Source organism: Pseudorasbora parva, chromosome 5 (genome assembly GCF_024679245.1).
Source record: "Pseudorasbora parva isolate DD20220531a chromosome 5, ASM2467924v1, whole genome shotgun sequence".
Lineage (NCBI taxonomy): Eukaryota > Metazoa > Chordata > Actinopteri > Cypriniformes > Gobionidae > Pseudorasbora > Pseudorasbora parva.
This window is the reverse complement of record NC_090176.1, coordinates 48706423-48828318: the sequence shown is the minus strand read 5'-3', so window position 1 is coordinate 48828318 and position 121896 is coordinate 48706423. Positions and strand designations below refer to the sequence as shown.

The window sequence follows — 121896 nt, the reverse complement described above, 5'->3', positions numbered from 1 at the left end:
CTATCCACATGAAAAAAAAAAGAAAGAAAAAAAAGAATTGCAACGGATCAATTATTTATACGGCAATATTACATTTAAGTTTATAATGAATGCCACACTATAATTTATGTTTGTTTTATACTTTTTAATTTTTCATTCCTGTTCTGTTCTGAATACCATTCAATGTAAAGGACTGGTTGTGGAGTAATGAAAAAAAAAAGTTTATAGAGTTTCATTTTATTTACTGGTATTTTGCGTATTTCTGAATGTAATAATAAAATGTGTCAGTTTTTTTGTGCCAGAAAATACGGTAGACACTTCTTTCAATTAAAAAAAAATACTTTTTAATGTCAAGTTTGCAATTTGTTTTGACTAAATTCTGTTCATAATGAATTCCACACTTTAATTTATGTTTGTTTTATACTTATATTTGTAATTCCTGTTCTGTTCTGAATACCAGTAAATGTAAAGGACTGGTTGTGGAGTGACGGGAAATAAAATACATGTTTATAGTGTTACGTTTCAGTTTATTAATAATAATAAAAAGTGACTTATCTGTTTTTTTCTGGAACTAAGATACCTACAAATCCTAAGGCAGCATCACACGTGTCCTTCACTGAGAAGGCAATCTGATATAGTGTGAGGATTATGAATATAATTTAGTCCATACAGAAAAGCATGGCTAAAAACAGATGATTCTACAGAAAAACCACTAATAATTGTGTGTGCTTTGTCATTTTACTGCAGCATGCCAATGCAAAACTCTACGGACGTCCATTTTGTGTGATGCATGAACAAATCGTTATGATGCTCCCTTAGAAGGCAGCTCACTAGGCTTTCGGGACGGCGACGTCGTTTCAACCTGTCCTCGTCCCACATTTTAGTTTCAGTTGTCTCTGCTCTGTAGTGATGTTTTCGTTTAGTTTGTGGCACTTGCTGGATCCAAATCGTCCTTCACGCTATCGGTGTCCGCACCTCGACGACTAAAGACAGCTGAATGCATATGTACAAAGAAGGCACATTCTCCACAACTGCAATCTAGTCTGTTAAAAAGTCTCAGCGTGGCCCGTCTCGAGAGAAAGCGACGTCACGTCCGCACGATCCGCTTGCCGACTGTCTTTGGTGAAGTAAACTCGAAAGTGCCGAGATTTGTTTGCCTGCTATAAACGAGCACTGAAATCTACACGTTCACCTCCGCCGAAGACGCCCGCCGAACCGCCGCTGAAAGCTGTCACCTTTTTTCTTTTAAAGAGGTTTAAAACGAATCAAACGATATTCAGTCTGACTGACAGGCCACGCCTCCCTCCCTCCCTCCCGCCCCCATAATTAGCATACGAGTCAAAGCTCCTCCCCCTCCCACACGAGATCATCTAAAGCTAAACTACAACACCGAGATTTATAAACGAAAGTAAAAGGCAATTATCAAAAATGTGATCGTTCAGCAGAATTTCTACCACATTCAAACAACCAAAGGATCGTCACCTCTGATTATAAAAACATTAAATCCTATGAAAACTCCATCAATGTTGTCACTCGAAACGGTTTGTACTCTAAAAGATCGGAAAAAGCAAAACACCGAAATCCAAGCGCAGCGAAATTTTCCTTTGCGAGATGCTAAAAAAGCCCTATTCAGCTGATTTACAAGGCAGTAGCCACCGGACGTCTCTTCTTCGGCTACTGTACGGGAAAGAGTTTAAGGCAAATCGTATAAGACGGACAGATCGGTCAGACCGAGGATGAAGCACACAACAGAAAAACACATCAACGACACTCACACCGCAAGCACAAACGCATCTTTCTCAGGATGTCCGGCTGACAAATCTCTAAGAACAAACATCTGTTTCAGTACAAAATAAAAGAGAGAGAGAGAAAACAAAAACAAATCTGAAATCATAAAAACAAGAATAATATCCATGCACATTGTGTCACATGATGAAGTTCCTGCATCTATGTGACAATCCTTGGTAAAAAATAATCAGTTTCCTTATTAAAATAAAACTTTTCTTTTTCTTTCCATTTCATTTTTTTTCTTTGTTAGCATCCTCTGATGAAATGAATCCTTGTTTTGCACCTAATGGAACTTATACCAAAATAGTTGAAGTAGTTTTATTATAAAACCAAGGATCTCATCGCAGAACCTGTGCAAAATGTTGATTCGTCGGTAGAGCCGGCCCTTCAAAGGAAGCTGTTATTGATTTAGCAGTCGTCCCCTTCTCTCTCAGCCTCACACAGCCCTACAGGTCAAACACAATCAACACTTTAAATCAATAGTCTCACAGAAGGAAACTGATCAAAAGTGACAGTATAGACATTTATGATGTTGCAAAAGATTATTTTTCAAATAAAAACTCTTCTTTTCAACTTACAATTTATCAAAGAATATTGAAACAAATGCATCAAAATGTAACTTTTCAACATTGATGTGTCTTAAGCATCAACTCCTCATATGAGAATGATTAGTGAAGGATCATGTGACACTGAACACTGGAGTAATCATGCCGAAAATTCAGCTTTGATTACAGAAATAAATACAATTTTAACAAATATTTAAAATAGAGCACACTTATATGAAATTGCAATAATATTTCACAATTTGTACAGCATTTTTGCTTTGTTGAGCAGAAGAGACTTCTTTCAAAAATATCCCAATCCCAAACTTTTAAATAAGAGCGCTTTTAATATAATTTTATATTATATTTTTCAACATCTTATACCAAAGACCAATTTCTCGCCAGTAAAATATTTTAGATCTGAGCATTGCTATAAAAACTAACTCTTTAGTTTAGGGTCCAGTTCTTACTATTAATTAGTTATAATCATGCATATTACCAGGATTTTGTCTGTTTATTAGGACTTATAACGCGCTTATTATTGCCTGACCATATTCTACATCCCATAATCTGACCCAACACCTAAACTACCTTACTAACTATTGATAAGCAGGAATTAGGAAGTTATTGAAGCAAAAAATGTAGTTAATAGTGAGAATTGGACACTAAACTAAAGTGTGACCAATATTAACATCATATTAAACAAATTTCCAAGCATGGAAATTCCTATTTTATTCATTAATACATTTTTCATCATTTACTCCCTCTCATTTCAACCACTTAGTTTTTTCCCTTTGACACACAATTGAATCTTCTGGTCTGCAAGACTTCATAACTTTTATTCATGACTGTTCAATTGAAAGATCATGCCAATGGATGAATGACAGCAGGTTTGAGATCAATGATTCCTCTTTGTCAGTGACAGAAAGTGACATGACAATTAAAGAAACTCTGTTGCAACCAACTAGTTGTGTTGAATACTTCTAAGTCGACTTATTTTTGTCCTATTTGGATCCTGACATTATGAATAAAATAAAATAATACAAGTCGGAAATGAGGCAAAGGTGAGTAAATGGGGGCAGAATGGTCCTTTTTGGGAAAACTATCCCTATAACCCTGTGGTTCTGAAAGAAAATTTAATTTTTTTTTTCTTTGAACATTTTTTCTTTAATCAGAATGGTACGAAACTTAAGATTTTTGCACTTGCTATATTAAGACACACACAAAAAAGGACATGATTAAAAAGGTAAAATGGACCTGAAAAAATAGTCACACTTCTGTTGTTTGTGGTCAAAAATGAGCGCACTGGAAATAAATGGGAGATGAATTTCATCTAGTGAATCCTTGTTACTGTTCTTACTGAAAGCTCATTTTTTGAGATATCCTCAAATTTGTTTATATTCATGGCTTTGGTTTTCTCACAGTTTGAGTAAAACGTGTTTTGGAAAATGTATTTCATATAACACATATAAATATATATGTTATATTTATTCATATCAATAAAAAATATAAATATAATAACTTTTTTGAAGTTCACTTTATAAAACTTTTATTTCACTTCAGCAATAATTTGCCAAGTGTCATCTTTGAAAAGAGATCAAACTTACATCTGTTTCTAAAACATTTTTTTTTTTAATGACTTATGAAATTTCCTTTTCAGGTCTATGCTTAAAAAGTGAATAAATAGATTATAACTACTGCATAAATATATTTTATTACCATACAATCCCATAAAAATCTAAAATATTAATTTAAAAAAACATTATCGAACTAAAATATTAATATAATGTTAAAAAGATTCTTCCATTTTTGACTGACATACAGAGAGTTAAGTTAGACATGACACACACGCACACACACGCGTTAGGATCAGTAAAGCAACACTCAAACTAATACCGCGTTAAACCTGTTTACACGAGACCAATCATTTCAAACAGATGGAAACCGATGACGCATCAACACTTGAAATGACTTCTAAACATTTAGATAAGAATCCTCATGCCATATCACATGCACAAGGCTTCCTCCTTCTGGAACCAGGAAGTCATTTTGACCGTCTACATTCATTTTTGTGAATTTCTTTGAGGACTCACATACACTCCTCGTGCGTCTTAAAGAGGACATCCTGAGCTTTTCAGATAACAAATAGATTTGGTTTTGATATCAACTTCACTTTGGATGGCTGACAATCTCAAAAGTTTAAGATGAGAGGAACAGCAAGTCTATTATTTAATTCTTATCAAATGAATTTCATTAAAGGGGCCCAATTAGGTCTTTCTTCAGTGTGTAATGTTACTGTTTGAGCACGAAAAACCTCTACAAAGTCCCTCCAGCGGGAGTTCTTCTCTATGTCAGAGTTTCTGAACTCCCTGAAACCAATGGGACTCCATTGTAGTCTCTACAAACAAACACGTCACATTTAAATAATGGAAACTTAGACAGCCGGCTAATGTAAGGGGCGGGACATTTCACGAACACGCTCAAAGTGCTTGACCAATCACAACACACTAATCCAGCTGACCAATCAGAGTACTTTTCAGAGGGAGGGGCTTTCATTTTTATAGTTCCTATAACTATTGGCGTGTTAGGTCTGCGATGTATTTTGGTGGTTTTCCTTCTCTTTCTTCCCCTCTTTATTATTCTCAGCTGTCATTCATTCTTAGGTTTGCCGCGATTGGTCGGTTTGCCCATCAATCATCATTTGCCCAAGAGTGATATCCCTCCCAAGGAACCAATCGGAACTCACCTCACCTGTATAAAGACCTAGAAGCAACTGGAGGAAGGGAGAGGCGTGTTTTCTTTCGTTTGTTTTGATCATTTGTTACTACTTTCCCTGATTGATATTTTGGTATTGAAACTTTGTTTTGAAAGACTTTGTTTTGGTTACGACTTTAAGTTTGAACCATTGACTTGTTTGTGGCGTGTGTACACTGCTCATTTCAGACTCCGAGCGATGGGATAGGGTCAGCATGTCACGTGACCTACATAATACTACACCAGGTAAGGAGTGGTTGCCACCTTCTGTATTTATGTTTGTTAGTTAGTGTAGCTTAGTTGGTTTAGGTGTTTATTTCTGTCTTTATTTTTAAGATAGTTAAATACTTCAATTGATAAGCTAGCTGGTTTTTGTTTTGTTGTCTGGTCTTTGCTTTAGCACCGCTCATAGTCCCACGCTTTTTGTTCCGTCTTTTTGTTTTACTATTTTGTATATATATTCTGTAAATATTCTTTCCTATGATCACTATATTACTTTGTAAATCAATCGGGTGTTTGTTGGTTTATTTATAATTTTTGGAATTACTAAAAGAGTTAAAAGTTTAAATCTGCCTCTGCCTGATTCATCTTATCATACATTTATCAGTAACTGAACCCGTTCTTTTCTTTCATTTAAATTTAGTTTACTTTAATACATATGTTACCGACCATATTACTGCTAGACATATTTTTTAATAGGGAGACGTAACAGGCGGAAGCACCCGCTTTTAAGCCTGTTTGCACCGCAGGAACTGGGAATGATTTTAGGTATAGGAACGCCTTTTGGGGGGGACTAAATTAGCTCCTTCTTCAGAGTAGGGTCTAACCCAGCACAACAGGAACTACCAGTGATGTAAGTGTGCATTGATTGGCCGAATGCATGCAAAACCCATTTTTAAAAAGCCATGTAAACACAGATTATAGCCTATATATGTACTCCACAAACATGGAAAACAGCGATAGATGGACCGACGCCGAAGTACAGGCACTTCTCAACCTTTACACTGAGAAGGGAACCAAACGAAACATGATTATGTATTACTGCAAAAACGACAGGACGGAAGGGCATAAGTGATGGGTTCCTACTGGCAGTGCGAATGCAGCCAGAAAAATGTCCCAAGGGGAACATTTACGAACACTATTTAGTTATCGAGAAACAGCCTTGATGGCCCGTTCCTATAACTACCCGGTGCGAAAGCCCCTATACAGAGACAAGAACTAAACAGAAGTGCGGTCACAAGATCCGTCATTCCCAACACAATTCAATGGAACTTGTGACGACAGTTGGCTAACGATGCTTTTGGGAAACACACCTCAGAGCATTACTGACAGACGGAAAAATACATGTAAAATATGTGAAAAATAAGATTAAAAATAAAATAAAATTCAAGCACGAAAACTTATTGTAGTAGACCCAAAACATTAGGGGGCATAATAGGTCTCCTTTAAAGGGATAGTTCACTTTAAAATGAAAAATCTATCATCCTTTACTCTCCCTCAAGTTGTTTCAAACCTGTATGAATTTCTTTCTTCAGCTGAACACAAGGGAAAATATTTTGAAGAATGTCAGTAACCAAACAGTTAACTGGAGCCATTGACTTCTGTAGTAGGAAAAAAAATATTATGGCTCCAGGTAACTGACAGATTTTTCATTTTAAAGTGAACTATCCCTTTAATGTTTAAATGGTTTCTAGGAAAATCTCAGTGCATTTTAAAGCGGAGTGTTAACTACCTAAAACATTACATTAAAATAATTTTTTTTTAAATTAAACATTACATTAAAATAATTAAAATAAGCTGATAACATCACTGTTTTCTCCAGGATGACTGTACAGCCAAATCTAATTCCGTTGCAATATTGTCCTGTTTAACACTGGGAAGCTGCTTTGAAACAATCGTCATTGTAAAAGCGCTGTATAAATAAAGTTGATTGATTGATTGAAGTTAATTGATTATATTTTTTGGGTCCCAAAAGCTTAAAATGACACGCGCGCTGCTAGAAAATGTATACAGATGTGAAAGAAGTGAGTTCTAGTACCTCTTCATCACTTGGGCTGCTGATAGGTATAAGGTGAATGATCACTGGACGAATCCACCTGAGGTTGTGGACTGTTCTCCTACAACAAAACATGCTCATTTAGGCACCAAACCAACACAAGCAAAGCATGTCAATCATACGAGCAGAAATCTGCTGCACTAATATAATACAAGCCCGAATACAAATGACGGAAATTAGTTTTCAATGCATCTTTCGTGATAGTTTTGAAGGCAATTAACATGCGCTGAGGGATGAACGTCACAGAAACATGCTCATGTCACCGCAAAAACAAAAAACAACATAATAGGTACAAAACACTGTAAAACAATACTATCATAAAAAAATCATTTATTAATTAAATAACATTAATTATTAATCATTAATTTATAACTAATAATTAAAAATACTGTAAAACAATACTATTATAAAACAATCATTTATTAATTAAATAACATTAATTATTAATCAATTATTTATAACTAATAATTAAAAATACTGTAAAATAATACTATTATAAAACAATCATTTATTAATTAAATAACATTAATTATTAATCATTAATTTATAACTAATAATTAAAAATACTGTAAAACAATACTATTATAAAACAATCATTTATTAATTAAATAACATTAATTATTAATCAATTATTTATAACTAATAATTAAAAATACAGTAAAATAATACTATTACAAAGCAATTATTTATAATGTATTAATTGAATAATTTTAATTATTAATCAGTTATTTGTCATTTATATTAAAAATATGTATTATAATACTATTACAAAACCATAATTTATTAATAAAATAATATTAATTATTAATCAATCATTTATGATTTATGATTTTTTTAAATGTAAAATAACACTATTACAAAACAATAATTAATTAATTAATATGAATGATTAATCAATTTATCACTACTATTTTTAAAAATACAGAAAAATAATACTCTTACAAAACAATAATTTATCATTTATGAATTAAATAATATTAACGATTAATCAATAATTTATCACATATCTAAAAATACTTTAAAATTACTATTACAAAAAAAAAATGAATTAAATAGTAATTATTACTCACTAAATTATAACTAATAATTAAAATATTTTTAAATAAAAGTATTATGAAACAATTTTCATAACAACAATTATTTATTAATTAAATAATATGAATTATTGATCAATAATTTATCATTAATATTTAAAAAATGTACAATTGTATTATTCTGGAAATTGGCAGAAATTAAAGGCAATACACAAACTAAAACCCTGATGTATAAATACTTTAAAGCTTCAATTTAAAAAATATATTATTTTTGTTATTGTTGTTATTATTAAGCATCATAGGAATGAGGATTTAGAAGAATGTGCTTAATTGTCATGAAAATAACCTCTCAGTGTACAATAAAATATTAAAAGTTTTATATTTTCTTTCTATTGGACTTGTTTTTGCTTGATTTTGGAGTGAAATGTTCCCAGCACGTGTTCTTGACAGTTTTTGTGTGAGCACAGTTGCACAAGCCCAGTCTGTTCTTGAACTTTTCTCCATTTATGGTGATTGTGAACTCTGTCTGGGAGAGTTTGTCCACATGAACCCACCTCTACTGAGACTGCGGTGGTCTGCATGTGAGTGTATGGAGGGATGTACGGCCCCTGGAGAGCTGGACTGGCTGGCATAAACTACAGGAGACACACACACAGAGAAAACATTAACATATGCTGCCACATATCTGCACACTTTGCTGCTGCAGTGTTTTGTGCTCTCGTTCCATCAGCGCTTTTATATTTGGTTACTTTTGTGTATTTCTGCTGAGATCAGTTGTGTTGTGCATGATCCATGTGTTGCCAGTATATGTTTAAATATAGGCCTATGCATTTTTTCTGCTGCGTTTGGCCATTATATGCAGAGTCAGTGCAACCGGATAAAATATTTAAAAAACATAAAAGTCAACGGTACACTATGCAATGTTCTGTTTGCTTAAAATTGACAACATCTATACAGTGAGCGAATACATCATGAATCCAAACCGTGTTTTCGTCTAATCTTGAGTCCCTATGGTACGCCTTTAAGTGTTTATATTCAGACTATTTTAGATCTAGCAGGACACCTAAGGCTGCAGAGTAGACTAGAACCTTTCTAACTCGTCATAGACATAAAGTAACTCCGGTACAATGTTCTTTAACGGTCTAATGTTATTTCATGCATTGATTTATTCACACTGTTAAAGAGTTGATTCTCATGCTAAACATGGACAACATTTATAAAAACGAGCTGGACTTTTGACTTTGTGCCAAATGCACTCCTACACACACACACACACACACACACACACAAACACCAGAGCGAAAAATACAAAAATAAATAAAGAGATTAATTGCGTTAAATGTTATTAAACAGTAACTAAGAAATTAACATTACTTAGAATAATTAATTCTTTATAAGTATTTTTCATTGTCAGTTTGGTAATAATGAATTAACATGTTGACTAATGAAGTCGTATGTCTCAAAGTTTTACTGAACAATAACAAATAATTAGAAAAGTTCTAATCATTAGGGCATGTTGTAGTCCAGATTAAAACATAAAAATGTTTAAGCTTGAAAATAAATAGGCTATAAAGTCTTTAAGTATTGAGTATTTGGTGCTGTGATGAACATTGTGATTACAAAAAACGAACGGCTGTTTTAAAAACTCCTTCACTAGCACGGATGCTTTTGTTTGCGGGTTTCCGGGGTAAGCGCGGCATCCTGCAGTTCATCAGCGCCCTCTGCTGTCACTGAGCGGCACATCAGCAGCGCGTCTCCTTCAACCATTCAGTCATGTGCAAACGCACGTTCGGCATGTTTACATCTGAGCGGGTCCATTTGGTGTTGAGCATGTATACGGTTGATGGGCAAAGTATTATTGAGTGCATTATAATTTTTTTTTTATTGTAATACGGTTTGTAGATGGGAAGGAAGGAGGCGGGAACCGGCGAACGTTTCCAAACTTTTATTCAAAATAAATAAACAAAACGAAAGTAAAACCGCGGGCAGCCCCTCACGGACGACTGCCCGCCAATACCCACAAAATATAACGTGGGCAGCCCCTCACGGACGACTGCCCACAAACACATAACACGTAAAACAAAACTAAACATAAATCCAGGCCTGGTCCTCTCTCGTCTTCCGCAGCCCTTGCTCCTCCTTATATGCTCCCGCCACATGGCCGCGAGACGAGACCGGTGTGCCACGCAGCTGGCACTCGTCAACATTAATCACCGGCCCGCTCTAGCGGTCCCTCGCCCCGCTGCCTGTCACACCACAATTATTAATTGTTAATAAATTATTATTTACGATATTTTAAAGTGCCCACGATAACAATATCGTGCATATTCATTATCGTGATAAATCGCATTATCGAAAATCGGCACATGTCTAAATGCAAGAGAAAGTAATATCAAAAATACATGGGAATTTTAATATTTCTATTTTAATTGATTATTTGGGTTTTTAATTAAAAATGCAAAATAACCTTTTTATCTAACTGCCACTTTCATGCAACTTACCATACTACTTTTTGAAAAATGTATCGTTACATAGTGTGTATATATATATATATATATATATATATATATATATATATATATATATATATATATATATATATATATATATATATATATATATATATATATAAATTAAGTAGTATGCAGTGTATACTGCAGTAAGCATAAGGCCATTCTAAACACAGCCAGAGCTTCAACAGCTGCACATGATATAGCAGATTTTGAAGACACAAAACAACATGTGACAGCAGTGTGTGTGTGTGTGTGTGTGTGTGTGCATGTGTGTGTGTGCATGTGTGCATGTGTGTGTGTGCTCACCGTTCCTGCGCTGCCCAGGGAGAGGTGACCCATCTGCTGAGTGAGAGGACTCATCATGGACGTGGGCTGCAGAGACATGGAGTGATCTATAGAGGGCGATATCACTGCTCCCTATGACAGAACGGGACATTTACGGCACAGTTACTCATTTAGGAAGAAAAGGCAAGACAGACATAGAAGGCACATAATCAACATTTATACACTCATTTCATAGTTAGCTCATTTAAAAAAAAAAAAATGCTATTTTACTCAATATGTGTGTATTATGTATTTTCAAGCATATGCAATACAAATGTGCTGATGTGCATGCTCTTTTCAGTGTTATTAAGAAATGATGTAACTAAAGAATAAACTAAATAAGAGTGTAAATAAGTATACTTGACTATTTTACTCACTATGTATTTTCAGGCGTTTGCAGTCTCCATTTGCTGATTTGCTCTTTCTAGTGTTTTATTGTTTCAAATAAAACTATCAAAATTAATTAATGGAAATTAAGCTAAAATAAAACAATATATAATACAAGTATTAGATGAAAACTTTTGTACTGGAAAAAAGTATTTGTAACAATATTTTATTGGTCAAACATTATGCCCTCTGCCCTCAAAGAAAAAAGTTAGATATAATAACTAAATAAATATTGTTACAAATATTAAAAAAATAAAAAATAAATCAAATCAAACAAAATAATAAAGTAAAATAATTTTTTTTAGAATGGAATCAAATAGAATATAATAAAATAAATCCCTTACAGAAAAACTGCCCTTAAATAAAAAGTGAGATATAATAAATATTAGGATATAATATAAATAAATGTTGTTACAAACAATAATAATAAAACAGTTATATAATAACAAATAAAATATAAAATAATATAAATATAAAATAATATATATAATAGTTCCCTTATTGTTACAAATAATAAAATCAAAATGAAACAAAATAAAATAATAAAATAATTCCCTTACAGAAAAAACAGCCATCAAAGAAAAAAGTTAGAAATAATAAATATTAGGATATAATATAAATATTGTTACAAATAATAAAATTAAATAAAACAAAATAAACCAAAATATCGTTACAAACAATAAAATTAAATCAAACAAAATAAAATAATAAAATAATTCCCTTACAGATTAGGATATAATATAAATAGTATATAAATAATGAGTATGATATAATATAAATAGTGTTACAATATATAAAATAAATAAAATAAAACTAAATAAAATAAAATAATTCCCTTACAAAAAACACTGCCCTTAAAGGTGCACTATGCAACTTTTCGTCCACTGACTATTCTAAACGGCTCGCGAGTACCGGGACTTTTATTATGACGGGAAGGGACACAGTCGCCCGGGCGCCCACACTTCCGCTTTTTACGGTCCGGTAAAAACTGCTATTTTTATCATATCAGATACATTTAAGGGGCCAAGGGCTCTGGCCATCTGTCCACTCTCTTCCCTGAACTGAAATGAAGTAGTGGGCTGTACTTTCCACACGATTGACATCAGGTTCAAGTACGCCAGGTTGGCTGGTGGTTATGTTGCCCGCATACCGCCTCCCATGGCCGAGACTGGTATTACAATACCTGTCGGGCATGGGCTAGTAATGCTACTGCTAATTAAGGTTGATAACTCTGCAGCACTATAACTTGACATTTTTTTAATGACATCATCGGCCTTATTTCTTCTCATTCTTTTGATGCGTGTAGGTCATTTTTTGGATATTTTTACCTCAATTTTTACACATGGCACCTTTAAAGAAGCTGCTTCCCAAAATTTTATTTAGCTTATTTTCACTGCTGTACTTGTTCTCAGAAAAACAAAACCCCAAACTGATGATTTCCCTGATAACACATGGTTTTCTTTGAACTGTATGATAAATGTGGTTGGCGATGATTAATATGAAGTTAATGTTTGTTTGAGACAGTGTGTGTGAAGTGTCCAGTGTGGGTCTCTCTGGGATGTGTGTGATGAGTCCAGCTTCCTAACGCTGTGAGTCAGACTCTGAAAATCTTCCGTGTATTAAACAGCTCTGAGCCATCAGTGCCATTACTGGCCTTTAAATGCCACAGTTTCCACTTTATGATCCACAGCGCTCAGCTCTTTACGTACTGACTCACACAAAATCATAAGCCTATTATACCACACATTACTTATATACATTATACACACCCACTCTAAAAGAAAAACACAGAGTCTCATTTAGTCTGTCTGAAGCCATCATTCATGCAGCTGAGCTTCACTTAGTACCTGCAATCTGCCCTGCAGTCATCACTGATCTCACACACACACAACGTTCTTGATGTTGGCATGGGCTTCAACGATACTGTAATCCAGCATCTGGGTGTGATTTAGCGTTAGTGCCCTTATGCACACTCACACACACACACACACACACACACACTCACACACACACACACACACACACACACACACACACACACACACTCACACTCACACTCACACTCACACTCACACTCACACTCACACTCACACTCACACTCACACTCACACTCACACTCACACTCACACTCACACTCACACTCACACTCACACTCACACTCACACACACACACACACACACACACACACACACACACACACACACACACACACACACACACTTTCCTGCACAACAGTGGTAGGAAGAACACGACACGTATAATGGACAAAATGTCAACTTTTATTTTGTTATAGGCAATGTTGCTCATAAAAGCAGCATCTCAAATGACGGAATGGAAGTAATTACTGGGTCTTTTGTGTATGTTATTTAATACACCGATCAGGCATAACATTATGACCACCATCGTAATATTGTGTTGGTCATTTTTTGCTGCCAAAACAGCCCTGACCAGTCCAGGCATGGACTCCACTAGACCCCTGAAGGTGTGCTGTGGTATCTGGCACCAAGATGTTAATAGCAGATCCTTTAAGTCCTATAAGTTGCGAAGTGGGGCCTCCATGGATCGTACTTGTTTGTTCAGCATACCCCACAGATGCTCCATTGGATTGAGATCTGGGGAATTTGGAGGCCAAGTCAACACCTCAAACTCGTGCTCCTCAAACCATTCCTGAACCATTTTTGCTTTGTGGCAGGAGAATTATCCTGCTGGAAGAGCCACAGCCACCAGGGAATACCGTTTCCATGAACATGCACCGAGTACATGGTCTGCTACAATGCTTAGGTAGGTGGTACGTGTCAAAGTAACATCCACATAGATGTAAGAGAGTTCTCCCACGGGCAATTTAGCCGATTTAATTAGATTTGCCGACATGTGAAATGCAAATCCTGTCTGCAGTGTGTTCTGTACATGATGGCTTTAAAATGTTATGAGGAATCATTTAACGAATGATTTGACTATCAGCAGACATTAGGGAAGACTTGACAATTCTGATTCAACTATGTAAATCCTTAGTCAGGGACACCCTTAGAGTTTATCATATAAATGCTATATTTATCAAATAAAAAAACTAGACAATTATTTTATTATAAATAAAATCAAACAAATCAATAAAATAAAAATAAAATAATAAATTTAAAAGTAAAATATTTAAATAAAAAATAATGATAAAAAAAATGAACAAAAACAAACAAACTAGGTTTCATTATTTAACTACATCAGTAAATATGAACTAACAATGAAAAATATTTGTAAATGATTTATTAAATCTCAGTTAATGTTAATCTCAAGATTTACTATTATCTGATTTTAAGTTTATTAGCATTGATGAACCTGAACTAAATAATCTAACAAGAACTAACAATAAATAGCTCTATTTATATTAATTCATGTTTAAAAATCGATTAAAGGCAAAATAAATACTGTAGCAAACATATTGTTCAATGCAATTAAATATGTAGTTACGAAAAATAAATAATAAAATAATGACGGTGTAATAATGGTGTGCAGAAAAAAAAGAAACATTTCTTAATTCTATTTGGATGAGCAATGTTGTCAAATAGACTTATTAAAGGTGCACTATGTAACATTTTTTCAGTAAAATATCCAAAAACCACTAGGCCAGTGATATATATTATGTTTAACTGAGTACTCACAATATCCCAAATGTTTTCAACTTGTTGTTAATCGTGAGAAAATTGCTAATGAACCACGTGTGAGAGAGTCGCCTGTCAACTGCGTCATATCTGCGTTAATCTCGGTTTCCGGATTTATTCTGCAGAAATGCTTTACTCTCACTGCAGTGTGAACAAGTGTCAAAGCAGCCGCCAGAGTAACGTCATCACATCATTTTCAACACACTCAGATGTGTCTAATATGACAAACAGAGCTGCGTTATCTTAGCCTGGATGCCAGCCGAACTCAGCCCCACCCACAACATTTGAGCTCGGGCAGTTCGGTCTAGCCTCGATCCATAGAGGAGTAATTATCCCCGAACAGAAACTGTTCAGACCAATTAAATCATCAGGGCGGGCTTTAGACGATGACGGACAGATGATAAACAATAAGTCATCAAAGGCGCTTAGATTATATTTGTTCAAATCCTAAACGGAGAGCTTGTTTGTATCTGCATTCACCTTCACTATTTCTCTCTCAAATTTTGATCATGTCAAGTTTTTACAACAAAACCTGTTAACTACTAGCCTAAAACAATAGCTTCCTGGGGGGGGGGGGGGGGGGGGAGACTATATATCACATAATAGTCGCTTCGACCCGTGGACATAAAAAAACAACACGCGGAAAAAAACGCAGACTTGGCAACACAGTGCAGTTCTATTGACATTTGACAACTAACGTCATGCGTCGCTCTGATTGGTTGTAGGTCTGTCCAACTGATGTCTTTCCTGGTTCGGTTGAAACACGCCCCATAATCACAGCCCAATGGAGCATCAGACTCTGACCACATCAGGCTAGCGTTACCTCACACTCATGACCGGAAAAGCAGAAATGTCGCTGGCGACTGTGGCATAATAAAAGTCCCGCTGCTCGAGAGGTGTGTGTTGTGTTCAATCGTTCCAGCCTCGCTCAGCTCCTCAACACTCGCTCCTGCTCTGCTTCACACTACAGTAACGTTAATAATAAAATTCATGAACATGATTTCTGCCCAAGTCCTATCCCGATTCTTTTCCACCGGCTGTGAGGTGAAGAACACGTGTCCCAAGATTCTGAGCTCAAACCTGGCAGATGAAAAACTTACATAGTGCGCCTTTAAGTATATTATTTGGCATAAGATTGTTTATTCTGATAATGCATAAATTGATTTGGTTTACTGCTTTAGTATGTTTGTTTAGACTCGCCCACACTCTGAGTCTAAGAGCAGTTCAAGTGTAGTTCTCCCACACACACAAACACTGTTCGAGACCAGCATGAAGCGGATAATGAGAGACAGGCTGAGATGAGACTTACCGGATGCTGCATGATGTAGGGCTGATGGGTGACCCAGGATGGATTCTGTACCTGAATGACAACAACACACAGATTATTCCCTTAAGAAAGCTCTGATACTCCTTTTCCAACAAGGCAGTGCTGGTGCTGGTTCGGAGCCAGAGCCTAGTTTCAAATCGGTTCTTTGTCTTTCCACACCCAAAGCACCAGCTCCGAACAAGGAAAAGTGGTTCTTAAGTCGCACCAAAACATTGCTGGACTAGAAGTAAGAACCACTTGCGTCAGCGGCTGGGGGCGGCGTTACCCTGACCGACTGTGACCAACAAGACGAACACAAACCAAGGGGGTAATCCAGCCCCCGGAAAGCGTACCTCCCATAGGGGCGGCCATTGCTAACCAAGCCATCACCTGCTGTTATTTAAAAAAAGGAACTAACCAAGCTAACAGCTGCTCGATTGTAATCTCCGTCTATACTAATCATGGTGAGCTGCACGAATGCGATGGATTTGCGGCGTTTTGATGCCGATGTAGGATCATAAAGCCATGAGGCATTGTTGATGGAAGCTTGTTCGAGATGCATCGATGCGCTGTGCAGCCCGATCGCCGTATGACATCAAAGTAACGTTACAGCGAGATGTAAATGACTCAGCAAACAACTTATGCTTTTGAATCGCTCATGCGGTATTTTGATATCATTCGCAGACCGGTCCACGCAGCGCCGATGCATGGAGTGTTTGTGTTTCCCGCTGCCACGCTAGCGTTGCTGAGCCAAACTGGTTCTTATAGGGTTAGTTCACCCAAAAATTAAATTTGTGTCATTAATGACTCGCCCTAATGTTGTTCGACACCCGTAAGACCTCTGTTCATCTTCAGAACACAGTTTAAGATATTTTATATTTAGTCTGAGAGCTTATGCAAGTGTATGCACACTATACTGTCCATGTCTAGAAAGGGAATAAAAACATCATCACAGTAGTCCATATGAGACATCAGTGGGTTAATTACAATCTCTTAAAGCACCGAAAATACATTTTGGTCATAAAATAACAAAAACTATGGTTTTATTCAGCATTGTCTTCTCTTCCATCTTTGTTTACAATCCTCAAATAAAGATTCAAACAGTTATGAATCAGTGATTCGATCAATGATTCGGATCGCCAATGTCACGTGATTTCAGCAGTTTGGCACGCAATCAGAATCATGAATCAATCTGCTGATTCATAACCGTTTGAATATAAAATATCTTAAACCGTATCGGAAGATGAACGGAGGTCTTAAGGGTGTGGAACCTTAATGACATGATTTTCATTTTTGGGTTAACTAACCTTTTAAAGGCTCGTCAGTCAAACCAACGAAGAACTAACACTAGCACTGGCTCTGAACTAGCACCGGTTCATTCTGGTGGAAAAGGTGTATGATACACACATCTCTGAGGCCTGGAGTGGTCTGTGAGCGGTGATGTTTGATCTGAACAGAGTGTTACCTGGTATGTGGACACAGGTGAGATATATGGAGACATGGGCGTCTGTGCGATCATTCTGTTGGTAATACTGTAGGCGGTCGGATAGAATCTGTGGAGAGACGAAGATGCATGAGAGCTTGTGTATGAGTATGGTATCTTCTGTTATATAAATATTTATAAATATAATTTGTTCAAGTATTAATAAACATAGATAATACAATATATGTAAACTTAAACTGTTCAAACATCAACTAAAATTCCTCATTAAATGAAATAAAGCTGAAATAAAATGAAATATCAATATTAGATAAAAAACTTACTTAAACAAAACAAATGTAAAATTATTATTTTAAAATAATATTTTGCCATGGCACCTAAATTAAATTAAATAATATTAATAATAGTGTTGCTATTGTTAACTGACACAAAAATAAACAAATAAATGAAACAAATAATCTTAATAATATTGTTATTGTTAACAGAAACCACTTTTTTATTTAAAAAAAAAAAACTAAATAATATTAATAATAGTGTTGTTATTGTTAACTGAAATAAAAAATTAAATAAAAATAAATATAATAATATTAACAATACTGTTATTGTTAACTGAATAAATAAATTAAATAAAAAATTAAACTATTAATAGTAATACTTTTAATTTTTTTTAAAAACTTTTACAGTATATATATATACACACATACAAACACACCAAAAAATATATATATATATACACACACACACATTTTATAGTATATAAAATGTTGCAATTAACAAAAAAAAAATCTGTTTTCATTGAAGTACTAAAATTACTAAAACTTAAAAAATTTATCGTAACAAAATATATAAAAATATATATGAAATGATAAAAATAAAAGCTAATTAAAAATGTTAATAAATACTATAATACTGTAGAAATAGTAACGCTGGTTGTTGTCTCGTACCCATTTTGCATAGCAGCTGTGGTGGGGTCATACGTGAGGGTCATGCCAGCCTAGGAGAGAGAGAAATAAATCATTATTACACTATTCAGCTCATAGCTGCTTTTGAAGAGTTAAAAAATGAAAACGAAAAGTGTGTGTGCCACGTTGTGTGTGTGAGAGAGAGAATCACCCACGAAAACACACAGGAGCAAAGTTGAAGAAAAATGTTACTTAAGAAAACTTGTCAGCACACTTGCTTTAAAATTTTGTTACTAAAGGTGTAACTTTTTTGTTCAAAATGAAAAACACATTAAATGTAGTTTCTATTGTAATTACTATTAATTATGCATAATTACAACCCTAAACCAAACCTCAAACAGAGAAGCACAACCAAAACATTTTCGGCCACACTTTACATTAGGTGTCCTTAATTACTATGCACTCGCATAAAAAAGAAGTATAATGTACTTATTGTGCTCATATTGTATTGCAGCACACTTTACGGGTATGGTTAGGGACAGGTTTGGTGGGATAGGTCAGTTTAAAGGTGGATTAATGTGTAAGAGAAGGGTCAACAGTGGAATTACAGAAATTAATTACAGCTATAATTACATACAGGTATTTTTTAAAATAGAAGTTCAGTGTAAAATCATGTATGTAACTAATAAGTGCATTGTCTCAAATATTACTTTTAATGTTAGTATATAGTACTTAAATACACTTAATATAAAGTGGGACCCAATGCTCTTCCACAAAATGCATGCAGTTGTGTTTTTTAACCACTAGAAGGCCACTAAAATGAAAGTGTACCTTACAAAATATTACAAATTAAAATATTTGATGTTGAGTCAGCCATTTCCACAACTGTTTCTATTGTTCTCGTCATTTCTAAGTTGCTTTGTTTGCTTTTGTAAGACTGTTAAAAGTCTTCTAAAGTGCTTCGTTTGACCAAATCGTGTCACATCTATTAGAGAAAAGGCAATCCCAGAAATCACTGAGACAAAATCACTGTAAAATGGATTATAAAGCAAAAGAAATGTTGATTATAAAAAACAAACAAGCCAATCCCGAAGAGAACTGTTTTGAACATTTAATGAAAAATACAATTAATTAAATCATGTGTGTTTTGAACAAAAACTTTACTTTTACACAATATCTGCAAGTGCTATTGATTTTTATATTTATTGGAGTATCATTCCAATATCACACTCTTCTGACATAACTCATGAGTTGAGTCTCATGTCACAAATCCGTCACTTATGAGGATACATTTCAGTTAGCATGCTTATCATTACAAGGCAGCTCCCTATGTAGGAAGCTCACGAGGATTTGGAACAGAGCGTGTGCGACTTGATGGGTAATATCAAATGACTCAGCAGTTTACACAGACACACACAACACACAGTCCCTAAACCTACCCATCACAGGAAACTTTCTGCATTTTTACTTTCTGAAAAAAACTCATCCTGTATGATTTAAGCCTTTTGAAAAGTGGGGACATGGGTAATGTCCTCATATTTCACCCCCTCCTTGTAATACCCGTGTCATACCCATGGCATTATACACATTTGCGTCCTCATATGTCACAAAAACAAGCCCACACACACACACACGTCTCAGTATCACTTGTGTGGTTGGCGTAATATATGACTGTATTAGAGTAGCTTGTGTAAACACACCCACCCACAGGACTAGCGTTGTGTAACATCCCTGCTGTCTGTGTGTTTGCTAACAAGCTGTGGCAGGTGATATATGGCTGCAAAAAGTGATACGGACACGGAGCGTGGTGGTGAGAGCAAAAGAGCAATACTCACAAGTCTGCTGTCCCCGTCTCTGGCCCAGGCTCGTCCATTCTGCACATATTTATTTTGACTCTGACGCTTCTTCTGGCCTCCGTCTGCAAACTTGCACAGCAAGGGTTCTGACGGCGCTGCGGAGAGACATGTAGGAGCTGCATGAACTCTCAGCGTGATGCTGACTGCTCACTCATAACACGGCTGAGTGCTTTGACCAAAACCATCATAGTGTGACTGCAGAAATGGATCGAGCGTCAGAGATCTTGTTATACCACAGTAGGACTGCTTTACGTTATTTAGTACATTGAGGGCTTGGTTGTGTTTATGGGGCGCTGTATAACTTTTTTTTTAACGCTGTATTTTTCTTATATTCTCCCTTTATTCCACACGCTGTCTCCACTGTCCTTTGAGCGGCTCGTTTGCTTCCTGCTTCTATGAAGCCCATCCCTCTGAAAAAACGCAATGGTCTTAGATTGGTTAGATGGCCAAATGTAGTTTCCTGTATTTTTATTGGCTGAAGTGCCAAGCACAGGTTGCCGGAAACGCCACGCCCCTTCCCATTACGGGCAGAAGCCACATCTGTGGAGACTAGCGAGGGTTTATGATGTCACCAACACAGGAAGAAGTTTGTTGTAGTCCAAACCGGCCATTTTTGTAGGCAATAAACTGCCGTAACTTTAAAAGACAATATCTCCGTTTGCATTGAACTTTCAGCGCTGTAACTTTGCAGATACTGTTTATGCTCAAGCAGCGACATTACACACTAACTAAAGTTAAAAAAGTGAAATCGCATGACACCACCCCTTTAAACACGGAGTGAAAATACAGAGCAGGACAAAATAACAACATGTCAGATATCAGATGATTTACATTTTTCAGTTGATTTAAATCGTTTCATTCTATTTTAAAATTTAAAAGGGTCATGAATTGAGAAATCAAATTTTCACTATAAGAGGTCATCATCCAATGAGAATATCCTGTAGGTTTCAGAACTGAAAACTTCCTTGTTAGTCCAAAAACAGCTTTTATTGCAACCAAGCCCAGAGAACGACTCATTGTGTTAAGTGTCTATAATAGATCAACGCCTACTTCATCATCACAACTTTGGCCCCGCCCACTTGTGTGTTGGTGAGATGACGAGCAGAGAAGAGCGATCAGAATACTTAAAATCAGGGAAGGAAAAATGCCTTGTAAATGTAAAAGCATACTAATATTATAAGTGCACCTCAGGAAATATTATAAAACATTAAAACAATGCAGTTCATGACCCCTTTAAGATTCATCATCTAGCACTTAAATTAATGCAACTTAAAATTATTGCCAAGGGAATATAATAATTGATAAAATGTATTGCTTGAATGCAATGCAATGCAAGTTGTTTTGGATAAAAACGTTTGCAAAATGCAGAAATGAAAAAAATATATATATAACAATGGATTATGGAAAAGATGAAACCCTTTAAGAGCACTCTTTTAAAGAGCCTTATTTTAGTATAACATTATATACATCCTTAAAGAAAAAAAGCGATAGTTATTTTTTTGTTTTTTAACACATCAAGATCGATTTAAATGCATCGTTTACATTTTACATTAACTGACATTTACATGTATTCATTCAGCAGATGCTTTTATCCACAGTAGCCATAGTAGGAAAATAATGAGTGCATCAGACAAAATTTCAATATTTGTGCATCCTTAAGTCCTGACATAAGTATGTTTTCTTTCTGAATATCATGTTTTATGATTATAGATGTATAATAGGTTGCAACATGGTGTGACAAAGTTGCTCTAGCTGTAAACCAAATCCTCGTGTAGACTTAACCCACTATATATGTTTCTTTTTCTTGCACATGTAATGCATTAATGGCACAGCAAAATCTCTATCAGTTATACAGCGCCTATCTGCGTCTTAAAGCCTCTGAGGCTTCCTGGCTCCATCCACAATGAGTTTCCCACAATGCTTGGAGAACACGCATCTAATTTGGAAGCTGTCTTCGTATAATCCCCTTCCTTCCTTTCTGACATGGTCAGTGGAGACTATTTCAGTCTAATAATCCAATTAAAATGCTTAGAGAGGCCACGCCAGGCCTAGATTGCTCTCCAAGCCTTGCCGTAAAAGAAAATTAGCGCACATTGCTATCTCTTGAGCCCCGAACGAACCTCCACGAATCAATAAGCTCTCACTGCAGTGATATGCACATCAAGCTCCGCCCAGCTGTGCAGAATTTCAGCGGTTCGTGCAGCAAGTCTGAATCTACATTCGTGCGAAAGCCGTTTGGTATGGCTGAATGGGTGCGCCACATGCCCGAAAGCCTGTTTCCATTTAGACCCCATCCGAGGAGAATCATTACCAGAGAATGAATGAATGTGCTCGAGCAGAGCAGCGCTGTGCTTTTATGCACAAACAAACACACACTAGAGGAGCAGTTCACCCCCCCAAAAAATGACAATTCTGTCATCATTTACTTTATATGGGAAAAAAGATGCAAGGACAAGAGTTTGGAAACAACATGAGGGTGAGCAAACAATGATAGCGTTCATTTTTGCGTGAACTATTCCATTAAAGTAAACGTAGAGCACGCAAACACACACACTTACCCATAACTCCAGCTGGTGTTTTGAGAAATTTCCCATTGAAGTGAGAGATGACAGCTTCACATTTCTCTGTTGATTCCATCCTAAGAAACATATTATCACATTTTATTATCCGTTTGGGTATAAAATATAATTCCCTTCATCTGCACCAACTGTCAATGGTGAGAAACATGTTAAAATCAAATAAAAAGTCATAGCTAGGGCATTTTACAATGTATAAAATAAGATTACACTATTTTTAAAGCACTATTAATGCATGGCTGTTTATTAGACAAGCCTTCCTTTTCTTGTTAAGATAAAGAGTTTATAACAGCATCTATCATTTAAAGGTCATTTAGAGTTAATTGATTCATTTCAGTGACTCACTTCAAACAGTTTATTTTAGTGAATCAATTAAAACCTCTGATTCAATGATTCGTGTGTGCCATCACTCAAAATTGTTCAAAGAACCAGTGTTAATTAAAACTAAAACATAAAATAAAAGAACAAAAATAAACATGTTTGTTGCCTGAAATGAAATAAATGTATAATATAAAAATATAATCTAAAATATAGATTTGTAATTATTTTATTTCAGCTAGTTTCCATGGCAACATTTCTCATTTTAATTGAGATTAACTTGATGTACTAAAATAACTCAAATAAAAATAAAAACCTTAATAAAAATATATGTAGGCATATTTAAAAAAAAATGAATAAAACTTCAATAATTAAAAAAAGAATACAAATATAATAGTATCTCAATGATGCTAAATAAATGCATGACATTTTTATGTATTTTTTTTTAAATATATGTATTTATATGTAAATATTGCTGCTTATTTTATATATTTGTGCATATAAAGGATGATTAAATATCATTCTTCTGAGTGCTTATTATTTCCTAACTATTTAAACTACAAAAAAATAAATGAAACTAATAATTTTCAGAACAAATACAGTGATTGGTCTTGAATATCATCAAAATGGAGTATAAAATGAGATTTTCAGAAGCATTTGGATACGTGGCGCTATAAAAACCAACATGACAGAACTATCAATATATCGTTAATATTTAAACACTTGTTTCTCTGATTAAGTCAACCAGTTCAGATTTCTTTTTCACTCAAGTGAATAACACTAAGGTTAGTACAAGTTTTTACTTGCATTGTGTGTCATGAATTAGCCAAGAGGAGTTCAGAGAGTTCAGTTTCCTGGCTTTGCCGTGCCGATATGTCGGATACACAGATATATTTTAAAGCAACTGACTGGCACAAAGAATCATGGGAGGGTCTGAAGTGTGTTGTGGTGGGCAGAAAGCCAGGGGCTTTCCAGGACATCTGAATACTGTGCCCTGATTGACGCTACAGTCTTGAACCAGGGGGATTTCACGAATAATGATAGCATGACAACAGGAGCTGATATGGGGATTTGGGGTCAGACATGAGGACACTCACCTGGCGAATCCGACCCCTCGGCTGGCCCCGTTGCTGTCCCGCAGGATGCGTGTGGAGACGACCTGTCCGAAGGGCTTCAGCATGGCCTCTAGCTCCTGCTCATCCATGGTCAGCGGCAGGTTAGATATGTACAGGTTAGTTGGGTCCTGCTCTTGTTGCTGTTGGGAGTGTGACAGAGAGAAAAAGAGACAAAAACGGTGAAACTTTTGCCAATTTATTTGTTATCCGGTTGAAAACGTCATTGATCATCAGTGGTGGGTAGTAATTTACATGTAATTTGGATTACATAATCCAAAAATGAAGTACTTGTTGAAACTAAATTATTTTATTTTAAAATACATAATCAGACATATTATTCATTAAACACAGAATGGCAGTAAATGGATCAGAATTTATTGATTCTCTGATATTGGGTAATGGTCACGTGGCATGCAGTTACATTTGTGTGTATATATACATTATATATATATATATATATATATATATATATATATATATATATATATATATATATATATATATATATATATATATATATATATATAAATAAATAAATATAATGACACTGCATTAAAACACCAGAGTGAGTAAATGACGAGTTCATTTTCATTTTAGGGTGAACTATCCCTTTAAGTTTTTAGTTTAAGAGCGCCAGTAGTCACACCTGAGTTACACACACCTGTAAAAACACCCGAGGCCCTCAGATCTTATCATTCAGTTTAATTCATACACTGCCAGAGCTCCGTCACAGTACATACACACTTTATCAGTTAACGGATGAGCACCTGGAGATCTGACAACAGAAATCACTGACCATTCAATAATCGCCCTGTTCCAAAACCTAGTGAGCTGCCGACATAGATGTCTTCTTCTTACACTTCCTAACAAACTCAAAGCAACAAGCAGTTTGTCTGCTCAGAGCAAAATATGTAATATAATCACAGCCAATCAGAATTTGATGTTTAATATACAGTTATGTATAATTGATATAACGAATTTGACTGTGGGCGGAGCTAACCAGTGTAACGCGGACAAACAGAATCAAAGTAACCAATACACACACACACGCACACACACACACACACACACAAACACACACACAGTTGGTAACATTTGCATAAATTCTAACAATGCATGAATAAGAACAAATGTGAATAACCGTGCATCGTCACGAAAGTTTAAGCCTTGACAATATTCAAGAATACTCGAATGGGAGCTCATCTCGTTACTCATGCCACGCGCTGTGTGTAAAGTTTTGTGTGTGCAAACATCCGAAGCGCTCGCCCAGAAAGCCACGTCTCAGAAGGACGAATTGACCTTTTCTTAAACCTCTTCCCTCTTTACTGTCTTCTTAAACTTGAGTGGAATAATTCACACAAAATGATGTAAAAAAAACAAAGTATCCTAGTAAACATAGTTGGTCGTGTGTTAAGTGAACGTAAACAGTTGAGAAAGCAAATGCATGTGCATCGGTTTATTAGATCCGTGCATTCACTCTTAAAGTGACAGCAGCCTAATATTCCTGTTTTTAACGTTACTCAAACAAAAAAGGACAAAAAAACTAACATTTGTAACTTTAATAAGGATTCATTAATAAGGATGTTTCATTTATACAGCAAAGATTAAGCAGTGCTATTTGACATTTGCCAATTTGATTTAATTTCTGTATCTGAAAACCACTGTCAGACCTGAAAAAGCCCTGTTTATTTAATTTGTGTATTTGTTATATGGGATTTAATTGTGCTTTTGCTTGTAATTGAATTATTTGCTTTTATTTTTCTGCTGGCTGTTTCCTTGTCTTTAATGTATCACATTTATATTAGTTAAATTAGTAGTAGTTGGCAGATGTGGCAAAAAGTTAGTTTTAGGTTCTGCATACATATAAACGGAAATAAATCATATAATATTGCATTTTACATTTAGGAGAAACTTGTATGCAATGCTGCCTCCGTTTTGGAAGGGTGTGTGTCAATGCTTTAACATCTGTCTAGGTAGGCAGCTCATTTAGCTTTAGAAGAACTGTTAATCAAGACAGTTCTTGCAATACTACGAAATACTTGCACAGTACAGGTGAATTCAATTCATAAAAGAAAACTAAAGTGAAAACATGTCTGCCAGAGCCAGCAGCCATATCACCCTGTAGCCCAAGACTGGTTTCCCACTGAAGCTAAGCAGGGCTGAGCCTGGTCAGTACCTGGATGGGAGACCAAATGGGAAAACCAGGAGCTGATGGTAGAGGTGTTAGTGAGGCCAGCAGGGGGTGCTCACCCCGTGGTCTGTGTGGGTCCTAACACCCCGGTATAGTGATGGGGACACTATACTGACAAAGAGCATGAGACGTTAAACCGAGGTCCCGACTCTCTGTGGTCGTTAAAAATCCCAGGATGTCCTTCGGAAAAAGAGTAGGGGTGTAACCCCGGCATCCTGGCCAAATTTGCCCATTGGCCTCTGTCCATCATGGGCTCCTAATCATCCCCCTATTCTGATTGGCTTCATCACTCGAACTCCTCTCCACCAATCAGCTGGTGTGTGGTGAGCGTTCTGGCGCAATATGGCTGCCGTCGCATCATCCAGGTGGATGCTGCACATTGGTGGTGGTTGAGGAGATTCCCCCCTTCAATGTAAAGCGCTTTGAGTGCCTTGAAAAGCGCTATATAAATCGAACACATAATTAACAACGCATGAATAAGAACAAATGTGAACAATCGTGCATCGTCACGAAAGTTTAAGCCTTGACAATATTCAAGAATACTCGAATGGGAGCTCATTTCGTTACTCATGCCACGCGCTGTGTGTAAAGTTTTGTGTGTGCAAACATCCGAAGCACTCGCCCAGAAAGCCGCGTCTCAGAAGGACGAATTGACCTTTTCTTAAACCTCTTTCCTCTTTACCGTCTTCTTAAACTTGAGTGGAATAATTCACACAAAATGATGTAAAAAAAACAAAGTATCCTAGTAAACATAGTTGGTCGTGTGTTAAGTGAACGTAAACAGTTGAGAAAGTTAATGCATGTGTATCGGTTTATTAGATCTGTGCATTCACTCTTAAAGTGACAGCAGCCTAATATTCCTGTTTTTAACGTTAATCAAACAAAAAAGGACAAAAAAACTAACATTTGTAACTTTAATAAGGATTCATTAATAAGGATGTTTCATTTATACAGCAAAGATTAAGCAGTGCTATTTGACATTTGCCAATTTGATTTAATTTCTGTATCTGAAAACCACTGTCAGACCTGAAAAAGCCCTGTTTATTTAATTTGTGTATTTGTTATATGGGATTTAATTGTGTTTTTGCTTGTAATTGAATTATTTGCTTTTATTTTTCTGCTGACTGTTTCCTTGTCTTTAATGTATCACATTTATATTAGTTAAATTAGTAGTAGTTGGCAGATGTGGCAAAAAGTTAGTTTTAGGTTCTGCATACATATAAACGGAAATAAAATCATATAATATTGCGTTTTACATTTAGGAGAAACTTGTATGCAATGCTGCCTCCGTTTTGGAAGGGTGTGTGTCAATGCTTTAACATCTGTCTAGGTAGGCAGCTCATTTAGCTTTAGAAGAACTGTTAATCAAGACAGTACTTGCAATACTACGAAATACTTGCACAGTACAGGTGAATTCAATTCATAAAAGAAAACTAAAGTGAAAACATGTCTCCCTCTCCATACTCTCCAGCTAATAAAGGGCGAGCATTAATATTGATGAGCTTCTCATTTGCATGCGGCTCTCGGCCACCCCCCATCCAAGCGGCGAAACGTCGACTGATTTCCTGCCGTAGTTTCCCTTCCATCAGCAAAAACGAGAAGAGAAACAGGCAGAGAGGGAGAGAGAGACTCTCCTCAGGGACAAAAGGGCCGCTACATTAATATTCATTAACATCCTACTGCGTTCAATCTCCACCCCTAAGAGATGGAGGAAAAATGAGCAGAACAAAGAGAAGACAAGGGAGAGGCGGGATTGGATTACTAAAGTAATACGCTGACAGAAGAAAATCAGCATAGCACCATTAGGGAACAATGGAGAGGGCCGGCGCTGAGCTGTCGTACCCAGAGAACGCTGCTCCATCACGGGTCACGGACCGAAGAGCAAACGGGGCTGGAGATCCTGGAGAGTCTTCAAAAACAGTGTTTATTTTATTATTTTTTTAAAAGATGGAGCTATTACAGATGACAACTTCCATAACTAAACGGCGAAGGTCGAACACTGTAGCTAATAGCGGGTGTTTTATGGGCCTGTTTTTGAATGGCAAATAAATTCATGATGTGCTTGGCTTGCTCCAGGGGGAGAACTCAAACGCTGGTGTGGTTTTTAAACAGACTTATCCTGGTTCCTGACTGAAATCTAATACCAGAGCCGCATACCGCTGCTAACCCTGGTCATCAGGGTCGGGCTACACCAGCCATATGGAAGCTCTTGTTTAAAAGGTGCTGTCAGCAAAAGAGCATTGATAAAATGTACTAAAATTGACTGAAATAAATCAAATAAAAATGCATTAAATGCAAGATCAAATTTATGAAAAGTGACACAAAAGACATTTCATTGTAAATGATATATACATATTTAAATAAATGCTGTTCTTTTTTCTATTCATCAATGAAATATTTTTTATATATATATATATATATATATATATATATATATATATATATATATATATATATATATATATACATACACATATACATACATACACACACACATACATATATATATATATATATACATATACATACATACACACACACACATACACACACATATATATATATATATATATATATATACATACATACATATATACATGTATATAAGGGGTGTAACGATTCGTTTAACAACGATTCGAATCCCGATTTGAGGTTGTCGATACGATTTATGGACGATATTGGTTCATTTAGAACGATATGATCCGAAACGATTCAGCAAAAAAATTTAATCAGTGTGACATATACACACATATACATATATATACATATATATATACATATATATATATATATATATATATATATATATATATATATATATATATATATACATATATATATATATATATATATATATATATATATATATATATATATACACACACACTATAAAAATAGAATAGTAATAATGTATAAGATGCACCAAAATGATAATATAATTATTATTAGGGATGTATATTAGGGATGCACTGAAATTAACTTTCTGGACCGAAATGCTTTTTAAAAAAATACAATTTTAGCTTATTTTGTATAATTGTATTAATATTAAACGTTTTAATTAAATTCAGTCATTTTAATCATATACATTAAAAAAAACAATACAAGCCAATGAAATAAAATAACCACTTTTATTGAAAGTAACACACTAAAAAATGGACAGAAAATATATTAATATTAAATGTATACTTGTTTATGTTTGCAGTAGCCCTACTGTGCATGTATTTAACATGTATTTTAATCAATGAGGTATTGATTTATGATTTGAGGACATAGTGAGCATTGTGTACATGTATTTACATTAGTGCTGTCAAGCAATTAATCGTGATTAACTGCATCCAAAATAAAAGTTTGTTTACATAATATACGTGTACATTGTTTTATTATATATATATATATATATATATATATATATATATATATATATATATATATATATATATATATATATATATATATATATATATATATATATATATATATATATAAATGCACACACATAGATATATATGCATTTTGTAAACAAATATAACCTGTGTCCACATATGAATTTCTTCATAAATCTTACATTTTTGTTACATTAAAAAATAAGTTGTGTTGGTTGGAGCAAACCACTCACCATCAGTAAAAGCATCATCGAGTGTGCATCATTCCCATTCTTTCATGTGTTATTTCAGGGGTTTCATTCAATGACTTTTATTCAAAAATGTGTTCAAAAACGCCGGGCTGGTGCAGCTGGCCTCAGATTAGCGCACAGAGCGAGGCTGTTCAGACATGAAATGAGCTCAGCTCGAACCTTCTGACGCTGAGCCGCTTCAGGCACGCAATGCTGAATTACATCTCTCAGGTCAGGCATTAAGAGCTTTACACTGATATCACTGTAGAGATACTGAGCAAACACACGTCCCTATTAGCTGATCAGCTCACATTAGACACCAAATACCAATTTCCAGCACACCAAAAACATGCACAAGATTTTAAACAATTAATTTGAGTGTGAAATATCATACTAGACTAGTATGAAGCAAAGCTCCTGAATAGCAGTGCAGGAAACATTGGTATCGGTGTGTGTGTGTGTGGGCTTGCATGTGTGTCACCTGCTAACAATTTACTCAACATGAACCATGTGACTTCGACAGAAAAAGCACACAATATGTGTATGGAGTGTGTGTTAGACACAGATGGTACAAGAGAAAGTGAGAGGGGAAAAAAGTGTATATGTGTGAACGAGAATGCATGCCGTATGTGAAGGTGTAAGAAGACTATGTTCAGAATATATTACTCGTACTATTCCTGCACTACTATATGGTATGCATACAATGGACAGATGCTTAGGTTTGTATATGCACTGAAAAACCAGATGACCTACTATGCCTATTACTATATTCATAAATCATCATCATTATCCATAAATTATTACTATTCTATGGCTCTATGATTTCAGCAATGCAGGAAATGTGGACGGACTCATGAAATCCAGTCATAAAAACAGAATTTACTGCACAAATTTCACAGAATGTTTCAAATTTTTGATTAATAAATAAAAATCAGGTCAGCACACTTCCCAATAATGATATAGACTAGTGTCTGTAAATATTAAACCGCAAAAATACTATTTAAATATGAATTCTGCATGTCTCTGTGTGAATGAATGGTGCAAACGTGGTTTCATTTACCTTTCATTTATTATTTACACAAACACACACAAAAGTATTAAAAAAAGCTTGTGACTAAACCTCATAACTCAAACTTCTCTGCTTGTTTTCAATGCAAGGGTAAAGTAAGAACTAGTTACTTGAATGTTTACTCAACACACACAGACACAGACACACACAGACACACACAGACACACACAGACACACACAGACACACACACACACACACACACACACACACACACACACACACACACACACACACACACACACACACACACAGACAGACACACACAGACACACACAGACACACACACATTTTTAAGCGATATGAATATGACACTGGGCAACTGGATTTAGCACAGCATATTTTAAAATGAAGAATTTTAAGTTTTTCAATCACATCTCATGTGAAGCGGATCTTCTGTTCACAATCACATTCACACGTTTATGCAGGCTACACATGCACACTTCATAAGATATCACAGCCGAAATCAAATCTGCAAGGTTCGCGAAATTAAATGTTTATTAAATTTCAGAGATTTGTTTTAACAATATAGATGCACATTTGCTGAATGTTGACAGTAAATGAGAAATTATTTTAGCCTGATTGTTTGCCTTTCTGTTACAAATAGTGTTAGTCTGTCACAATACCAATTTTTTGACTACGATACGATACCAGACTAAAATACCTCGATACCGATACTAAATCCATACCACGGTAAAAACAAACAAAAAACAGGTAATATGACAATAGAATTTATTATTCATTATCATGTTCCTGCCCTGGTTTTTGCCCATTCCCTTCTGTTATTGCTATAATAACTGCATGCCAGTGTGAAGATCTTTACACAGATCATTATTATCAATCATGTTATTATTCACTAACCTTTCACTTCTCAACAGGTTGGGATGACCAAAATCGTATCTTGATACGAGTAATTTAATATTTTTTTAAATGTAATCTTTAATTGTATCTGTTTTTAAAAATAAGCAAAAAAATGCAAATTACAAACAATATGACAAAAACGGTGCTTTATTTTTCAGCTACATTAGGTCTATTTAACAGTAGCAAGTCAAGAAAGAAATTAAATAATCAAATATAAAACTGCTTACTTAGTCTTCACTCTATAATTTAACTATACACTGATTCTTAATAAATATATTTTAGTTATTTAGCCAAGCATGTGGTGGTTTTCTATTTTTCATTGTTTGCTTAACATTAATCACAGAATATTAGGTCTGGCTTAAGACCTGCACTCATCTAATTACGTCAGCTGTAGACATATCCGACTGTGTTTACCTCAATGCTCACCAGACCGTGCATTTTTACATATGTTTGACCATTCAAACCCCAATAATAATCCGCGAAAGAAATGATTGGCGATCGCATGTTTGTTGTCTGAAAGACATGCGCGCGCTTCAGGTCAGAGTCTGGCACCACGGGCACGTCCTGCGCCGCGCTTTTTCTCATGCGCACATATTTCTGTTGCTTTCTCTGTCATGCGCTGTGCGTATATTTAACTCTTCTACTACTTCCAATGTTTAGTGACCGGTGGAAGCAGAGCTCTGCACACGTCCTGACACCTGCTGTCACACATCCACGCACATTAAAGGGGGGGTGAAATGCTGTTTCATGCATACAGAGCTTTTTACACCTTTAAAGACTTGGATTCCCGTCCTAAACATAGACAAAGTTTCAAAAACTAATGTTGGACGTTTGATGGAGTATTTCTGTGTTAAAAATACTCCTTCCGGTTTCTCACAAGTTTCGGCGAGTTTTTTTCGAGTATGGGTCTATTTGACGTTAAATAGAGTGGAAGGTCCTTGTATGGGCCGTACGGGCTCTTCTCCCGGTAGGGTGCGCGCGCGCGTGTGACTAGAGCGAGAGAGGAAATGCACGCTGTAAACAGTAGTCTCTCAGGTGCAGATCCAGTCGTCCGTGAACACTTATGACGCGCCGCGCTCCACTTTATTCCTATGGGTGACGTCGAGCGACTTCAACGCTTCAGCACAGCATTCCGGGACGGCAGCGCTGCATTTGAACCGATTTGAACGCAGAAATGACGGGAAGCTTCAAGGCATCGCTTCAGTCGCGTCGCAAAGTGGATTTCCACGGTCACTGCTGTCATAGGACTTCACCAAATCATACCAAAGAAGTGTGTTTTTGACAGAGCGGTCCTGCTTTGGAAGATGCCGGTGAGTAAATCAACTTCAAATGTCTGTGCTATTGGCTACCGTCGCATGAGTAAACATCAGTAAACGATACGATCGCGTGCTTCGTCATTCAAATGCGCTAACGGTTACTCCATTGTTGTTCTGTATAACGTTACACTAGTCAGACTCTGACGTGCAAAACCGTTTTGCTTGCTACCTCTAAGGTCTAGTCACATACAATAGTCCATAAACCGAATCATGTCCTCATAAACTGCACACAAAGGCCCCTAAATACAGTACATACCACAGAGACGGACATCCTGCTGTTGCCGTTTCTCCTGTTCAATTTATTTCTCCCTCAGATTTGATTGTGGATCATTATCTGTATTAGCTGAGATAGATGGGTTTCTCCACGCTTGAGGACGTCACCGCTTTGCGCGCTTGTGATTCTTTAGCTCCGCCCACTCGATATGCCTCCAGGCGCTCGGTTTTTTCCGGAAAGACTCGGTACAGCCCATATTTCTTTTATAAATATGATAAAACTAAAGACTTTTCGGAGATATGAAGGATGCAATACTACTCTATAGGTACTCAAGATTGACATGAGATTGACTGAAACTGAGTGTTTCACCCCCCCTTTAAGAAATACAGCTCATATTAGTGCGGTCCTTCTTAAAGTACCGGTACTAATAAAAGTCCATTTCGTACCGTTTGAAATAGCAGGGTATCGCAATACTTTTCTAGTACCGGTATATCGTGCAACACTAGTTACAAATAATATAAAAGCAAGTTTTACTTTTTGTGTTTACCAGTTCTGTTTAACAAAGTATTAGATATGGTGAACAGAGATCGTGAACTAAAGAAGATGGAGAATGCGAGTGAGCACTGATCACAGCCCGGCAAAATAAAAGTATGGAGTGCCATCAAAATAAAAGACCCGTTTCCAACACATCAGCCAATGCCAATATTTTAAAAATCACAATTGGCCATGGCGATATGTCATTCGACCACACACACACACACACACACACACACACACACACACACACACACACACACACACACACACACACACACACACACACACACACACACACACACACACACACACACACACACATATATATAAAATTATATAATGTTATAATTTAATATAACCATTAGCCTTAGTTTGTATATATATATATATAAACTAAGGCTAATGTTTTATATATTTGAGGAGTGGAGAAGAGTGTCTTAGTCAAGCATCTGTCATCGAGTCATAGTCAATAATGTCTAAACTACTTTATCTTTTATAACATGAGATTTTGGCCAAATGACAGGAAAAAAAACGCCCCTAAATGTGCGCCCACATTTATATCCGCTCGAATGATGGACAAAACGTGCGTCAGAAATTAACTGATCAAAAACCTCAATTTGGGCTTGATTTTGGTCAAATGTTAATAAAATAATGAAACACGCAAGTGTCTCACCATATATAATGCCACATTATCAACCCTGACAACATATTGTTTAATAATAAAAAAAAAAACGTTTTTTTCTTTTTCTTCTTCATTTCCTTGAAAAGTAGCATTTTTGGACATACAAGATTTCTGCCCGATAACGACGGCATGCATTGCTAAAATAATCTTTAGCAATCTTTCTTGCTCGTCTCTTTTTTGACTTGATATATGATTCTAATGCATAGATTTTTTTCCACACATAACTAGATCTAAAAATGAAACTTCTGATATAATAACTGCAAGACACCTGCTGAATTAAACATGCAACGGTATGAAATCATAGGACATCAATGTAGCATAAGAGATTTATCGATGCATAATGTGTACATATTTTTAAAACAAAGTAGTCAGTATAAAGTACATGCTTAAAAAGTCAGCTAGTTTGGCAAACAAAGCCAGAGTCCAGGGTTCAGACAGAGTGCCATGTCACTTGGTTACTCCAGGGGCTTCCTGTCTGAGATATTGATGTCTAACCATCTGTTTATATCATAAACAAGGTGAAAGGACGAAACATCCAAGGACAAAACGCCAAGATGTCTGAGCCAGAGTGAGAGCATGAAAAAAGCACAAGTCTCGTCCAAGCACCTCTATTTCTAATGCACTGTGTGTGCAGGAGAAAACTTTCATTTTTTTAGACAAACTATTCCTTTAGGACAAAGCCTAACTGTGTTTTTCAAATGATATCTTCGACACAAACAACACTGTCAGTACTGATATACTTTATCATAACCATATCCAGACTGCAATTCTGTTTTAATTACACACTTGCCCTTTAAATAAATATGCATGCAAATTTTGATGCTCCAATTAACTTGTTGGTGAATCATCACAAACAACCAAGAACAACAAGTCAGAGTCAATATAAGTTGTCTTTACAAAAAACAAACAAAAGGAATGCATTTTTGCAATATACATCCTCCCTTAACAAAAATCAGACTTAAACGCCAGGCAATCGAACAACACATCTTTCATTCGTTTAGAAATAAAACGGGGGAGAGAAGGGAGCATGCCTTAAAATGCTGCCTGTAGGCGGCTCACTAGATTTGAGAGTCTTTGTATCATGTGATCGGGAACTAAGGAGTGCAATGAGACACACCCCGACTATAGGGCTTGATCTTCCCGGATTCAGACAGGACGTCACCATGATGGCATCTAATCATTTAGGAATGTAAACCACACAACTACAATGCAAAAAAAAGGCACGCTGCGTGCAAGGCCTAAGACATAATATGAAATGTGTGATTAACTGTCATAAAAATTTCACAATGCAAAACAATCTTAAGGATGTATATTAACAGTGTTTATTAAACTGCAATAAATGCTTTTCTTACTTAGTATTTTTGTCTTGTTTCAAAAAATTCTTAAAATAAGAAGTATTTACTAGAGACGTAAAAATGATTGTCTTGTCTTGGGAAAAAGTAACCCAAAATTAAGAGTTTCTGCCTAAAATAAGCAAAATAACCTGCCAATGTGGCAAGCAAAATAATCTTAATTCAAGCAGAAAACAAGATTATTTTTTGTACCCTATTGGCAGATTATTTTAAGATTTCGAGTTATTTCTTCTTAAAACAAAGCAATAATTTTTACGTGACTAGTAAATGTTTTTTAATGTAAGAATTTGTAGATATTTTGACTAGAAACAAGACAAAAATACTTTGTAAGAAAAGCATTTTTTGCAGTGTAGGCAATACAAAATGGCATGTTCCTGACAGGCTTCTGTTTGTCTTTGAGACATTCAGCGGGTTTGTCTGGATGCTGCACCTGTGAGGGTGTGTCTTAATCCTCCATTCATGCACTCACACTCACACCTGTCTGCCGCTGACGTCACACAGGTTCAGGGAAGCGTGTCACTGCAGGTGACAGGAGGAACAGGTGTGCTCTTACCTTTGCCATCTGAGCCTGGACGCCGCTGGTCTTCAGAGCGCTGACGGCTTTCTGAGCAGCGGCAGGGCTGTCAAAGTCCACAAAACCATACCCTGAGAGAAAGACAACCACGACACGCCGTTAAATACACCTTTAAAGAGACAGCACACAGTCTCAACCTGCAAAACAAGGCATACTAGGGTAAATCGTAATAAAAATTAGCATCTTTTACTTTTATTCCCTGTCATTTCTATTATTCTCTATGGTGATTCTCTTATGAAATAATAAAATAAAAAAAAAATCTAATCCAAATATATATATATATATATATATATATATATATATATATATATATATATATATATATATATATATATATATATATATATATATATATATATATATATTTAAAACTAGAATAAAATAACATTTTATATATATATATATATATAAACATGGTTCAAGATACACCTTTAAAGAGACAAAGCGCACATGAACAACACAGATTCAATATGAAAAAAACAAGCCGTAAAAAAATCTGCAAAAATTCATAATGAATATTATTTTATATAAATAAAAATGTATTTAAAAATCGCAACACCCGCCCACCGACACACAAACAAATTTCTGTTTTATCAAAATAAAAAATAATAATTGTTTTTTTCATTTTATTTGAATTCATTATTATTATTAGAATTAAATAAATGAAACATTAATTCAAAATAATAAAAATAAAATTTAATACAACACAAATACAATCAAATTAAATACAATTTAAATGAAAAAAAATAAATAAAATACAATTAATTAAATAAATAAAATACTAAAAAGGTGACGGTATAAAGTCCAAGATAGTTGTCAAAAAGCCAAAAGTTATAATATGACAGAAAGTTCAAGTAGAACATTAGTGTTCTTAAGCCCCGTTTCCACCAAAATTACCCGGAACAATTTGTACCAGGAACTTTTTTTACAGGAACTTTTCTCCCCCCAGACCTGCAGCTGTCTGCGTTTCCACCGCGATCTAAAGTTCCGAGAAGATTAGGCAGATTAGTCCGGTGATGTACTGCGCGCGACTGCTCCTCCAAGTCAGTGATGGACACTAGTAATAATTTTTGTGTGTACCGATTGAAAGATTAAGTGGACTGTTTACATGAGACGTTATCTAAACCGATCTGGTGTTTACATGTGATGACTTTCAATCCAGTATTATATAAGTGTAATAATCATCTCAGAAAAAAAATGTATTCTTCTGTCAGGCGCAGTAAAAACTGCCTGGGGCAATAATACGCTGTGTATTACTCCAACATTATCTTCATAACTTACGAAATAAAAAGTTTACCCCTCAGAAAAATGAGCTTTCCTCTCTCGTCAACATGAGCGCGGCGCGCGCTGTCACGTCATGTAAGGACGCACACTTAAAAATAATCGGTCAGGTCGTTTACATGGTGAAAAATAGACTGTAAAAAAAATTATAACGAGTATGGAAGAGATTCAAGCTGGTCTGCTTTTGCTGGTTAGGTATAGGTTTACTAAAGAGGTAATTAACAACGACAGAAAAGAGCAGCATATTCAGAAAGCTTGTAAAGCTAGATATAAAATGTATATTATTATCAGCTATTGACGACATTGACCGTGAGATGACTGAGACGAACGCGCGCCATCAGACAGAGAGCAAGACTGATATTTACTGAACGCAGAACGAACCTCGCAAAAGACTTTTAAAAATGCCGGTTGAAATAAATGCTAAACCAATCAGCATGTTCAGCGCCCAAGTCCCGGCCTCGAAAGTTCCTGAACTTTGAAAAAGTACTACCTCGCGAGCAGGGCCGTTTGGAGGGGGAAATATTTACCCGGAACTTCATTTAGACCCTGGTTCCTGCGGTCTAAACACACCGAGTACCACCCAAAGTTCCTGGTTCCTGGGTAAAGTTCCTGCGGTGGAAACGCGGCTTTATTCATGAAATAAGATGGGGGTTTTTTTTGCCTGCTTAATTTGCTAATAAATTTTAATCCCTCGGTCAGAAGGGATCCAGAAAAACATAACTCGATTAAGTGCACATTTATCTATGTAAAATTTACAGGAAAACGTGATGCAATTTACCAGAAATTAAGATGCTTAAAAGATCTTGCATGACACCATCTGATGGGTTTATACTTTTTTTACTACACAAAGCACCAACAGACACATGACCTCTTGAGAGTGTGTGCAAAGTGTGTATTGGGTAAGGGCAGGAAGGAGCAAAGCGGCGGGTTGAAGAGAGCGTCTTATCTCAGCGTGTGTGAGTAAGTGTGCTGTGAGCCATCTATCACAGAGCCCAGAGTGAGAGAACCGCTGCACTATCAGTGTTTGCTTCCCCTAATGAGAACAATTAAATGGACACGAGGAAGCTGATCCGAGATAAGTCCTTACGCTCAGCTCCTCCCTTCACACTCCTCTGCTTCAGCCCGTTGCTATATTTAATCAGCGAACAGGTCAAACCACAAACACAGCCAGCACAGAACATCCTGACTGTCTGATAGCTCAAATATACATGACGTACAGGACAGAAAAACACTCACTAAACGCAGCCACGGGTATGATCCATCTGCTGCGGGCATCAACATCATTTCATAGCAGATCAAATTGTTTAGATGTAAGAGAAAACACAATGTGGTGTTTAGTAAAGCTGGGTTAAACTGATATAAACCTCTTTTATGCTTATGAAATAGTTTCTTTTTTTAATCAGAGGAACCAACGTTTCAACCAAACATCACTGCAGTGAAGTAGATTCAAAAGGTTTAAAATACATTTATAAATACAAACACATTAATATTTACAAATATAACAACACAAACAGCAATATAATTCCTAGATATATATTTTATATACTAATACATTTTGATATATGAAAAATGGAGTCTTCTTGAGTACTGTTAAAGGGGGCCTAAAAAGAACATTATTTTGTGTATTTGGTTTAATGCAATGTGTTTACGAGGTTAAAAAAATGACATTATTTTCCTCATACCGTAGATTATTGTTGCTCATTTCGGAAACGTGTCGATTTTTTACAAAGCTCATCGTTTTGAAAGGCTCTGTGTGCTCTGATTGGCCGATCCAGTGCATTGTGATTGGTCCGAATAACTAAGCGTCTGACAGAAATTTCACGCTCCTTACCACACGTGGAACATCAGCTCCCGATTTAAGCAATATTGACAGATGATCAATTGGACCAGCTTAGGATGATGCAGATGACCAAGCTGATCGATCAATGTTGCCAGCAAGGACTATAGAGAGTAAAAGAAAATGGACAGAGCGACCCCATAGACTTCAAAAGTCAGTAAGAAGCACTAATTTCTTGATGGCTGAGCGAACTGCGCAGGCTCAGACTGAGCTTGAGGATGTAGATGTGACGTAACCTGTCTGACAGCTGTAGGTCTTCTAGTAGTTGTGGAAAGTGAAAGCTGAATCACGTTGTTTAAATGTTTTGTCCCGTTGCTTTTGGCTCACTATGGGCTTCTCCCCATTCTTCTCCCTTGACTTTATCAGACTTTATGTCTCCACGTCCCCCCGACTGTCTCATAGACAGTAAAAGATTGCCTGCGAGCGTCTCCTCAGGTCTATACGGTAATTTCTCAACTGTGCGACAGAGTCGCGTTAGTTATGACGCAATCGTTAGCTTATTTTTGCAAAAACAGCTTCTACGGGGCGATAGTGTAAGATACAAGGTAATGGAGCCTTTTATACATTGTCGTGTTTCTTTAGAAGTAAACAATGGACAAATGGAGTCTTTAAACGCCTCAGATGTAAAGTGGAGCAATGGCCGCCCCTATGGGAGGTACGCTTTCCGAGTGCTAGATTACCCCCTTGGACTGGACCAGAACGTATCAGATTTGGTAAGTTTGCAGTTGTTATCGTAGAAATTACAAAGATATAGAAACAGTCTGTGCTCTCCCAGGTACAGTAGAAAATGCGCAGGACACAGTCGAACATTTGGGTTGTGCTGTCCTGGAACAGTGCTTAAAATAAAGCGTAACCACGGTTTTCTAATTGTGTCCTCTTTTGGAAGGCCAAACAAAGTAGTTTTGCTTTCGCAAAACACAACATGGCGGCAACAGCGGGAAAAAAAGTTACGTCTTCTTTCTTTGCGTGTACATTTGTGTTTTGCAATAAGGGATGCACCGATACTCAGTATCGCTATCGGCTCTGATTATACACACAGTATCGAATTTGGATCGTTATCGGTCAGACAGGGCCGATCCAAATCCGATACTGTGCATATAATGTGTTACAGGGTTGCCAACTCTCACGCATTTGCCGTGAGACACACTTTCTTGTCACGCTCTCACTCTGCCCAACTTAATATCACACCAAATTGCCAAACCTGCTTTTGATAGGCTATTAAACAAAGCTAGTTTTTTTTATTTATTAAGTTTTAATGCGAAATTCAAACAATAAATAGCGTTTTGGCACTAGTGTGGCATAATGTTAGAGCCAGAGGTGTTGAAAAAACGGAGTTATGACATGATCTCGTCTCCCGGCGGCGCGCAGTCACGTGGTTCGTGGAGCTCTCAATACTTCTAGTGCGGTGTCAATGCATTTGAATGGCTTAAGTGGATACACAACAGTCTCACTATACAGATGTTTTGCAAATGTGACCATACAACATAACTATTTTTCAATTAAATAAATGTTCTATATTTTAGTTTAATAATATTTATTGAATATTTTGAAGAGATCTTTTGGTACTAAATACATGCAACAATGTGCAACAATTAATGACCACTTAAAATATATTTTCTTCTAATATATTTCATTATTTTTTATTACAATTTGTGTAGTAATTAAGGTTAAAATAGAGAATTCCAATTCAAAGAGGCAAATTAGAGTAATTTTGTGGCTAAAAAAATAACAATGTTCGTTTGTAATGCGATTACCCAGTAGGTGCCTTATGGCTCTTTAATAAATATGCATGTATCTAAACTATTTGCTCAAAAAAGTATTACAGTCTTGCATTTTAATCCATATTTAGATATGATGAAACACTAGATTTCTTTAAATGTGAAATTTTAAAACATTAATAACTTGCATCCTAATATTTTTAATGAATAATGATCCTTATATAAGTACACATAAGTGAATAATAATGAATGCAAAATAATTTGATCATTTCATATAATTTGACCCAAGAAATGTTTAAAGGTCCCATTCTTTGCGTTATTTCGAAGCTTTGATTATGTTTACAGTGTGCAATATAACATGAGTTCATGTTTCGCGTGTAAAAAAACAGTATTTTTCACACAGTTGACTTATCTGTACAGCGCTGTTTCCTCTGTCCTAAAAACGACCTGATGATTTCCTTGTTCTATGAAGTCCCTCCTTCAGAAACACGTAACGAGTTCTGATTAGGCCAGTGCTTCCTAATCTGTGATTGGACAGCAGCTTAGCACACTTTGCCTGGAAAGGTCCCGCCTCTTACCATAACGCGCTCAATGTTATTGCAAAAATGTCTATATTGACTTATCAATTTGAGCCGGAATCAGACCCGGAGAATATCGAAGAGGATCGATTACAACCTGCTCAGGAAAGACTTTTGCTGGATGCTTCAGAATGGTGAGCTGTCTATTCAGTAGTTTAAACTGATCATTACTAACACCAACAATCGATGGTGTCTGAATGAATTACTACACTTTTATATGCTAAGTTTTTCGGATTAGTTTCAATTACCATCTAACGTTAGTTAACAAAGCTAAACACTTTGTGTCATGAGTTACATAAACTGTTAAATGGACCAACTTAAATAATAAAATACACTTACCGGTTGTGGTCCATTAACAACGCCTTCTCCAGACAAAGAGGGAACTGCGTCATCTTTTATGAATAATCTTTCTCCGAATCCGGCATTAAACTGATTGAGATTGAGGAAGCAGTCCTCAGCAAAATGTGCTGCACATAGTTTTATTGATCTCTACGTACATCGTCCGTGGGAAGGCCAAACAAAGGTGATTTGACTCCAGGATGAAAATAACAGCGTTTCAATGGCATGGCGACAAACACACTCTACAAAAACAACGCTTCCTATTCTCGACCTCCGAGAGCAAAAGGACAACGCCCCCGAATTTGCGTGTTTTTGTAGGCGGAGGGTTCGTCAACAAACGGTTTTAGTTGCGTCATTAAACCTGGAAGTGCAGCGGTGTAGTCCAAACCGGCCGTTCGCTGTAGGCTTTGAAAGGGAACTTCTGTTAAATAAAATATCTCGCTTGGCATTGAACTTTGAGCTTTATAATTTTACAGGTATTATTTATGCTCTAAAAGCAACATTACACACTAACTAAAGTTTGAAAGATGGAATCGCAAAGAATGGGAGCTTTAAAATAGTGCTAAGACAAAGAAATGTTTACTTATTATGTACAGAGTGTGTGTAACGCAGCGCTGTTCATCATATTACACATATTTTGATTATTAAAAATTATGTTATAATGCTACTCTTTGCGTTCGCTCGGTGACGACCATGAGACACTTGTTCACACTGCAGTGAGCCAGATTATATTAGGCATGGTAAAACATGGTACTCGTGGTAAATCAAAAGATTTAAACAATAAGACTAACAGTGTTGAGCTGGAGAACAATCATTAGTTTCTGTCTATGAATGATCCAAATAGCTGCTCATCTGTCTAATAAAACATTTATATGGTTTCTACAAAATAAAACGAGCGAGAGTAACGCAGGTATGCTGTCATTGATAGGCAAAACACAGTCCATGTTCTGGTTAAAATGATTTCTCTGGATTTAAACATTCTTGGAAACAAAATATATAACTTGACTTGTATACACACAAGTCAACTAAATATATAACACTGTTCTAGTGGTTTTCTATTTTAATCTAAAAAACGTACATACTGTGCCTTTAAATGTGAAACTAGAAACTTGTACATGATCTTTAGTCAAGTTAATAGTTTATTCTTACACTTCCAGCAAAATCAAAAGGATACGATATCTACCAGTGTAGTGTTTAGAAGTTTGATGTGAAAGTGAAAGTCTGGCTTTGCTCGTTCGATAGTGGGTTGGGTTTAGAAGATTTGCATTTGTGCATCATAGTGATACTCAGGGTTAAGATTTTCCATCCGGCTTCTTTAAAATTCCTGCGGGGTTGAGAAGGGCCGGACAACAGGAAACTAAGACGTGAAGCCGGTCCATCAACACCCTCCTCGGGCCTGACTGAAATTACTCAGCACATAAATAATCCACAGCGCTGTGACTAAGCCACACGCTTCAGGCCAGGCGTGTCCCGAGGTGCCGAGCCCAGGAACAGAGCCAGATTCTGGAACAAACCCCAGAGGCCTCAGTCAAGACACAGAGGCAGGACAGGAATAACAGCGAGGGGTCTGGGACACAGCGACAGAATGACTGGATGGGTTTCCTGATACACCCACGGCAGCATAGCTGCACAATGATGGAAAGCAGGGCGTGAACACACAAACCAACGCCTGTGTGAACATTAGGGTTGGGTATCGTTTAAGTTTTTTACGATTCCGGTGCCAAACCGGTACTTTTAAAACGGTACCGGTGTCAAAGTTTTAGTTGAGTAGCTGTCAATGGAAGGACAGTTCTCTCCTATTTCATAAAAAATATCTTCATTTGGGTTCTGAAGATGAATGAAAGTCTTATGGGTTGACATGGGGGGGGGGGGATTAATGACAGAATCTTTATTTTTTGGTGAACTATCCTTTTAAAAAACACACCACATTGTTGCACTTTACTCTAAAAAGCAACTGTTCTTTCATAATCTCAGCAATGAAAAGCCATTTTTGTAATTTGTTAATTCAATTTGATTTAAAAGGAGAGCACATCAATATAATAGGCAGCTCTCAGAGGAACATGAAATCCCATCTTAGGGCAAAACTGCAGATTTTGAGCCGCACAAATCAAGAGGGCAGAACATAAACGCACATACCTTTGCATTTGTTTGTGGTTTTGTCTAAGATGGCCTTGGTTGATACGATTTTTCCATACCTATAACAAGAACAAACAGAGATGTGTTATGAACTTTAAAACACACACATATATAAATGAGTCGGTTTGAATAAAAACATGCTTAAATCTTAAATAAAAATTTTGATTACTTGAAATAAAATAACCATTAACTAAAACATGATAAGATCTATACATGATCTTTTATACATTTTATTTTATTTCAGATAGTGGCATAAAGCAACATTTTAGATGAATTACAAAAATAACAAAACTAAATAAATATATCGTTTTTAATATATAGATAAACCAAAACTTAATACAAATATACAGATATTTATATTTAAAACGAAAAATATTAACAAAACCTATTTTATAATTAAGTTTTGTTTATCTATATATTATGTATATACGCACACATGTATAATTCTTTAAAATAAAAAATATAGAAATGTTTTTTTTATATAAATCAAATTCACAATAACAAAAACTATGAAAGTATATTAATGATACTAAAATAACAGTAATATGTATGTGGTTTTGCTAGCAATTCAGTTTATGCAATTTTGTAAAAAAGAAAGATTGTTTTTACACTTGTGTTTACACAATTTTTAAGCTGTATTATCCAACTCTACTTTTCACATATAAATTAAATAATATGCAATATCCAATATTCATATGAATGTATTAATGTGAAATTGTAATCATAATTATTTTTAGTGTTGATTGCCAAGAATATAGCCATTGCTTCTGATATGGCATTAAATCATAAATAAATAAATAAATTCCAAATACTTGCGTATTAAATACATTGTTAATATATTTAATACGCAAGTACATAAGAATGCATTTCTGTATCACAGTTGCTAACTGAACAAACAAAAGATAACGTTGGTAACGTAAAAACGTTGTTTTATTTTTATTTTTGGGTGAACTACTCCTTTAAGATTTGTGTCTAAAAAACTGAAAATGTAAAAGAAGTGAATCTTTAATAATGCTTCTTTGTATCGAGGTATATTCTGTACACTTCAGTCAGAAACGAGCTCTGCGGGAGGAAGAAGAAGAGGTGAAGGAGTCCTTGGGGGGAAATGTGATTGATTTATGAGGAGGGTATAAAAACTGCGGTGGAATGCTGTAAGGCACATGTGAGTGAAAACATGACCTTTGACCTCACTGGATGGGCACCTCGGCACCAATTTGACCTCTGATGGCAAGAAAAGAGGTCATTAAGCCCTTTCAATTAATAACCAAATAGGAAAGCCTTCATGAGATTTGAAATCCAATTACAGCAGACTCCTAAAGTCTGTGACCTCGAGGTCTGCTTCTCCGGGTGGGTGGGGTGGTGGGAGGGGGATTAATATTGATTAATATTAATAACCTAATATTAATCAATTACGAGGATCTCACATCTTCCTCCTGCCTTCCGTTGCCTCTTCCGGAGCGGTTTACGGAAGCCGTGCTTCAATCAAAAGCTTGAGAGGTGGCGGAAAAAGAAAGTGATTCAATGCTTTCAGGGACTCTGAGGACACTTTTACAACGGCCTTGCTTCCAGAACTATTTTTCCCATTAATTTCTTTTCCCATAGGATTTTTTTTTAAAGGCCTCTGTTAAAGAATCACAAGCCATGAATCAAACCAAGCAGCAGAAACACTTTAGTTTAGAGTTCAATCCTCACTATCAACTAGTTGTTTATTATCATGCATATTACTAGGATATTGGCTGTTAATAAAGCACATTTTAATGCATGATCAAATTCTATGTATAAAGCACTTTTCACAATACACACTATTTTAAAGCATCAATCATACTATTAATGTTCATAATGTTTATGCCTTTATGCATTTAGGAGATTAGAGCTGGCTGATAATATAGTATAATATAATAGATAATATAATATGGTTTTGACTATAAACAAGCATTTGAGATATGTCACATAGTATATAATCACACTATAGCCCCGTTTCCACCGCAGGAACTTTACCCAGGAACCAGGAACTTTGGGTGGTACTCGGTGTGTTTAGACCGCAGGAACCAGGGTCTAAATGAAGTTCTGGGTAAATATTCCCCCCTTCAAACGGCCCTGCTCGCGAGGTAGTACTTTTTCAAAGTTCAGGAACTTTCGAGGGCGGGACTTGGGCGCTGAACATGCTGATTGGTTTAGCATTTATTTCAATCGGCATTTTTAAAAGTCTTTTGCGAGGTTCGTTCTGCGTTTAGTAAATATCAGTCTTGCTCTCTGTCTGATGGCGCGCGTTCGTCTCAGCCATCTTACGTGCAATGTCGTCAATAGCTGATAATAATATACATTGTCATTTTATATCTAGCTTTACAAGCTTTCTGAATATGCTGCATGCTGCTGAATATGCATATTAGTGCTCTTTTCTGTCATTGTTAATTACCTCTTTAGTAAACCTATACATAACCAGCAAAAGCAGCACAGCTTGAATCTCTTCCATACTCGTTCTTCATTTTTTTTACAGTCTATTTTTCACCATGTAAACGAACTGACCGAATACTTTTAAGTGTGCGTCCTTACATGACGTGACAGCGCGCGCCGCGCTCATGTTGACAAGAGAGGAAAGCTCATTTTAGTTTGGCGCAATTTTCTGTTCTGACTGTGATTGGCAGAGATTTCCAAGCAGAATGAGAATCAATTTTGAACCGCCTTAACGAGTCGTTTACGTTGATACGGTTGTACATCACTAGAAAATATATTTGCATAATGCCAGCCTATGTTGTACGTCATCCGCCCGTGAACAACTTGACCCACAAGTGTCATTTTACTGACGAGTTCAAAACGGGATTCGCAAAACACTTACTCTTGAAAGATGGGTCAGTACTCCTCAGAATCACTGAAATGGTATATATTTTCTACAGGGTGTTAAAAATGCATAGTTTTGTGCTTTATATTGTGTAAGTTTCCGGCTAACTCGCGTTATTACTGTCTTACTGAAACACTTCTGCTCATCAGCTGTGGGCCACTATAACCTAAAACTGAGTCTATTAATGCAGATTGTCTGTCGTTCTTACTACTTTGAGTAAAGATAAAGGATGGAGCGAGATTTGTTTTACAAACGTTTGTTACATCAGTCATTCACGTTAGTGCTGGGCTAACATATGCCCGATTATTGATACAGTTCCTGCATATGCACTGTAATATATTAGAAATATACACGTGTTTGTTGATGGACGTACTACTGTTAATGTTGATGGTGAGTAATGACTGCTGCAACATCCCATAATATACTTCAAAATCAGTAGCGTATCACTGAGAAACTCCTGCTCAAGCTGTCCTTGCGATGGAGGTTCAGGTTGAATAACTAGCTCTTCCAATATTTCATTATCAGACGCATGATGCATGTAAACCTGTTGTATGAGACTCAAAAACAAAATTAGGGAACCTTTAAAATAGCATAATGGTGGATTTACTTTTTTTATGTGGGCTCATTGCTTCTTCAAGAGCATATACGATCGAATAACAACCTTGTAGGGGTTGCACCGACTAGTCGACTAATCGACGAGTCGACCTTAATGCTCTGTCATGATCCGTCAATGCAGGCTTATTGTACACGTAAGTTAATCATCGCGCTAAACTGCGTGCTTCATTGCAATCCGCGCACGCACACACACACACACACACACACACACACACACACACACACACACACACACACACACACACACACACACACACACACACACACACACACACACACACACAGCCTGATCACGCGGAGATTGCGCGAGCCTCACACAACCATTCAGTAAATGTATTATCAACACTGTTCTGTGATTTATCAATAAAATAGCTTAAAAACTGAAAAGTTCTAGCATATATTTCTTGATAACTAAAACTCACAGCTTCACTATTAGTAGAGAGACCCTGCCAGGTAGAATTAATTCACACACAATCACCCACTAATGCATTCAAATCTTTATTGTGCTACTTTATCTGTATCTTATTCAGAACGAGCAGAAATCTGTGAGAAATATAACGACCATAACACAAAATAACTGATACAAAAGATGTAGGACCAATAACCTTATGGGCAGTGCTGTGTCATATGCCATAGCTGTCCTGTGCACAAGAAGACCCTAGTTCGAGTCTCAGCTCGAGGCTCATGGTTACTTGTTAATTAATGACGTCATCAGCGACTAGTCGACGTTGACTCGACTTTCATCACATAAATGTCGACTTTAAAAAAATGTAAGTCGTTCAACCCCTATACAACCTTGTATCTCACAGCAGGTCTGTCTTTACCAGTTCAAAATCAATTCCCCTATGAAGTAAATGAATGGGATTTTTACTTGATGTACAGCACATACACACATATTAAATAAAACACATTAAAAACTTACTAAACAAAGAATAAAAGTGATACTGCCTTTGATTTGAGCCAACTTTTGACTTAATGTGCTTTCAAAGCTGCCTACATAGGCAGCTCACCAGGTTTCGGAGCAGAGCGAAGACGTTATGAAAAGTTGACAAATGTCATTCATTAATTTTGGTGTCCTGAGAGACAGCACAACAGCGTTTATGGGCCTTTTTATGCGCTTCATCGTCTGGTTTACCGGAAAATGACGAGGCCATCAGGGAAGAAAAACCCGCCCTAATAGGCCGCCTCTCCATTAGCTTCCGCTGAAAATCTATTACAATTGAATTGCAGCGGCCAGACGGTGGAGGAGAGGCCGAGAGACGGATAGAATGACCGAGAGAACAATGTGACTGGTGTTTCACCTGCCATTTCAGCCCCAGTCTTGATCCCATTATAGAGCCCGATGGCAGCTCCAGTTACACTCCACCAGAAGCGTATTGATCTCTATAGCAAGAGCTCAGGGCGGCGTTTCATAGCTCAGCTTAAGCAAACAGCTGCTCTGTGAGCACAGGCTTCATATATTTATTGAGATCACTGGTGACCAGAAGCGTATTGGTATGTTATAAAGCAGTACAGATTTACAATACAAACACATGTAGGGTTCCCACAGTTTTTGACTGACAAATTTCCAAGACATGATTTCATACTTACTGCATTCGAGCTAAAATATGATCAAAATGAATGCATTTATTCGCAAAATATAGATCCACACACACAAGGATTTGCAAATGCAGAATAAACAATCAATTCATACAGATGAAGGTGCAAACATGCTTGTGTATTCATGAATGTGTGCGCCGTATTTTGTGAAAGTAAATTTGGCTGTATCATATTTTGTCAATATGAATTTGAATTGCTGTTTGCCAATATATAAACTCTTTGTGAATTCGAGCTTATGGATTTTTTATTTTTTTGTAAATACACACATTTTTGGATTATTTTTGCTCTATAACTGCCCTATAAACAGAAGCAGTCACATAAATACACAAATAAACAAAACCCGAGAAAAAATTGAGAGAAGTTAGTCTGAGGGTGCGTTCACACTTGTAGTTCGGTTAGTTTGGTTCGTTTGGTCCGGACCAAAAAACAAAAACAAAACATATAGTCCTGGTCCGCTTAGCGTTCACACTGGCATTTTTAACAGCGAACCTAAAGTTACCGAACCAAAGGCATAGGGAGACGGACACAACCTGATTGGTCGGCTTATATGACGTAGGTGCTGCTTACCGAACATCAATGCTGCGTGCTGGATTAAACGCCATCATTTTATGCGTGCACATATGGCATTATTCTTACCCGCTGAGAACTCATGAAGAGCTCATAAAATGTTCAAAACAGCACCAGGATTTCCTCCGTTGTATGCAGAAAAGAGACGGCCGTTCTGTCGTCTGTACCGTCAAATAGGCAACACCTTTGATGAGAAGAGCCAGGTTTGCTTTTTGTGCGTTTCTTCTAGCATTTTTGAAACATGCTCGTTAGACCAAATATTGATGAGGCACTTCCTCATTGGTCTACGTTTACCTCTAATGTTAACGTTATTCATTTTGGATACACTGATCTTTCCGTGTCGTCAAATCAGCTGTCTATGCGTCGCATCTTGTGACATTACATCCGGTTTTTGGTCCGTTTACATGTCTTTGGTCCGTGTTGCGTTCATATATCAATCGAACCGCACCAGAGTTAGTTTGGAAGCGGACCGAGACCTATCTTTTTAGCGCTCTCGGTCCGCTTGTTTGGTGCGCACCAGGGTTCGGATGGCAGCGTTCACATATGTTCAAATGAACCGCACTAAACGAGCGATCGCACCAGGGTTCATTTTAATCGAACCAAACATGACAAGTGTGAACTGAAAAACACTGATAAAATCCTGCTTTCACAAACCCAATCTTATTCCTGCTTGATTTCAAACTGACCTGGCTCTTTCCACATCCTCAACATGATTCTTAAACATTAAATCAAATGCTCTGTCAGAGCTGTCTCTAGTCTGCAAACATGTAAAATACAAGTTTGTAAGCAACAATAATTGAATAATTCACTTATAAGATGTTTAATATACAGTTATGTGGAGCAGGATTTTAGGCCAATGAGATCCTATGACGTTGCAGAAATGGAAACTCATGGCACCAGATGAGCAAGGAAGAGATAGCTTTTATTGCACCATGTCTGGGTCGGATCCAGTGCAAAGTGACCTGGCATAAGAACGCACAACACTTGAAGAATGTCAGAGGAATGTTCCCTCCCTTGGAAAACTGCCCTGGATTTGGTTCATTTCCAACTAGACAGCGTTTCCTTAAGGACACGCTCTTTAATCTATTCTAGTCTGGATATATGCAAAGGTGAAAGGGTCTTAAAAGCCATATCCTCTGATTTGCATGAAAATGCGACTTACAGGCGCTTATGTTAAGTGGATATTTTATTTTTTGAAGAGTAATATCCTCTCAGCAACTATTCAGAAGCACCGTTCTTGTGCGTTTTGAAAATGAACATGTAAATGCCACTATACTAATTTAAAAAAAAGACACAGAAGCTGAATCTATCAAGATAAACATTATCTATGCACTTTCAGTGTTTGGTAAGGAAGACGATATACCAAGACTCTCAGGATAATCAACACAAAGCAAACTGGACGGATTCCAGTAACAGATCATATTCACACTGTGTGTTTTACGGAGCCAATTTTTAGGCTGCCAAAGAATATATATTTAGCATATAAGGCATGACGTTTAAAGAGATGCATCAGCCTTGAATCTCGGTTTCAGTGAGGGGTGTTGCAACCAAAGTCTCTTATGGTACCAAGAGAACAAAAGGAAAAACTATGAGTATTGATTTTTTATTTTCAAGCCAAATGCATCCAAAATGTTAGATGCTTATGAATGTAGATTGTAGTAAAAATGTTCTCCACTATATTTTACAACACGCACACACACTCACACTTGCACGCACACACACTCATACACGCATACTCACACACACATGCACGCTCACACATGCACGCACACACACGCATGTGGATATGATTGTGTGAGTGTGCATGCATGTGATTGTGTGAGCGTGCATGCGTGTGAGTGTGTGTGTGTAAGTTTAAAAATAAGGTTTAAATTGCATGACTGAGTGCGCGTGCATGAGAGTGCGTGCATGCGTGTATGAATGTGCAAGTGTGTGTGTGTGTGGCCATGTTTTTGTGACATATGAGGACACAAATGTGTATAATGACGGGTATGACACAGGTATTACAAGGAGAGGGTGAAATATGAGGACAGTGGCCATGTCCCCACTTTTCAAAATGCTTATAAATCATACAGGACGAGTTTTTTTTGAGAAAGTAAAAATGCTGGATGTTTCCAGTGATGGGTAGGTTTAGGGGCAGTGTGTGTGTGTGTGTTTGTGTGTGTGTGTGATGGGTAGGTTTAGGGGCAGGGGCAGGGGATAGAAAAATCGGTTTGTCCGGTATAAAAACCATTACGCCTATGGAATGTCCCCAAATGTCACAAAAACAAACGTGTGTGTGTGTGTGTGTGTGTGTGTGTGCATGTGCGAGTATGTGAGCGTGTGTGCGTGCATGTATGAGTGGTGTGTGTGTGTGTGTGTGTGTGTGTGTGCGTGCGCGTGCGTGCGTGATTTTAAATTAATTATTTAAAAATAATGTTTAAATTAGCTTATTTTGATGAGTTTTTAATTGACATTCATAAGCATTAAACATTTTAAATATATTTGGCTCAAATTAGTAAATAAATACTCTTTTAAAACAGTTAGCACATACATTATTATTGAGGTACTGAATAGCATCAAAAGGCTGAAAAATACAAACATAACTATCACCCAGGAATCATATCGGCAGTCAAAGAACAGAGGATCAAATCCACACACACTGATCTGATGCTGCAACATATTATCTGGTGCTCAAAGCCCCATAAGCTTGTGTTATGACATTGATACCTCTGACCTCACATCTTTCCCAGTGGTGTGTGTCCTGGAAAAGGTTACTTCTGAAAGGTCAAAGGACAAATCGCTTTAGCCATCAGGATGAGATTAAGCTAAATACAGCGAAGGGTTAGACGATCACACCACTGACCCTCCAGTGAAAAGCCCAACACTAATCCAGAGCCTCCATCACGGCCAGAGATGAACTGTGCCGTTCTCTTCACACGGCAGCGCTTTCTAATTAAAGACGGCGGTTGAATTCCTTTGAGGACAAACCTGTGAACATCACAAGGCATACAGCTGAAATGTTTCTTGCAGTGATGCATAAATCAAAATCTGATTTCTTAAAGAAGCAGCATTCAATAGTACTAACACTATAAATGTGTCTCTCCACTGCAGACGCTTGAGAGGAAGGGCCAGGACACAGGTCGTTAATAAATATTACAAAGACCGACTACAATGAGTGATGTGAAGTTTCGGTTTCGTAGGGTAAAAAGTAAGGTAACACTTTATTTTCCTTTCTAAACTCCATGTTAAATCATGCACAATCACAAGCAACGGGCCCTATAGTAAATAGAGAATTTCCCACAGGACTTTGGTGAAACTGTGGTGCGTGGACCTTGGTCTCTTGAGGCGGGAATCAGGGTCATGCTCACTTGTAAGAAAATATTGTGCATTTTAATGTTAGATTCATTAATCTGGTGCACTTTGAGAGTTCAAAATGAAGAGCTCCAACCCATATTCAGTTTGCAAATTGAACAAAGAAGTAATAATAATAATAATAGATTTTATTTATAATGCACTTTTCATTCCGAAGAATCTCAAAGTGCAACAAAGGGGGGGGGGGGGATAACAACAAAAAATGAATAACAAGTAAAAATATAGAATACTACAAACAATCAACCAACACAGAAAACAGAACAGAAACAGAGCTAATGGTGAACAGAAACAGAGCTGATGGTGGACAGAAACAGAGCTGATGGTGGAAGTCTCTGTTAGCTCCGCAGCACACTGTGGTCCACTCCATGTTTCAGATTTCTCCCAGCGGCAGTGTCCCGATGACATCGCCGAGGCACGACAGCTGAAGACCAGATGATGGGTCTTCTTCATGATGATTCAAACGATGGGGATCGCTGCAGCACCATGCAAGAGGCAGAACATTCCTCCGGGCACTTCTGTGGACACACCGGGGCCGGCGCAGATGTCGCTCCACGGTCGCAATGCAGGACGGAACAGCGGCGCAGCCGAGAAGCAGAACATCCCAACATCATGCCGGACGCCGCCGACGAGAGCCCGGATGACGCTAGCCCGGTGCAAACTTCAGCCACCATGCAGCTTAAGCCCAAGGGAGACCACCAGTGAGCACCCGCGGTGAGAAACATCAAATGTCCTCCAAACCAGAAACCAACCGCAGCAATTCAAACGTAAACATTAGAGAAGCGGTTGAAAACGGCGAAACGACGAACAATGACCTCTCAGTGGCTGCCAGCAATCAGCAACAGTCCCAACTGTAGCTCTGACTGTTAGACTAGTCACAAACATAAGGAAATAAAATAAAATGTAAATCTAATAGTACATTAACATGATTTGTTGTGGGTGGAGAAGCGGCGAACAGACGACGCCAGCGTCCTCTCCCCCACGTTGCCTAGCAACCTAAGTAGGGCTGTTTCGAATGCCATTTTTTGAGCTTCGAAGCTTAGGTGGCAATCAATATCGAATATTCGAAGCTTCGGTGGGTGGGGCTAAATATATAATAATAGTGTCGGTTTGCATTTGTATCATCTTTCACGACTTCACGTTTCACTCTTTGGCATCGTAAATGTGTTGCGGCAGACCCAGTGGAGTGCAGTGTTGCATTTGGTGCAATATGATCAGGTGGCACACATTCTTTAAATATTAATAAACATTTAATAATCCTTTAAATAGAACAGTTTCCGGTACGCATTACACGGGCAGGTTTATGCTCCGAAAACGGACAGTGCACAAGTGATGCAAAACACAAAGTCTGTTGAGAGCAAGAACTTTAATAAGGTATTAATAACGAGCCTTTCTTTAAAACAAATGAATCCCAAAACAGAAATTAAATTAGTAACACACAGTGATTTCAATAAACTGTAATAAATAAAGAACACGGTAGCATGCTTATAAACAGTTGAATAAGAATAAATGAATTGTTTTTAAAATGACACAAAATGTAATATCTATTACAATTATTTTTATTCTATATAAGGGATTTATTTTGTCTTATTCTGACTTTTTGTTAATTTAAATCTTTAAAATGCGCGATGCTTTTATTGAAAACATGTTGCGGTGTTTTTTTTAATTTATTATTATTATTTCAAGCATGAGTGAGAATGAGTCCGCGACGGAAGTCACGTGTTGAAAAAAAACAAAACGAATATTCGAATCTCAAAACTGAAAATCGAATGCCACCTCACCGAACGAATATTCGAATATTCGATTATTCTAGTACAGCCCTACAAAGAAGTTGCATATTTTTCTCCATCATGTCCTGACAACATCGCCTTTGGCTTGCTCAGTTGGGCACACTAAAATTATGATCCAAGTTATTCAACTAAATATACAAATAAAATTAATTCATTAGGTCTTATTTAATTCTATAGACTATAATACGGATCAGCCAACATTGTCGCTCTATGATAAATTAAAATAAGCTGATAACATCACTGTTTTCTCCAGAACGACTATACAGACAAATCAAATTTTGTTGCAGTATTGTCCTGTTTGACACTGTGAAGCTGCTTTGAAACAATCGTCATTGTAAAAGCGCTATATAAAGAAAGATGATTGAGTGATTTGCACCTGAACTTTAAAGGGGACTCACCCCTATTATAGTTGTGATATAGTTGCTCAGTCTACATTACACTACATAATAATAATAATAGTAGTAGTTATAATATTAATCATATAACAGTAATAGCCATTTATTGTGAAACAAATGCACTGAATAATTATTTTGTAATCATTTCTATTCTTGAAAGAGATAAACACGTGAGCTTTTATTTTGATGGAAAACACGCCTCATTGCAAATCGAATAAAATGTGGTGATCAACTATGCAGATGTAAAAATAATGAGTAACCTGCACGGATGGAGTTCACCGCATTAATTCACTGAGAACTGAGACACAGAGCTTTCGATTTTAGTTAGTTTGACAGAAACAGCCGGCATATCGGTATCAGCCGATTAGACATGTGCCGATTTTTAATAATGCGATTTATCACGATAATGAATATGCACGATATTGTTATCGTGGGCACTTTAAAATATCGTAAATAATAATTTATTAACAATTTATAATTTTTTTATAATGCATTCAAGAATACTTTGCCCATCAACCGTATAAATGCTCAACACCGCTGTATTCTGCGTCAAAGGGACACGCGCTCAGGTGTAAATGAGAAGCATATGAACGTGAAGGAGACGCGCTGCTGAAGTGCCGCTCAGTGACAGCAGAGGGCGCTGATGAACTGCAGAATGCAGCGGTTACCCCGGAAACCCGCAAACAAACAAAAAACGCGTGAAGTTTTTAAAACAGCCATTCGGGCTGTTCATCACAGCACCAAATACTTAATACTTAAAGACTTAATAGGCTATTTATTTTAAAACTTAATCATTTTTATGTTTTAATCTGGACTACAACATGCCCTAATGATTAGAACTGTTCTAATTATTTGTTATTGTTCAGTAAAACTTTGAGATACGACTTCATTAGTCAAAATGTTAATTCATTACCAAACTGACAATGAAAAATACTTATAAAGAATTAATCATTCTATGTTCGTTTCTTAGTTACTGTTTAATAACATTAAAATCAAAATAACTTTGTTAATGGACCGTGATAAAACTTTAGCAATTAATCGCAACATGAAAAATTAATATCGGCACATGCCTACAGCCGATATATGTTCATTTTTAATGTTGTCGTTATCGTCGTGATAAGAAAATCTGGCCAATATATTAAAACCGATAAATAATGAATTATTTCCTTCAGCTGAGACACATCAGTTTCGCCATGATGGGTTTAAATTGCTTGAAATATGATTGAAACCACTTAAAAAAGGAAAATACGGTTAAGTGCAACATGTGCAGCAACTCTAACATATAGACTACATAAAATTACTCTTAAATTTGTAAATGGTATAAATGGATTGTAAATGGTACACATTGCTTCGTTACACATTTAATAGATGTATCGATCTATATCAATGTATTGTTACACCTCTAATATATATATAGAGGGGTGTATATTTAATATACATGCATATAATGATACATACAGTTAAATTGCTGTCCGGTTCAAATATTGGCAGTGCAAATATCTGGCCAAAAAAAGAAAAAAGGTTATATTGTTGAGTGAGTTTTGTTCCTGAATAATGAGATCTTCTAATTAGGAAACACAAAGGGCATTGTGTTACAAAAGTCGATGTTTGTTGATGTGTGTGTGTGTGTGTGTGTGTGTGTGTGTGTGTGTGTGTGTGGAGTGGGAGGAAGTTTGATGAAGGGCTCAGAGGAGGAAAATGAGACTTCAAAGTCACATCAGTGGTCTTTCATCCACTCACCATCCGTGATTCAGTAACAGGATCATTCTGTGCTCTGCGTCTGCTCGTGATGCACCAAAACAAACCTTGTGGTCCTTTGAAACTATACACCTCTAAACATCTTATGCTGCTTCTTCTGGACTGATTCATGTCATTTACATGTGACATCTACTTACAAACACAGAGTACTGCAAAAATTCAGAGCGGGATGTGTCCTAAATCAATCAAACACTTAGATGTTCACGGCTGGAACATGTATTATTAATATACAAGTCAATTATGTGCTTCAGACGTTTTTAAATGTGACCCTGGAGCACAAAACCAGTCCTGCGCCACATGGGTATATCTGTGGCAATAGCCAACAATACATTGTATGGGTCAAAGTTATCCATTTTTCTTTTATGCCAAAAATCATTAGGATATTGAGTAAAGATCATGTTCCATGAAGATATTATGTAAATTTCCTATCGTATATATAAAAAAAATATTATTAGTAGTAATATGCATTGCTAAGGACTTCATTTGGACAACTTTAAACTCAGTTTTCTCAATATTTCGATTTTTTTGCACCCTCAGATTCCAGATTTTAAAGCAGTTGTATCTAGGCCAATTTTTTTCCTATCCTGACAACATATAAGGTTAGGACAAATACTATTAGGATAATTACTCATTAACAACTTATTTATTCACCTTTCAGATGATGTATAAAAATGTACCCTTATTTTGTGGTCCAGGGTCACAAATGTGGATATGAATTTAAATCCTGAACTAAGTTCAATACTATTACTTTTATAGTTTTGAGCATTTTTTCCCCCCAACTCAAATGTTTCATAATGTTTTCCATTAAGGTGAAATATTTGCCACCAAGAATTAGGGAACTTTTTCACCTTTATAAGAGCAATGTACTAGCTTAAATGTCCCGTTCTTCGCGTGTTTTCGAAGCTTTGATTATGTTTACAGTGTGCAGTTCATGTTTCGTGTGTAAAAAAAAAAACTGTATTTTTCACACAGTTGACTTATCTGTACAGCGCTGTTTCCTCTGTCCTAAAAACGGCCCGATGATTTGCTTGTTCTATGAAGTCCCTCCTTCAGAAACACGTAACGAGTTCTGATTGGGCCAGCACTTCCCGTGTTGTGATTGGACAGCAGCTTAGCGCACTTTGCCCGGAAAGGTCCCGCCTCTTACCATAACGTGGAGATGCAAGCGCTGAATGCGCGCTCTTCTCCACGTGGGAGAGCAACGAGACCACGCCCCCTATTTTGCGTGTTCTTGTGGGCGGAGGGTTAGTCAACAAACGGTTCTAGTGACGTCATTACAGCAGGAAGTGCAGCGGTGTAGTCCAAACCGGCCGCTCGCTGTAGGCTTTGAAAGGGAACTTCTGTTAAATAAAATATCTCGCTTGGCATTGAACTTTGAGCTTTATAATTTTACAGGTATTATTTATGCTCTAACAGCAGCATTACACACTAACTAAAGTTTGAAAGATGGGATCGCGAAGAACGGGACCTTTAAATGTATCTATGTTGTCTTTTATACCAAATACTTCCATTTTACCAATTACTTAAAGATAGTTAGCAATAAAATTTGATCAGCATCAAGAATAGCCATCCTTTTTGTCCCCTTATCTTGAATTTGATGGCTTTTTTGTTTGCATTTTTGCCCCAAATCCCTTATCAATTTCTGGTCCAACTTTTAAATCAACCAAATATTTTTTTTAAATATATTTAAATGCAATGAAGTATCTTTCATTTCTAAAAGATTTAATTCAATTGAATATCCTACAAAAAGGATACATTTATTTTCCATATTTACAATTTTTGTGTTGAATTTTAAGCTAAAATGTAACACTTTATTTTAAGGTTTAGTTAACTAGTAACTATTAACTAGTTGCTTATTAGCATGCATATTACTAGGATATTGGTTGCTTATTAGTACTTATAAAGCACATATTAAGGCCTTTTTCTGCATGAACTTATTCTACATCCCTTAATCCTACCAATACCTAAACTTAAATGCTACAAATACTACCTTACTAACTATAAATAAGCAGTAAATTAGCAGTTTATTGAAGAAAAAGTCGTGAATATGTGTTCCCCCTAAGTAAAGTGTTACTCAAAAATGATTGGCTGATATATAATTACTCGTACCATTGGGTCATAACACTCGCCCTAATTTGGACTCACCAACAACATTGGATTGTTCTGTTCCTAAGTGTCATTTCTCTCTGCAGCAATGCAGTGTGGTCTATCTGTCAATCTTCTTAGCGCCTTCCCTCACATGAGCCCTTAGAGGACCGGTCCTGTGATTCTGCTCGAAAATCACGTCAAATCATCCAATAGACTCAAAGCGACACGGCATATGCCTCATCTTTTATTGATGGCATTCATCCCAGACCTCTTAGAGGGGAAAGTCACCCTGAAGCCCTTGACACAGAGTGACCGAAATATGAGAGTTCATTAAGCCGCGGTGCCAGGCTGTGTGAGATTACAATACTAAGACCACAGCGTAGCAATGAGTCTCTCTTTATCCAACACCATCCCATATTCTCTCAGAACATCCTGCATGTGCTCTCGTGTCCACCGGATGAGAGTTCAATTAAAGCGAAGCACCAAACGACAGAATTTGTGGCATAATTATTTGTTGCATAATTGCTCAGTTTATAAAAAATAAAAAAAGTTAAAAATAGAAATACAAAAATACAAGATATGCACAAAAAAATTAAAATTCTGACCAATACAAATGAGTCAGCTAATAAAAAAAAATTAATAGATGTGAATAAATTAAATAAAACCCTAAAAACCAATTGTTTTAGATGCTACAAGTGAATCCATGCGTCACAAATGTTTGAAAAAGTAATACAATTGTTTAGATTTGCTAAAAAATACATTTAACAGTGTTATTAAATTACTTTAACTAAGTTAATTCATTATTATAAAGTTAATACTTTAACTTAGTTAAAGTTATTAATTACTTTAACTAAGTTATTCAATTAAGGGTGTGTTTACATGACAATGATGTGCTAAAAACGGAAACACGTAACAGGCGACAACGTTGTCAAAGCGATCCCTGTTCACACGATCCACGAAAACGACTAAACGCTGTATTCATGCCAGACCAGTAGATGGCAATGCCACTTTGTAAAGAAACACAATGTGCATATAGATTAAACAAGCAGTACGCATGTGCCTCTGTTTTTCAAAAATGTGTGTTTTTGTAGATTACACCAAGACAATAATGATATCATTTTCAGAAACTTCCAAAGTTTGAGTTTTCATGCCCACAAAATGCTGTTGTCGTGTAAATGAACGGCCAAAACGCACAAAACTTTTTCATTTGAAAATGGTGTTGTGTAAATGGCCCCCTTTGAAAAACAACACACAACAGATGATGACATAAGTAATCATACTTAAAACTGTTCTTGAATATTAGATGATAACCGATGATCCTGAATGATACATTGTGCATACTTAGAAAATAATACAAAGTTTCAAAAGATGTGAGAATCATTGATTATCTTGCCCGTAGGGATGCAGCGATATAAAACTTTTGGCTGATACCAATAATTATTTACATTTGAAAGCCGATAACCGATATATTGGCCGATAAATAATCTTTGAGAGCCTAATAATTTTTTTTTTCTTTTTTTTTTTTTAAACGTCTCTATTAAAAGCAATGCCCAAAACACACAATTGTGATGTTCTCATTATAATTTTATGTAGCCTTCACTGTATTTTATTATGTAATCATATTTCAAGCAATTCAAAACCATCATTTTGAACAGTGCACATCTAAAGTGGCTCAGCTAAAGGAAATAATACATTTTTTAATATATCAGCCAAAAAGTTCTTATAGGGCCGATACCGATAACATTATTATAAATGAACATATATCGGCCAATACCGATTTGGTGGTTGATATATTGTGCATCCTACTTGCCAGGAAAGTTTTATCCAATCTTTTAATTTCAAAATCAAACTCAACATAGCTAATGGCAGTAATTTTAGTGTAAGAATACCAGAAAGAGACACACAGCAAACATGAGGAATTACATCATTAATCAGTAGAAAAACAGTCCCCCTTCATGAAGTAATAAACAGGAATCGCTTACATAAGCTCCAAAAATCTGCTTTTACAATGGAAATGTTGCTTCAAACAAAATGTGCCTTTTTATTTTTTTTAAAAACACAAAAACTGAGTCCAAATTATTTTCTGTCATAATCGACATAATGCCACAGGCGCTGCAGACTTGCATTGAGTGTGAAACAGTCCTCAGATCTCAGGCAAACCAATTACATTGTATGTCTCTCAATAATCTGCCTCCATTTATAAATGGACAATCTCTGATCAATAGACTGACCTCAGAGCCATTCAACCGCATTGAAGCATTCATCAAGCAATAACTGCACACTGTTTCAAAAAAGAACTGGGAATGGACTACAAATATGACCCTGTAAAGCAACGATTGGATTGTTGATTCCACGGCCACAGTAATCGATCTCCATTTGGAGGATCCGCCGTCTCGCCGCCAAACCGGGCTTAATGAGACACATCCGGACAAACAGAGGCGCTGGAGGCCACACTGTTCATCTTATCTTTGACTACAGCAAATAAAACACCTCTCAAAGCGGTCTTTCGTAATCTTAAGTGAGGGCTGCATGATAACAAAAAATTTGTAGCCTGATTTGGGTAAGACTTTGAATCGTATTTTAATCGTGATAATGAATTTTAAAACTCTCAATTAATTAAGTATAATCAGGTGATGTTTAACCTCTGGACGCACAGCACTCATGCGTACGGTTGCCAGATGTCAAGAGATTGAACTCCCCAATCAGAACCTTTTTCTTCATTTTCTGCCCAGTGTTTTACGCACACACACACTCTCTCTGGGAGAGAGTCTCTACAAACATGTAGGTTCAGTGTCTAAGACTCACATTTTGCCACACCTGCCAATGGCTGGTGACTTGAGAAAATGTACTGGCCATAAATATTTTGTAATGGCCATGTAATGACAAAAAACTTTAGATACCAGTGAAAATCCACAATTCTCCATTCTAATTTCAATACCACAGCTAAGACTAGTAGCTCAACTAATATTAATTTAAAACGTTAATAAAGACAAGTAAACAGTAAGAGGTAAAATAAGAACAAATAATCAAATTAAGAGCTAAAGCACAAATAAATGCAGTTAGTAAATACATTTAGGTTATTCAAGAAGGTTTGTATCAATTAAACATCCTTCTTAATCCTTAATAAAATTACAAAAGCTATTCAGTCAAGAGAAGTGAGTGATTTTTCCTTTGTCCTTTGATTAACATTAAAAACAGGAATATTAGGCTGCTGTCACTTTAAGAGCGAATGCACAGATCTAATAAACGTATACACATGCATTTACTTTCTCAACTGTTTACGTTCACTTAAGACCAACTATGTTTACTAGGATTCTCGCTATTTTTTGACATAATTTTGTGTGAATTAGTCCACTCAAGTGCAAGTCGATGTGAAAGAGCTCAGTTTGCTTCTCTGAGACGTGGCTTTCTGGGTGCATGCTTCAGTTCAAGTCACAAAACTTTCCACACAGCGTGCAAGTAACAGAATGAGCTCCTTTTCGCATCTTCCTGCACTTGAATATTTAAATTGTCACGGTTTATAATATTGTGAAGATGCAGCGCTGGTCTGTCAACTGCCCTGAATGTAGTTTAGGTTTAATCAGGTTCATGTTTTGCTAGAATTCATAACATAAATGTTACCGGCCAACTGACGATTGGCACCATTTCATATACTCACCAACGTTTTTTTTTACTCGCATTGGGTTTGCAGAGTGTACATTTTAGGCCCTCTGTATATTTGAGTTTATCGATCTCCACTGCGATACATCAAATTAATACGTAATATAGCCAGTCCATTTTTTTTCATGCGGATTTTTGCACTGTTTGCTGCGAGCAAACCTGACCAGAAATAAGTTTGAACACCAAATCTTGACTATAATGTTTGTGATTGTGGATGCTGAATAAATGCACTTATGTAACTTCTGTCCCACAATACAAAGTTATTTTTGTTGAAAATAATAGAAAAACGTACCATTTGGAAATAATATTAGGAATTTTGACTTTTTGGGAGAAGCCTAAAGTTAAAAGGTTTTAAAGGTAGAGTGATAATTTATGAGGTAAGTATAATACATGAAAATATATAAGGTCAAAAAAACTATGCAATTTGAATAATCCATTAACTATAAGAGTGCAGCCCTAATCCTGACATTTGTCCGCCTTTTGCATAGCCTGGATGCCAGCCGAACTCAGCCCCGCCCACAATATTTGAGCTCGGGAAGTTCGGTCTGGACTTGATCCATAGAGGAGTAATTATAAAAAAATACCCAAAACAGAAACCAATGAAATCGTCAGGACGGGCTTTAGACGACGATGGACAGATGATAAACAGATAAATCATCCACATCATCATAGGCGCTTGGGGTGAATTTGTTCAAATCCTAAACGGAGAGCTTGTTCGTATATTCATTCATCTTCATCATTTCTCTCAGAAATGATGATCGTGTTGGTAAGTACTTTGTGTATCCTTAATTTTTTTTTTTTTACAACACCGGAAAAGATCGTTTACACATCTTTTTCTTCTAATGTTACAGCGTGCGTGAGTTCTGTTGACATTTGACAACTAATGTTATGCGTCACTCCGTTGCTCTGATTGGTTGTAGGTCTATCCAATTGATGTCTTTCCTGGTTCGGTTGAAAAACGCCCCATAATTACAGCCCAATGGAGCAGTATCAGACTCATATTCTCACTAAAATTGAGCATGATGACATCAAGCTACCTTTTGCGGGTAATAGCTCCAGTAATGAAAGTTAGGGTGGTACTCACGGCTGACAAAGCTTGACCAGGTCATGGTCGGTGGTGGTTGGAGGTAACCCACGAATGTAGAGGTTAGTTTTACTGAGCTGCTCCCAGCCGGCTGTGCTGCTGCTGCTGCTGCTGTGATTGGTGCTGCTGTTGGTTCCAGGACTGGGCGGAGCCATTGGGTGGGAGGTGTGGCCAACAGGGGGCTGGTGAGAAGGACAGAAAACAAGCTGCAGTCAGAGTGAAACAAGGTCAAAGAAAGCAGGGAAGCAAAAAAGTAAGAAAGAAATGGGCAAAAGAAACCAGAAGTACTGTCAGCCAATGACAACTGATCCAGCAAGCAGATGACTCTTTGGCCCCGTTTACACTTGGTATTAAGATGCATTTTGCTCGATAGGATCACAAGTGGATGATGCTAAATACAGGTGTAAACGGGGACCACCTCCAGAGGTAGTGGAAAACACATTTTACCGGATTGCTTTTGTAGTGTAATCACTCATGTGGTCAAATGCACTGGAACAGCCTCTAAAATAACCGCCTACTGACCTAATGCTAAACATTATGGGAGGAACGCTAGCCAGAAGGGATTTAAACTTTGTCAACTGCACAAGCTTATTTTCTCCATCAGATCGAAAGATCTGGCAAAAAAACCAATACATTTATACGCCCTCAGACTCTACCCTTGAAGAAATCAGGACAGAAGTGGTTGAAAAAGTGGACAAAAGAGACGGATTAAAACAGCAGGTGTAAACAAGAATGTGTATCCCTCGTCTAATTGTAATCCAATCGACAAAAACGCATCTTAAACGCCTCTTAAGGGCCTCAGACAACTGACTAGGTGGTTTGACCAAGTTATAGCCTATCATGCGTAATCACAGTAAAATTAATTGAAAAAATACCTAATTTTAATAAACATTTTCACAAATTTTTATCAGAATCAAACACAATACTGTGTAAAACAGCTGAAATGTTTAATCACTTGATGTTAAAGTGCTTCCTCAGCTTTTCTTAATGAGATTCATTATTGAGAAACGATTCCAGAAACACAATTTCACTCCTTTGAAACCAACTGATAAACCAGGCACACATTTAGATATGTTAGCAAATTGTTGGGACTTTGAGACACACCTTGAGAAATTGGGATTGTCCCGGGTAAACCAGGACATCTGGTCACCCTATTATAAGTTAAGAGATGTACAAGACGCTGTCCACCTTCTTTACACTGCAGACTAAAGCCCTATTCGGACTGGATTAGTTTAATATGGGGAGGTGGGGGTAAAGTCATTTTACCTCAGGACGTCTTATTAATGGCCAATTCACACGGGATAAGACATCTCAGTAAAACTAGCAGAAGTGGGAGGAGTAACTCGCTTTACGCACCACGATAACCCCTGTGTCGTCATGTGTGTATGACGTTGCTGTTATCACGTGAGCAAACACAACATGAGCCCCAGTCTGAACCATAGACCGTAAAAAAATATGGACGACTCGACATCATCCATTTCCGCTTGCCAGATTTGAAGCTTTCAGGCGGCCTGCACGGCGCTGATATCTTGGGACCGAGTCTGCGCTTTAGTAATTTCGGGACCGGAGTTGCGCAGTAGAGAGCAGGAAATACAGATGCGATATCAAAAGCCCGCCCACACTCTCAGAGATGCAGAACAATTAATTATGTTGGTGTGAAATAAACAGTTATGGAAATTAAAGCTAAAGCTCCAATCTGCTCCCAAAAATCCTGAAAAAAGTCCGTTAGTGCCTCAGTGACAACTTCACTCAGAGAAGACGTCAGTCTCAGCTGTCAATCATGACCAATTATGACCGGGGGGCGATCGAGGCGTGAAAGCTTCAGTATCTGAGAGGGGTGCTGCAGGCTTGGTCTGAACTCCTAGCCTATATCATTATGTGTTGTATGTTTTAATAAACAGTTAGATCCAGTCTAACGATTCTGATTGGATTGTGTTGGTAATAGACACTTTCCTAAAGCTAAAATAAGTGTTGTGCCTCTAATAAGTGATTTTGATCTTCTTTTTGCTTTAAATGATATGCGGAAAATACTGGACGATTGCCACAGAGTTGTCCCCACCACCTACAATACAAACTAATGCTTTAAGCGCCTCCAAGCTCGCAAAATGCGCTTTTTTTACTTTTAACAGGAAAATGATGGAATTTTACCATACATTTTTACAGTGGGTCTATTCGAACAGGATTAGTATTACCCAAGGTCATTTTTCCGGACCCTTTTACAGAAGGTAAAAGTCTCGGTAATATTTACTGACATTGATATTTGTTGACATGGCACATTCGGACAGGACTAAAATCACAGAGAACCTCTTGCAATAATTACTTTACCCCCACATCCCCATGTTAATCTAATCCAGTCCGAATAGGGCTTAAGAAGGGAGTTAAACAACCTGTAATTTAGGTTTGCTTATACAGTGTTTTACATGAATGCACCATCCTAAACAGGAAATCATTTCATTATTTACTCACGTTTATATAAACCTGTATACATTGCATTTATTAAAACATTATTCAAACTTTTAAACAAAACATTGGACTATTTTGTGCTTAGTTGTATTCAGCTCATCTGAACACATTTTACCATTTTTATATCTGTCAAAATGGAAAGATTTTACCAGTCTAGGCCCATTAGACACATACATTTGTGATGTATTTGGCCGACGAAAAAAAATATAATTTTAGGGCCGAAATCATTGACGAACATTCAACTGAAGCACTGAACAACATTAAATAGCAATTACCCAATAACCCAAAATTATGACACAGGCTTTATTTTCATCTTTGGCTAAGTTAAAACATTAATTTCAGTAATTCAAAAGCGAAGGTACTAGCTTGCTTCTACAAGTTTTACAACCCTAAAAAAAAAAATAAAGAGTAACTCCTAAAGTCTAATCTCTGAGAACGAACACAAAACACCAGCTTTATCTGAGAACGTATACGGAAAACCGAATGCAACAAATGCAAAACAGGAAAGCAATGTCATAGCTCTAATATATCCGAGCCTAAAGGAAGTGTGTTGGAAGTGTTGAAAGGAAGTGTTTTTGGGCCCTCACAAGTGGATTCAAAGTCAATCTAACATTGCTAACATTTGAACGTTTTCAGCATCAGTGCATTGGGGCAAATCTTTGGCAAGTCAATATGGCTCATGCCTACATATCAAAGATTGCAAAACGTAAAATATAAAACACGTCTGTTCTGATTCACCAATTGAACAAGTTTGGTTTTGCATATGCTTTTCAATAGGAATCATTTAAGAAGGAGATGGATCAATACACAGATTTTCCCTCCAATAGAGTGCAGGATCAGCTTCCTGTGTGCCCTGAATCTCCTCGGCTCAAATGCTACGCCGCTCATGTTTGTCAGTACTAGGATGAGTATCTGGCAGGGCAGTGATCCATATCTGCAGTGCAGTCTCTTCTTCAGAAAGCAGTTGTCAGCATAAAGTGGGTCCACAGGGGCCGGAAGCTCTGACCTAGGAGCACAGCTGATGGAGAGGACGCTTTAAGAATCTAAAGGAAGTGAATGCGGCACAGGGGTGAGTGTTGAACATTTCTCTGTGATGAACCCTTTTGAAAAAGCTTGATATGTGCAAATGTACGACATCCCTGTTATTCAGTGCCGGTGAATCATGCTTTTTCTATTTAGCATCTACAACAATTTACTAACTGCTTTTTATGTTTTGTTGGGATGGGACCTTAAAGCTACACTGTGATATTTTCCCCCATCTAGCGGTGAAAAGGTATATGACCATCCAGTGAATATTAGTTTCTGTTCCTCTCAATTACGATTTCGTTTTAACTCCTACGGTGGCTGATTTAGTCCAAGATTAACATGGCTTCCAGTTCGACCTCATCCATGAGTGTTCCTTCAATTGCTGAGGTTACTTTAGAAAACAATTATAATTTGCAGTTATTTAATGTGTCAGTTAACATGTAGGTTATGACATCTATTTAAAATGAATAATAGTTTTACGTTTCGTAATTTTTTTACCATTTCATTGCTAACATCAGCTATCAGGTTCCCAGAAGAAAATGCAAGCTAATCTTAGTAAAGTAACGTTTATCAGTGCTATCGTTATTCTCTATATTGTACGACATCACTAGCGATGGCAAAGTTTACATTGTAGGCTATATCATTTTCTCCGTGAGCAGAGATCAGTTGATGTGACCGAGGTGCGAGGGAGAGCTAGAGGTACGCGAAAGGCGAAGCTTGAATTTATGGGTATGTCCCTCTTTGTCTAATGTACTTTCAAGATGGAGGGGCAACATGGCGACTGGCGTTCGAACCCCTCACCCGTATGTATTTTCAATGGCATATTATAAACTTACGAGAATACTTTATTACTTGAAAGAAGAGCACATATTTTTGAAATAACTAAGTGTTTTTAGCTAAGAATAAACTAAAAAAGTTACACAAAGTAGCTTTAATGAGGAACTAACATGAAGATTGGCTTTTCCTCCTAATCCTTTCCTTACTCCTAAGAAACTGTGTCTTTCTCTGCAGTCATGAGAACCATGTAAACTCAATCATAAGTTTTTAATCATACATTTAGTGCAAAAAGATTCACAATTTTTGATCCAAGAGAAGTATACAGCAACAGATGTGGCTGCTTTGGGACTGTACCATTATGATTCAAAATAAAGCCTAAAGCAGTCAAGTTGCAAAATACTTGATTTAGCGAAAGAAAATTATACCTTTGGAAATAAATTTTATATGCAAAATTTAAACATAGATTTGCTGACATTTCACAGATCTATAAATTAAGTCCATGCAACTACGTACACAGTAACATTAAGATACTTTAAAGTCACCATTAAATATTTTTGTTTTTGTTTTTTGGCTTTTAGTATGAATATGTTTTAGTCTTACTGTTATCTATAAGCTAGTGTGCTCCAAACAATCACAACATTTATATTTAGAAGACTAGAGCATTCACCCTGCACTTCAGCTTCTCAGCAGATTTTCTGTCCAATCAAATGCTCTCTAGAATCCGAAGCCCCGCCCCCTATATTATGAACAGACTCTGAAACTGCGGCTGAAATCGGTTACTTATTCACACTAGTGGTGTTTAAAATAACCGTAGCTTTGATGCATCGTGATGTGGATGTGGATAATTCTGCATCGATGCAGTGATAGTCCATAATCAATTATAGCCTACAAGAATTTGAATTTTTGGGTGAACTATCCATTTAAGTTCTTCACCACAATCTTCTCACGGATGCAATAAAGATATTTTTGGTCACAATAGTGTTGTGGTTTATCATGCATGATTTGCACACATGCTAAATTCAGCAGTTTCTCTGAGTAAGAGGACAAGAATATGAACCGTCTAAAAATGAACTAAAGTATGAACGCAAAGCCCAAGCTCCACGCCAAAAACATCAAGTTAATGTCCCAATCCATATGGAAACGTTCTTTTAATCAAAACCAAAATGTGAGGCACACTGAAAATCTTTGGGAATTTCTGAACAGGCCGCGGATCTGTTGAGGTCAATGCTTTGCTGGCTTCATTCTCTGCACTATAAAAGAGTTCTTGTGTGGTAAAGACATCACTTCCGTCCTGTTTTGTATGGACACAGATGTTCTGAGCTGTGGAGGTCTTCCTGCTCAAGTGCCCTCGCAGTTCAACTGATTATCCCGCTCGCTCTTTTGTGGAAGTAACAAGGAGGAGGAAGCGTTTGGAATCTCTGGTATGCAGCAGTGACACAGTTCACTGGATGAGCTCCAGAAAGCAGAAAACTGTCCTCCAGTGTTCCCATCCTGCCTTTTACTCAACTTCTGCTCCACCATAAAACTAACAGAAAGGTCATTGTGAGAATGCATTTCTTTTGTTTTATCATTTCACATCACATGACCCAAAAACATAGCCTAGAAATCTGGACGCACCCTAGCGGCAGCAAATCTAATATGCCGCGAGTGTCGTCTAGCAACTCTCAATACACTTCTGAGCTGTAAAAACCAAACTCTGGTCGGGCCAATCACATCGTGTATAGAGTCTTAACATAATGACGGCCGAGTTGCGTTTGCGTGCTTCTAGTAAACACCGAAACTGGCGAACGGCGGTCTTTCGAATCAGCTTTGACCGCGACTCTGGAAGACTTGGAGTTAAGCTTTTCTCTGAGAAAAGAACAAAGAACGGCACTGAAGTCATTCTTAAGAAGGGAAGATGTGTTCAGAGTTTTGCCGACCGGATACGGAGAAAGTTTAATCATCAACTAGCTCCGCTTCATGTTGCTCTGGTTGGTTGTAGCGCTATCCTATCGCGTGCAGAGGGAGTTTGAAAGACGGCCGTTTATCCGCCCCTCGGATTGAGCTGTCAATGGTGAGTTTCCAGACCAAACATCTTGATGTGGGTCTGGCTTGTCAGACTACCAAAAACACCTATGAGGAATAAATCTAAAGACTGCATCCGAAAAACTGACTCATTGCCTCACTGCCTCATCAGGCAATGGCTTGTAAACCAGCGTTTGGCAACTCATTTCGGACAGACTTCTAAGGCAGTGTAACAGTTTAATGATCTACAGCCAAATAGAGCGAGCTTTGGTGAGAACTAAACACATATTTAATTACTACATTAGTAATTTCTCGCTAGAAATGACATCAGATTGAAACAGATCAGAATGACAAAATATTGGTTAAAAAAACATATTTACTGACCAGCAAACGCAACTTTCGGAAGCCATCTTTTTTTTCCAGCTCAACTGTCACTGAATGGAAAGCACAGGATTGTGGGATATCAAAGGCAGTGAAGGAAACGCTGCCTTCAAAAATCGATCAGATGAAGGTCTCAGGAGACAGGAAGTGAAGCTAACTTTATCTACTCAATTTCATTTGTATAGCTCAAATAGGAGGCTTCGATCAAATGATCAATTTCTGCTTCATATTCCAAAAGCCCGTTTAAAGACAAGAGGAAATCGTGCTTTGGCTGTGGCCGGCCCTACTCTCTGGAATAAGTTACCCCTCGAAATTAAATTGGCCTCTACTGTATCGTAATTTAAAATCAGGTTAAAAACCTCTCTTTTTAACTTGGCTTTTAATTGATTTTTTTTTTTTTTTTTTTAATGGCTTTTCGGTTTTTATCTGAACTATGATATGATATGATCTTGAATTATGTGATGCTTTATCATTTTATTTTTATTATATGTTTGACCATGTTCAGCACTTTGGTAGGTTCTACCTTGCTTAAAGCGCTTTATAAATAAAGTAACTTGAACTAACTTGAACTTAGATTCGGACATGACTTGATGCCTTCCTGCCTTCAAATGTGACCTCCAAAGGTAGCATTTTTCCGGTTTCGGACGCAGCCATTGTCAGAAATCATGAGACCCATTCAAACCCAACTATAAATTTAATATAATAACAATGATGCAATAATATGTATTTTCGTGCTGTGCGTTTACACCACAAGTGACTTACGCAAATAAATTGCGCTATTCGCACGTAGTTGGACGCTTGAACATTTTGAGTTAACTCGCTTCATTCGTGCATGACATTTCCTTCAAACCATACGCAAATTCGCGTCATGTGAGGGGCTTCTGCCAGGCGGCTCATCTCATTCCGAAATGGCTGACATGGATTGCTTTAAAATACGGTGAATAAGCTCAATTTACCAGCTTTAACTAGCTTGTAGTGTCAATAGGGGTGAATTCAGAGTGATTGGGACACTTTTTCCGAGACATCTCAGTGGCAAAAAGTGTCCCAATCACCCTGAAACCACCCTATGTATAGCTCAAATTGAGTAAAGAGCAATTTTCTTTTCATTTTTTTCTTTTTTACAATTTACCAGATTGTCCGACCTTACTCACTTTCTTCCAAGCAAGATCCTTTCTATTCCTGTTTCTATAAAGTACGCAGATGTATCCTACAGGTCTCCACATATGAGTTTGTCTTCATTGTTGTTACTACTAGAGAGCAAGCTCCTGATTGGTTAACGCAGCACGAAATCCACCAAAGTTCAGATTTTTTAACTCATGCGTTATGGCGTCAAACGCCTGAAACGCACAATTCGCACTGCATCATTCGTGCTGCCTCATTTGTGCGAATGACACCGCAGAATGTCTATTGTTGTCTTTGCATTGACTTAATATGTAAATCACTCATGCTTAATGCTTCCTTCGCATCTGGTGTGAACGCACCAATAGCAACAACGATCGTCCAATATTGATTTTTTTTTATAACCGATACCAATTATTTGCATGTTTATGTGCCCGATAACGTACATATATAATAAAAACACTCTTTAAATACTGTAACTTTGCAATTTATTGGTGAATCTAATATTGCAAAACTGATACCCAAATTGTTGGATAATGCTGTTCTGGTTCAAAATGAAGCCTATATTTTTTAAAGCCCTGATTTTTGTTTTGGTAAAAATGTTATAAAAAAAATATATTAAAAAATAAAGAAAGACCTCATGAAGAACACAGCAAGTTTCTAAAAACAAACATGAACATGTACTGTAAAATGACTTAGCAGAGAAAAGTCATCAAGAAACCAGCTTTAAAAATGATCTGCATTATGTTATTTATATGGAAATGCAAGTTCATATGGTGCATCACAGGCTTGACTTTCATTTGAGTGTAAGCAACTCCAAATCAAGTTAAAATCTCATATAATAGCATACATTGTTTATACGCTATATGAGGCGCATAAGTCAAATTAAATATTGGGAATAATGCCATGGGTTTATTTAGATGAGTATTGCTGTCACGGAGCACTTCTGTCTGTATCTATTAGTAATATTTACACTTTGACTCACATTAAAAGGAACAATTCACCCCAAAATAAAAATGTTTTCATCATTTACTCACCTTCAAGCCACTTGGACCATGTATTATTTTCTTTCTTCCATGATAAAAGCAGTTTATATGATTTTTGTGCTATATTTTGATTTGATATTTTGAGCGTTGTGTGAAAAAGAGGCTGTAATTTAAGTCAGGAAATTCTCAAAACACAGCAAAGATATAAATCACTGTACAAGATTTTGGAAAACACAACTTTAGATTGACATGAGAAGGATTAAATGATGGCAACTTTTTAATTTTCAGGTGAACTATCCCCTTTATAAGGCGCAGTAAGTGATTAAACGACTCCAAATCAACTATTGTTGGTAATTGTTGTGGAAATTTGTCACCAAAACAAACACAAGGATCACAATTCGGCACTCTAGTAAAGTCACGTCACGTTTATATAGCACTTTATACAATATATTGCTTAAAATTAAGCAGCTTAAAACAGTGTTTTTATCAGAAGTATATAATTTTCTACTATAAAGCAGCTCTCCAGCGTGTTCATGTTTTCACTCATGGGTGTCTTGATGTACTGAACAGAGAAATGAACCAAAAAAGATTTCCACGTTAAATTGTCCACCTATTACGTAATCACAGACCAATGGTATTACAATGGTGTTTAGCAGGCAAAGCAAACTTTTCCAAAAAGTTCACTTTGGCAAGTGGTTTCAAACGCCCAAATCAAACTCCAAACCAAATTTGTTTCAGGTTGATTTTGTTCGAAATTATGTCACATCAGTTGTTTTTCAATTTGGGCTTAAAGTATACATATAAATTAGGGTATACATAAGTATAGTTGAAGTATAAGATTAAGGGGATTGCTAAAAGGGGAACCAAAAGAAAAAAGAAAACATATTAGGAGCATGTCTCACTTTTCGGACACACTTTGAGAGCCGATGCTTGAAATGGGTGATGAAGGAGGTTTAGACATTCCAGGCTTATAATAATAAATTATAATAATGCAAATGAGCAAACATGCGAAGATGTCACAAGTATATTGAATGATGAAAGCACGCACTATACGATTCGTCCGGACCTTTGAGACCACACACACACACACACACACACGTAGTGGAATCGGCTTGCCTGTTTATATTCACTTCAGATACGACTGGTATCCGATATCTGTGTTTACATTCATTCCCACCCAAAAGGATTGTCAGAGATTGCTTTACTATGCACATGAACTATAAACTTCTGGTTTTGAATGGTTGTATCAATACAATTATTTATATAATTCATGCCGGGTGGCCATGATTATTTGCCAGTATGGACGAGAAAACAGGTGTCAATGACAGGAAAATCATTTTTGTTTGTTATTTTATCACGCCTACAGCTCGTTACAATTCTGAAGTGAAATAATGTAGCGCTGCAGAATATGAGAGAGAGAATAATGAACGAGAGAGAGAGAGAGAGAGAGAGAGAGAGAGAGAGAGAGAGAGAGAGAGAGAGAGAGAGAGAGAGAGAGAGAGAGAGAGAGAGAGAGAGAGAAATAGCCTTAATGGTGCAGATTATGGTCTACAGCAAAGTTATCACCTCATTCCTGAGAAATATGACTTATTTTTAGAGGTTGAAAACCAGCTCCTGAATGTGTGTGTCCAAAATGTATTTCCTTTTATCAAGTTTCCACCTCAATAAAAAAAAGCTACAAATGAGCACATAGAAGCCCATCTGCTTCATAAACGGATCGCTGCATCAGATCCTGTGCATATTCTGGTGCTTACATGTGTGTAACAAATTTTCCGAAAGGTGTCAGATGTGAGTACAAAAAATTTGATTTTTTTGTGCCAGTGTAAATGAAGCCCTAGTTTCACAGTGAGATGAGACCTCATGGAGACTCGCGAGATCAAACGTGACGTGAGAAGAAAAACAAACAGAAGACGATTGACATCATCAGCTGGATCTCCTGGCGTAAGTTTTGTTTTACGAAAAGAAAAACACAGGAGAAAAAAGGAATATGGGGAATCTTCATTCTCAGTACTTCACTTATGTGGCATGTTTGCGGCTGCCAAGTTTCTATCTTATTGGTGAAACTGGCAAATATTCGGAAGATTCGGAAATATCAAACATATTTGATATTTAGGATTTGGAATAGTGTGGGCTCTGACGTGATCGGGAGCAGTAAAATAATCGCAATGACACACCGCAACTGAGGATTTTTTTGGACAAAAAGTAGCTTGAGACAAGCATTGAATCAGGCCACACCTCCAAACGCTAGAGGGTGCAAATCGGGCTCAAAACCGACTTAAAATCTTCACAGCCTTAGTTCTGAGAATCAGCAAACCAATGTTACTCAGGTATTTTGAATAAATAACCGCTTCGTATAATATTATTGCGCGTCTTGCCTGATCATAACCTATCTTTTTAAAATTACATTCCCCTGCCTTCCCCTCTTAAGTATTTTCTCTGCCATCTCGTTTTGCTAATGTCCGTCTTGTGCACTGAGCTCTCTCTCCTCCCCCATCATGAGTGGACACGCCCCTTACTGCTGATTGGCTACAAGTGCATTTTGGTGCTCGGTTTGATCCGCCTTTGTACAGCGTTTTTCATAAATGGCCCCACGAAAGCAGGGACAACAGTGAAAATGCCCAATATTGGCAGGCGCTGAAAAGCACAGATCTGAGCTCTATGAAATCCAGAGCTGAACAAAATATCATTTCATTAAAGGTCTCCACAACAAAGACAGCATTTAGGGGTCAGGACTGAGTCAATGTCCTATTGAAATGGCCTGGCAACCCTTTGGCCGCTCTTTCTGCCATTGTCTAATGCAGCTGCATAAAGACTGGATAAATAAGACAAGGTCGAGTTTAAAAAGAAGGCGGTGGATTATTAAAGGTCACCAGCAACACTAAATCAGCCTTGATATGGATTCCTTCAACACTACTGATACTGAACATTTAAAAGGGCAATGAGAGTTTCTCTTTCTATCAGTGGCATGTTTTGACTTATGAAATTAGGCAGCAAATTCTCTGTGTGTTCAGGTCCGATTTAAATACATGGTTGCATTGTTTCAAGTTTAAAGGCAAAAGGAACAACACAATCAACACAACACAATGTGAACTTTACACAATCAACAAGCAAACAATATTATGTATTTCATTATTCAATATTATCTCAATATTATGTAAGTCACACCAAAGATATTTCTTAAGTTTAAAATAAGTTTAAAGCATTTCTTACATTAAATAATTTTGCACAGTACTAGTAAAAAGCACATTCTGGCACTCTTAGCCTGTATGTCTCCATTTATGTCATGCTTATAAAGCTTTATAACATTTTAACAAGCTAAACGAAGGGTTAATTTCTTGGTAATTAAAATACTACACTGTAAACCCTAACACTCAACATAATTGGGTTGAATTGAGCCAACTCAAATAAAACAAGTTCAATCAAATTAACTTTTGTAAATATTTTGAACTTTCTTTTTCTTTTGAGGTCACATAACTGTTGTGAAACTATTGTTTCATTGTTTTGAGTTTTATTTCTTTTAAATTAGACTAACTTAAATTTCACTAAAACTGGGCTGGTATTTCAACTACCGAGCATGCTTTGCCATGACACTCAAAAGAGAGAGTAAATGTTGAAATTAAGTGTTATATGTATAATGTTTTTGTGCAAGATTAATGTTAAGGTGGAGATTTAGTAGTGTTCAATGTTTTAGTTTAGAAGAGTTTCTATTATGTTGGGTTTTTTAGGCGGTTACCATCATAGTGACGCGTGGAGCATGAACTTAGTCTAAGAACAGATACATGTTAAAGGTTAACTAAAAACCCTGATCACAACCTAACTCCACCCACTGGCAATATTTGAAAAATGCTTGAAAAGTGGGGCGAGCTCAGCGGAGACAGAGAGGGGATGAACCGAGGGCGGGGCTGAGCACAGTGACAGATTGATTGACAGCTGTCTTAACTCCCTATATACGCCAACACCAGGGATGGAAATTAACTTTTTTGTCCACCGGCCACAGTGGCTGGTGGATTTCAAAATCTACCAGCCACTCAATGTTTTAACCAGCCACTTTCTTGTTTATAACCGACAATGTGTAACTGCACGTGAAAATTAATACTACAAGCTCTACAATACTTAAGCTGTTTATTTAATCTCAAATCTCAATGAAATACTGAAATGTTTTTCTTTCTCTCTAATACACACACAAACCATGAACTGATATACATTTCATTAAATGAGTAGGGCTCTGTGTGCTCTTTTTTTTTTTTTTTTACCTGGATGTGACATTTGGATGATTTGTGGTCTTTTATGGCTTCCAGTTTTAGGTTTTTAGTACCAACAATGAAACTACTAGTTTTGGCATCTCCTGAAGCGTGTTGACGACATAGATAGCAGAACATTGTCAGTAGGGATGCACCGAAATAAAAATTATTGGCTGAAACCGAAGCACTAAAAGAAATTATGCCAATTATCCATTGCATTTATGGCTAATGCTATGACTGTGATTCATTATTTGAAACTTTAATATTAATTAATGAAATTGCAATGCCTTGATTTTTAGTAAAGTTACAATTACAAATTATGCAAATATTTACTTAGTGCAACTGCATATTTAACTGTTTAAATGAAAGATTAATCCTTAATAAACTTACAAAAGCTATTCAATCAAGAGCAGTGAGTGATGTCCTTTTGTTTGACATTAAACAGAGTAAAGGCGACTTCCCCTTTAAGCCCTAATAGAAGGATATGCGTCATCTTTCTCGACTGTATAAAGTCCTCTTAAGGCATATTCAGACTATGTCTGCTAGAATACTCATCAAGATGGACATGTTGGCATACTTTTTGTGTGAGTTGGTCCGTTTAAGCACAAGACTCGAAAGATAACTCAATATTTGCGCGCTGTGAGACGAGTGCGCGCTTCCGGATGACAGTGACGGACCTTCTCTCAGCGCGAGCGCGAGTTCTTATTCGCGTCTTCTGGCACTACATCCGGGTAATGACGGTGAAAACGACTGGTCATATTCGGACATACGGCCGCACTCGCATGCACTGAACACAGTTTATAAAGAGGGGAAACAGTATGCTATTTTTATTTACCCGCCACGGTGGCCGGTAGGTGAAGCGAGATTACCCGCCACAACTCAAAATCACCCGCATTTGGCTGGTGGCGGGTGCTAATTTCCATCCCTGGCCAACACGATACAGTATTGTTGTTCTTTACCACAACAACCTTTGAAAGTGTGTCTCATGTCTGAGATTTCAAAGTATCTGTACACATGAGGGGAGGCAAAAATATCACAAGAAAGCCTGACCACTGCATTATTTAAAGGAAGTGTATGTAAGATTGTGGCAAAACTGGTACTGCAATCACTTTCAAATGACTGTAGAGCGGTGTATCCCCCTCCCCCTCCCCCTGACTCAGGGTTGCCAGATACGCTGCAGGATCAGCAGGAACATTTGTAGCTGCTGCTGTGGTAACTAGAGCAGATCTGGCAACCCGGACACAGAAACACTACTGACTTCATGATTGGTCGATAGGTGGAGGGCGGAGCTTAGGGGCAAAAGACAACATGTCAACATCAACTTCAGTCGAGGGCTGCAACAACAACTTTTAAATGATAATAATTAATTGAAATACATTTCTTACATACAGTTCCTTTAACTGTATTTTATTCATTATAATGTTGATAGCAAGTGTCAAGTAAGTTTCATTCATAATGTTTCTACTTCATGTAAGATGAGAAGTTAATACTGGAGTGAAGCCGTTGAATGTGATCGATGCGGGAAAACATTATGGGTGTGGTGAGCTCGTGCCAGGGTTAGTGAGCCATTGGGAGAACCAACACGTCACGATGACCTACAGCGTCCAATAGGGAAATTAAACTGGAGTAGCCACCGTTCAACCTTAAGAGGGCAGCACTTGTTTTTACACCATATATTGTAGAATTAACACAATTTATACCAGGGGTGGGGAACGTTGATCCAGAAGGGCCACTCTCTTGCAGAGTTTAGCTCCAACCCTAATCAAAAACACCTGAAGCTAATCAAGGTCTTCAGGATTACTAAAGTTACAGGCAGGTGAGTGGTTTTTTTTCAGGGTTGGAGCTAAACTCTGTAAAGCCCCTTTCACACTGCACGTCGGACCCGCAATATTCCCGGAACATTGCCGGGTCGCCTTCTGTGTGAAAGCAACCACGTCCCGGGATTGATTACCGAATTCGACCCGGGTTGGGGACCTAGTAATATTGCGGTATTCGACCCGGGACGAGCGCTGTGTGAACAAAAGCCGAAACTAATGCCGCAACGTGTACGTAGTTATCGTGCGACTCCTAGAGCTTGTTTTTTCAATAATACAACCCTGCAGTGCCAGAAGAGCTAGTCGGTGTTTTAAACGCAGAGAGTGTTCGTATACAAAAGAAACTAAAATTAAACAAGCAGAAATGAGCGCAAACTGGACACAAGTCGAGACCACGGAGCTCCTTACTATCCGCGCTGAAGCTGAGATCGCTCGCCATTATACGTCACATCAGGATGTCACGTGTCAACTCGACCCGGGACCGTTACGGGTTGTGTGTGAAAGCGCACATATTACGGTATTTCGCTGGCAGTGTGAATGGACCAAATCTAGAGGCCCGGGAACAAATGCCGGGTCGCATTATCCGTGTATTTGCCGGAATCGCAGTGTGAAAGGGGCTTAAGAGAGAAGCCCTTCTGGATCAACATTCCCCATCCCTGCTTTATACCCAAATGTCAAAACATTTACTTAATTCATTGAACAGCTCTAAAAAAAAACAGTCTTGCAGATCATTAACTAAAAAAATGTTTTCGAGTTTATTTACCCTTTAAATGTACTTTATTTGCTGTCTTCATTTAGCAAGTGCTATGCTAATGCTACCAAAGCATTGTACAACCAATTGGTAAGGTGAAATTTACTGAATTAGTTAAAGCTAGTCAACTTTCCACTACTAAAAATGTGAGATTACATGATATTTTTAAGTTAAATATGAATTAGCTTACACAAATGTTTAAAGTTAAGAGCAATTGAAGTGTATGAGTACAACAACAAACGTTCTGCTTACTTAAACTTTACATTTCTTATCTTTTTTCACATTTGATGTAACTGATTGCCTGGAGTATTGCCAACTTATTCAGGTTTACAGTGTATACAATATGACATTACATAATTTAGCTTTTGCTTTGTTCGTGTACTGCTGATTCTCAGTCAGTTTTTCTTTTCTGAGAAGGCACTGCCTCTCTGGCCTTGGAGAAAACGCCCCTAGTTTCTACTTAGGATGAAAATAAACTCGTCATCCTGTAAAGCACAATGACTTTATGCTATTAGACAAGTGTTCTGAGAGGATACACTGGAAAACAGCACAGTTAGTCACGTTGCCGGTCAAGCGGGAAGTCCTTGAAGCGTGCTAATCTCTTTAAACGCTCGCAGGATGAATAGTTTAACAGCATCACATTTTGACATCCTACTCATGTAAAATAAAGTAGCTCTTCCTGTTGACTACTTCCTGTCAGACACATGTCTGTATTTTTTTCTTCGAATTAATAAATAGCACAACACACCCTTTCTAAGGAAACAGTCGTTCAGGACAAGACCTCAAAAACGAAACAAGAGCGCTCATCTGATCTGTGCATTGGAGAGACCGCCGTGCAAACAGGAAATGAGGCACAAATAGGGACTAGAAGTGGACAAAGAACATCTTTGAGGACGAGAAGCCATGTTTCCCCTCGAAGGTCCTCCGTCCTGACTGAAACCCACACATTCCCAGAGTGGAACGGGCTTTTCTTAGGAACTCAAAGCTTGTTTGTATCTCGCATCTGTTTGACCATTCAGCTCAGCGGGGAGAGACTGGCTCCTTATCAGGGAACCGCAGACCTAGTCAGCCCATCATATCCGTGCTGGAAATACGCTGAACTTCCAGTAACCGCCCTCACCGTGCGAGAGATCCCGCTCGGCTGCTAAACGGGCCTATGAATATCTCATGTAAGAAAAGTATCTACACATGACGGGCGGCAAAAATATCACAAGAAAAGCCTGACTGATTATATTCATAATCCTCTTGAGTGACTACCAAGTCCTTCCTCCTTCTCCTTCCTCTTCTATAAAGAGGTCAATCTCTTAAATCAAATTTCATCATTAGGAGATGCAATATAAGCGAAACGAGGCTTCCGCAGATGCTGCAACTGCAAACAGCGACGCTATCTAATCCCAACATGATGTGCTGATGTGACAAGGTCACCTAAACCCATCCATGAATCGCATGACACACACCTGAGCCCAAAACCAATAATAATAATAAAAACTTAAATTAAAGGTTTTATTTTAATTTTTAGCCGACATTCTTATTACTGTAATGCAGACATTTTACTTTTTAGCTTCTTCACAATTCCCATTATTCGTAATTGTGATTAATGTGATATATTACTGATATATTGATGTTTAAATGCATTACAGTGAAATAAATTTAATTTAAATAAGTTACGATAAAATACTAAAAATTTCAGTTTTACAATATCAATATCCAAAATAAATATTAAATAAAAAAAACTTGAATGAAATAAAGTTTTTTACAATTTAAATATAAAATGTTTTTTAAATTTTTTACAATTTAAATATACACGATAAAGAACATGTCCAAGTCATATTTCAGGTGTATTTCTTGATTTTGCATAAGGCAAATGACATTTTTTTCATGGTAATTAAGCACATTTCCCTCTCAAATTTGTATTACTTTATGCCCAAAACAAATTTATATATTTATATATTAAAACAAAACATATATGAATGAATATATTATGAATATATATGTATATGCATATGTGTATATACACACTGTCACACACATACAGTATATTATATAAACACAAACAATTGTTATATTAACAGCCCACACACACACACACACACACACACACACACACACACACACACACACACACACACACACACACACACACACACACACACACACACACACACACACACACACACACACACACACACATATTTCGAAATTCAGAAAAACACAACTGAAGTATGATTTGGACATGGTTAGACAGGTTTTACCCAAAGTAACTTTACTTTAAAGAACATATAACTACGAAGGCCACAATTAAAATCAAATAAGATATTTCTTGTTATGTGACATTCTCACTGTGAGACCAGAATTTGAAATAGCATTTTCAACAACTGATGGATTCATACATTCATCTTGCACGGTCTCATCATCAAATTATTTATGCAAAATATACAATTAAGGCTGAAATATGATTTGGACATGGTCAAGATGGTACATGTGAATGAATGGGGTAAGATGAGAAAAGGCTTTTATGAACAGTGTCATATGAAAGCACACAAGGTGCATTCAATTCAGCACTGTGACTTTTGACCATTACAGGTCACTAAAGTAGATTAACCACAGAAACCAAGCAGTCCATCAGAGCAGGTAAGGCTGTGAACATGCATCCCCATCAGAGGAAAATGCAGTGACGTGCATGAGACACGTAAAAACTTGTTCAAATAGAGGCCTATTTTTAAACTCGTGGGACGGGTTTGGATTGAAAGGTGTATTAAAATTGTGAATGAGTGAGTCTGTGCTCTGCAACACAATAAAAATCAAAAGCTAACACAACAAAAACACACCCATCGGAGACGAGCATTTGATTGGAAGGGCACAAATGACAGCTATTCTTTATGGATTAGTTTCATGGAAGTGCTGCTTTTGGACCCTAATGTAGTCTTTCATCACAAGTCCTGTCTGGAACGCTCCACGCATTTTGGTTATTGTTTTTATTACTACAATAAAAGTGCCAAACGCACTGTCCAACAAACACATATAGACTTCAAAGCCGCACTTTGAACAACAGGGCCACAGTTAAAGTGAAATAAGATGTTTACCTGTTTACGATTATATGACGTCCTCACGGTGTGGCCAGAATTAGCAAAAATCATCCTCAAACCAAATATCCACTGACGCCGGATGAATAAATTTCTACCAAATGCTTCTATCTCGTATGTTCTCGCGTATCCAGGAGGGTAAAGTTGTGTTTGTGGCTCTATAAACCATAGAGATGGAGCTGTGCCGTCATATAGTCTCACTTTGACGTATGTTTAGGGCGAATCGTCACGGTGGAGGAATATTATCTCTTGCGGAAGGAGCTGCATAAATCCCACGGACGCTCGCTGTAGTCGGCTTGCCCAGCCCGTCTGTTCGGCTCAGTTCATTGATCTGCGGTGACTTCTCCACAGAACTACACCTCCCACTATGGAAGAAACCACTCGATCTCTTTAAAGGGGGGAGGGACTGCATACACACAACACTTACAAACCTCACAAACAGCCTCGTCACACAAATAACAATGCAGATTGCATGCTAGGTATGCATGCACGCATTTACATGCGCTATGATCAGTGCACAACATTCCAGTTTCTGCGCGGGAGGATATGACATTACATCCACCCCACCTTTGCACCGTCTTGGTTTCCTTTGGCTCACATACTTCACATTCCTGAGTGAGGCCATCAGGTTTTGTGGTTTTACAATTTCATATGTGCTATAGGGCTGATCTAACACCGTGTTTTAAAAAAAGAGAAGCCAAAATGAGTGTAAACAACATGAAAAAAACAATGCCAATGAACTATAGACAGATATTTTCATCAAAAAAGGGCAATTTGTAGCTATTCTGTGTTTTCTGACTGTAGGAAGAGCTTGAACATGTAAGCTGACTCCTCGACGGGTGAAGTGGGAGTAAAAAAAAAAACATAAAAACATGTTCAGGTCACACTTGGCATTTTAAAAAGGAAGAAGAAATCAGAAATTATAATTTGCATAAAGAAAATGAAGTACATACATACATACATATATATATATATATATATATATATATATATATATATATATATATATATATATATATATATATATATATATATAAACTTTTATGTTAGATTAATCATTTTGACAGCACTAATATACCACATATTTTTTAAAATTGAGATTTATACATTAATGGAAAGCTTTGATATGATGTACGGTTTTTGTTAGCATAGTGCAATATCTGGCAGAGATACAACTATTTGACAAAATCTGGAATCTAGGGTGCAAAAAATAAATAAATCTAATAAACGGAGAAATACACACCATCACACCATCGGTGCTCGGCCCTAAATATTGAGAAAATCAAAATATATATATATAGGCAATTAATTTACAAAATATAATTATATATATAGTAATGAGAATTTGAGAGGGAAATGTGTTTAATTGTCATGAAAATCTGTCATTTTCTTTATGCAAAATCCAGAAATTGGACTGAAATATGACTTGGACGTGTTCTTTGCAGGTTTCACCTAAATGACATTCAATACTTTTAGGACCATTAAGATATTTTGGCATTGTGAAGAATATTTTCATGACAATTAAAAACAGAGATGTTTTACTTTTTAAAATTACTTTCATTAAGTGATATTACATAGAGTAAAAACAAAATAAATTATAAAAATAATTGTATTAAATAAATTCCTTTTAATGTAATAAATAATAAATGAAAATGTATTTTAATAAAAATGTGTGGGAGACATAAATAAAAAAAGTAAATAATTAAATATTTTTACATCCTATTATGGGATGGATGGATGGATGGATGGATGGATGGATAGGTGGATGGATGGATGGATGGATGGATGGATGGATGGATGGATGGATGGATGGATGGATGGATGGATGGATGGAAATATATAATATTTTTAACATAACTTTAAAATTCCTCCAATCTACTGGTAAACATCTAATCTCTACCTCAAAAAATTAAAACCATGTCAATGAAGACATTAAAGTCCAAAAAACCAAACTGTCCAAGCGGATTGATGTTTCTTTGCTACTGATGTCAAGTCTTTTTTATCTGGCTGAATACAGCGGTGCCGGTATGACGTAGATTTAGAAGCTAAAATGCGGAAACGGTTTAGCATTTTAGCACCTTTAGTTCCATCGTCCTGGAGTCAATGGGTTTTTGGTTAACTGGCTGAAATAAGGTCTGTAGTGAACATATATTAAAATATATATTTAAAAAAAAAACTTAATATAAGCTTGGCCTTAAACTAATATAAATGCTATAATAAAGCATGTTTGTGTTTTATGGAGAAAAAAATAGGCTACTTTTGCATTATTGAAAGTGAAATAAACAATTGTATTATTGAAGAAATAATAGTGTATTATTTCTTATTTTAATTACTATACACATTGTCCATTTTTTCTTAATGCATTGTGTGTCTAGAGATTGGCATTATTTAAAAGCACAATAAATAATTTTGTAAACTGAAAGACATAACTTATTTATATATAATGAAAGAGCACCAAATCAATGCTTTGAAACATTGCTTTTTAAGTTTTAAAAAGCACAATATGTACGATTTTTGATTCAAATACCGAAAAACCACTAGAACGGTGTTATATATTTAATTGACTTGTGCATTAACATTATCCCAAATGTTTCCAAGAATGTTTAAATCCAGAGAAATCAGCAATTTTTACCAGGACATGAACCGTGTCCATTCGGCGCCTATCAAAGAAATAGTTTTTATTTTACAACACCAAAGACGCTTTAATATATGATGTGTTTTATTAGACAGGTGAGCTACTGTTTGGATCATTCATCGACAGAAACGAATGATTCAGCACAGCACGGTTAGTCTTAATGTTTAAATCTCTTGATTTGCCACAAGATGTTTTACCATGCCTATCGATTAGCCTAAAAGCTACGCCTTTGTTTTGAATAAGCAACCTCTAGCGGTGAAAAATCACATATTGTGGCTTTATTTTAAAGGGGGGGTGAAATGCTGTTTCATGCATACTGAGCTTTACACTGTTAAAGGCTTGGATTCCCATCCTAAACATAGACAAAGTTTCAAAAACTAATGTTTGACGTTTGATAGAGTATTTCTGTGTTAAAAATACTCCTTCCGGTTTCTCACAAGTTTTTTTTCGAGTGTGGGTCGGCTTGACGTCAATAGAGCGGAAGGTCCTTGTATGGGCCGTACGGGCTCTTCTCCCGGTAGGGTGCGCGCGCGCGAGACTAGAGCGAGAGAGGAAATGCACGCCCATAAACACTCTCTCAGGTGCACAGCCAGTTGTCCGTGAACACTTATGTCGTTATAGTCCGCGCCGCGCTCCACTTTATTCCTATGGGTGACGTCGAGCGACTTCAACGCTTCAGCACAGCATTCTGGGAAGGCAGCGCTGCATTTGAACGCAGAAATGACGGGAAGCGTCACAATATCGCTTCAGTCGCGTCGCAAAAGTGGATCTCCACGGTCACTGCTGTCAGGACTTCACCAAATCATACCACAGAAGTGTGTTTTTGACGGAGCGGTCCAGCGATAAAGGTTCGGTCCTGCTTTGGAAGCAGCTGGTGAGTAAAACTGCTTCAAATGTCTGTGCTGTTGGCTATCGTCGCGTGAGTAAACATCAGTAAACGACACGATCGTGTATAACGTTAGTTAATTTATCAATGGAGCATGCGATCTATGGTGTGTGTTTAAATACATTTGTTTAGCTGACCAATATAGGTGTCAGTTTGTTTATTGTAAAACCACCCAAACATAAACCTAGAGTTCTCACAAAGCGTGCTTCTTCATTGTTGTTCTCTGTATAACGTTACACTAGTCTGACGTGCAAAACCGTTTTTCTTGCTACTGCTAAGGTTTAGTCGCATACAATAGTCCATAAACCGAATCATGTCCTCATAAACTGCGAGTAAACACACACAAATGTTGACAGGCCACTAAATACAGTCCATACCACAGAGACGGACGTCCTGATGTTGCTGTTTCCCTGTTAAGTTTATTTCTGCCTCAGATTTGATTGTGGATCATATATCTATTAGCTGAGATCGATAGCATGGGTTTCTCCACGCTTGAGGACGTCACCACTTTGTTCGCGATCGTCATTCTTTAGCTCCGCCCACACGATACGCCTCCAGCCGCTCATTTTTTTCCGGAAAGACTCGGTACAGCCTATATTTATTTTATAAATATAATAAAACTAAAGAGATTTTCGGAGATATGAAGGATGCAATACTACTCTATAGGTACTCAAGATTGACATGAGATTGACTGAAACTGAGTGTTTCACCCCCCCTTTAAACCGGTTTTAGAATAATATTGAAGTCGTCATCAAAATGAAAGTATGGAAGTAATGTAGTGACAGAAATAAAAACGTTCTCTGTCCTCGCTCTGGACAGTCATAAACCAACTTCCTGAGGTGCATCATGGGACGCTTTTAAACAGTAGTAAAGAAGGAACATGTGTGATGAGCACTATACAGCTTCACTATATCTGCTGCAAGGGCAACTAGTCTATGTAAACACAAACAGAAATAAAAATCCAAATCTCTCTAACACACAGAGCACGTCATGTCTTCCTCCTTCTCTCTCTGAGGTTGAATGTAAAGCACGTCCTCACACCTAAACACTGCATTTCCTGTTGCCTTCTTAAATAACTTCCCCTGAGCTCATCAGTTTTCATTTTCAGTCTGCTGTTTTGAATATAAATTTGATCTTAGAAGCACCGAAAACACCTTGTGGTATCAATAATCCCCAGCCATGCCTGATTGTGCTTAGACAGCATTTTACGTCGGATAGTTAGAATGTAAATGGGTCATTTACAGCAGAGAGCATAAGATCTTTGGCCTTGGATCCGATCCTTTTCCTTTTGGTGACGAAAAAGAAATCCGACTGGAAAACTGTCCTATTCAGGACAGAGCAAACACGAGCATGTGAGTTACTATCGTTCATCAAAGCAGCATCAGAGATTTACTAAAAAAAGAAGAAGAAAAAATTTGCACAGAAAAAGGCAAAAATGCCCCAGATAAACATTGGGCCAAAAAAGGTCATGCACTGTATTCTTAAGCCCTATTCGGACGGTAATTGTTTTTTCGTGGGGTCGTAAGGTATTTTCATCACACACACACACACACACACACACACACACACACACACACACACACACACACACACACACACACACACACACACACACACACACACACACACACACACACCAGTGTTGGGAGTAACGCATTACAAAAGTAATACATTACAGTAACTTATTACTTTTTGATGTAACACAGTAGTGTAAGGCATTACTAATGAATTTTCAGTAATATTTTCCTCGTTACATTTTCAGTAATGCTTGCGTTACACACACACACACACACCCACCCCACCCCACCCCCACCCCCCAAAAAAAGAAAACGGAAAAGGAAAAAAAATAGTGAAACATTAACGCATGAAAAATGCAAGTTATTACCTGTTCGTGGTCAGTCAATAGCCGTGTGTGGTGTCCAGGTTAGTAAATAAAGACTAAATGACAGCTTCTGATATATTTGTATAGCGATTTACTTTATTCATCTCCCTTTTGCTGGGGTACATTTGTAGGCTATAGCCTATTGTGTGACATTACGTGTTTAGGGCGGATTTTACAGAAGTGCAGCAGGCATGATTTCAGCCTCTGTGCTCCCGCTGGCCAGTGGAAATGTGGCTAAAGAAGGTTTAAAGGCTCTGTCGTTTAAAAGGAAACCACAACGGCGAGCGCGTCGAAGAACGGACGAGGGACGAGGCACGCGCTGCTGAGCCAAACTAAACACTTGGGTGAAGATGACAGAATAAGACTACTGCACACCGTGGTTTTGATTTTTTAACTCCACTCCTTGGAGAAAAAATATATTGTTGGTTTAACTTAACGTAACCTAGTTGCCTTAAAATTTTGAAATTAAAATTGGTTTAATAAATAGAAACTTAAAATATAATAGCATCGGACCACATACAAAATGGGATAAATCATGAAAATAGCACAATTTGGCATGTTTCACTGCATCATCAATAATAAAACACACAATTACCCAATAACAATTTTAATAATATTTGAATACTTGTTGTCGATTCTTAAAATTGTTCATTGTCTTAACTTTTTTGATTTTAATCAACTTAAATTAAGGCAACCAGATAACTTTTATCAGATAACAGATTTTTTTTTTTTTTACAGTGCACACACACACACACCAATAAAAAGCTGTATAATCAAACAAAGGGACTTGTAATTTTTTCTGATGTATTATTGACAGCGCATTTATTGTGTATCTCTGACCCCCAGCTTAAGCGTTCTGCTAATACTTCCATGCGATCTGGATGTTTTCAGAACAGTCAAATTGATATGGACATGTTTAAACTGTTACGTAGGCGGAGGGGTGGACTAATGTGGTTTCCTGCACTATAAAAGGACACTGGGGGTCATGACAGTGACCTGTGGCACCTTTCTCTCTCGGCTGTGTACATGTTTGTGTAAGTAATGCCAGCATGTCACAAGCAAATGAGGTGACAGAAAGAGCTGATTCAGCAAAAACAGAGGGTCACAGTGCAAAATGAAACCAAAGGACAAAGAGAGAGCGAAGAGAGGGGTGGCCATACTAGATTGCAATTTTCTTTCTGTCTTTTTCTGTTCTGCGCCCCAGAACCCTTCCCTCATCTATCCTTTATGATCATGTGACTGCATCTGTGATGAACAGCTGATATCACTTGATATAATAAATACATTTTGGAAATCATTAAAAAAAAGTTAAATAGAAATAATTGGTAACACTTTAATATGGGGAACAAATTCACTATTAACTACGACTTTTGCCTCAATAAACTTCTAATTTACTGCTTATTCGTAGTTAGTAAAGTATTTAAGTTTAGGTATTGGGTAGGATTAAGGGATGCAGAATATGGTCATGCAGAATAAGGGATTAATATGTGATTTATAAGTACTAAAAAACAACCATTAAGTACTTATAAAGCACATATTAATGCCTTATTCTACATCCCTTAATCCAACATGCAAAATTCCCTTGTGCAAAAAATATTTTTATTTGGTAACACTTTTTTTAAAACTAGTAATATACTACTAATAACTAGTTAATAGTGAGAATAGGACCAAAAAATAAAGGGTCCAATTCTCACTATTAACTAGTTGCTTATTAGCATGCATATTACTAGGATATTGGTTTGTTTTTTAGTACTTATAAATCACATATTAATCCCTTATTCAACTCAATTATCCTACCCAATACCTAAACCTAAATTCTTTACTAACTACGAATAAGCAGTAAATTAGAAGTTTATTGAGGAAAGTCGTAGTTAATAGTGAATTTGTGTTCCCCATACTACCAATTATTTCTATTTAACTTTTTTTTAATGATTTCCAAAATGTATTTATTATATCAAGTGATATCAGCTGTTCATTACAGATGCAGTCACATGATCAAAAAGGATAGATGAGGGAAGGGTTCTGGGGCGCAGAACAGAAAAAGACAGAAAGAAAATTGCAAACAATATATGGAAATGAGGAGCAATATCCAAGTGGATAAACAGGGCTTAACCTTTCATTTTTATTACTGTAAAGACCCGTTCACACCAACAATAATTACTATAATCATAACGATAAAGATATAGTTCGGGAAAAACATTATAGGGCTGATGTAATACAAATTTCATGATTCGATTTCGATTCACAAGTTTGTGATTCAATTGTATTCTGATTCAATTTGATTCTACAGTATAGCGATTATTGTGTGTGTATATATATATATAAAAATAATCTCTCAGCTAATGCTGTAAACTTTACACAGGAGTCAGTTTCTGGGTAAAATTAACTGAACACAAATAAACACTTAAATTACACTCAAGAAAGTTTTTTAATACAGTTATAATACTTTACAACTTTACAAATATTCTTACTCCAATGCGTTTTTAAACATTCAAATGGTGGCTGTCAACTTGACAGATTTATTCAAACATGCATTACATATATTGAAGAAAATCAGATATCAAATATGTAAGATGTTGCATATATTTGGCAAAATACTCCTCTCCAGAGTTCATTTTTTAGTTTATGGACAATGGATATTTTTATTTTTTTCTGAGGTGAATGTGAAGTTACAAGCTGTTTTACTGACATCTTTCCGCAGTTGAAACACTGAGCGATTACATGAGACATGATATAGATTTTGGTAAGTTGTACTGAATCTTTAAAGGGACCATCAAAAAATGAAATTTATCCCATGACTTACTCACCCTCAAGTCATTCTAGGTGTATATGACACTCCTCTTTCAGACAAATGAAAGTGGAGTTATATTAAACAAGTCCTGCTAATCCAAGCTTTATAATGAAAATGATTGCCATTGAAGTCCATAAAAATGCATCTGTCCGTCATATAACTGCTCCACACGGCTCTGGGAGGTGAATAAAGGCCTTCTGAAGAAAAACGATGCATTTGTGTAAAAAAAATATCCATATTTAAAACTTTTTAAAGTTAATTTCCAGCCGATCGCCTTCCATGGAAAAGTGTTGAAAGTGCTTTCTCGGAGTTCAAGATGCATAGCAACTTAATACGGAAGGCGATCGGCCGTAAATTTACTTTATAAAGTTTTAAATATGGATATTTTTCTTACACAAATGCAACAGTTCACTTCAGAAGGTCTTTGTTAACCTCCCAGAGCTGTGTGGAGCAGTTATATGACGAACAGATGCACTTTTATGGACATCAAAAACAGAACAACAATCACTGCCAGTATAAAGCGTGAATTAGCAGGACTTTTTTAATATAACTCTGATTGTGTTCGTCTAAAGGAAGAATGTCATACACCTAGGATGACTAATTTTTATTTTTGGGTGAACTATCCCTTTAACACACTTTCAGATGCTCATTCATGTTTATTTTGTGCTGTAACTGGTATTAAAGCGGAGGAGAAGATCAAGTCACATGTGCTCTGCACTTCTGCTTCTCTTGAACTGAGGCAAACACCACATTAAACATCACCAAAACTACTGAATTTTGTAGTAAAATGGACAGAATTTGTATATCATCAAAAGTAACACAGCACAAAGATTATTTTGATTAATTGGATGGGAGGCGTCCTTGTTCCGGTCATTCATTAAAACAGGAAAGATTAATCCATTCTTGCAATATAAGAATCAATATCGGTTCGTTAAAATGAGAATCGATTAAAATCGATATTTTTTACCCAGCCGTATTCCACACACCATAACTATAAATGATATTATGACTGCAGCTGATGATTGATAAAAACATCGAAAGAATCTATCCAGCTGTCAGAGCTCGAGCATTTAAAGCAGCAGGCGACAAAACTGTAGCGAGCCCTTGGCATAAACAGAGTGATGTTTTGCGTTGGTGTGGACGCTAATATAGTTATCGTTCTTGGTGTGAACGAGCTTGTCTTGAAGTTAAATCAATATTTAACTTCAATGTTGTTCTCTGAGATTAAAGCCGTAGTCTGTAAATGTTTCCTCTTTGTCACCACCTCTGTTTGAAACCTGTTATTTGTGGAATTATCATCTTTACGTGGGTTGTGCATTGACGGTACATGGATTAATCGGATGTTTTGATGAGTGTGTGTGGCTGTCATTAACCTCACCGATGTGGATACGGTTCTTCAGAAGCAAAGATTCTACACTTTGGAAGTTTGACCAAAATTTGACAAAGTTTGACCAAGAATTTTCCCTGGAAAATGTCACCTGAACAAGCGAGTAACGTCTGCCATTTATTCATTTGTTCTGACCAACTGAGGAAAAAAAACATTACAATAAATTGCGTTACCAATGGTAATTACATCTTACACTCGCTTAGCTCAAATCACATCAAACAGAGCATGTTAACAGTCCTAGCATTGCGTGACTGTTTATTTAGTGTGTATTAGCGCCACCTGTAGAATCAATACAGTCTAATCTTTTGCTTTTGACTGCGGGTGAATCGTCAATGATGATTGTCGTTTGGACCGTTCTGGATTACATCCCGCCGTCAAAATGATACGTTTAATTATTCCAGCGGCTGTGAGAAAAGGCTATAAATGATCCGCCACCTGCAGCATCCTCACATGCAATTGCTTACAAGCCGGACTCTTTCTTTATCTATACAGACGTGACTTAATGATGCAACAACATGCTCGAATTTCAGGCGGAAACACACCTGTAGCAATCAAATTATAACACATTATTACAAGTTTAACGTTGTGAATCGGGCTAAAGAGGTACTGTTACTTTCAGTAACTTTTGAACACTGGCTTGTGTACTTTCTCAAATTGATTTTGGATCATTTTAACCAATAAAAAGTTAAGACTGCAGCATTTACATTAATATCAGTTCACTGACACTCAAAAAATAAAAAAGTCACTATGTTTGTGAACGAGTGTTCGATTTATATTCAAGAGAAACCGAGGAGATTGTTAAAAATGTTAATGAGCCTCCATCACCAACAAGCACAAACTAGATATTGGGCTTTTATCCATCAGGAACGGATTGAATTGTAAAAAAAAAAAAAAAAGGTCTTCATCCGAACATGACAGACATTTTAGAGGTAGAGCAAGATTACCAAGAGAACTATCCTTTGGAATATCATGCATAATAAGACCAGGAACATGCATTAAGAAAGTGAATAAGGTCGATTTCGGGACATTTTTGTTGACATTGCATGATAAACAACTGAGTCCAGAAGCAAAGCAGGTTAAGAACCGCTGGTTTATAATACCAAGGATGTTTAACAAAATCTAGAGGAGGTTTAACCCTACAGGAAGGGAGCCCACAAATCAGTCCTAAAGTATCCCGGCCTGACACGGTACAGCTGTCCGTGCTGAATGTGCAGAGAAAACAAATGAAGAGGAAAGCGCTAGCCTCCCCCACAGGCTATCAGAGCGACTATATATCACACTTTAGCATGCCAACATGTGAACACGCATGCATGTGCATAAATCCATGCAAACTTATACGTACTTGCACACGTCGCTACTGTGCCAACAAACACAAGAAGCTTTTAAACTCCAAAGCAACCACGTTAAAGCGAGCGCGCAACTTGCCCAGACCACATTCTCGACATTCTCTCTGTAATGGAGAAACATTTCAGCCTGTGACTTCCTCACAGAGAATCTTGTTCGGTCTCGGTCCATTTGCAAACTATAAATGAAATGTTGCAATTTCTGCGCCGTTGAAACTGTGAAGCCCGATGTACCTTCCTGCCCCTGCCGTCCGGATCGAATCGAGGGCCCCATCTTCTTGGCTGGGGCCACATTGTAGTCGTCAAAAGCTTCGAGTTCATCACGGCAGGCGCTGGCGCACTACGAAAGCAGCGTGTTTACATGTGTGTGTGTGTGTGTGTGTGTGTGCGTCTGTCGCACAGGAAGACGCCTCCTTCACACGGATAGTCAGTGATAGAACGAGAGACACAAAAGAAAGAGAGAGTATGGAGAGAGAGAGAGAGTATGACATTTTCTTTTAGAAATTTCCATTTTCAGACTTGGAAATGATGCAAATTCCATACTTTTCCAAACTGCGTAGGGACCCTTTGAAAGTAACATTTATTATAAAATCTAAAGAGCAAGCAGCCAATATAATGTATAATTCAATAAAAGCAAATAGGGTGAACAGAAAATGGATGGATTTTGTATAAACACTTATTTGACACAGTATTTATTTTATACAGCATTACATTTTTCAATGCTGATATAATTTAATGAAACATGCAAAAATTTACTGAAATTAAAATCAACTTATTTAACACAATGTTTAATTAAAATTGAAAATAAATTGTTTATCCATAATCCTTTTGGCAGATTTTGAAAATGGCACTAATGGGTCAAAAACATGATCTCAAATTTAGATTTTGGCAGCGTTCAAATGAGTGAATATTACTGGCTATTTTAAAAAGTAGCCCAATCAAAAAAAGATGAGACATTAGCAGACCAGGAGATCATTTGGTGCAATGCTCAGAATTTGTGTGTGTAATTTGTTTTATCATAACACCCTATGATTGCAGTGATGCAGAAATGCAGATGGAATCGCGAAATCCATTCATAAAAATGGAATTTGAAGTTTTTTGATGAATAATTGAAAAGCAGGTCAGCACACTTAAAGGGGTACTTCAGCGCTGGGAAGATGAATCTGTATTTAAACTGGGCCATCAATGTAGTAGAAATGTGAAATTATTTTTGAATTTGGTGCCTTCTAGACTGAGAAAAGACAGAAAATGTATTTTTGTCTCATGGGGATAAAAGACTACAATTCCCAGAATGCTTCGCTGCCCAGTGAGGCCATTCCCAAAACCACCACTGCTGGATTACTGTGAATGAGTTGGAGAAGACACTACAATTAAAAACTAAACGTGTGTGTTCAATATAATGAGTGAGTCGCCGCGCGAGTATCACAGCACTGAGCACTAACTGCAGGAGTCAGATAAATGAGCTGATGAGCTCTCGTGATGAGAGTGGAGGTAATCGCGTCTACACTCGCGGCATACATTCACAACGCGAGCTCAGTCTGGCGCGTTTCAGTTCATGCCTTTGCAAGCTTAACTTTCATAGAAATAATTTGAGAAGTTAAAAGACTTACATTGCTCACCATAGCTCCGTTTAAATGAGTGCCTGTAGCTGCGAGCTGAGCTGTGAGTGAGATCTCTCAGGGTTTCTACTGATACAAAGCCATATGCTAATCGCTGAAGTAACCCTTTTAATCAAATCACGATATGGGCTAGTGTCTGACTCTGTGAATAATAAACTGCAAAAAGACTGTTTAAATATGAATCCTGCATGTTCTGCGCATGTTTCCCACACACACACTGAAGGACGCGTGACGCTCGTGGTGTTTTCAGCCTCTGCCGTCTCACTATATGAGGACATGAACTTCATCTCCAGAGCCGCTCTGAGAAAAAGACATCGTTTGAGAAAAACTATCGTCATATCATTAACATACAGAAACTCAAAGCTCTTTACGGCTGTCCGTCAAAATAAAAGATTTTAAGAAATTATATTACTGTTAAAATGTTTCTTCCATGTTTTAATTTTAACAGTAAAGCGAAATTGTGCAGAACGTTGTTTGACAAAAAAAAAGTTTAATTTCATATGATTTAAATTAATGTTTGATGTCTTTGATTACCAGAAAATACACAACATGAAATTTATGGGGGAAAAATTGAATAAAATGGAATTTGAAAAGAAAAATAATGTAATTTTTGTTAAACTTTAATAAATTGTTATTAAATTGTATGTCTCATGATTTCAAATAATTAGAGATGCTTTTTAACTACTTAAAATGTTACTAAAAATTACTTTAAGTACTTAAAATTACTTATAATGTAATTAAATCATTAAAATGGGGTAAAATAAATAAATTATAATAATAATAATAATAATAATACGGATTACATAAGACCCTAATTCAATCACTAATTGATCCCTACACTTTTGGTCATATATATATATATATATATATATATATATATATATGACCAAAAGTGTAGGGATCAATTAGTGATTGAATTAGGGTGATTGAATTATATATATATATATATATATATATATATATATATATATATATATATATATATATATATATATATATATATATATATATAATATATATATATATATAATATATATATATATATATAATATATATATATATATATATATATATATATATATATATATTTTTTTTTTTTTTCTTCTTCTTTTCTGAATAGGGCCCAAACACATGAAAACAGAGAAGATGAAGACAAAAATGGCTAGACTTTTTTATACACGGTTTTTATTTTTATGTTTTTCAATGCTGATTTCTAAAGCTAACGTTGATATAATTTAATGAGACATGCAAACATTTGCAGAAATTAAATACATAATAAAATTAATTGTTTATCCATTGTCAAGGGTGTTGGCAGATTTGGAAAATGACACATGGGGAACTAATACTTGACAAATTGGTCAAAAACATGATCTCAGATCTAGATTTCGGCAGCATTCAAATGAATAAGTGTTACTTAGACTTTAGTCCAATCAAAAAAAGATGAGAAATTAGCAGCCCAGAAGATAATTTGGTGAATTGCTCAGAATTTATGTGTGTAATTTCTTTATCATAACACGGCAGACGAGCTTTACGTGTGTGGACGGCTTCTGTGAAAATAACAGGAAAGATCTAGTTCTGTCCAATTACCCGCATGCATCGAGTGTGAGTGTGTTTGATTTGGTCTGAATTGGAAAGGGGCTCTGAGAGAGATTAAGTGAAATGAGATCCTGTAAAACTCATGACTTTAATATCATTTATTTATTTGCATGACACAAAGCACCGTTTCACTCCTGCGACCCACAGATGTCATTTTTAAACAATCACAACAAATGAGACATTTCTCCAGAGTATATATCTGGAGATTAAAATATGATTATTCACATCAAAACACGACAAATCACAGCATTAACAAAATCCCGCCGTCGTGTGAAATATTCATCTGCTCAAAATGAGCTTTTAGGCTTTCTACTGGTCAAAACATTGGAAACATTAATATGTTATGTTTTTGAAAATTCTCTTATCAAGCTTACATTTATTTGATCAAAAACTGTAATATTGTGAAATAATATTAAGATTTAAAATAATGTTGTTGTTTTTTAAAATACTTTGAAAATATACTTTATTATTTTTTTGGAACTGGTGATACTTTTTTCAGGATTTATTGATGACTAAAAAAAATTAAAAGAACAGCATTTATTTATAAATATAAATCTTTTCTAACAATATAAGTCTTAATATCACTTTTTATCAATTTAACACATCCTTGATGAATAAAAGTATTCATTTCTTTCTTTTTTAAATAGAATAAAAGCCTGCAAACTTTTAAACAATACTGTTACAAAACCTGTTTGAGCAATATTGAGATTTCTATTATAAATAAAGGCTTTTTTAACTTTTTATATTCATCAAAGTAGGCTATCACAGGTTATGGACCATAAAGACTGGAGTCATGATTGTCAGGGTTCTAACCTGGCAGCTCTGTCTGTTTTGTCTTTGTTTAATGTTTCTATGTTTGTTTTGTGTCTTAGTACTTGGATCTGTCTCTCTTTGTGTCTGTCATGTGTTCCTCTTGTCCTACCTCCTTGTTTGCCGTTACCACGCCCCCTTGTTTAGTCTGGTCTAGTCCTCGTTTCTCTAATTGTGCTCACCTGTTCCTCATGTGCTCTGGTCCCTTTATATTGTGCTACCTTCCCTCATGTCTTTGCTGGTTCGTTGTGTATGTTTGTGAGCGTTTGCTTGTGCGTACATGTCTCTAGCTCCTTGTCTAGCCTAGTCTAGCCTTTTCTAGTTTTAGTGTCTCCTGTTTTTCTAGCTTTGAATTTATTTTCAGTTTTTTTCTTTGTTCCTGAGTTTTTGAGTCCAGTGATGGTTCTGTCTTTATTTTTGCTTGTTTTCTCCAGGTCTTAGTTTGGTTTTTTTTCTTCTAGCCTTATTGTTTAGTTTTCTGGGTTCTGATAGCTTACCTTTTTATTTTTTCTGTTTTCCACTTTTATTTTCTCAGTTCAGTCTTTTTATAGAGATTGGTTTTGTTTTATTTTTCTTCGTTTTCTAGCTCCAGTTTTTATTTTAAGTTTTTGTTTAATTTAGTCATAGTTCTTAGTTTGTCTGTTTCTTGTTGTCTTGTCTAGAGTCTTGTCGTGTGTGTGTGTCCTGTGTTGTTTTCTGTCCAGTGTTTTTTCCCTGGCCGCTGTCTCCACTGCCTGTCAGCCAAGACTCCTGCTTCGGTGAGAACATCAAGCCTCAGGTTCCTGCCTGGATTGGTCCAACACCGCCCTGCCTGGTGTTGCCTCCCAAGCTGTCGTGAAGGTCATTGGCTGCCTGGACTGGTCTCAGTGGTCATCCTCCCCTGCCCGTCATCGTCGTGTCTTTCCCCTGCCCTGGTGTTTGGACTGTCACTCATCCACTACCCCATTGTGTCTGTTGATCTGTCTTGTTAATAAACTGTCCTTGTTCACTCTGCATCTGGGTCCTCCACTTCCTGATCCCTGACAGAACGAACCAGCCAAGACAGGACCCAGCAGAATGAGCTTCCGTATTGTTCCTCCTGCGACTGCTCAAGAGAGGTTGGCACTCCAGCAGGGTGTGGCATCCCTTCGCCAACAGGGCCGGGAAGTGCGGTCCTTCGCCCAGTTCTTCTGGACAATGGCTAAGGGCCTTGAGTATGATGATGCAGCCCTCAAGGATGCGTTCAACATCTGTCTGGATGACCCCCTACCACAGTGGGAAATGGAACAACTTAGGATCCTGGATTTCTGGAACTTCTCCAATTACTTGCATCACCGCAGGGATTGGCAGATCCTGACACCACCCGAGCCAGTTGAGCCCACACCTGTCAGTCCAGAGCCAGTCGAGCCCGCACCTGTCAGTCCAGAGCCCGCAGCGGCCAGTCCAGAGCCAGTCGAGCCCGCAGCGGCCAGTCCAGAGCCAGTCGAGCCCGCACCTGTCAGGCCAGAGCCAGTCGACTACAAATTGTCATGCCCTCGAAAGCGGAAGAAGAGGAGAGCCCATGCCTGCAAGTCAGCTGCCATTCTAGATGCCCCTCATCTGTTGCTCCAGGAGGGCCGGAATCAGTCGGCTCCAGCCCCTGAGCGCAGTCCAGTGTCGGCTCCAGCCCCTGAGCGCAGTCCAGTGTCGGCTCCAGCCCCTGAGCGCAGTCCAGTGTCGGCTCCAGCCCCTGAGCGCAGTCCAGTGTCGGCTCCAGCCCCTGAGCGCAGTCCAGTGTCGGCTCCAGCCCCTGAGCGCAGTCCAGTGTCGGCTCCAGCCCCAGAGCGCAGTCCAGTGTCGGCTCCAGCCCCAGAGCGCAGTCCAGTGTCGGCTCCAGCCCCAGAGCGCAGTCCAGTGTCGGCTCCAGCCCCAGAGCGCAGTCCAGTGTCGGCTCCAGCCCCAGAGCGCAGTCCAGTGTCGGCTCCAGCCCCAGAGCGCAGTCCAGTGTCGGCTCCAGCCCCAGAGCGCAGTCCAGTGTCGGCTCCAGCCCCAGAGCGCAGTCCAGTGTCGGCTCCAGCCCCAGAGCGCAGTCCAGTGTCGGCTCCAGCCCCAGAGCGCAGTCCAGTGTCGGCTCCAGCCCCAGAGCGCAGTCCAGTGTCGGCTCCAGCCCCAGAGCGCAGTCCAGTGTCGGCTCCAGCCCCAGAGCGCAGTCCCGTGTCGGCTCCAGCCCCAGAGCGGAGTCCAGTGGCTCCATCTCCTGTTCCTAACCCAGTGAGGGCTTCACCTTCTGTCCCAGGGCACACTTCAAGGCTGGCCGTCCCAAGAGCCCGCTTCAGAGGAGGCCGTCCCAGAGCCCGCTTCAGAGGAGGCCGTCCCAGAGCCCGCTTCAGAGGAGGCCGTCCCAGAGCCCGCTTCAGAGGAGGCCGTCCCAGAGCCCGCTTCAGAGGAGGCCGTCCAGAGCCCACCAGTCAAGCCCAGGAAGGTGTCCCCGAGTCAGTCCCTGAGCCCGCCAGTCAAGCCCAGGAGGGCGCTCCCGAGTCAGTCCCTGAGCCCGCCAGTCAAGCCCAGGAGGGCGCTCCCGAGTCAGTCCCTGAGCACGCCAGTCAAGCCCAGGAGGGCGCTCCCGAGTCAGTCCCTGAGCACGCCAGTCAAGCCCGGGAGGGCGCTCCCGAGTCAGTCCCTGAGCAGGCCAGTGCAGCCCAGGAGGAGGCCCCAGTGTCAAGTCCAGTATCTGTCCCTGAAGTCATGTCCAGTCAGAGGTCCCCACCATTGAAGAGGCCCCATGCCTTTGGTCGGGTGCCTAATACCCCTCCCATCCCACCCTCCCTGTTTCCTGGTCCTTGTGGGTTCCCTAGGTCGGCACCCCCTTGGTCAGCCCCTAACCACTCCCCTAGATTATTTTCCTCCCCAGTCCTGCCTCCCATGTTTCCTGTCTGCCCTGGTACTCCTAGTTTTGTTCCCCGCCCACCCTCCCAAGTGTTACCGCCTTTGTTTCCCTTGCCTAGTTTGGACGCCAGGGGGCGTCCATTGGGGGGAGGGTACTGTCAGGGTTCTAACCTGGCAGCTCTGTCTGTTTTGTCTTTGTTTAATGTTTCTATGTTTGTTTTGTGTCTTAGTACTTGGATCTGTCTCTCTCTGTGTTTGTCATGTGTTCCTCTTGTCCTACCTCCTTGTTTGCCGTTACCACGCCCCCTTGTTTAGTCTGGTCTAGTCCTCGTTTCTCTAATTGTGCTCACCTGTTCCTCATGTGCTCTGGTCCCTTTATATTGTGCTACCTTCCCTCATGTCTTTGCTGGTTCGTTGTGTATGTTTGTGAGCGTTTGCTTGTGCGTACATGTCTCTAGCTCCTTGTCTAGCCTAGTCTAGCCTTTTCTAGTTTTAGTGTCTCCTGTTTTTCTAGCTTTGAATTTATTTTCAGTTTTTTTCTTTGTTCCTGAGTTTTTGAGTCCAGTGATGGTTCTGTCTTTATTTTTGCTTGTTTTCTCCAGGTCTTAGTTTGGTTTTTTTTCTTCTAGCCTTATTGTTTAGTTTTCTGGGTTCTGATAGCTTACCTTTTTTATTTTTTCTGTTTTCCACTTTTATTTTCTCAGTTCAGTCTTTTTATAGAGATTGGTTTTGTTTTATTTTTCTTCGTTTTCTAGCTCCAGTTTTTATTTTAAGTTTTTGTTTAATTTAGTCATAGTTCTTAGTTTGTCTGTTTCTTGTTGTCTTGTCTAGAGTCTTGTCGTGTGTGTGTGTCCTGTGTTGTTTTCTGTCCAGTGTTTTTTCCCTGGCCGCTGTCTCCACTGCCTGTCAGCCAAGACTCCTGCTTCGGTGAGAACATCAAGCCTCAGGTTCCTGCCTGGATTGGTCCAACACCGCCCTGCCTGGTGTTGCCTCCCAAGCTGTCGTGAAGGTCATTGGCTGCCTGGACTGGTCTCAGTGGTCATCCTCCCCTGCCCGTCATCGTCGTGTCTTTCCCCTGCCCTGGTGTTTGGACTGTCACTCATCCACTACCCCATTGTGTCTGTTGATCTGTCTTGTTAATAAACTGTCCTTGTTCACTCTGCATCTGGGTCCTCCACTTCCTGATCCCTGACAATGATGTTAAAAATTCAGCTTTGCATCACAGAAATAAATGTAATTTTAAAGTATATTAAAATAGAAAACCATTATTTTAAATTGTAATAATATTTTAACCGATATGAATGTTTTTTCTGTATTTTTGATCAAATAAATGCAGGCTTGATCTTAAAAAAACAGTAATGTTTCCCCAAATTCTGTAAAATAGAAGCTTTACCCCATGTTTCTTCATCGTTCCCACGTGTAAATGGGATAAAATAGTCCTGTCTGATACCCGCACAAATATATCTTCCACTATAGCAGACAGGTTTGGGTATTCATTCACACAGTGCCCGGCACTATTCGACAGGCCTATTTTTACCCCATTCGATCTCCACATATTTACTTACACACATTTACTGAATTGCCTGTTTACACAAAGTAACAAAGCAGGTCTATTAATACCAGACGAGTCTGTGTGTGTCTCATTGACCTTGTCAGTTAAGCTGAAGGGCTTTTCGAGCTCTCCGCCTGTGTTTGCGAGACAGGCCCTTGGCAGAGTGCTTCACCACCATGGTGGTTATTATTGTGAGCCGGTCCCTCATTTTCCTCATGTCAAAAAGTTCCCAGAATGACTATTGCAGGAGAACAATTGGAATTCTTTCAGCTCGGCACACACATAATGAGCTGGTTAATTGTGTACATTCCGCTGCCAGGCAACTCTTCAGGCTGTATTGTAAACATTGTATAGGGCTTTTTAAGGCCCTTCACAATGGCTTTGTTTGCAAGCTCTGTGTGTAATATCCAATGGCAGTTAATGTGCTAAAACCCACCCCTCGATCACAGGCTCATGTTGACACGGCCAGCCCACCTACAAGCCATCAAGATACATCAGAGCTGGTGGAAAAACTGCAGCTTTTTAATTATTATTCATATTAATATTAACCAACAATTATGCACTGGTGATAATGCAACAGCACGTCTCCCTCGACTTGTAAATTTAACATGAATACATTAATTATACTTCAGTTGCTTCTCATAATTCCTGGAGCATTTCATGCTTTCTCAAGAAAATGTGAGGAAGCACATGAGGATAATAGCAAAATGCTAAGAAAATGAAGATTAACTGTCCACCCCTCTTTTTTGAGAGTAGACGTGAAAATGCACTATCCAAAATGTAATTGTTGTAATAAATCAAGAATGCTTTGGAATATAGACCTAAGTTTGGTCTTGTTTTAAAGAGGACACTATAGCTACGGAAGCTAATAAAACATTTTAAGAGACAATTGTGAGATATAAAGTCAGAATTTGTTGCATTGTGACTTAAAAAATTTCTGCACAAAATTCGCCCATAATTCCCTTTACTTTTGTATTTCCCCTTATACTCTTGCTAAAAATCGCTGTAGATACAGAAATACTTGCAGTACATTTTTCTCCATCACACACACTCATAACTTTTTGCACATTTTGCACATTCTGTCCGGATTATATTTCCATTTTGCACATGATATTCAAAACCCATGCACTTGAACTATACTGACATTTGTACCTCATTGCCAATTTGCACAGTTCAATGAAAATATAATTAAATTTGCCTTACATTATTGAATTTGGCGGGAAATGTGATTGAAAATGAACCTTAAATGGTCCTAAAATACGTGTGAAATATGATGGGAACATGCTTTTGACAGGTTTTGTAAGATTGACCCTTCAATTGCACAGCTAATCATCATCAAAGCGCTCAAATGGTGCATATCATGTTTTTGTTGTCTAAGCCATTGTTTCCCAACCACTGTGCCTTGTTAACACAAATTAACCAATTTCCAAAAAATAAGTAACAATAAATGCTACAAATAAGATTATATATCAGCCTTGTAGGCATCTCTGTATTTCGTCATTTTATCAAATGAATGCTATTGGTCATCCTTTACGTCCATCTAAGGGTTTTAGAAATATTTAACCAATAAAAAGCATTTAAAAGAGGTTATGACTAAACCATTGGCTCTTCAAACGGTCAGTCAAACCTCATAACTCCACCCGCCTCTATTTAGATTGTGCCGTTTGGAGATCTCTGCTTGTTTGTTTGCAATGCAAGGGTAAATAATGCACTGATGTTCGAGTAAGTACAGCATTTTCTTTACTCAACAAACACTATGTTCATAAAGGCTAACGATTTTTGTACTTGAAGAGCTGAGAAGAGTCTTAGACTGGTATTTGCTGTCAAGTGGAAGCAAATGTACCATTTTAAATATCTTGTGCATAGCTTCATATTTTGCATCATGACATTTTGATCAGGAGATTTCAACAACAAGAAAAATGAGCACCCATACAGCGACAATAAACTTTATATCCTGTAATTAAAATGTAATGCGATGCACTGACTGCCTCATGCCGCCGTTCCAGTGACAGACAAAATACACTATATTGCCAAAAGTATTAGCACACCCCTCCAAATCATTGAATTCAGGTGTTCCAATCTCTTCCATTGCCACATGTGTTTAAATCAAACACTAGGCATGCAGACGCTTCTACAAACATTTGAGAAAGAATGGGTCGCTCTCATGAGCTCAGTGAACTCAAGCGTGGTATTGTGATAGGTTGTCACCTGTGCAATAAGTCCATTCATGAAATGTTCTCACTACTAAATCCACTGTCAACTGTTAGTGGTATTATAACAAAGTAGAAGCAAATGGGAACAACAGCAACTCAGCCACTGGACTAGAGCAGTGGGGACGTGTTCTCTGGAGTGACCAATCACGCTTCACTGTTAGGCAACCCGATGGACGAGTCTGGTTTTGGTGGTTGCCAGGAGACCGGTACTTGCCTGAGTGCATTGTGCTATGTGTAAAGTTTGGTGGAGGGGGGGTTATGGTGTGGGGTTGTTTTTCAGGGGTTGGGCTTGGTCTCTTAGTTCCAACAAAAGGAACTCTTAATGCTTCAGCATACCAAGACATTTTGGAGAATTTAATGCTCCCAATTTTTTGGGAACAGTTTGGGGATGGCCCCTTTCCTGTTCTTACATATTCGGTCCATAAAGACATGGATGAGCGAGTTTGTGGAGGAACTTGACTGGTCTGCACAGAGTCCTGAACTCAACCCGACAGAACACCTTTGGGATGAATTAGAGCAGAGACTGAGAGCCAGGCCTTCTTGTCCAACATCAGTGCCTGACATCACAAATGCGCTTCAAGAAGAATGGTCAAATTCCCATAAACACACTCCTAAACCTTGTGGAAAGCCTTCTCAGAAGAGTTGAAGCTGTTATAGCTGTAAAGGGAGGGCTGACTCCATATTAAACTCTATGGGTTAAGAATGGGATGGCATTAAAGTTCATGTGCATGTAAAGGGAGGTGTCCAAAAATATAGTGCACCTCTGTCCGTTGCTGTTCAAAAACCTCAAAACTCAATTTGAGCTTGATTTTCATAAAATGTTAATATTATAGTGACACGTGCATGTATCAGCTATATAAAAAAGAAGAAGCATGAAGTCACTAAAAATAGCAGCTCCAAACTAATTATAGCACAACATTTCAACAATGTTTTTTTAAAACCTAAATCCACAATACAATCTTCAATGGCAGTGTTTAAAATATGAGGTTTCTGCCTGACAGCGAAGATAGCCATATGTAAATTTGTTGTTTTATCATCCCCAACCGACTTAAGCTCAAGTTTCCGTTTAAATGTGGGTACTACTTTTATTAAAATATCTTGTTTTTATATGTAATTTAAAGTAATGTATGTTTGTGCAATTTTGTTATATTTTTATGTAGCAGTGTGGGATTTTTTACTTTTCAAAACTGTGGTGTGGCAAAAAAAAGTTTGGGAAACACTGGTATAAGCTGTAGTTTGCATTATAGGCTGTAAACAGTCAGAGCGGAGCGATATATAAATGTGTTCTACCTTTCCGCCTTTCAAATAATGACAAAATCTGCTGGCTCCCAGCCTTGAAAGAAATCAAGCTGCTGTAATAATATAAAAAAGGCTGTTCCTCCTTTTCCTGTCAAGACTTATCTTACAAAAGCATCTCAACTTGTACAAGCTCCTACAAGGGCATGAGTCCAAAAATAACAAGCCAACAAACAAATGCTGGATATTTTCTGAACACGAAATGAAAATCTAATTACAAAAAATCAGAGATGAAGGAAGGTGAATGGTGTGGACTAAAACCGTGGGCTATTTATTCAGGCCACTTCATTGTAGAGTTTATGGAGCATTTATGGACTCTATCCTGTACAAGTACGGCAGTATTTGGAGTTTCAGGACGCTTTTGTATAAACTGACGGCCCCACATAAAGTCAACATGCTATACAAGCTTAGCATCTGGCAAAATTTATCCTGTTCACTATCGTTCTGATCTTATTGTGCATCATTCTGTAGTTTATATTCATCTATAACATCTTTTGTCTTTGCAATATAATATATATCAAAATATTATTTGCTATGCATCTGTTTTGATCTCATCATTAATGCCTCAGCATCTCGCCTCCAACTACCAGACAATCCACTTTTTACAATCAATTCCTGATGGATAAAATCAAGTCTGGTTTTAATATGTTTCCTTTATGTCAAAACCAGTGGTTATAGTTTATAAAGTTATAAATATGGCTATGTATGCATGGTTTCACTTTAGAAGGCTTTTATTATCCCCTGAGCCGTATGGATTACTTTTATGATGGATGGATGCACTTTTGGGCTTCAAAATCTCCATTCACTCCCATCATAAAGCTTGGATATTATTTAATATAACTTAAAACATTGTATTCAGCTGAAAGAAGAAAGCCATAGATACCTAGGACAGCTTAAGGGTGAGTGAATGGTGAGTAAATTATGGGCTAATTTTCATTTTAACTAACCCTTTAACGTTTTTTTGCAATGCTTTGATTGACAAAAACTTGTGGTGGTCAAGATTTATGTTTCCTCTATGTCATAAATCAATGCTTTTTATAAAGCTTTGTGCAATGTGACATGTCATTAGAAGGGACTGAATATGTGAAAAATGAAACCTGATTAGTATCATATCCATAGTCAGGCAGCATAGTCCTCTACCCAGTATTGATCAGCTGTGATGTCTGATAAATAGCAGCAACCTTTCTCAGCTCTCTGTCTTCTCACATCTTCTCACTTTCTCCTTTATAGCCAAATGAAGCATTGGGAAAGCTGCATGTCTTATTTATCTCATAAATATTTACATTTCCTTTTTTTTTCTGGTCAACTAATATCATTTTAATGGCAGGAGGGTGCATACATGAGAATAAATACACTTAAATTCAAACAATATTTACTCAAATTTGACTAATTTTGATCAATCAACCAATTGGGAGCGGTTATTAGCTGAAGCCAAATGCTCTCAAAATGACAATATATATTTAGCTGCCTGCACTATTATTATTTCTATTACTAGAACAGAATGAACTATTCAAAAGAATATCTGTAGTGTCAGACGATCAATCAGCTATTATTTTACCATTTAAAAGATTAGTGGACAATGAGCGGGCTCACAAGTTTGGACGAAGTAAAAAAAGAACTTAAAAACGTTTTATTTCTAACAGTCAATGGATAAAAGTATTTATTAGATTGTGTTATATTAATTTAATAATCAGCCTATAGTCATTATGATTATTCTAAATTATAATATATCATTTGCCTGTCAACCGTCAACCAGCCTAGATATCTGCAATGAAAACCACATTTTGAAAGTAAAAAGAATAAATGAGCATTTGTAATATAATTATAACAATTTTCATTTTTGTCATTAGCCATGGTCCGCCCATATGAAACACCATCGGTACCTATTGACTGTGTAAACAAAGAACATTTTCTGTCTTTTTACAATTAAACTATGATTATTTTGCACAACAACGATTCCCAAGTGGATAAACTAGTGTGATAAATGAGTAAATTCATAGGGGAGACGATCCACAACAACACTAGCGCTGGAGTTCAGACTTCAGCCAGCGAGCGATGTCACGTCACAGGAATTCACTGGCCCAGACAACGAACAAAACATTTAATAACGCATAAAAAACAAAAACAAAAAGCATGACCACAAAGAGATTAAACCAGCACTGTGTACACAACAGCGACGATTAACTTATATCTGGATTTGGCTGTTCATATCTGATAAAAATTCGATTTAAAATGTCCGCCCGAGAATCCCCTCTCAAGTACGCAACAAACTTACTACAGTGTCACTCGATCCATACCGTACAATATCCCATAAAACGCATACACAGCAGTCAAATCTACAAAAGCGATATCAAACAAGAGGTAACCTGATTATTTTCGTACCTTGGCTTGAAGGTAGGGGTAATAGTAGGTATATTGGGGGTACATCTGCCTCCACACCTTGCCCATGAAGATTAGCGGTAAATTTAGTCGTGGATGTCACTGTCAGACCTGAAACCCGGAGAAAATCAACACGGACCGCTGCTGTCGACGTCCAAACGCGGAGACTGGTGCTGAGGTGGGCGGAGGAGCTGCAGTGGAGCAGAGCAAAAACAGCCACCCTCCGGTGAACTCAAACTCTGCTGGAAAGTCTGCAACACAGACTCATAAACACCAACCAAACGCTGTACATTTAAAGCACCAGAGGAAGAATATGATTATTCTGTGATAAATGTTTTTAATCTTGCAGAAATAGAGACACAAATGTCTTCTATTAAGTGCTCTTCTTGAATTATTAACGATTATCTTTCAAATAATATACATTGACTTTGTTTATGAGCTGAATAAGGGATAGTAGGCTAGTCACATCATGTTATTTCTGACGGTGGGTTTCACCTTAAATTCACCATAAAATCAATTTTTTTTTTTTTTTAATGGAATATTTCAGTATTTATTATAAATTACTTAGGACCTTGCACATCATTCTATTTTTTAAAGTCCCCATGAAATAATCTAATTTGCTTTTAGTGTAGCTATTGATTTGATCAGACTCAAAGAATGGCCTTCTCAGCTGCCATAGTTGCAACTCTTGTGTCATCAGAACAGGGTGTTCAACGAATTACCGCTTTCGTTTAAAAAACGTTTCGCAACATTTTGTCGGGCTAAACCAGAAAACGTAGCCTGACGTGGTCATACTCAATTCTAGTCAGAATATGAGTCTGAAACTGCTCCATTGGGCTGTGATTATGAGGTGTGTTTCAACCCAACCAGGAAAGACATCAATTGGATAGACCTACAACCAATCAGAGCAACGAAGCGACGCATTGTCAAATGTCAACAGAGTTCAACTGCACTGTGTTGCCAAACTTACCAAGTTCGCGTTTTTTCCACGGGTTGAAGCGACTATTATGTGATATATAGACCCATGAGTGCAAATTTTAGCAGGCAACCTTGCCAAAATAACACACATTTTACCCTCCAAACGCCATTTTTTCCCCGGAGAACCCCCCGAGAAGCTATAGGGCTAGTAGTTGGCACGTTTTGTTGTAAAAACTTGGTAACCCTGTGCACGCGTGCTGAAATTAGGCTGGAATACACGATCTTTGCCAATGTTGTAAAATAAGTTAATGATACACAGAGTACTTACCCAACATGATCATCATTTCTGAGAGAAATTGTGAAGGTGAATGCAGATACAAACAAGCTCTCCGTTTAGGATTCGAACAAATATAATCCAAGCCCCTTTGATGACGTGCATGATAACGTTACTGTTGATCATCTGTCCGTCATCGTCTAAAGCCCGCCCTGATGATTTCATTGGTCTGAACAGTTTCTGTTCGGGGATAATTACTCCTCTATGGATCAAGGGCAGACCGAATTGCCCGACCTAAAACATTTGTGGGCGGGGCTAAGTTCGGCTGGCATCCAGGCTACAGAAAACGTCTCAGACCTGTTTGAATTCTGCACCGAATGCTGTTTTTTAAAGCTATATGAAGGAGATTAAGAGAAACAGTTAGATATTAAGAGGAAACTGCAGCTTTACTGAGCTCAACGGCTCTGTGATATTTCTAAGTGCTATTGCCTGTTTTAAAAAGGGGAGGAGCTGTTCGATATGTCCCGCCCATAGGTCCCGCCCTGTCTTCCTGTTTCAGTGGAAATTTTGTCAACAAGGCATTTTAGTGGGACTTTAAAAAACAATGAATGTGCCCTCATGATCTTTAATCAAAATAACTTCTCCTCCCTCTGGCGTGAGGGCGGGACAATCTGTCATTTACATGAGATCGACCAATTGCAAACCACAACCAGTCAACCATCCAATCAATTCCACATGGACAAAATCAAGTCCCGCCCTACATTTTGTCACAGGTTCCCTCTATACACGTCAAAATGTGGAAAAATAGACAGTCGAAAATTCCTTTTCCTTGATTGATTCCTTGTTGATTTTAACTACAAAAAAAGTATGTTTTCACTCTTATTGAGCAGGAAAAATAAAAATATACAGCTAATTTAAAACTTGCCGAGCAATATCAGGGTAAGTTAGTTAAATACAGTCTTACCCTGATATCAAATTACTTTAACACTAAAATAAAAAGTAAACACATAGCAAGAACTCAGTGTGATTTTACAATGGGTTTTGAAGGACCTCTGTGTCATTTTTTGAGACGTTTTGAATTGGACCTGGAAGCTAAAGATCAAGTTCTTCAATGGTAAGGCTTCCATTTCAAATCCTTATTTTATATTTTTGTCCAAACCTTTTTGAAATTTCTATTAATTGGCATTAAATCACAGTTTTATTGATTAAAGCCACAATATGTAATTTTTCATAGGTCCCTTATTCAAAACAAAGGTGTAGCTTGATGATGCGTTAATTTCGCAGAGCTTTTATTCTGGGACAGAAGAGCGCTTCCATTTCTTCCGCTCATGTTTATGTTGCGTAACATTTTACATATACATTTAATCATTTAGTAGAATACGGTTTTATCCAAAGCAAATTATAAAAGAGTTATAATTATATGCTTTCCTGTAGCTCAACCAGTAGAGCATGGCACTAGCAACGTCAAGGTCATGGGTTCAATCCCCAGGCGAAAGTACTGACAATAATGTAAAAATGTGTACCTTGAATGCAGTGTAAGTCACTTTGGATAAAAGCATCTGCCAAATGCATAAATGTAAAAGAGGAGAGCAATAGAAGCAACTAAACAAACAAGGGCAACAGCATGCAAGTGCTGTCAGAAGTCTCAGTTAATCGAGCACAGTACACAAACCAATTTTGTTTTGTATGTGTATGTTTTTTTATTGTTTTTGTTTTTAAACACAGCTCTGGTTTATCAGATTACACATACTGTATTTGAGTGTGTTGAAAGTTATGTTATCTGTGCGTTCGCTCGGTGACGACTATGAGACACTTGTTCACACTGCAGTGAGCTATATCGATATTAGGCATAAAACACGGTACACGCGGTAAATGAAGAGATTTAAACAATAAGATTAACAGTGTTGAGCTGGAGAACAATCATTAGTTTTCTGTCCATGAATGATCCAAACAGTTGCTCACCTGTCTAATAAAACGCATCGTATATTAAAGAGGCTTTAGTGTTTCCATGGTTTCTACAGTTGAACCGAAAATCGAGGTTAACGCATGGACACGGTCCGTGTCGTGGTTAAATTTGCTTACTTCTCTGTGTCTTGGAAACATCTGGGATAATGTTAGTACACAAGTCAACAAAATATATATAATTGTTTTAGTTTTACTGTAACATTGTTTTACTGTAAAAAAAAAATCAGGTCTCCAATTGAACATTTTCAAGTGACTGATCACATCCAAATTTTTAAGTTGGCCAAATTGAATTTCTGTGAATCAATTCACACAATTTCAATTCGGCCAACTGAAAAATTTAAATGTGATCAGTCACTTGAAAATGTTCAATTGGAGACATTTTTACAAACATGATTGCTTGATTCTGAATTCCAGTGAATTGATATAGCGATATAATACAAACAGGGTTAAATGCTGGGTTAGGCCTCTAGTTTGGAGTCCAGCCAGATGCTCATGTGAGTGATGCTTCCTGTTGAGCTTCAGGAGACAGGAAGCATCATGCATGTCTAAGCGCCCTGTGAAGAAGGGTTGGACCAAAGCCTGCTGTAAAAAGCCAAAGCCTCCAGCGAGCGAGCGAGTGCAAGATCTTAATCCCCTTAAATCTAGACGCCAGAGAGAGAAAGAGAAGCTAAAGTCATATAATTAGGAACATTATATACCTGAAATTGAATGTTTCAACGAATAGCTGTCCCTTTCAGAGTTTATATGTGACTATTGTCTCAATTGCCTTGCTATTAGTCTCAGACGGCACTCCTACAAGTCTGATGCTTATTGCACAAACAAGCGTGACATTTTATTACTTAAAACTCTGGTGCAAACTTCTATTATGCATTAAACCAGCACAGCTCCTCATTTTGCATGCATGCTGAATGGGCAGTAATCACAGAACGAGACGCAATGTCATCCTGTATGATGCGTGGGAAGGGCCTCTTCAGGTCACCTCGTGTTTTTTGTGCTTGTCCTGCCCAATTCATTACCCGCTGTTCCTTTGCCCTGATACCAACTTCCAGATGGAGCTGCATGACATACCCATTTATCATAGAAAAAACACTCATTCCTGGGGTTAAGACAAAACACACAGACTCTATACATTCATTTTTAACAAGAAATTATATGAGATGCACAGGGAAAGGCAAGAGGAAACCCAAAAATAAACTTCATAACAAACACAATCACATGGGTATATACATATTCTAGACACCTGAAAACTAACAGGGAACATCATGATCCCAATTCAAGGTCTGGAAAATGAAAGTTTTGAACACCACCGACATAAAAACATTTTCCTTTTCAGCCATATACAGTAATCATTTTGCATACTCTCAGACGTGTACTTTGTGGTAATGTTAATAAGTTTCACAGTGGGACTTTTGGTGCTTTTTTTTGTCAAGTGTAAAATCTGAGTGCTGAAGTCAAATTAGTTGAGCTAAATGAATGAATACACATCTAAATGTAAGTTTAAATACATTTTATTTCTCAAAGGTTTCTTGTAACTCGGACTTAGTTCTCAGTTATTTCTAAAAGTTACTTTAGAAAACCCAGATAGAGATAGCCTAGCATTCAGTAAAAGAGTATAGACGGGAAAATATTGTGGATAATGTAACTTAATATAAGGGTTCTCTTCTGTTGGTTCATTGTGTTTTGGTTTGGTTCTGTTCCCTACCACTTGAATGTTGACCTATATGCTGCATCCCAATTAATACGCCCTAAAAGTCTTTTTGTGAAGAAAAAATACATACTTTTGAGTGTGTAGCAGAAGTTTTGGGACATACTTCATCATATTTAACGGATAGCTCTGTCGCACATGCTTCCCCTCATCGGTCAATCCTCTTGTCACAGTTAAAATCCTCCACATTCAATGTCTCAATTTCATTTCCTACCATATTGGAGACACGTTGATCTGCCAGTCGTGGGTCTTTCATGTAAAGACTATCCTGCACTGTAAAAAAATATTTAGATAAAAAGTTACCTGGTTGCTTTAAAATTCTGAGTTCATTGAAATTAAAATTTTGAGTTAATACAATGATTTTTTTTTTTGAGATTCGACATTCGACCTGTTTTTAAATATTGTTAAAAGATTTTGTAAGCATATTGGGTAAATGTGTGTTTTATTTCTGATGACGCAGTGAAATATGCCAAATAGTGCTATTTTCATGATTTATCAATTTTTTTTTATGTGGTTCAGATACAATAATATTTGTAGTTTCTATTTATTAAACAAATTTCCTTCATTGTATCAACTCAAACTTTTAATTTCAATAAACTCAAAGTTTTAAGTCAACCAGATTACTTACTTTTTTAAGTTAAACCAACAAAAAGCAACAATTTTATTTACAGTGTGCAGTTTGAATATAATGATGCATTTAAAAGTTAATCACCAAATATGCACTGTAAAAACAAAACAAAAAAATTGTTGCTTTTTGTTGGTTTAACTTAAAAAGTAAGTAACCTGGTTGACTTAAAACTTTGAGTTTATTAAAATTAAAAATTTGAGTTGATACAATGAAGGAAATTGGTTTAATAAATAGAAACTACAAATATTATTGTATCTGAACCACATAAAAAAAATGGATAAATCCTGAAAATAGCACTATTTGGCATGTTTCACTGTGTCATCAGAAATAAAACACACAATTACCCAACATGCTTACAAAATCGTTTAATAATATTTTAATGAAGGTTGTCAAATCTTAAAAAAATGTTCATTGTATTAACTCAAAATTTTAAGGCAACCAGGTAACTTTTTTTATAAATATTTTTTACAGTGTGTTTACAATAATTATGTGGATAACACTGAATAAATATATTTTTGTCAGGTTAGATTCTGATAATGAATCACTTAAACCCCTTTATCTAAACCTTTAAACATCCACCATGTCTGTAGATTTTTACACTTTTTATCAGCATTTCTAATCGAACCCTCGTCCAACATGCTATGGGTTGTGATAATATTAACCGTTAGAGTGTGTATCGAGCTGCACTTCGGATTCTGACCGGAAATAGTAGACCATCCAGGTATCTTTGGAATACTCATTTCAACATACTACGGGACACTAATTCTAATTGCAAGCATTATTTAGGACGGATACTATGAAAAACTGGGACGCAGCATGCGGAATACTAAATCCCCTCCTACAACCTCAAATAGTTCACTATTTAAGGGGACAGTCATTTCCAGTGGTGTCCAAAACCATACCCTGCGTCCCAATTCGCATACTATCCATCCTAAATTATATTCGAAAATAGAATTAGTACGTCCCAAATCGTAGTATGTTGAAAAGAGTATTCCAAAGATTCCCGGATGGTTTACTATTTCCAGTCCGAATTTGAAGTATGGATCGATGGGCACTCTAACGGCTGATATTGCCCACAACCCATTGCGAGTTGGACGAGGATTCGATTAGAACTACAAACGCGGATAAAAAGCGTTTAAAAAACTACAAACATGACGGGTGTGCGAGTTCGACGGTTAAGCATGCGGTTAAGTAGAGAAGTTTAGATAAAGGGGTTTGAGTGACCCTATCAATAATTAACCTGACAAAAATATATTTATTCAGTGTTGTCCACATTATATTTCACCTGCAGCAGCATTGTGAACTTTTGTAATGACACGTTTGGTCATTAACTTTTAAATGCATCATTATATTTAAACTGCAAACACATGAGGAGAGTCTCTGCATTAAAGACCCACACATGGCAGATCAACGAGCGGCTACATTTCTCTCCGATACGGTAGGAGATTCAACTGAATGTGGAGGATTTGAACTGTGACGAATCTGACAATGATTGACAGGGCAGATAAACGGTGACGGGATGCAGATAAAGTGACAGAGTCCGTTAAAGATGGCGAAGTAGTGTGTCCAGAAGATTGCATACTTTTCTGCTACACACTCAAAAGTATATACCTTTTCTTCACAAAAAGAGTACATACTTTTAGGACATAGTATAAGTAGGCGAATTGGGACGCAGCAATAGTGTATGTTATGGAGTGCACTCATTCAATCCCATAATGCACCGCAATAACAAGTATACAGTCGATGCCTCACTCGTTTTCATTCACTCATTCAAGTGAACTGTATTAGTGGACTATATCGAAGGGAATAATGATCAAGGGTTTAGGGGGCAATTTCGGAATCAGCCCCAATGTGTGCCAGTTAGTGGCTAATTAAGTTCACCTGTTTTTCATTTCGCATGGCTTCGCCTCAGAAGGCCTTATTAACCCCCTGGATGGATGCACTTCTTTGGGGTTCAAAATCTCAGTTACCAACTTGCCATTCCCTCCTATAAAGGTCAGAAGAGCCAGGATATTTTTAATAACTCCAATTGTGTTTGGCTAAAAGAAGAAAGTCATATACACCTATGGCTTGAGGGCGAGTAAATCATGGCATCAATTTCATTTGTGGGTGAATGAACCGCATTTAAACCTTGAGTTCTGTCTGTTCTTTGTTCAATGTCGTCTATGTTAACTTGGTTGCATTATTTTGCGTATTCACCTTAATATTTCTGAGGTGGATTTAATATTAAAGACAGTTTTCGTTTGATTCCTCATCTTTGTGCGCATCATTACAGCCACTGTTTGTGACACGAAAGCTTTTTTTGCGTGTGTGAACGGGGATCGTTTTGACAACGTTGTTGTCTGTACATGAAAAAAGCAAACCTTTCTTTTTTTAATATTGCGTTGTGTTAACACCCTTAGAAGATAAGTTGATATTGGAAAATTTGAATTAAAAATAATTACATACTGAGATCTCTTGACTTTTGATCTTTGGTGAATCTGAGAACCGATCTCTTTTCAAAGTCTAAAGATGACGTGACATTACTGGGGTGTTTTTCTCAGGAGAAATTATGCAAATGTCTTAATCTGATCATCATTTAGTCTCACTCCTTGTTTTTGCACACTATGCAAACCCTCTTGATTTTGGAGCAAATGCAGAAACATATTAAGTGTCAAAGTTCTCATGAAGTAACGGCTCAGTGAACGCATGTGTTTCTGAGGACGTTCGTTCTGCTGACCAGTGCTTTGTGTTGTCATGGCATTTTGCAGAGCTCTCATTCTTTAGCTTGTTTTTTTCTCTTGTGCATCAACTCTGTGACCTTTTGTGATGATGCAAGCTCATTGGTCAGTCCGCTCCATAGGCCACACCCCCAGGAAGTTTAGAAAACAGCTGCAACATTTTGGAACAATAGAACGATGTCAGAGCATGAAGAATCTGTGACACATTTAGATTCATGTGACAGGAAATGACCTTAGGAAAAATCTCAGAAGAAAACCCTGACTGCTTGAGTTTCATGGTTTCATTATTATTTTTATTATCAGGGTTTCCATACTTGGAAACAGAGGGGTGTTGGATTCCAGAAGTAAAATCTAAATTATTTTCTAAATAGAGACATTTATTTTTATTGAATATTCATGGAAGATGTGCCATGAGCTCTGAGGTTGGACAGTAATGATATTTGTTTAGGCATAAGACATAATTCAGTTAAAAACTCATAATCCTGACGAGCAATCCATCAATCATTGAGTCCATTCACTGTTAACCTATATTTTGCAATCACATATTATTTTTGTACTATTAATTAATGACTATAAATCATTTGTTATATTGTATTTGATTGTCACTCAGAATGCTTCATTTGATCATAATAAACAGTTTCCATATTATTTTTGCTTCAAATAGTTGATAATAGTTGTCAAAGTTGTTAATAAACTCAGATTGGTGTGGTTTAGGTCTCTTTAAAACTATTTTGCCTGGTTTAGATGAAGCCAGGATAACACTCTAAAAACTAATACTATGATTTACTCAATTTTTTTGGTGAAACATTTTTACACTAAAAAAATTGAGTAAATTTTAAAGCAGTGAAATCAATTATAGACACCATATGAACTGAGTAAATGTAAGTAAAAAAATTAAGTAGATCTGAGTAACTGCATTTGTTACATTAACAAATTCAATTGAGTAGAAAAAATTGGATAAAAAGCATTTAAAAACCAATATTTATGACTAATATGAACTGTTTTTACTTATGAGTATTACTAACTTGTATAATATAACTTTAATTTCCTCTAAACCTTTGTAAAATACTCCACAGTCCACACAAACACACTTATACATGACATGGGCTTTATTGTCGACGAGTAAGTTACAGCAATAACGTTACAGCATATACTGTTTTGACATGTTAAGAATAACAGTTATTTTACAACATTTAAACTCATTTAACAGACATTTTAGAAGTAAAAATGAAACATTTAAAAGTAATTCAAGTGTAATACAACCGGTCTGTTATCCCATTTCCACCGTATCAGCGCTGTTTCTCGAGCCTGAGATGGACTAACATTACGGTCTGTGGGTGGACTTTGAACTTGAGACCGGATTCGTAGCTGAAAGATGCTGCGAGGCGCCAGACTCCATAACCTGACAATAAAGAAACAGTGCCCAGTAATAAGATTTTATCATCCAAATTCATTATATTCATTATCTTTACGAATATAGTTGTGTGTTTTGAGCAACACAGCAGGCGTTTCAAAGACCAACGCCACACGTTAACTTAAGGTGACTCACACTGCGTCTCTAGATGTTGTTTTGAATTAAACAAAATGCCTTTTAGCACAGTAATGATTATATAGATAAAACAAAACATACAAACCTGAATTTCACAGAGGAAATGCCCCAATTCTGCGACGCTGAGAAGAAGAAACTGCTCTGGTGACTGAGGAGAATTCAAATATCCGCTCAACCGTCGAGCTGTCGTCGCGTCAGAGGGTGGGGGAGGGGTGCATTGTTTTAATCGAGTAAACTTACTCAATTTCTTCAGTGTGTGTTAAATATTAATAATCTTGATTTTAATTAAGTAATATTTGTGGTTCTTAAAACAGATCGGTTTAATTCTCCATTCTCAAATATTTTGAAATAAATTTCACAAATGTATTAAGCATATTTAAAATAAATAATTGGTTATTTGAATACTAAATTATTTTAGTGAAACAAACTTAAAAATAACTATACATTTTAGACAAAATTAACTGTTGGATTTTTAGTCAATTATTTTGGTATGTTTAACTAAAACCATCAAGTAAATGATATTGAGAGATTTTATTAAGTTAATAAAGTTAATTATTACTGTGATATTTACTAAGCCACTGATTTATTTTTTAGAGTGTAGGCCTGGGTTCAATTGGGACATTTAAGTAGCTTCTATAAACATGCCTTAGAAAAAGACATTACTTATGTGCATCTGGAGACAAAACAACGGCACTGATACATTTTAAGATAGTTAAAACAGCTCAATAATGCATTTTAGTATTTTACTAGACTTAAAGTCCCCTGTAGTCAATCATTTTATCCCTTAAAACTCATCTTTGATCACCAAAATGACATTTAAAAGTTATTTTCCCCAGTGAAAAGAATTATTCATGCCTTAAAATAGTTTGAATGTAGCCTTGCTTCATTTAGTATACACAGATTCATGAATATGCAAATGAGCCCCGCCTCCACTCACTCACACAGACAGGCTCTTCTACAAGTGGATGAATCAGAATGGTGATGCGTTTCGCTCTCTACAACGCCGGACACATAACGGTAATTAATATGATTAGCTTTTTGCTTGATTACGTTATCAAACAGCTAATAATGTGTCGCTAATCAAACCATGCTCCCGTTCGGCATCAGAGCTTTGAACATCACTGAACATCAGTGGAGAAAGGCATATAGGTCATCATAACATCGTAATATACATCATATACATCATTTACCTGCTATATTGCCAGATTTTTCATTTTACAGTTTTTCTCAATCGATTTGGTACATTTCTCCAAACTCATTTAACACAGTGATCTGCACACTGTGTAATTGTCCTAAACAGATAGTAAATTCTTCTTCATTTCATACAAATTACAAATCAAAAGCATCATTTTCTCAAAACACTGTGCACAAAATTCCCTAATGTTCTCACAGCAGTTCATACAGCCAACCAAATCTTTCATATATCAGGGAAAACATTTGCAGCTTTTTCATTGGTCTTCACAAAGATCACTCGCATTTTTGTACCATTTTCACAACAAAAATAAAATGTACTATTTTAATTCACAGAAATTCAATTCGGCCAACTGAAAAATTTAGATGTGATCAGTCACTTGAAAATGTTCAATTGGAGACCTGATTTTTTTTTTTTTTTACAGTGTGTACAACTAAACTCATCATTAAAGAACGTTGAAGAACACAATTAAAGAGCATGAAAAATGTGTATTTTCATTCATGTGTTTGTGTATCTACAGCTGAATTTTTTATTAAATCAACAGAGAACACACTTGTAGTTTTAATGTTAGGATTTATTTTTGATAAATGCATTGATAGAATAAACTGCTTCATTATGCAGTGAATACTGAACTGTTTTGCCAACATTAGAGTGTGTTTAGTTTGCTGTGTTAATAGTTTTGAGAGCAACTACATTCATTTGAAGTAATGTGTCAAATCGATTAAGAAAAACTGTAACAGAAAGATATACCAGGATAACCTTCTCTTGAGACTCCACTGCCTCACCGCAGTTAATGATATGCTAAACCCCGCCCACACATTCACGTGATTGGATACAAGGTGACGTCAGAAACACTGATTTTTTTTTCTCACTGCAGTTTTAAGAACATACTCAGTAATCAATTTGCACATGGTTTGTCTGAAAGCATATTTAAAACACTACATATACAACATTAAAACTTGACACCACAGGGGGGCTTTAAGCCTTGTCTGTGAAACCGATGATTTTAAATCCCTAAGAAGAAACACAATTGTACAAAAAGTACCACAGACTTGTTCAGCAACCTTGGTTGCGTCACACTTTCCCCCGTTCTGGTATGCTTTTTAAAAAGGGAATTTTAAAATGGTAATTTTCATGGCTGGGAAAAGTCAAGACTAAATCTTTATCATCTTGGATATGAATTTCTATGATGATGCATTTCTATTGTTGTCTCAAAAATGTTTTTTAATGCAGTCTCAAATTGCATTCCATTTCCAGTAATCACAAACTACTGGAAGAACATTTCTGCGGTCTGGGCTTTAGTTTGGACATGCTGGCATAGGATGCTTTAGAAATGACACAAAGAAGTGAAACTTGTGAGCAATATGATGCCAGTTGAGTCATCTCCAGAAATAGAGCATAAAATCCAAGCCAAATGACTAAGTTCCTTAAATTATTTTTTTTTTTCTGTAGGTGTATGTTCAACTAAGTAAACTCTTTATTATTATTATTTTCCCTTACAGAGGAGATCAGATTATTGGGGAAAACTGGATTTTTACAAAATTCACCACCATGATTGTTCAGTTGTTTATGGTTGGTGGATATGTGGTTGCTAAAGTGGTTTCTAGAAGCCTGACAAGCCAGACCCACATCAAGATGTTTGGTCTGGAAACTCACCATTGACAGCTCAATCCGAGGGATAAACGGTTCTCTTTCAGACTCCCCATGGAGATCCACTTTTGCAACACGACTGAAGCGTGATGTTGTGACGCTTCCCCTCATTTGTGCGTTCAAATGCAGCGCTGCCTTCCCAGAATGCTATGCTGGCGGGTTAAAGTCGCTTGACTATGCTTGTTATTCGTCCATATGGTATTCTTTTTTCTCATGCATTTGTTACCACTGTTTTAATTAATTTCTATGTAAAGCACTTTGAATTGCCATTGGGTATGAAATGTGCTATACAAATAAACTTGCCTTGCCTTGCCTTGACGTCACCCATAGGAATAAAGTGGAGCGCGGCGTGTCAGAAGTGTTCCTCTGCACGCCATGCACGCAAATGGAAAACGCTACAACCAACCAGAGCAACGAAAGTGAAGTTAGTTCACATATTAAACATTCGCCGTATCCGGTCGGCAAAACTCCGAACACATCTTCCCTTCTTAAGAATGACTTCAGTGCCGTTCTTTGTTCTTTTCTCAGAGAAAAGATTAACTCCAAGTCTTCCAGAGTCGCGGTCAAAGCTGATTCGAAAGACCGCCGTTCGCCACTAGAAGCACGCAAATGCAACTCGTCCATCATTATGTTAAGCCCCGCCCACCAACTCTCTATACACGATGTAATTGGCCCAACCAGAGTTTGGTTTTTACAGCTCAGAAGGGTATTGAGAGTTGCTAGACGACACTCGCGGGCAGATTAGATTTGCTGCCGCTAGGGTGCGTCTAGATTTCTAGGCTAAGTTTCTAGTGTAAGGTTTCCAAACCTGTAGCATTAACAAAAGACAA

The 121896-nt window shown here is 37.2% G+C and overlaps 1 protein-coding gene across 3 annotated transcripts; it reads right to left on the bottom strand.

Moving 5' to 3' along the window:
- Window positions 1–1318: 1318 nt before the first annotated feature.
- LOC137075700 (RNA-binding motif, single-stranded-interacting protein 1) lies at window positions 1319–108728 on the bottom strand. 3 transcript variants are annotated; one of them, XM_067444594.1, is made up of 14 exons: window positions 108469–108728; window positions 64588–64769; window positions 44842–44900; window positions 36932–37023; window positions 24528–24685; window positions 23095–23174; window positions 20516–20631; window positions 18723–18772; window positions 17803–17890; window positions 16341–16391; window positions 10973–11083; window positions 8708–8788; window positions 7102–7180; window positions 1319–2213 (listed from the first exon to the last, which is right to left on the bottom strand). In XM_067444594.1, the coding sequence occupies exons 1-13, from the start codon at window positions 108532–108534 to the stop codon at window positions 7109–7111; spliced, it is 1206 nt and encodes a 401-aa protein (XP_067300695.1). In that variant the 5' UTR covers window positions 108535–108728; the 3' UTR covers window positions 1319–2213; window positions 7102–7108. The 3 variants fall into 3 exon arrangements, with proteins under 3 accessions (XP_067300695.1, XP_067300694.1, XP_067300696.1); XM_067444593.1 differs by lacking the exon at window positions 108469–108728 and adding an exon at window positions 94391–94528; XM_067444595.1 differs by lacking the exon at window positions 108469–108728 and adding an exon at window positions 83233–83571.
- Window positions 108729–121896: the final 13168 nt, after the last annotated feature.

Excerpts from the sequence above, each read along its gene's own strand:
- LOC137075700 (XM_067444593.1), bottom strand. The coding sequence starts at position 94,477 with ATGAACTCGAAGCTTTTGACGACTACAATGTGGCCCCAGCCAAGAAGA. Across the intron at positions 20,632-23,094 it reads AACACCAGCTGGAGTTATGG|CGCCGTCAGAACCCTTGCTG; the intron begins GTAAGTGTGTGT and ends GTCTCTCCGCAG. Across the intron at positions 16,392-17,802 it reads CACCTGTGTCCACATACCAG|GTACAGAATCCATCCTGGGT; the intron begins GTAACACTCTGT and ends GTTGTCATTCAG.